Source organism: Mytilus edulis, chromosome 7 (assembly GCF_963676685.1).
Source record: "Mytilus edulis chromosome 7, xbMytEdul2.2, whole genome shotgun sequence".
Taxonomy (NCBI): domain Eukaryota; kingdom Metazoa; phylum Mollusca; class Bivalvia; order Mytilida; family Mytilidae; genus Mytilus; species Mytilus edulis.
In genome coordinates this window covers 45,626,059-45,770,237 of record NC_092350.1, presented here as the reverse complement: position 1 = coordinate 45,770,237, position 144,179 = coordinate 45,626,059, and the positions used below count along the sequence as shown (strand labels likewise).

At 32.1% G+C, this 144,179-nt stretch overlaps 4 protein-coding genes across 10 annotated transcripts; 2 read left to right on the top strand and 2 right to left on the bottom strand.

Moving 5' to 3' along the window:
- Window positions 1-997: 997 nt before the first annotated feature.
- LOC139481592 (uncharacterized) lies at window positions 998-10,090 on the bottom strand. 4 transcript variants are annotated; one of them, XM_071265027.1, is made up of 5 exons: window positions 9,957-10,090; window positions 6,990-7,060; window positions 6,650-6,735; window positions 5,920-6,014; window positions 998-2,846 (listed from the first exon to the last, which is right to left on the bottom strand). In XM_071265027.1, exons 2-5 carry the CDS (start codon window positions 7,047-7,049, stop codon window positions 1,288-1,290), a joined length of 1,800 nt encoding a protein of 599 aa, XP_071121128.1. In that variant the 5' UTR covers window positions 7,050-7,060; window positions 9,957-10,090; the 3' UTR covers window positions 998-1,287. The 4 variants fall into 4 exon arrangements, with proteins under 4 accessions (XP_071121128.1, XP_071121131.1, XP_071121130.1 ...); XM_071265030.1 differs by lacking the exon at window positions 9,957-10,090 and adding an exon at window positions 8,750-9,670 and having other exon boundaries at window positions 6,990-7,628; XM_071265029.1 differs by lacking the exon at window positions 9,957-10,090 and adding an exon at window positions 8,936-9,083.
- Window positions 10,091-18,346: 8,256 nt separating this feature from the next.
- LOC139481578 (double-stranded RNA-specific adenosine deaminase-like) lies at window positions 18,347-38,948 on the top strand. 2 transcript variants are annotated; one of them, XM_071264999.1, is made up of 12 exons: window positions 18,347-18,640; window positions 23,075-24,077; window positions 24,162-24,668; window positions 26,888-27,218; window positions 27,685-27,823; window positions 28,639-28,828; window positions 32,311-32,404; window positions 33,491-33,646; window positions 35,174-35,280; window positions 35,530-35,712; window positions 36,054-36,294; window positions 37,043-38,948. In XM_071264999.1, exons 1-12 carry the CDS (start codon window positions 18,356-18,358, stop codon window positions 37,275-37,277), a joined length of 3,471 nt encoding a protein of 1,156 aa, XP_071121100.1. In that variant the 5' UTR covers window positions 18,347-18,355; the 3' UTR covers window positions 37,278-38,948. The 2 variants fall into 2 exon arrangements, with proteins under 2 accessions (XP_071121100.1, XP_071121099.1); XM_071264998.1 differs by having other exon boundaries at window positions 23,075-24,668.
- Window positions 38,949-43,525: 4,577 nt separating this feature from the next.
- LOC139481590 (oxysterol-binding protein-related protein 8-like) lies at window positions 43,526-95,689 on the bottom strand. Of its 3 annotated transcripts, none has more exons than XM_071265023.1 (22): window positions 95,580-95,689; window positions 88,758-88,828; window positions 87,334-87,428; window positions 83,006-83,044; window positions 81,490-81,570; window positions 80,039-80,227; window positions 79,238-79,360; window positions 78,652-78,736; window positions 77,631-77,822; window positions 71,057-71,205; window positions 68,433-68,504; window positions 66,319-66,431; window positions 64,305-64,386; window positions 63,635-63,733; window positions 60,985-61,081; window positions 60,182-60,280; window positions 59,128-59,225; window positions 58,689-58,814; window positions 58,097-58,197; window positions 53,910-54,095; window positions 53,068-53,333; window positions 43,526-51,137 (listed from the first exon to the last, which is right to left on the bottom strand). In XM_071265023.1, exons 2-22 carry the CDS (start codon window positions 88,807-88,809, stop codon window positions 50,887-50,889), a joined length of 2,595 nt encoding a protein of 864 aa, XP_071121124.1. In that variant the 5' UTR covers window positions 88,810-88,828; window positions 95,580-95,689; the 3' UTR covers window positions 43,526-50,886. The 3 variants fall into 3 exon arrangements, with proteins under 3 accessions (XP_071121124.1, XP_071121125.1, XP_071121126.1); XM_071265024.1 differs by having other exon boundaries at window positions 95,566-95,652; XM_071265025.1 differs by lacking the exon at window positions 83,006-83,044.
- An 8,233-nt stretch (window positions 95,690-103,922) lies between these two features.
- Window positions 103,923-137,408, top strand: LOC139481577 (proton-coupled zinc antiporter SLC30A1-like). Its single transcript, XM_071264997.1, has 10 exons — window positions 103,923-104,041; window positions 104,091-104,688; window positions 107,513-107,804; window positions 115,442-115,670; window positions 116,262-116,456; window positions 117,782-117,923; window positions 119,841-119,884; window positions 131,250-131,329; window positions 133,162-133,344; window positions 134,020-137,408. The coding sequence occupies exons 3-10, from the start codon at window positions 107,628-107,630 to the stop codon at window positions 134,221-134,223; spliced, it is 1,254 nt and encodes a 417-aa protein (XP_071121098.1). The 5' UTR covers window positions 103,923-104,041; window positions 104,091-104,688; window positions 107,513-107,627; the 3' UTR covers window positions 134,224-137,408.
- Window positions 137,409-144,179: the final 6,771 nt, after the last annotated feature.

Below are 144,179 nucleotides of genomic sequence, written 5' to 3'. Positions count from 1 at the left end.
GATGTTCGGTGGCAAAAAGGTGAGAACAAGTTGAGATGTGGACTTGATAGGTTTTGAAAAGGGGGAAACATTAAAAGAGGGACAGATACTATGAACTTAACAAAGTTGATGGTGCTATAGAGCCTTCTAAAATATATGCCTCATTATATTGATGAAACCAGTCAAGAAAACAAAACTATTGTCGATGATGCTCTTTTAGCGGATTTGGCTATACTTTATGGTTTCTAAAATATCTCTCACTTAATCATACTTGTTATTTTTAAGTCATATATGTCCCTTCTTAACCATACATTCTTAATTTTGTTGCGACAATTTGATAATAAGTACAGTTATAAAGTATTTTACTTTTTAGGATTAATCTATATATCACTGAGATATTAATGTCAGAATTGTGCACGGTTTGCTACTTCAGTGTGCCATTAGGAGCAATCAATATCAAATACCACCAACTTCAAAAGCACAAAGATGAAATATTGTTTGACTTTGCATAAATTGCCAGTTAGTGCAACTCTAGATCTGCGATATCTGTGAACATACAGATACTAATTTGCATTTTTCGTGGCTGATCGAAAATGCGTTTTCACACTTTTTTACACAAAGAACCGACATAAAACATTTGTTTAACACCGCCGCATTCTGTATGTATGTGCCTGTCCTAAGTCAGGAGCCTGTATTTTAGTTGTTGTTAGATGCTGCGTTACATATCTGTTTTTCGTTCACTTTTTTTTAACATAAAGGAGGCCGTTATAGTTAGTTTTCTCGTATGATTTGTTTTACATTTGTCATTTCTGGGCTTTTACAGCTGACTATACGGGATGGGCTTTGCTCATTGTTGAAGGCTGAAATGTAACCTATAGTTGTTAATTTCTGTGTCATTTGGCCTCTTGAGAAGAGTCGGCAATCATACGCACATCTTTTTTTTTCTATATTTAGAACTATACAAACCTCGTTATGCTGAGTAGCTACTACAAAACATGGTTGAAATAATAACGTTGAGAAGATTTTTATATACATTTTACTTAAACAATTAGGTCGGTAAATTTATGAAATTCTATGGATGCATGATTTTTGTTTGTTTCCTGTATTGGGAGAATTAATGAATAATAAGCGCTGGTTTCATATCATGAGTAATATCGAAGATTCTTGTAAGGTACACAATAGACTTCAATTGTCATGGTCTGGTCTTATTCGATGATTACTACATGTATTTCAATCAACAATAAAGGGGGATTATCGAGAAACTATATCCCTCCACAGTGAAAGGCGATTATCGAGAAACTATATTCTTTATGGATGACCGTAAGGTATAAAATAAGTGTCAGTTCCGATTTCTTTAGTCAATCCTGTTATTCCAGTCTCTGAAAAAAAGCGACATTTTGTTACTTTATTCTCTATCCCATGATGGAAGGTATATGCAACACAGTGCTCATCATTAAAACATAACCTATAACATCCGTCTGGGGTATTTATATTTTTTGTGTCCGTATCCGATGACCGCTGAGCGCCCACAACAGTTGTGTTTATCATTATCATCCTACTATTGATTTTTGATATGAACATCATTGTTTCCCATTCTTTATCTGTTTTATCAGTCTCAGCTCTTATTCTATACGACGTGTCAGAGTCATTCTTAAAGACGTTATTAAACATATGACAGACCAGGTCAGCAGTGACACACAACGGACATATTGTTATAGCTTCACAGTCACTCAGCTGAAGACACGTGTCGATGCACTGACGATTTGTTGAGACTTTCTGTTCCTTAAAGTGTGCGAATAGTCTTGTTTTCTTCAAAACTAAACCTGGAGGTGGTATCTCACATGAATCTAGCTGCCCAAGATCTTTGAGATATTCACAGTATTCGGCTTTATTCTTTTCAATGTTTAACGATATTCTTTGGTAGTTTACATTTAAACCTGCCATATAGGTTTCAGTGAATAAGTTGTCAATTGACTCTAGTTCATACTTCATAGGGACTGGACTCTCCTTAACGTTGGATGCCCAGGTTGTTGCATCGCCGTTTGCTGGAGGTGGAGCACCTACGGTAATGGTTTTCGTTTCAATATCTTTTGAAATCTTTTCGACTTTTTCTCTTTCTTCTTTTGCAATATTAAATCCTAAGCCGACATTAATCTTGGAAAAGATCTCACCAAATATGCCGAAATTAAACCCTTTACGCTTTTCAGAAATAAATGTTTTAGTTTTCATTTTATGTTCGAATGTATATCTCGCGCCAAACGTAGTATAAATTTGAAAATGAGTCCCGTAAGTTTCGAAAAAATTAAAATACATTTGTTGCTCGTCGGTTGCTGCAAGCTTACGTATCCATCTTAAGAAAGAGTCGGAAAACGGAGGAGCATTATCCGTCATAAGTTTACTGAAATAGTAATTACATTCAGCAGTAGAAAGTATGTAAACTGACTTACTGTTCGATAATTCATTTGATGAATCCTGATACCCACCACTAGCTTTAAATTCTCCTCTAAATTTTGATTTTTTGCCACCTGACGATTTTGTCGGTGGACTTGCTTTTACGTTTGCGGAGATTGACAACGATTCTATGAATTCATATCTTGTTTGTATCGTTTTAGAAGTAAAGTCCGTTATACAGGAAACATCCGGAACGATAACCAATCCTCTGGGAATAAAGTACCTACAATCTGAAGTCTGGAGGCCTTCACTATAATCTGCTTTAAAAATTGGCAAAGTGAATCCTGGGTCATGTCCTATATTGAGTGGATATCCTTTTAAAATGTTATATCCAAAGAAAGCATAGTCCACATCGGGAAATGTCCGTTTGAATTGAGTTCCCTGACATTTCTGTAAGCGATCTTCATTCCTCATACCTGAAAGATATGGTAGTAAGCTTAATAACAATCGATCCTTTTCAAAGAAAAAAGTGCCCAAATATCACAATGGCATGAAGTTCAATGAAGCTATTTAAATCCAAAAGATAAACCTTTTACAATAACAAGTCATTACCCTCCACCTAGTAACACCAGAAATTAGTTTTCGACAAGCAGGTACTACATAAGTATAGTTAAATAATTCTTTGATATTAAAATAAAAACTAGAGGCTCTAAAGAGCCTGTGTCACTCACCTTGGTATATTGACATATCACACAAAGCACACCAGCATTGTAGACCATGACAAAATTTTCTGTTTTGTTGATCTTGTATTACTGATCTTTTAGTCTTTTTAGATTCTTTGACTTATTAATAGATCTTGCCTTGCTGATCATTTTTGTGGTTTAGAGTGTTTTTATCTATCATTATGAGGCATAATAGAAGAAAAATATTTCTTTCTAAATAACATAGATTTAATGATAAACGGCAAAAATGAAAAAAAAAATATCGTAAAATTTTACATTATGGGCAATAACTCCTATAAGAATTTGTCTTACAATTTTAACGTATATATGGACAGTTGGTAGAGCTAATTTTTCTGAGCATATTTTTTCCTTTCAGATCATCTCTATCTATAACGGTTAAAAAAGTAATAGACAAAACTTGCTTTTTACCCCTATGTTCTACTTTTAGCGATGTCAGATCAATTGTTTGGTAGACAGGGTTATCTGACATTTTTTTAGCTAGATACCTTAATAATGATTGTGGCCAAGTTTGGTTATATTTGTCTTATTTGTTTCAGAAGAGAAGATTTTTTTGTAAAAAATTATAAAGAATTACAAAAAAAATGTCAAAAATTTCTACGAAGGACAATAACTCCTATTGGGGTCAATTGACCATTTTGGTCATTTGACTTATTTGTAGATCTTACTTTGCTGAACAGTTTTGCTGTTTATAGTTTATCTCTATCTATAATAATATTCAAGATAATAACCAAAAAATGTAAAATTTCCTTAAAATTACCAATTCTAAGACAGCAACCCTATCAACAGGTTGTCAGATGCATCTGATAATTTTAGGGCAGATAGGTCTTGACCTGATGAACTTTTCCATACCGGTCAAATTTGCTTTAAATGCTTTAGTTTCAGAATTATAAGCCAAAAACTGAATGTTATCCCATGTTCTGTTTTTTAGACCAGGCTCAGGCTAGCAGCCACTCGCGAGTGGCTGCTAGCTTGAACCAGGTGTTTTTTTAGATGGCCATATTGGTTGATGGGCGGGGTATTCGGTTATATTTTTTATTTTGAACTAAAAATCCTAAGGCTGATTTAGGCCAAGTTAGGTTTCATTTGGTCCAGTAGTTTCAGAAGAGAAGATTTTTCTAATAGCTAACGGATGACGACGACGGTCGACGGACGCCAGGTGATGAGAAAAAATAGAAATTAAAGTGAGTTTAAAATATGAAGGTAATATTAGTTATCTTGGTGTAATCAGGGGTGTACAGAATTTTACACCGTTGTTGAAAATTCATACACCCTGAGGCGCAGCCGAATGGGTGTATGAATTTTCAACAACGGTGTAAAATTCCGTACACCCCTGATTACACCAAGATAACGAATTTATTTCTTATGAACAATTCCTTTATCAGGAGGATGTAAAATTGTAAAAATGGTGATAAAAATTTTCCAGCGTAATATTTTTTCAATGTCCATGTTGCCGCAAATTGTCAAATACTTTTTTACTTTATTTTTGGAAAAATTCAGAAAATTTTTGTGTTCTTTTGAGTTTACAAATTTTAATTTTTTTTTTTTTTTTTTTATGTTTTTTTTGCATTTTCTTAACATTTTTTTCTTTATTTTGGCAAAATTTTATTTTTTAATATTTTTTTAAAATTTTGGCAAAATTTTATTTATCCCCGGGTGAACAAAGGTGGGGTGTTATTTACACCGGGGTAGTCAACCAATCAGATTGCAGTATTTTTGCTGCATAAGAAATAATGGAAAGTATTTGCTGTATTCTGTTACACGCAAGATTTACCCAGAGCACCTGATATAAAAATATAAAGGTGTGGAATGAGCATATTCTAGTATTTGTAAAAATCTTGTATGTAAATAAACTCATGTTTAACGCCGCCACATTCGGTATGTTTGTGCCTGTCCCATGTCAGGAACCTGTAAATCAGTGGTTGTAGTTTGTTGATGTGTTTCATATTTGTTTTTTTTTAGATGGCCATATTGGTTGATGGGCGGGGTATTCGGTTATATTTTTTATTTTGAACTAAAAATTTTATTGCTGACTATGCGGTATTGGTTTTGCTCATTGCTGAAGGCCGTATGGTGACCTATAATTGTTAATTTCTGTGTCATTTGGTCTCTTGTGGAGATTTGTCTCATTGGCAATCATACCACATCTTAGATACCAGGATTGAAATTTTATATTTGCGCCATACGATCGTTTCATCTCATCAGTGACGCTCGAATCAAAAAATGTTAAAAAGGCCCGATAAAAGTTGAATTGCATTGAGGACAAAAAATTCCAAAACAGAGTCACAGAATATGATATAAATTTATCTGCCTTCATTTATATCTTTAACAAATCAAAACAAATCTTTCCACGTTTTATAAAAAACAAAGACATACTTCAACATGCGTTTTGTATTAAACTAGAGACATCTAGCTTCACGATGGACAAGAGAGTTCAAAACCAAATCAAACATGGAATAGGACTGCAACGAAAGGAAAATTCAAAAGGAATGTCCTTCATCAAACGGGAAAATCAAGCTCAAACACATCAAACGAACAGAAAAAATGCCATATTCTTGATGCGGTACAGGCATTTCCGTATGTAGAAAATTGAAGATTGACAGGATTTAAAACCTTTCTTGCAACTGTTTGATAGTCACATAGAATTTCAAGGTATGACAACAATGTGTGAGCAAGAAAAACACACAGAGTTAAGAAAATTGCAATCAAACTGGTGATAAGCGGAAATGCTCTGATCGTTGCAGAAAGGAATGGAATTATTGTTTGGCAAAACATCATTCTAGAAACTAAACACTACATAGGCACTTACCGACATTTAAGTCCATGTTTTGAAATGAACTGGCTAGCAGCTTTTCTGCATTACTTCCAATGAGTGTTTGTTTTTCATCATTGTTTTTTATTTCACTACAAATGAAGACCAGGAAACGTGTCAGGATAAACAAAAAAAACAGAAGCATTACATCGAAAACATTACATGTACTTTGGCATATGTCTCCTCAAAATCATGATCCCAAAAAGTAATTAAATGCCATGACAAATTTTATAAGAAAGACCATGACTCCAATATGCAGAATGAACACCAATGATGTATCTGCCCTAATTGGAGAAAAAACAAATGATTTTCTAAGCCTGTGTTTTTTACTTTGACTGTTAATGAATTACAATTTGTCATTCGGTCAATTTTTTAGTGACAGAATTTGAAGCTATGTTTCGATTAATCTGATTCACATTGATATTAGGTTCGGAAAAGCAGAGAAACAAAGTAACACAGGACGTTCAAAGTTCATTATCACTCAAGAAGATTTCTCCCATTACAAGTTTCACTTCCTTAAAGGTCCACACTATGGAGCATCTTTATCTGATTGTTACAAATAATTTTTTAGTTCCTTCTAAAGACCTTCAAACAGTTGCTATTATATAAGAACAACTATGAAGACACTATTACTTTGTTCTATTGATTATTGCTGTTGACCTTCAAACACGCATCTTAAATTAAAGTGTCATTTAGGTGGCGTGATATCCTTGCTCTTAGTACTTACTTTGTTTGAGAAATGGAATAAGCTATATAACATGCCAATACCAGTACGACACCTCCAAGGACAATCTTTATCAATTTGTAAAGCTTCTGGAATAAATAATAGTATTTGGTAGTTTTAGAGGGCAGTCAGCTAGATAATGACATCAACCATGTAATCTAAATCAATCTATAGATTCGAACTTTTTCATTATAGACTGTATATGTAATCTTGATATTTAGATCTTCTCGATGCTCGTCCAAGATGAAAATGTTAATAACGCTGATTAACTTGTGTTTGAGTTCATTTGCCGTGGCAAAAAATACATTCTACATTACATACAAATTAAAGTTCAAAGTTTTACCTTTTTAATTCCATGCTGTTTCTCGCTGTGTAGTGGTAAATTTGATGACGTTGCTTCCATGTCTTCACCGTCTATAGATATTGAACATAAAATAATATGATTTTAACAACAACAAAAATGTGTACGCAATTTATTTTCTTGTCAATCTCCAGCTAGCTATATTTTTATTCAATACGTAATATCTCAATAAAATGCTCAAAAGCAGTGCGTATTTAGATATGATTGCATTGATCAAACCCTGAATAGTTAAAGGAAGTATGGACACTACATTCCAGCTTGATATAGCTCTGAATTTGGATTAGGATTGAATATTTGAAACATCATAGGTTTCTGACACAGATAGTTATTAATGTGACCAAAGAGATGAAAAGTTTGGCATCTTCGCCATCTACGGGGTTACGATCCAATCCCCTTGTCTTCACAATGAGCAGATTTCAAGGGTAAAGAAGGGTCGTAGCCTCTGTATCGAAAATGACCATTTAGACAATTTGGTGTAATTTACTGAGAGCTGGCTTAATCCATTTGTAAATGATACCGACATTTCAATAGCATCATAAAACATGTTTCGTAATGATAGAACTAATCGCGTCGGCGGTTGCATGGAAGCGTATAGCACAAGGATAATAGTCAGGGCCGTAACTACCTATGAGGCAGGGGAGGCAGTTGCCTCCCCAGAAATTTCTACGCCAATTTTTTTTTTTTGAGGTAATAAAATGAAATATGTACACGAAGAACTTAAATTTATATTATAAACAACATAAGTTTCAGTTGTAACAGTGTTATCATGATACGTAATATATCTGTCATTTTCAGGATTTTTGATCGAAAGTTAACAGTTTAAGTATAGTTTTATTTATTTTTTCGTGTGCCTCTGTCTGTTATTCAGAATATATATTCGTACGAGAACACATATGAAACTTTGCTTTCGACAATTTTGAAAAAACTTAACTATTCACATTCATTTAGGGGCTCAATTAAGCAAAGGAAGTTCCCTTCGTATTGTGAATCTTTTATGATATCGGAAATTCGTTACTGGGTGAATTAGCTGTTGGATCGTTTTTGTTTTGTTTACGTCTCTCGATCGTGCAAGAACATTATGGTCAATGCCTTAGTAGTTAAACACTCCCATTCGTTGTAGCAGGGACTTTCTATACTAAGTATATACTTAGAATAGAAAGTCCCTGGTTGTAGTTATATACATGTCTGTTCAGCTTACAACGATATTGAAATTCAAGGTCCTCGATAAAAAAAAATATCTTGCGTTCTATGATCTCGGTTTATATGTTATTTTAAGACTTACCAGTTTGATTTCTAACAAAATTATCTTTAAATACAGATAATAATTGTTTGCATAAAAATTGATTCCAGGATCCAGCGATACTGATGTTTTCTTAAAGTAAGGAAATAGAAGGAAACGGGTTATTTTTAGACATTTTACTGAGAGAAAAAAATCGGCGGCCGCGGTCACAATGTATTTAATGTTAATAATTATAGGTCAAAGTACGGCCATCAAATTGGAGCCTTGGCTCAACCCGAACATCAATCTCAGGCACAGATAGCTTGTTTTTGCATAAAAATTGCTTCCAGGTTCAAGCAATAGATTATACTGATGTTTCTAAAAGTAAGGAAATCGAAGGAAGACGGGTGAATTTTAGCCATTTCACTGAGAAAAAAAATCGGCGGGGACCTCAATCGGCGGCCCTCAAACCCTGCCTCCCCTGAATTCGAACCCTAGTTACGGTCCTGATAGTTAAGCGTACTATATAAAAGAAAATAGTATCTGCGTCCATGTACCGACTTGCAATCCGGTTGCTTCAAATGTGTTTGGTTAGAAATAAATTACCACTACTAAAAATAAACCATTTTCATGTTGAACATGTTGAACATTTTACATACCCCAAAATAGTTCAAAACGAACTTTTGATAATTTTTATCATTCAATTCACCTTGCGCTTTCTGCAAATAAAGACATAGTTCAAACTGGTGATTTAAATATAAACCAAAATATTAAAAATCACAATGACAAAATTACTTCCTCAATACAGCCTGTAGTTAATTTATGAAAACACGTATTTCACTGAAAATAGCTCTCTATTTTACATGTAATTATTGTAAGTTTGTTTACTCTGATATCGGTCAATCCCTTATTGATGAAACGCGTTATAATTTTAATACGTACATGTATACCGCAGTGGTAAAATTGTAACTATCTACAGACAACGCGTTTGAGATATAAATTGGCAATTGGGGCTCTTTGTTCGTCACAGGTGATGTGGAAAAAATTACATTAACATTTCAAAAGTTATTTTGGAATTCGCAGGGCAATCTGTTTATATATGTAAAAAGCCGCCCTCCATAACTATCAAATTAAAAAATATCCTAAAGAAAAATTTATGTCCCATGAGAACACTCCCTATCAGTGGGAGGGGGTAAAAGAGGGGCGAAAAATACAAGAGGGACATTCAAACTCATATATCAAAAACAATCTGTCAACGACATGGTTAAAAAAGAAGAAGAAAACAGACAAACAATAGTACACTAGACACAACATAGAAAACTAAAGACTAAGCAACACGAACCCTATCAAAAACTTGGGAGACCTGAGGTGCTTCGAAAGGGTAAGCAGATCCACATGTGGAACCCGTCGTGTAAGAAATAAAAGTAATATAGCTGTTGAAAACGATTATAAAAGAGGGACGAAAGATACCAAAGGGACAGTCAAACTCATAAATCTAAAACAAACTGACAACGCCATGGCTAAAAATGAAAAAGACAAACAGAAAAACAATAGTACACATGACACAACATAGAAAACTAAATAATAAACAACACGAACCCCACCAAAAACTAGGGGTGATCTTATAACATGTATAATGTCCGGTCCATCTGCCAGATATGTGTTTTTATCATTGAGGAAAAGTGGATAGTTTTATATATTGAATTAATCTTGGCTGCAATTGTACTTACCGACCAACAGATTATTTCCTGTAATGAAGGTCTATACAACTTTCTGCAGTAAACTACTCTTGAGAAATGGGAATTACTTTACGTTATTTTCTCGAAAACCCGATATCTAAAAATAGCATCATCTTACACACCTGAAGATACAATAGTTTGACACAATTTGAAAATGACTAATTTCTATTTTTAAGTCATGTGAAACGAGACAAATAAGTGAAGAAATAGACCCATAATATTTTGTTTTAAAATTTTCATGTGTTCCTATTCGTTAACTGAATTTTTCTCAATTAAATTAAAGGTAAAGAGACTACCACTTCAACCTAAACTACTTTAAATAGTATACCCTTATTAGATAACGACTATTTCACTTCAACAGTAGATGAGGGTTATCTTGTTTTCCCGAAAAGAAAAATTTTGATCACCAATTTGATGAGAAAAAAATATTGTGGTCAAGCAGATGACAAAAAAAAAATATTCTGAATCCAGTGTTTTTCCCCTATAACTTATTGTGTTATATTTTGTTCAATTGACACAGAGGAAAAATAAAAACGTAAAATCCCTCATCAAATGACAAAATTAAAACCTAGTTCATGCATTTTTGTACGTTGAAAATGGTGGATTAAACGTACTTTTATAGCTAGTGAAACCTCTCTCTTGTATGAAAATCGCATAAAATTCCATCTTATTGCCAACGATGTGTTAATACAACAAACAGACGAAAAAAGGAGCAAGATATCAGTCAACATTGTGTTATAATCTTTAATCACCATAAAAGCAAACAAATATTTAACAAATAAACACAAAAGGGCATAAATACAAAGCATATAAGCACAAATGAAAGACAAAAATACAAAAAATTTACCATAGCGCCATTTTGAAATAATGACGGGATGTACAAGAGCCGAGTCAAGTCAAATGGATATCACAAAAAATACACAAACAGTTGAAGTAATATTCAAAAAGACAAATAAAATTATTTAATTATTAGGCCAAATAAAAAAGTATGTGTGGTTCCAGTTACATCTGAAAAAAAGTTAGGGTAGGTAGGTAGGGATTTTTTTTTACATTGAGTCTATGGGAGCAACATTCTGACTTTAACAGTGCTTAATGAAAAATGACAATAAAATCTTTAGGGTAGGCTATTTTTAAGCCGAAAAAGTAGGGACGGTAGGGTTACTGGAACCACACATATATTTTTATTTAGCCTTATTAGAATTGTTTTTATAGTTACTGAGTAAGGAAAATATTTCTATATATTTTTATCTTTTACACTAGTCGTGAAAGACAATTTACAGTAAGGTCCCTTTCAGATATAAACTAGGTCTTTATATTGTTCATTTTTACTTATTTATTTGTTGTATTTGTTTGCTGAAACATCAACTGTTTTAGGATTTTTGACTTTAAGCAGTCAAGTAAAAATAAAAATCACTTCGAACGCATTGGATATAAAAAGATTTAATTAGGGGTGGTTTTTTGTTTGTTTTTTTTTTTGCGTTTTTAAACATGTATCTATCATGAAGACATAATCATGCTTCCATTGAAAACTTGCCTAACAATACATTCTGATTAAACATAAGAAGAATACTGGCAAAGATGTATCACAATGATACGTAAACATATGGTAGGTCTGATGTTCTTTTGTGTTGAAATAAAAAAGTAAAATAGAAAAATTACCATGAAAATATAAAACGGAACGTCAATTATCAAATGTCAAAATCAAAGGCTCAAACACATCAAACGAATGGAAAACAACTTTGTACAGGCATTCCCTTGCGTAGAAAATTGTAGATTAAATTTGTTTTTACAGCAAGCTCATTCAACCTCTCACTTCAATGACAGTTGTTTTAAATTCCATTATAATAACAACAATGTATCAACAAAATAAACAAACAAAAACGGTAAAATGTCATAAATTGGGGCCCTAACGTTGTGTTATAATCTTAATTACTATAAAAACAAATAAACTATGTCAATAAAGAAAACAAAATAGCTAGAGCCAAAGCACATAGTCGAACATGAAAGACAAGGATACAAAAAAATGGCCATAACACAATAACATAATGGTGGCATATATGAATACCAAGCCATGCCATAACTTTTACCAAACATGGACTAGCCGTTCAATACCATCAGCTGCAAAAGACTGCATATTTATTTTAAGAAGCACATAAAAACGGTCCATAGAGGGTTAGCAGGAATGAGAACCATTAGAATTGAGAGATAAAATAAAAACGAAAAAAGTACAGATAGCATCTTAGAAAAACTTTGCACAATATAGCATTAAACATAAATTATATTGAGATGATTGGTATGCTGTGCTAAGGTTCTAAATTATGATCGAAATATTTATCAAGTACGTCATTATAAAAAAAAACCTTCAAGGTGCATTTACCTATGACTATTGCATAATTATGAAAACATGATATCACTTTACAGCATTAACAATAAAAATTTATTGCTCTCTTTAAATGGACAAAAAACATGAATCACCTTTAAAACTTAAAAATATCAAATCATAAGTACAATACTGGGAATCGTCTGAATGTTGTGTTTTCACTGATTCTAAGTATACATAGAGATTTGTTCTTATTGTGTTACATTTGTAAGTGCATTGATAGGTTAGTTTCAACTAGATATCATTGAGATGGGAGCCATCTCTGTGGGCCCCGCTGTGAATAATGTGCATTAAAAAATTGTATCTTTACCATAAGACATGGGTTTGTCAACTGAAATCAAAGTTTTTGACCTTGACCTTTGACCTAGGAAGTTGTAAATAAATTATGACACACCCTTTGGTGTTGGTTTATAAACATGTCAAGTATAAACTTTGAAATGATAACGGTTCTCAAGATATAGAGCGGACACGATCTTTACCATAGGACATGGGGTTGTCAACTGAAACCAAAGTGTTTGACCTTGAACTTTGCCCTAGGCAGTCGTTCATAAATTATGACACACCCTCTGGTGCTGGTTCATACACATATCAAGTATAAACTTTGAAATCATAACGGTTCTCAAGATATAGAGCGGACACGATCTTCACCACAGGACACAGGGTTGTCAACTGAAACCAAAGTTTTTTTACCTTGACCTTTGACCTAGGAAGTTGTACATACATCATGACACGCCCTCTGGTGGTGGTTAATAAACATGTAAAGTATAAAGTATGAAATCATAATGGTTCTCTAGATATGGAGCGGACACAAAGTGTTACGGACGGACGGACAGACGGACGGACGGACAGACGGACGGACGGACAGACGGACGGACGGACGGACGGACGGACGGACGGACGGACAGACTGATCACTATAGGGCGACCCGCCTTTGGCGGGGCCTAATTATTATCCATTGTGAAAGGAGATGAGGTTGATCTGTCTCGTGCAAAATGCAAGATAATATTATTTGAATTTTCTTCTGGGTTAAAAGCATGTTATATATACTACGCACTATTATAACTAGTATGAAATTCAAAACAGTGTGGCTGTGGCCATTGATTGACACATTAAATTCATCCATTGACTGGGATAGTTTACGTGAACGTTTGTCTGTAACGACCACTGTTCATGACGTACCTACGATAGACATTTAAACTGTGGGATCACCAAAGGTTTCTTAACGCCTTTAATTATAAAGTAATTCGAAATAATAATCAGGAATAACCTTTATGTTTTGATTTATATAATTGGTATAAATCAAAACATCGTGTTATTTCTGATTAATTTTTTCGAATTACTTTATTGAGGTGTTGAGAACCTTTGGTGACCCCATAGTTTAAGTGTCTTTAAAAAGTACACAGTGATCAGTGGTCGTTACATACAAACGTTCACCTAAATTGTCCCAGTCAATGGATGAATTTAATGTGTCAATCAATGGCCACAGCCACACTGTTTTGAATTTCATTCTATAACGTTATGAAACTTTTTTCGTTCTGTGCTAGTTTTTTGTTTTTTGTGTGTTTTGTATTTTGTTTTTGTTTTTGTTTTTGTTTTTGTTTTTGTTTTTCTTTTCATAATGATTAATAAACACTAGAACACACCCGTGATATCACGGGTCCGTGACTGAATTAAAGTATATAACTATGCGCAAGCCTTATTTTAGTATTAGTATTGTCATCTGATAAAGTCATGTCGATTATAAGATACACAGTTTTTCTCTGCTTTCAAATCTTTCTGTTTGAACCCGTCGAACTGGAACTTATCAGGTAATATTAATTATTTGGAAAACAAAAGGTCCTGGAATGGAGTATTTTTTAATCAACAGCATTGTCCTATATAAGTTATAAATAAAGTTGAATTCTTTGCTTTGCTGTTTTACGTCATGCCCACTAACAAATTGAAAACTGTACCTATACGCCTTATTTTTAGTCCATATTTTTAGTATTCGTATTGTTATCTTAGAAAGTCTTACTGATTAAAATACTACAATAGGTAACAATTTGACAATTTAGTAGTGTCAACTCTGTGGTTATGACCCGTGTATAAAGCATATTAATCCTGATACGACGTTTAGTGGTGCGCCTGTCAGATGCGGAACGTACAGATAAGGTAATAGGTAACAGGTGAATATACTATTGGTATCGATAGCGGACTCGACCCGGAACTTCTTAATTATTGGCAATATTAATTACGTGGAAAACAAAAGGGCCTGGAGTGGTGTAATTTTTAATCTACACCTTTGTACTATATTAGTTATATATAAAGTTGAATTCTGTAATTCGTCGTTTTTACGTGATGACGGCTGACAAATTGGACCTCGTAATTTTAGTATTATAGATAATAAAGGCAACAGAAGTATATCGCTGTTCAATAGTCATAAATCGAGTAAGCAAAAACTAATCCGGGTTACAAACTAAAACCGAGGGAAACACATCAAATGTAAGAGGAAAGACATGGAACAATATGGGATAAAAACTTAATGACTGATTGCTTAACGCGCAAACAAGTTATTTGAAATTTGAAAAACAAACCCGATGCTGAAGATGCGTCGTGTAGATAACTAAGTATTAAAACACTGAACATCTCATATACCGATTAAGAGGACACAAAAGCAGGCGAAAAAAAGACTGATGGATTCGCACGAATTCTAAAAGAACGAGGTGAGATGCGTCAACGCGTTAAGCGTCTCCTGTTATGTAAGTATCACCATCCAGTAAAAACCGCCAAAAGTTTTCGTATATTTAGTTGCCCCTAAATCGCGAAATTTTACACCCGCGAAAATAACCCGCTATTCGGTAATTTGATATGCCAGACGCGCGTTTCGTCTACATAAGACTCATCAGTGACGCTCAAGAGTTAAAAGCCAAACAAGTATAAAGTTGAAAAGCATTAATATTATATTATATTGAGGACCCAAAATTCCAAAATATTGTGCCAAACACGGCTAAGGTAATCTGTAATGCCGTGTGATCTGAATATTAAAACAGGTGGACACTGAATTGGCGTTGTGTTTGACTGTCACGTACATTGACAATTGTATTTTATAAGCGTCTTCTCGTGGTAAAGGTATTTGAAGGCGAGTACAAGATGAATTTAATGTTCCAGAAAACTTGCAAGAGTTCTTGCGTCAAAACGATAACAAAGTTAAGGTCTCTCATGTTCTCGCTAATAAAAAATAATCACATCTTGCATAGAAAATTATACCATAGTAAGTCACAAGGACAGCGCTGTTAAAAATTCTGCAGAACACAGCTATGAACTATTGAGGTCGTGTTCACGTGAGGAGGCAGATACAAGAATTTTGTAGCATGCCTTTAAAACTACACAGAAAGGTCATAACAGAACATTGATCTGAACAAGTGATACAGATGATATTGTATTGTCTTGCTATTGTTTCAATAGATTGCAGATTGAATGGTTGTGGATAGGTTTTGACACTGGAAAGAACTTTCGATATATTTCTGTTCATGGAGTACATGACTTATATGTCTTGCTCTAGGACTATTGAAATCGAAATCTCACCTCTGTTCTATGTCTCAATAATTGTTACACAGTACAAGCTATTTCTGGGAAGAGAACATACTAGTAATCAGCTTTGGACACGTTGTCCGTTAATGAGGAAATTTAAAAGCATTTGTGATTATCGAAAATCCAAATGAAGTGGAAATATTAAAAGTAATAAAAGTTATTGGACGGTATGCTGTGTCCCTGTATGATCAGTATATTGTACTTAATACAGTGAATTAGTTAGAGAAACATTTATTCATACAGAAGAAAAGAACAATTGGCAACAATATTCACCCAGCAAGAGATGCACTACTACAACATTCGAAACGTGTAGCTTACTAAGATTGTGTTATATTGGGGTAATTATTTTTAAAATTACAAATCCTGGTTATGCCAGATCCCGATTTATCTGATTAGCAAAAACTTAATGAAGATCACGGCTTTCAGAAGCTACAATGTCATGGTATGAGCTCATCCAGCTGTTGCTGTAAGAATGTTGAAGGACATATAGAAGCTTGGAAGCAGAATTAAAATGCAGGCATTATGTAAATGCTCACCAGACTGTTAAGGAGAAACTGATTTAGACTGTCTCTTCTATGACTATAGGACATTGAACAAATACCTGCTTTAACTAAAAGACGTTCAGCAAGTTCCTACTATAAAAAAAAAAGGGAAATTAAACACGTAAATTAAGGACATCCATCAAGTACCTGCTATAACTATAGGACATCGACAAGTCCTTTCTATAACAATAGATATTCAACATGTACCTGTTATATATCTACATGCCATTCAACAAGAACCTACTATACCAATGAGGATATTCAACACGTACTTGCTTTATCTATATGACATTCAACAAGAACCTACAATACCAATGAGGATATTCAACACGTACTTGCTTTATCTATATGACATTCAACAAGAACCTACTAAACCAATATGAAATTCAACAATTTCCTGTCCTAGATATGGGATATTCAACAAGTACCTGCTATAAATATATGGCATTTAACAAGTACCTGAAATGACTTCAGGACATTCAACAACTATACCGATATAAATATTGGACATTCAACAAGAACCATTTACATGGCTACCTCAGGACATTCAACAAGTACCTTTTATAACTATAGGACATTCAACAAGTACTTGCTATAACAATAGGACATTTAGTAAGTTTCTTCTACTATAACAACAGGAAATTCAACACAAAAAAAAAATTAAATTCAAAATTGAAATATACGTTATATTTATCTTTTCCTCGTGATCAAAAGTGAAGTATTATCAAAACGTCTTTTAATTCGGTCATTTACAATTTGAGTAGACTATAAAGATATGTTGACAGCAATTTTTTAATACAAATTAAATAAAGGCCATTCCAGAGAAAGGACAAGGTACGATAAGGCCCGTTTTTGCCCCCCCCCCCCCCCCTATTTTCTCATTTTTCAAATTCTGTTTTGGGAAAACTACTTATCACGTTAAAGTATTCCCTTAGGTTTAAAGTTTGTTTGACTGAACTTAAAACCATTAATTTCTGAAATGGGTGAGGTTAGGGGGGTTAAAGGGCACCAAAAAAATCATAAACTCTAACCTAGATAGAATCATAAATGATGTAAATAGCACATAATTTTAAACAATTGTTCTTAAAATTCACAGTTTTACCTGTATATAAGGTTTTTTTTAAACTTAAGCACCACACCACATTGTAAATATCTGTAAATATTTTAAAACTAAATATCCCCAAGTGGGAGTGATCCGATATATAACGGAGGAAACTATCTGAACAGAACAGAACAGAACATCAACGTTTTTTCATGTTTTCTACGGTTTAAAATGGAATTTAGAATTAAATTAGGGGTCTATAAGAAATGACTGTAATATTTTTTCTGTATATTTGAAATAACAACAAAAATGTGGTGCACACTGTTAATAACCCGCTACGCGCGTGATTCAGTGTGCACCAAATTTTTTATGTTATTTCTTCATAGACAGAAAAAAATATTACAGTCATTCCTTAAATAAAAAACATATGCATATTTATTTTTTATTTGAGGTTTCATGTGACTTTAAGGTATTATAATAGTATAAGGGTAAAAAGTTGCATCCATATAAATAAAACTAAATAGATAAACTAATTTTGAAACTTCCATTAAATTGTCTTGTTAATATACTCGAAAAAAGAGATTTGTTTTCTTCTAGTCGTTTCTGGACGCTTCTTGTCGATAAACTTTTTTTTCTTATCACTTATTCATTATTTAGCGAGACCGCTTATTTATTATTTGAATATATCTGTCTGGTCTTGTGCATTGTTTAAATCCTAGTAACTATTACAATTTCATTTTGATGTCACCAAGAATTTGTATAATTAAGATTTTTTATACAAATTCTTGATTCGGAGATATTTTCCGGAGTTTTTCCATTCGTATTCCATGACCGTCTCTTTATATTAGTTTTCAATATGGACGGCGATGGACAGCTTGAGCAAAGAATTTTTGATTTTCTAGAGTCACAGCATAATAACGAGGCCGAACTATCACACATTTTGAGAGTAGTGAAAGTTGATAAGCGAACATTAAATGCTAATCTTTATAGACTAAAACGATCAGGAAACCTAATAAAAACGAACGAAAAACCACCAACTTGGCAGACAAATTTGAGGAACAAGAGAACGCCGAGAAAGCATTTTAATTCCAAACCATATCACCCCCAGCACAAGAACATGGCTCGTTATAGTGGAGTTAAAGTAAAAATTTTCGTATTTTCATACACAACCAAGCTCCATATTCATGTCCATATGACCTTATATTTCTACTTTCATTTTAATTTCCATTTTACTTTCACTTTTGATTTTTGAGAAGTTTATCATTGAGTCTAATCTTAGTGAACTGTAATGATACTATGATACCCAGGGGCGTACACATTTTTTTTTTATCATGGAGAATGCGAGTTCAGCTCTAAATTATGAGTATAATTTAAATTTAAAATCTCTATAAAATGAGAAATGTTATCATATAATTAAAATAATTAAAATTAATGACAAGCTCCTGTATTATAAATGATAATTTAATATGATGCCAAAATATTTTTAACCACATTTTCCACTTAAAACAAAGTAAATTTATTACATGATACTGAAACTAAGAATAAGAACTTTGTTTTTAATGACTGTCTTATTTTTATTTTTAGCTTTTTAATTAGATAAAAGATTCTAGTTTTTATCAATGAAATTCCACATCGCCAGTCAAGAAAATTGATGTTCACTATTATGAGATATTTTATCATATTAAAATTGATGCAATATATATTTTTACTTTTTAAAATACATACTTGTTCCTTTTAACATGTTTAAAATAATTAAGTAACCTCATTTTAGAAAATTAATCTATAACTCTATCCTTTTATAAAAAATAGAATTATATATACATAACTACTATCACTATAGACACTTATTTTGTTTTTGTACAACTTTTAAATATTGTATGTTTAAGTTTTAAAACAAAAACAAACAAAAAAACATGTATATAAGACCCTAACATGTAAATACTGCTATGGTGCACGTTTCCTTTATTTTAATAAAAAATAAAATAAAAAGATACAAAATAAAACAGTCTGTATATATATATAAAAACAACTTATAAATGAAAGAAAACCTCCTACATAGTGTGCTGTACATAGTTATCTACATACAACCAGAAAAAAATCTTTCAAAATTTACCCCAAATACTCTAATAATATATATATTAGAGGTGTTCCTATTTAAAGGAAGCTAATACAGAGAAGAAGAAGGAGAGAAAAATATTTTGATCCAAATAAATTTGGCACTGGAAATGGTTACATGGAAATATCATCACATGTACAATGTAACATAATAAAAAAAAAAAGTGTTACTTTGCCATTGGAGATTTATTGCTGGAATGCAGGGTTTGGTAGCAACCATTTGATTTTATGGGGGGTGGGCTATGGATTTTTTTTCTGGACAAACTTTTTTTTTTTACTTAATTTATTTTTTGGGCGACAAGTCGAAAATATTTTTTTTCTTTCAATTTTAGCATTACATATAGTGGCAGCTGAGGGTGAAACAAACATTTTTTTTCTCAGGGTCAAAAACAAATTATCCCCAGAAAATCAAATGGTTGCTGACTAAGGAAATGATTAATTATGAATGTAATCATGGTAATAATAATATTTGTGTCTGCAGTATACATTGCATTATTGAACATTAAATTAATACACTGCAATCTATGATAGGACTTAAGATCACTTAAGTAATATGTATTAAATTGAAACTTTTATGTGATATACATGATATATACAATTGTATAAAAAAAAAATTATATACATTTTATAATACATAGACAGTTTCTAGAAATCCAGTATGTTGTTTTTGGAGCAGGTTTTCATGGTTTTAGTCCCAAGTGTTTTTGTTGTAACCAATGCAAGCAGCCATCACAAACTAGTGATGCAGCAATGTGCACATCTGTATTGTATACTATACAATTCCATTCTGCATATATCCCTTTTTGAAGTTAAAGATATTTTCAATGTGCCATGCTTCAGGTGAAATTTTTTTTTTACTCTTACAATGTTTATATATTTTTGTCAAATATTTTTGCTGGAAGCATGTGAGGTTGTTTCATGTTGTCTTTCAATACGATTTTATTGCCGTTCATTACCATGATTACTGATTTTATGTTTATCTCAGATTTCAATATTAGAACTATGTTAGTGTGTTTGTATAAATGTGTAAAATGATTAATTCAAATGCATACCAAGTTTTAAATTTTTCACCCAAAGCAAATTTGGTAATGTTTATTTTTATTTAGAAATCACTACATCCATTGTTCAAGGTATAATGACAGTAATAAGGGTAGGTGTGTAGTTAAATAAATAGAACAACAAACTATTGGAACTACCAACAGTAGTACAAGTAGTACTGTGGATTCATTTATTTTCATGGGTACCAATTTTTGTGGATGAAGGAAAAATCGTGTGCACATGTTTGGGGATATTTTATTTCGTGATTTTGAGGAAGTCTGCATACAAACCTCATGAACATAAAGGATATTTGTTATTCATTGAACTTTAATTTAGTGGTTCACCTGTACCCACAAAATCCACGAAAATTGGTATTCAACAAAATAATAATTAATCTACAGTATGTTTAAGAACATCAAAATAATTAACACTATTTGTTGAATAATATTATTATTAATGTCATCATTATAACTAATATTATCTAGTACATAAAATGTACATATCGAAGAATTAAGCAACAAAAATATAGAAGGAATAAGTTTAATAAATCTAGCATACATCATGTACATTGCAGTCTTTAATGTATTAAACAATAACACAATGTAACTAGACTGGTAGACACAAATATTATTGTTAAATTTGTAATTGATCGGTTCCTTACCCAACTCGGTATTTAGTTAATCAGTCTCCAATGTAACAATATTTTTGTTTATTATTGTTACATTACCATGTAACTGCAGTCAGTGCCATAAATTTAAGGAACTGTTAAAAGCACATGAGTAATTGTAATGCTTTAATCAATGACTCCTAAAATTTTGAAGTAAAAATAGATGAAATTTACTTTTTAATCAAATAGTATCATATTAGTTCATTTGTTGTGTAAACTTTGAATCTACTAGTGTACTGAGTACTGTGAATAAAATTTCTACTCTGATTACTACTTATGGGACTGACTTGATATCTCAATCTTCCAAGACTTATCACTAACCTTTTAATACACAAAATATAGTGCATTGATCATAACATTCTATACATCCTGTCAATGAACATTTCCAAAAAATTATTGATGTAATATGCTCAGATATTCTAGGCACAAATTGATGTTACACTTGTCAAGAAAATTACATAACTTTTGCAAGGTGCAGGAATCTACTATATATATATGTTCTAAAAGTATAAATGATAAGACATAAGACATTAAGACATAAGACATTTTATTTCACTAAAGCCCCCACATGGGGTATGTTAGTACAACATTTTTAACAAACAATAAAAGTGTGAACATATTTACATTAGAACAACATGGTTAACAAAGGTGCAATAATATATATAATTAATACAGATATTTGACAGGAAGTACAAATTATAGTAACATGATTAAGCACATGTATTAAAAGGTTTTAATAACACTTTTGCAAAATTTTGCTATTCCAGTAAGTGTAAATAAATCTGATGTTTTCATCAATTCTTTAAATTTTAAAACATTTGGGTTATTACATATATTTAAAGGTAAAAATTTAGCTCTTTCATTGTTGAAAAAGGTACATTTGAATAAGTAATGAAACTCATCACCAAGTTCATTAGCATTACAAAGATTACAATGTCTTTCAGTTCTATCAATATTTAAAAATCTGCCTGTTTCAATGGGCAATTTATTACTAAGGCAACGGAATTTACATAAATACATTCTTAGATCAGATGGTAACAACGATAAATATTTCTCAAAACAAAAATCAGATTTGTATATTCTGTAATTAAGACATTTTGCAGAATTCATAACATTATTACTCCAGTTCAACATAAATGATGGCATTGTTAAAGTCATCTTTAAAAATGGAGTTATCTTCCTTTGTCTAGATCTAGAATTGCTGTTAAATCAACTACAACCAATGCTTTATACTGTGCAATATTTAATTTTACTTCCCACTGATAAATTGAAGCAATCTTTACTGTTCAGTGCTTACAAGCACTTTGATTTTACCTTTTTCATGAAGTTTTGATTTGTTTGTCAATTGATTTGTTTACCCATATTATAAACATATTCTAAAGTAGATACAATGTAGTATGAACATTTTTCTCGAATTGTATGCAAAATCAACTCAATAACATATATTGGGAATGTGTCCATGGGACGTAGTTGATGCTCTATATTGATCTGCTCCCCTTCCATGTAATGTTTTAAAGGGACATAACCCAAGAACAGTCCAAGGGATGCTACCCAAATTAGTAGTTGATCTGAGTTTTGAAATTAAATTTAAGGTCCTCTGAAGCAGACTTTAATTTTTTCCCCAGATAAGAGAAACAAGAGGTGAGCCTCTTTTTAAGTTTTATAATTAAAATATTACCAAAATACTACTACATGTACATTTAAGAAATATTTAACATTATTTATCAATGTGTAATCTCTTTTCTTACTTAATAGACACAGAAAACTAAAGTCAAACCAGAGCTTATTCCACAGATTGTAAAATTTCTGAAATCACTAGACTGTCCAGCACAGACCATTAACATAACAAAATATCTGCAGTTTAGGACATCATCAGAAATCAATCCAACATTGTATGCCATGCAAAGGAAAGGTTACATCAAGAAAGTCTGTGATAAACCTGTAAATTGGATAATTGGACACTCATCTCCTGCACTTATGGACACTGGAGAATCAGAATGGAGGGATGTGAAAGTAGAAACCTTCCAGGGGGATTTAACTAATATGACAGAAGAGCATTTAAAGCTCTTACGATTAGAAAGTTTTCAGTCATCAAGTAGTAGTGAACAGCCATCAAGTTTACAAAGTAATTTTTCAAATCCTCCGTCTTTGAAATTGGAACCTGTTGAAAATGAAAATTTAGTTAGTGACTTTTCTCAGCGGCAGATTTCAGATTTTGAAAGAACTGATATGGAGACTGCAGATTCTGTAAATAATGATTTAGATATTGTGTGTAGGGAAAATGAGACCCTTAAACATGTTAAAACTGAAATGAATTATGCTGACGAGGATCTTGTATTGGAAGCATTGTCAAAATGTCCAACTCAGATGGGAAGAACATTTGTGATTAAAAACTCCTTAGAAATGACAGAAGAACAAGTTCAATCTTTATTGGAAAAAAGTGCAAAAAAAAGCTTAGTTAAATTTGATGGGAATATTTGGGTAATGACTCCTAATGGAGTTAAATATATAAAAGATAAACTTGGTATCAATATTGATGAAAATATGCACACAAATATACCGCACAATAGGCAGAAGCAAAAAGTTATAACGTCTGGCCCACCTCCATCACCAAGGCAACTACTACAAAACCCGATGTTGACAAGTACAGGTCAGAATAATTTGGATTATAACACTTCAGAAGCAAACAATTCACAGTCATCTTTACCATGTTTACCTCTGGCTCCGAGAATAGGACAGATACAGCAAATAAGGGGAGGTAACACAGTTTCACCCATGCAAATGAATCAAATAAGGGGAGGTAACCCAGTTCCACTCATGCAAGTGGATCAAATAAGGGGAGGTAACCCAGTTCCACTCATGCAAGTAGATACTAGTATACGTAATTCACCAATGATTAGAACACTGAATATGTCAGTTAGATTGCAGAACCCTCCATCATCAAGACTTGTTCAACAGCAAATTTCACCTTCAACAGTCAGACCAAGTTTATTAACACTGATGAAAAGCAGTAATGTAAATAATTCATTAAATAAAACACAAACAGAAGACTTTCAGTCTAATTTAAACTCCATGCCAAATTCAGTTGAAAGTATGGACCAAAGGTCTCAGTTTTCTGGTATAAAACCTGCCGGTCGAATACCAGTTGCAGAGAGATTGGCACAGCAAACATCACCAACAACTAGTGGTTTTAAGCCACCACCATCACCAATGGCATTGGTTCAACAGGAGAGAAGTGCAAGTGGTATGGAGGAACCTAATTTAGTAGAAGCTGCTGCTAAGGGCATCCAAGCTTTGATGCATAGGAGTGGACAGAACAACCAAACCAGTACATCTTATAAGGCAAACGGTAAGGTTTTAGGGGTCATGATAACAGTCAAGGCTCTAACTTAAGTAAGTTACTAGAGAAAAATAACAAACATGTAGTTATTGTGGGCTAAAATATCAAAATACTGTAATAACATATATATATGTATGTTACATGTTTCAAAGGGACAATATACAAACTTTAAAATTTTTTCACCAGTTCTATTGATATTATAATTTTCTTTATGTATAATAAACTTTGCAAAGATATAACAGTTCATAGTTTACCAATCATGCATAGTACACCTACTGTGAAAGTACTTTTATTCGTGGGGTACCAATTTTCGTGGTTTTCGTGGATGACTTTATCCACGAATTTAAGTGTCCAACGAAATAAAATAACCATTGTCTAAATCAAGACCTGGAAAGATCCCAATCGGTAGGTTTGACTACTGATATGACATGTATGATTTAGTCTAAGAGAAGATATTGAATAGCACCAACTCTGAGAATACTTTAATAGCAGTCACAGAACTACAACCGCATGCAGGATTATACCCATTTAATCTTTAATAACCTAAAATGTACAACTTTTGTTTTTGATTAATGAAAGTCAGATTTCCGGTATTGATATGCTAGTATGATAAGGTGTTCATTTTATATCCTCATAGTTCTCGTACATATAAGAAATAAAAAAATTATGCTGGTCTTGATTTTGCTAAGAATTATTTGGCAATTCATAGCATTTGTTTATGTTACTGTTTTCTTTAGGTGACATGTTAATGGCCTAATTAACACCTTTGATGGTCTTTAATCTGTTGATCACTTTATCATGGGTTAATTAGTGTTATCACTACGATTTACACGGGTCAATGTTTACTTTGCAATTTCCTTCAATCTAGACTATTTGTAACCCTCGTTTCTAAAGGCTTCAATTTTTCAATTTTTTTTTTTTTAGAAAACTAAAATCCACGAATTTAAAAACCCACGAACATGTAAATATTGCTCAAACCACGAAAATTGATACCCACGAATTAAAGTACTTTCACAGTATGTTATTACAGAAAATATATTCCTGCAATAACCAAAGAGTGTTATTACAGCTTCTCTACAAATGTACATCTCTTTTTTAACCTTTGCTCAGCCATATATCAAAATGTATTTCAATTCATTGTAAGAAATGTTGATCAGAACTTGAAATGAGGCACTGCGCAAAATTTCAAATAATTCCCAAGTGTCTCATTTACTCTCATATAATTAATTACATGCCTGTAATAACTAAGCCTTGTTATTACAGCTTAATTTTCCCTTAAAGGCCTAGGCCTTGTCTCATTGATTTACTATGTTGATCAAAATTGTATCAATGGAATTTGAAAATTAGTTATCAAGGTAATATATAAAGCTACTGCGCAAAGTTTCAAGAATTCCCAAGTGTCAACAAACATGACAATAGATGAAATATTTATGATATATTTATATAATTAACTGATAACAAACATATGTTACTACAGAATAAGGAAAAAAGAACAGACAACTCATGAAAGTGTCTGTAATAACACATGCATGTTATTTTTCTCTGATAACTTGTTTAAGTACATTTAAAACCCTTGACTGGATAAGGTTAAAGGTCATTTCCTGTGTTGTTTAAATACCGTAAAGAGGGTTCTTTTCACACGTGTAAAATTTCTTAATTTTCATTGAATAAGGTATACAAAATATTTTGGCAGTATTGATTTTTCGTGGATTCAAAACGTTTATCAATACCTAGATGCATGTGCACTTTTGAATTGGCTGTATTTATTTTGACGGTTTTGTTCTATCCTTGAAAATTAACACCCTGCAAAAATAACCTGTTAATGGCTTTCTTTTCATTGGAAAGTTGATATAAAACCATGAATTGCATTAATATTAAGTGATGTTACACGTGATTATTGCCTGATTATATTAAGTACCAAGTTCAGGCCTTGATCTAAATAAATATAAGTCAATAGGATCAAAAAGAAAAGTAACAAAAATACTAAAATGGCAAAGCATTGCCGATTTAATACAGCATACAAGATGTCTTCTCAGTATTTCATACTCATGATACTATAGAATAAAGTACATACATGTAGTGCAAACAGTACTTAACAAGACACATTTTGAAATGATTTATAAATTTCTTACTTCATCAATTATTCAGTTTAAAATAACTGCTTTGATTTTTAAAAGTTCATCATATACATGATATATGAAGAATAATTTGGAATTTTTTTATTTCAGATTCATCTCAAAAGATTGTTTTACCAACACCAGAGAAAAGATTAATATCCCAGCAACCTCTGGAGTTAGATCAAGTAACCATTACAGGGAATACCCAATCTCATCAACCAATGTCCAATCAGGGACGACCTCTACCATTTCAATCATTACCTGTAACAGGTAGGCCCCAGATGGCACCACCTCCTGGTCTGCTAAGCCTGGATCTGACCTCAGAAAGTTTTGCTGCTTTGAATAAAAATCCTGTGAGTGCATTGATGGAATATGCTCAATCTAGGCATAGTGTTGCTAGAATAGAAGTCATGTGTCAAAAGGGTCCTTCTCATAAACCTAGGTTTGTTTTTTACACTATTTATAGTTAAAATATATCTGATTTAATAATGATAGATTGAAGGTACAATATATACAGCAAAGTAATTCATCCTTGACGCTTTGATATAGTGAGTCATTTCGTAAAAAGCATTTAAAGTACTTTTAATTATCCGAATTGTTTGTTCATATGTCAATGTGTATTAGTGATTTTAGGTTTTAACAAAATTTATGTTATGAACAGACCATTTGCATGTTTTTGTATGAAGCTCGTTTATTTTCATTTAAATGTGAAATGAAATTCTTTTATAATGAACATCAAGATGTATACAACAATCTGCATTGCATTAACAAGCTACTATCTTTTAGTTATATGAAAAATGAACAACAAAAAGTTTACCTCAATCAACCAAATGGATACCCACTGAAAAAACTGAATCCACATTAGTTTATGTTTTTGACATTTCAAAATATCATTCATGTTTTCACAGATTTTTGATGGCTGCTTATGTTGGTGATAAAATGTTAGCTACAGTTGAATGTATGAATAAGAAAGATGGAAGGAAGGAAGTTGCCGATAAAGCTATGAGGATACTGATTGCTTCTGGGGAGTACAATGTTAATACTGCTGTAAGTTATCAAAGGTTGACATAATGTTGTTGATAAGTTTAATTTGTAATACATAAATAAGTGTGTATGGCAACCTTGCCACCAGGACTTCAGGTATCTTCAAATATCAATATATCATTGCAATGGGGATAGATGAAGAACAAATGAAAAACAAAATATGACCTACTTCATGCGCATGGTACACTTTTCAAGGCATCAATTTAAAGCATTTATAAAAAAAAAGTCTGCTTACATATTGAAAAATAAACTCACATGAGAACACTGCTATAGCCAACATTGCTATCTTCTGAGAAAAAAATGTCTTCCTTGTTTTGTTTTAGTGTCCTTATCATTAGGCTAGGTGGTCATTTTTGAATTTCCTGCTTAATCAAATTAAAAATCAGTATTTGCTGCCACAGTACAAAGACTAATAATCATTAGTATTGTTTTACTGCCAAATCTGCATTTTACATACACTTTGTGTAATATGGTAAATTATTAACACATTCTGAATACTGATGATATTTTCACATTAAAATGTTCCAATATAAAAAAGAAGATGTGATATGATTGCCAATAAGACAACTCTCCACAAGAGACCAAAATGACACAGAAATTAACAACTATAGGTCACTGTATGGCCTTCAACAATGAGCAAAGACCATACCACATTGTAAGCTATAAAAGGCCCCATAAATGACAATATAAAACAATTCAAACGAGAAAACTAACAGCCCGACCAGTCTGCTTTTTGATGAAGGGGCAAAAGTCCAATTGTTAATAAACTTTTTTGATCTGTACAATTTTAAAGGAACTAAAAAAAAAATTATTTTCAGTCTTCGACAGTGTCCAAGATTGATCCTGCTAGTATGACACACTTTGACAAAATTGCTGCTTTGACCCATCAGAAATTCAATGCTTTAGTAGCTTCTATATCAGAAAATTTAGCAGGAAGAAAAGTTTTAGCTGGGCTTGTGATGAAGATGTCTGAAGCTGATATGGGAACTGTGATAGCTATTGGTTCAGGTCAGTATTGGTCTTTGAGACATTGCTACTTACATAACATTTTTGCATAATAGTTATTGAAAAAATGGTCATTATCGTGATATATGGACTGCCCACAGGCATACTAGCTCAACCTATGACAATGTGAAATCATGACATGACATGTCAAAAAGTGTGAAAACATGTTACGTAGATGCAGACTTTTTAATATGAATGTGGTAATGTTCATAATTTCATATTATACAAATTTGTGAATATAAAAAAAACAATATTCTACTGTAAACTTTTATTGTATTAAACAGTGGTCTGTTATGTTGCTTTTAAAGCAACACCACTAGGCACATGTTCAAAACAACTGCCAGTTTCAACTTCAGTTACATTTATTTGATAACAGCACACAATAGAAATCTATCATTGTCAAGCTCTGATCAGCATTCAGTATAAATTTCTTTATATATAATTAAAAATGCTCTCTCACAGTAAGAATTGATATTTGACTGAACTTAATAAGCTTTATCAAGCTTTGAAAGAATTATAACGTTGGTTTTTTTTTGCAATGTAAAATGTCATCTATTATCTCTGCCATTGTGCCATTGCTATTACCTTGTCAAAACTGGTTAATTCATTAGAAGACAGCTGGTACTATGGGAGCTGATCAAACAGTTCCGTGATATTCATCCCCATGGCCTGTGGAAATCTGTTGGCTAAATTTGAAACTGAAATTGAAAAAGACAAACGTTTTATGATTTCCATTAAATAAACTGTTAAATGCTTATTCAAAATTTCAAATAGCTACATTGTATTTATCCTCTCACATGTATTGTTTATATCATTGCAACATAGGATGCACAATGCGTTACTCGTCACTCGATCATTTAAACTCAAACTCCAAAATATAATTTATAAATCTTGAATTATCTTGGTACGTAAACATTGTTTTCACTTAACAATCCGCTCACTAGAAGATGGTACAGGCCCTGAAAGCGACCTCTTTCAGCGGAAATTTCCCCTATAAAGTGAATTTGAAAGAAGATGGTCACAAAATTGTAAAAACAACTTACCTTCTGCTGTTCGTCCATATAGAAAAATAAACAATATGGCAGCCAAACAATTAATTCAAACTTATTTGTATTTATGGCTGAATAAGGAAAAAATCTGAGATATCACTAACGACCAAAAAATTAAAAGAACAAAAAAGCGTGTAATTGAATGTAAAGTGGTGAAAAGCTTGTACACACCATGTGACAAAATCCTCGCATGTAAACCATTGAAAAAGCTTGTATTACATGGGAATATCATGTCACTTGGCAATTATGCCCACAGGACAGTGGTATTGACAAAGACAGTGATAATGACTGTCAAGGTCATTATCGCTATCACAGTTAATACCACTGTCCTACAGCAGTGCCAGACCTGCCAACTTTTGAAAATCTCCATGGGGGATTTAGCGCGCGGCCAGATTTTAAAGGGTTAAAATTTTAGCGACTTTTCTGTGTGCATTGTTTTTTACTCCTAAAATAGTCTAAGTTCTCTTCTTTTTTCTTTTGGTATACTAATGATGAGCTTGTAGGCCTTGGTTTCTTTTATTTGCATGATTCTTGTACTATTAAATTATAAAATTGACAAAATAACTGAAGAATAGAGAAAAATGGCATTAAAAATAAAGGATTCAAAGTAGAGACCCCCCCCCCCTTTTCCCCCTCCAAAGACCTTCTTAATCTAATGAACCTTGACTCAAAAGACCTAAAACTACATGTCCTTAAGTTAAAGGATGAAGACAGATTTTTGATTTAGTCTTACTTATGGTCTTATCAGTATCAAGGAGAAGATGGATAAAATTTGAGTTATCTTTCTTTGTATTCAGAGGTGCTCTTACCGAAGGAGGCTTATACAGTAAAACAGTAGAAGTGAATACAAAATGGCGTCGATTTTAAATCAACAGACACACGACGTCTGGTTTAAAAAATTAAACGGATTTCAAGATAAACAATGTTTTCTTGAGAGTTCATTACAGTTCTCATCTTTCAATTAATTATGATTTTGTTGTGGAACTACGGCACATGTTGCAAATTGTGCTTGTTTGATAAATTGATTAAAATTGAAAGGCTTTTTGACCAAATGTGTGTATACAAATTAATTTTGAGGACTGTTACGACCCATTAGGTAATCTGATTACATACAACCACTAATTATGACACCTGTTGTGACTGTTGATTAGCGTAGGGTCGTTAACTTGTCATAATATATCCCCAGGTAAAATTATAGATTTTTTAAAATTGATCAGAAAAACTTCAAAATCGGTAAACAATAATTTTTTCGGGTATATTTGGTGAAAATCGGGATTTTGACTAGTTTGACGATCCCGATATCGGGATTCGGGTTGAGGGATAAAAATCGGGATGATACCGCGAAAATCGGGATAGTTGGCAGGTCTGCAGTGCATGTATCACAATAATAACCAGTTCTTTAGTTACTATTATGTTTATTTCATAGACGAACCATCATGATGCTTTAAAAATTCCAATAAATTCAAATTGTTCAAAAACTCCAGTTATTGTACAATTTCTATAGGAAATAGTGAAGACCAGTCATAGTGATAACCATAGGTCAGTGCCATTATATATGTAAGGGCATACGATACAGTTTTGATCCCATATTTACAGTTTGATGAAAATTTCCATAAAGGCTATATTTTGCCTGATTAAATCAAATATGTTATAAAAAATATACCTTCACCTGCTGCTTTTTGAGTTAAATGAGGTCGAAATTTTGTATATTTGCTCAAAATTTAGATTTGTGGCCGTATTTTTCCTTTCAAAAGAAAGACATAACTTTTTTGTTTTAAAAGATAAACACAAATTGGTTTTTTTTTAAATAATTTGTAATTTCTGTATTTTATAAGTATCTTAAAAATTTTGGCACTTTTTATTCAGAAATAACTCATATTTATCAAATGGTCATGAATTGAGAAAAAAACACCATTTTTTGCTGTATATTTATCAAAATTTAAAAAAAATATTGGTCCACATAATCTCCCTGCAAAATGAAACAAAATGTCGTTTTAAAAAATGTCCATGCACTTGTTTTCAAATTAAATCAGTTTAAATGATAAAAATCAGTCGAAAAATGCATCTTTTCCCGATATGTCACAGTTTGACGTCGCGAAAATAACATTTTACGTTAGCAACGTCATTACCTCCCCTGTAACTGTATCATTTGCCCTTAAATGCAATTTTTCAGTATATAAATACATACTAGTATAATTTTCTATAATTTTATAATTAACGAATCACGTTTTTTTAAAAGGGCATCACTCTAAACACAGAAACAAAATTCCGTTAATGACAGGTTTTCTGATACTTTTTTTCTGTGAAAGACTGATGGAATTTTTTTTTTAAAGAGATGAGAATAAATCTTTGGTAAAAGAATTAAGCTTAGAATAAATATCAAAAAAGGAGATCAAAATTTTCAGTTGATGTCATTAACTTGATTTACAATTGCAGGAAATCGCTGTATCACTGGAAAAGAGCTAAGTTTAGAAGGCAATACTGTAAATGATTCACATGCTGAAATCATCACAAGAAGAGGATTTATCAGGTATTTATAAAATGTTGTTTGTTGTGAAATGTTTGATATCTGTCTGCATTAATTAATAAAGATCAAGTGAAGTAGAGTTCAACTGAGAGGTCATTTTATGTAATGTAACAGGACCTCATTGGCTGAGAGATCTAAGTAGTAAATCTACTGTTTCACTTATCTGTCAACACTGAGGTTATGAGTTCAAACCCTGGATGTGGCAGGTGTGTTTGACTCAAATCTTGATTGATGGGGACTTTCAGTTTTCCTGCTGAATGTTGTGGTTACCTCCAGCACTCAGGCTTTCACCATTAACAAAAACTGACTTCCAGGAAAAAAAACAAAAGCGCGGTAAGTGGTGTTTAACACCAATCAATCTATCAATCCACTAAAGATTCAAATGATATACCGGTATGATATACAGTTAACTTTAAACTTTTGTTGGGAATGGTCAAAGTAAACTTCCTTTGGAATTTTGAATATTTTCTAATTTGTCATACTAGGGTTATGGACCTAAACCATAAGATTTTTTCATATAACAGCCACTCATTTGTGTGCGCTAGGATCAAATTACTCCAGTATTGTTTCTTGAGCTGGTAGAAGTAAGCTTCCTTTAAATTTTGATTTGTGTATTGTAACTTGACATGGGTACAAATGCAGAACTGTCAAAAGCAAACACTGCTGATCAGAATTTAATTGACTTCCCTTCCCATTGTTAAAGTTTTCTATACCATAATTTTTAGAAGAATGTAATCAATCTGTTATCATTGTTGTCTTACTTATTAAATGGATTGATTGGGGTTTAACACCACTCTCTGCACTTTTGGCTAGAACATGGGGGTCAGTTTTTATAGTTGCACAGTTTTCTTTTTTTAAGTACACAGAGAGAACCACAACCTTTACATGCTTTAGTAGGGAAACTGACAATCCTAATAAATCAATTAAGATTTGAAATGAGTGCACCTGTCAAATGCAGGGTTCAAACTTACAACCTCAGTTTTCACAGGCTGGTGATGCAGTAGTTGGACTACTTAGACTTCCCTGCCACAAAGGCCCCCTTATGACATAGAAATCTGATACAACATTATTGTACTTATCTATTTGCAGGTTCTTGTATAGAAGATTGATGTCATTTCAGCCTGGTGTTAATGATGAGATATTGGAAGCCTCATCATCAGGAAAGTTAAAGATTAAAGATGGGATAACGTTCCACTTGTATATATCTACAGCGCCATGTGGAGATGGAGCTTTATTCTCACCCAGGTAAGGTCAGGAGGTCCTGTTGCTCATTAAGATTGTCAGAGATAAAAGAATATATGAACAATTTTATCAAATATAAAAATGAAAATGTGGTATGGTATGATTGCCAAATTGCCCAATGAGACAACTCTCCACAAGCGACGAAAGCGGGATCGCTACCCAACTGATCAGATGGTTACAAATAGAAATACATCTAACAAAAGCACGGAGTGGACGTGACTGGGTACTTGTACACACAAACAACAAAAAGACATAAGTAAAAATCTGAGAGTACTTGTAGTTACTGACAGCTAGTTCCAATTAAATAACAACTAATATAAAAAATCATGCATCTAAGACTAAATTGTCAATCAGTACACATACAACCTCCAATGAAGTTAGTGTAAAGACGTTCTTAACATGACCTTCTCAATATATTTTGTGGAAAGGAGTGTCCAATTTGCAGTGTGAATATTTGTTATATTTTGGTTAGAATGCCTACACATAACTCTTTATATATATAAAAATAAGGAGATGTGGAATGATTGCCCACAAAACAACTATCCACCAGAATTAAAATGAACAGTTTTAAACAATGAGACAAACCCATACCCTATAGTTCAGTATACAAGGCTCAGGCATGAAAAATAGGAAACAGTTCAATTGAGAAAAACTTACAGTCTAATTTATAACAAATCGATTTACCAAAAAACAAATTTGAATGACATGAACCAATGACAACCACTGAACTACAGGCTCCTGGCTAGGGACAGGCACATATAGAATGTTACAGGTTAAACATGTTTGAAGGTGCCAACCCTCATCTTATTAATCAGTTGAAAAGGGCTTAGCTCATCAGATGAGTACAAAACAGAAAAACCTATAACAAATACATAGACATCAAGGACATGGTGGAGTGTTTATATATCCCTTTATATAGAAAAAAATATGAAGTACAAATCTAAGAGAGAACTTGCAGAACAAGTGGGAAGGAAAACTGTCCCTTTTGTCGTAAATTTTTGTGTAGATTTTTTTCTTGTAAAAATGAAATGTCTCAATCTAGGTAAGGGATGTAATTGCTGTTCATATTTGATTCCCTTTGGGTAAATGTTTATTCTTTTGATTTTACCACATGATGGGCATCATTTTTCTTAGTTTTTTTTTTTCTTTACAAACTATGATCAGATAAATTTCATATAAATAAAATCTACTAATGATAATGCATGTGTGTCTCAAAAACAATTACTGTAAAACTTATTTTTGGGGATACTTTATTGCATCTTTACCCTTTCTAGTCTACTTTGTGGCTATTTAATTTTGTGAATTTCTAATTAATTTGATGTAGTTTGATAAGGAAAGATTTGAGTTTTATATTTTCAGGAAGATTTATATTTGTGTTATTTTTCTTCTCACGAAAGTCAGCAAAATAAAACTCTTACAAAAGTCGCCAAAATAAATCTTTCGCAAAAATAAGTTGGTTTTCAGTATCTCATTTAAAAATACTAATTTTGATATATTTGATGTTAATGATAACATTTTTTTTTTTAACAGGGATGCTGAATCTAACAACACTCCATTACAGTCTCTTAATGATAAATCTCATCAGCCAACATTTGCCAACCAAGTCCAGGGTGTACTTAGGACAAAAATGGAAGGAGGTATGACTTATTGAAAAAACATATTATTCACCTTTTTTATTGCTAAAGATTTGTCATTTTTCAATATGCACTGTTTAAGTCAGAATTTCTTTCCCATAGCCTCAATGTAAAAAAAAACTGTAAAATAAAAAAAGTGTCCTACCTACCTACCCTATCAAAGAATGATGTAATAGGAAACACATGTATTATCAGATAGTTAAGATTTATTAGGTTTTAAGTTAAAGGAGAACAAATTTTGAAATATTTTAGGAGAAGGCACAATACCAGTGGATGAAGATTTTGTGGCCCAGACCTTTGATGGGATATTGCGTGGGGAGAGATTAAGAACCATGTCATGCTCAGATAAACTCTGTCGCTGGAATGTTTTAGGAATGCAAGGGGCATTACTCAGTCATTTCATAGATCCTATATATCTGAGCTCTTTAACCCTAGGTAGGTTATATAAATATGTGATGTGGAATGAAAGAATTATTTGACATGCAATTAACCAAATGGCCACTTGATAGGCTATTTAGATAACCAGATATTTTTACATTAAATGGATTGGAAATGTTTTTTTGCAGGAGAGAATTATGCAATTAAGTATGCAATTAATTGGAGTCGACTGTTATGGATCAATTTTTAGCTATTATCAATAATCTTAACATCACTTTCTGATTGAAACATTTATTTATGACAACAATATCTTTCTGCACACATGCCTGCAAAAGCTTCTTTAAGCAAAGATTGCTGCACAATTCAGTAATTAATAAGATTTTTCTTTATGAATGTAGGATTCCTATATGATCATGGCCACTTGTCAAGAGCAATGTGTTGTCGAGTAGACAGAGATGAACCAAAAGTAGAAACTATGTTACCAAGTGGTTATAGGCTGAACCATCCTTGGTTAGGAAGAATCACTGCATGTGAGCCATCTAGGGAGACACAGAAAACAAAAGCTTTAAGCGTAAACTGGAATTTCTATGATGACAGACCAGAAGTGACAGATGGCACGGAGGGAAGATGTTATACTGGGTAAATTTTTTCATTGCTATATACATTAAGGCCAGGCAGGGTAAAGGGGGATTCAAACCATATGTCCTCATTCAAATGCATTGATCTTCCCTAAAAAGGGGAACCCCCTGAACACCTCCCATGATCAGCCACTGTTTCATTTGAATTGTTTTACATTTTCATTTAAGGTCCTTTTATAGCTGATTATGTGGTATGGGTTTTTCTCATTGTGAAAGGTTGTGTCAGGTGACCTTTAGTTATTAACTTTTATGTCATATGGTCTTTGGTGGAGGGTTTTTTCGTTGGCAATTATACCACATCTTCTTATTTTTACATATAAATAGTTTATTGCCTTTACAAATATATAAGCTACAACAGAAAAATATAAATTATCAAATAAAAACATACAATGAAAAAGGAAACTTGAATTTGTTGTATGGAATCATTGCTGCTAGTATTTGTACAGAGTTCATCTGCCATTAACCACAATTTCATGGATAATATCAAGATTCCATGATATCTCCTAAAATCTTAATACTTTCAACATCAAAAAATTCATCATATGTAGTAGGATAAGACTCCTGTGCATAGTTAATTCATTGATGCTTATCCAACATCTTATTTTAGTATAAATCAAAGAGGAAATTACTCTAGCAAGTTTTCATTTATAATGTATTCCAGAAATATTAGAATTTCGAAGGGATGTAGAAAAATTATATTTTATAAATTCATAATTTCTATATAGTCGTTTTTTGTTTTTGCATTGTAGTATAGAGAAAGGGAGTATGTTCTCCAGATGTACAAAGAGGAATTTCTACGATGCCTTCAAACATGTCTGTCAGAAGTTTGGGCGTCAGGATCTTTTACAAGCTGATAGCTATTACAAAGCCAAACAAATGGCTATAGACTTCCAGCAAGCCAAACAAGTGATGCTGAAGAAATTCAAGGACCAGAAGATGCGAGTGTGGGTCTCTAAGCCAACTGAAGAGGAAATGTTCAATTAGCTTAGTAGGCTCATCAATTTGCTTGTTCTTAATATACAATGTCTGTTGACACTAAAAACAAAAGTTATTTTCAGTGATATAGTTTTTATTATTGTCTTTAGAGACTACTATAATCTGGGTATTACATAGAATAAAAGTTTCTAAGCAGAAGCAGAATATGTTAAAAGATTTCTGGTAAGCACAACATAGTCATGTCTTTAAATATCTATCTTTTTGGGAGGAACTCATTTCAGGGGTTAAGTGGTAAATGGTTATACAAAGTGTTTGAAGCTATAATTTCCTTTGTCTAACACTTAACTGTTAGGTGAACACACTCTTAAAGCCAAAAATATCTTGCAAGCTCAATTAAATTGCACATTATTACCATCATCTTAATGAATTTAGTTTACTTAAAGTTTGTCTTGTAAACTTTATGCCTTGTTTAGAAGGTCTGTTACCTTTTAGTAGTTTAAGTTGCAACACAACCATTATCTTGCTATATATAGTTTTAAGAATATGTCATTTCACTGGTCAAACCACTTCATGGCAAATATGATATTGAAATTTCTTAGTAAATTCCTATTTTTCTCAAATTTTTAAAGTATGATGTGTGTCTGCTTACCTAAAATTAAAAAAGCTCCATCCTGCAAGGGGGAGTTTACCAATGTCCTGCTTTTGCTTAGAAACTAAGTAATCATGTTATTTTTGACAAAGAAACATCTGCTAATTACTTCTGACTAATAAAAAAACACCAGTTAGTTGGCATACATGTAACATTCAATACATTTACAATTTACAAATACACAGTCAACATCAAATGATGAATACAAACTTAACTTGAAAATTTAAAACTGATATTATAGACTCAAAGTCACTCATTTGTAATGGCAATAAGATTTCATAATAAACAGTAGAATTATTGTCTTTAAAATGAAATATAGATAAATGGATTCTTTTTTTGCATCCTTTTAAAACCTGATAATAATGTATGCATAAGCCGTAACTGATGAGGTAATTTCAAGTCAGATTTTTCTCTGTTAAACATTAAAACAAGATTAAAGTAAATTAATTAATGTGATGTTTTTATTTTAGCATAAATCATAAGATTATCTGTTATATAAGAATAATGCAATCTTATAAATTCAGATTTAAGATCAAATGTTACATTTTTATCATTTAAAAAAAATGACTGATTTAGAATTGACATTTGAAAAAAAAATCACATTAATTTTAAATAAATTTACGATGGTTTAGTGCACTAAATCCCTAAGAATATTGAACTGATGAGTATATAATGATGCTGATAATATCAAGCAATATCATATACCAGTCAATGTTCCCAGATCTAGTGTCAAATATGACCTCTCAAGGATATAATTTATACATATGTTGTGATTATTGCTTTTCATTCATTGTTATTACATAGACTTTTTTGTATGGATCATTCGTATCATATTCATTGTTCATTTTATTTTCTAAACTAAATCATTTTTTTTTGTGTGCTAATTTAAGGATTATAATCTGTAGAGTTCCTCTGAGAAAATCATTTTTTGTTATTTCTTGCAAGCCAAAGATTCATGCAGCAATTAAGTATCAGTAAACTCTGTTGTGTGTAAAATGTAGAAGCCACGGCGGGAGAAATATAAAGATTCTCAATAACCAAAAGATAAAACAGTGATTGTAAAAAAAAAATGTACAATTTTGTTTTATTGTCTGTTAATTTTCATTGTTTTTAAAACTTTATTGAAATCAGATAATAACAAAAACAAAAATCCAAAATAAATTACTTTGTATGTTGTCTCTAAAATTAAGTTAAGTAAATGTATATTTAATCATGAGTCATGCTAAATATGTTGAAGAACAAAATACAGCTGCTTTTTGTTGTTTGTTAAATGGATATTGTTTCAGGACATCTGTCCCTCATAAATCAGTATCTGGTGTTTTCATCATTTGCTGTTGGCAAGCTGCATTACTGTGAAAGTGAAATCTTATATCCAATTAATAAGTTATACAAGTTTTTTTCTCAATTCTTTTTTATATATAAAAGTTTGTTTATAAAACCTGAAATTTTAAACCCATTATTGAATTATTAATTTAAAAATCTCAAAAAAACACAATTTAGAATATAGTATTGAGAATGGATAAGCATTTCTATTTAAAGATTTGAAACAAATCAAATTTTGCATTTAAAGACATGTTAAAAAAGAGGGACGAAAGATACCAGAGAGACAGTCAAACTCATAAATCGAAAATAAACTGACAATGCCATGGCTAAAAATGAAAAAGAAAAACAGACAAACAATAGTGCACCTGACACAACATAGAAAACTAAAGAATAAGCAACATGAACCCCACCAAAAACTAGGGGTGATCACAGGTGCTCTGGAAGGGTAAGCAGATCCTGCTCCAAATGTGGCACCCGTCGTGTTGCTTTAAATGTGATAACAAATCCGGTAAATAGTCTAATTCGGTTTATAAATCTCATCTAGATAAAGATAATTGTATTAATAAATTTGTTTTTGTTGCACTTCAGTGTTTCTGTTGTTATTATTTTTTCTCTTATAGTTGATGTGTTTCCCTCAGTTTTAACTTGTAACCTCTTGTTTTCTCTCTATAGGTTTATGACTTTTGAACACCAGTACCAATTTTGCCTTTCTTTATCTACACAAAACATACCTTGCAGTAATCATTGGTTTAAAAGGTATATCGTCGCTGGGCTTCTAAAATGTCGTATATGACTGTTTTGGCTAAAAATACTTTTTGACACCAATGGTCTGGGCGGGAGAAAATCTTTGGTATTACAAAATAGCATACAGTTAGACCAATCAAAATATGTGAAATAAGACATATTACAAAATTGCCAATGTCAGTTGTTTATAAAGTTTGCTTCCAAAATGTTGTATGAAAACTTGAAAATCGTTGTAGAATGGCTTTGGGGAAAAAATAATTGTACATTTCTTTATTTCTGTGAAAATAATTTTAGTTCTTTGATAATCCAGAAATGTCAAAGTTTTTATTTCACTGCTATTTACAAAAATAAACAAGTCACATACGACATTTTGGAAGCATGCATTTTGCCAAAATTTTCAAAGCCTGTTTGTGAGAAAAAAAATTCTTGAAAAATTTGTAATTTACAACATTTTAGAAGCCCAGCGACGATATATATCTTTAACTGTTATAAGAAATCTAATACAAATGTATGTTGATTTCCAAAAAGCAATAAAGACTAATTATATTTCATCTAATCCAACTTGAAATTCATAAATGAAAGTACATGTAGTTCAATAAAGGGCTGCGCTTAGGCGCATGATACGCCCGTTGCTCTTTTAACCTGTCTTTTATGCTTTAAATGAATTTATAAGATCAACTAGAAATAGTGTGAGCCCTGTCAAATACAAATAATAAATAAAAATGCACAAAAAAATTGGCACTATTAAGGCTACCTCAAATTTAACTAAGTTTGTTTTCTTAATTTTTCATCCATACATAAAATTTTGTGAAAGTGTTAGTTATAGTCCCAAAATTGGAAAAATCTCCCCTTTTTTAAGCATAAAAATTCATAACACGGAAATGTAAAATCTGAAATTTATAAAAATTGAAAGGGAGCTTACATTAATAGATATAAACAATTTACCAAAGTTTCATGGACATTGGTGAAAGCGTTTTTGAGTTATTGTCCGAAGTGTTAAAAATCACCCTTTTTTTATGAATAAAGCCCCATAAATCCAAAACTTTAAATCTGAAATTTATAAAAATTGAAAGGGAGCTTACATCAATAGATATAAACAATTCACCAAAGTTTCATGGACATTGGTGAAAGCCTTTTTGGGTTATTGTCCTAAGTGATAAAAATCACCCTTTTTTTATGAATAAAGCCCAATAAATCCAAAACTTAAAATCTGAAATTTATAAAAATTGAAAGGGAGCTTACATCAATAGATATAAACAATTCACCAAAGTTTCATGGACATTGGTGAAAGCCTTTTTGAGTAATTGTCCGAAGTGTTAAAAATCCCCCTTTATTTATGTATAAAGCCCCATAAATCCAAAACTTAAAATCTGAAATTAAAAAAAAACGAAAGGGAGCTTACATCAATAGATATAAACAATTCACCAAAGTTTCATGGACATTGGTGAAAGCCTTTTTGAGTTATTGTCCGAAGTGTTGAAAATCCCCCCTTTTTTATGAATAAAGCCCCATAAATCCAAAACTTAAAATCTGAAATTAAAAAAAAACGAAAGGGAGCTTACGTCAATAGATATAAACAATTCACCAAAGTTTCATGGACATTGGTGAAAGCCTTTTTGAGTTATTGTCCGAAGTGTTGAAAATTCCCCCTTTTTTTATGAATAAAGCCCCATAAATCAAAAACTTAAAATCTGATATTAAAAAAAAACGAAAGGGAGCTTACGCCAATAGATATAAACAATTCACTTAAGTTTCATGGAAATTGATGAAGGTGTTTTTGAGTTATTGTCCGAAGTGTGGACGACGGACGGACAGACGGACGGACGGACGGACGGACGGACAGACGGACGGACAAAGGTATACCATAATACGTCCCGTCCCGGGCGTATAATAAAAAAAAAAATTAATATTTGTTGAATCATTTTGATTGAAATCACCTGTGTGTATTGTTGTTTAATATGGGGTAATTATGTTTAATATTGAAGTATCTTATATATTCAGAATGCATAGTTTTTATGGTTATTAAAGAATAATTAAATACTTTTTATGTTGTATAAGGTTCTATGTTATTATTGAAATAAAAAGACTACTATTAAAATTAAAATTTTGCAACAAATCAACTTTTTCATATCTGTGAATTTAATTAACTAAAATTATGGTAATCTTTTAACCAATTATGGTTACCCTTGTTATGAATCACTGATCCTGTTACGGTTATCTCGATCATGATTTACGGTCATCTTAGCGAATTTTTCAAATCGTGTGAATATGTTATAAATTTACATCGTACCAATGTATGCTTTGTAAAGAAAATGATATAGAAACACTTTAACAGACAATACAGATACTGACCTAAATTTTCATCTGACATCTTGGGATGACTGTGAATGCAGTTACGGTCATCAGCTTTACCCCAGTCAGTTTTCGCTTGACCCCGACCTCATTTCATAAATCAGTGAGCACAGATAAGTTTTCGTGGTCAAAGCCATATCTCAAAGATACTTAAAACAATAGGTCTACTATTTTTGGTGCATAGCATGATTATAAGGTGTACATGTCCAACTGGGAGGTGTTATTTGAACTTGACCTCATTTTCATGGTTCAGTGGTTAAAGTTAAGATTCTGTGTGTTTGTTTGTTTTTTCTAATGCTGTATGCAATAGGTGACTGGTCAACTGTATTTGGAATATGAAAATATTTTACAATGTAAATGTCAGTCTGGCATGTTTTATTTGAGCTTGACCTTATTCTACAGTTCAAAATATTAAGTTTTTGTTTTATGCTCTGTTTTTCTAAAACTATAAGCAATAGGTCAACTATATTTGGTGCATGGCATAATATTTTTAAAGTGTATATCTCTGTGGCAATTATCATCTGACCATGACCATATTTTCATTGTTCATTGGTCAATCTCTGGTTTAGTTTATTTCTTAGATACTATATGCAACAGGTCAACTGTATTTAAAGCATGTAATGATCATAAGGAGTAGGTGTCTGTCTGGTACAGTTCATCTGAACTTGTCCTCACTTTCATGGTTGATTGGTCAATGTCAAGTTATCCTGGTTAAGAATGTTTCTTAAATGTGCAATAGGTCAACCACATTTAATGGAAAGATTGTAATGTGTACATGTCTTTCCAGTTTAGTTTATCTGACCTTGACTTCAATTTTTCTATCAAGTTTATGTGATAGTTGTAGTACAACTTTATAATTAGGACCATCAACATACCGGTAATATCAATGATAAGTAAAAGAGGCGAGACAGATCAGTGTGTGCACTATTGTTTTAAGCAGTCAATGAATCATAAAAAATGAGGTCTTGGACAATGGACATATTTCAGAGGGAAACTTTGGAATATCAGGTATTTACATTCAAGGTATGAAGCATCCAGGTCTTCCATCTTCTAACATATGAAGCTTTATGCAAATAGTTTACACCATCACTGCTGCCACCAGATTGTAAATCCTGTCTCACATTCTACTTCTTTGAATACCTTCAGACAGACCAGTAGATGATAGAAGGGCAAAAACAGACCGGACATCAATATGCCTCCACTCTATGGTATAAAAAGAACGCAAACAAAATGTACATAAATTTATTGCACCATCATAAATAAAGATTAATAGATAACAGTTAACATAAAGTAAACATAAAATAATGAGCTCTGCCATACAGCAGAACGTGAACAAATACATGTAATGTGAACGTGAGTGTTACCATAGATACCATGAAGTAAACATAAAGAAATACTGATATAGATCGAGGTCTCTAAACACGATTCCTCCAATGGAGCTTTTGTTAGTTTGAGCCATATTTATTATGTGTATCAGCATATATAATTTAAAAACAAATAAGACGTATAGGTTATTCAGAAAACACATAATAATCAGCATCTGGTAAAGCTCAATTTAGTAGGTTTTTTTTATTTGTAAAGGAAACTCTGGACATCCAAAAATCATTACATTTTTAGTTTGATACCTAGATTTATTTTCTCTAAATCGATTTACGACTTTTGAACAGCGGTATAGTACTGTTGCCTTTAGTTACAAGGTTTTATTGATTCAATAAATGTAATAAGGAGAAGATTATCACATAAAATATAACTTTTTATGTAGCTGTTCCTGAAATTGCATTATTTGATTTGAATTTACATAAAAGTAAGTAGATGTCAACGAGAAACTATATCCAGAGCCCAGAAAACTACTCATTTATCACCAATAATATCTCAATTTAGAGTGACAGTCTAGTTATGAAATTTAATTTTTTTTTGAAAAAAATAATTTTTCTTTAAAAAAGTTGTTCTCTTAGTTTTCATTTATTTTTTTGTAAACAAATCTACACAAAACTTGAAAATATATTTTTAAGGAATTCATAATTAAAGGGGTTGATCATACATATTATGCTTTGTATATCATGACAATTATTGATGGGTGATCTAATGGATTATAATATATTATAAATGTATACCTGTAATACATAAGCATTTTACTTATAACATTATACAATTAACTATTAGTACAAGTGGTACTGTAGCACTATAAATTGTTATAGTCAATCAAGACTATTTTAGTCACAACCACAAACAAATCACCTTCTTTTATGACAAAAATTGTTCATGGCCTCCCTCTCTGAACTTTTATTACTTCTTAATCTCAATTAGCATGCTGTCTTTTTTGAATTTATGCCAAAATAAAACAACACGGTTTGTTTAGATTTGGTGTCTGGTCTGATTTTTTTAGGTATATTTATTAGAACAGTTTTTTTACTTGAAAAACAACCTCAAATATAAATACAATAATTATGCAAGCGAGTAAATGGCAATGGTGTAAAAGTTTTTGATATTGGATTGTTTCAATGGTTTCATAAGAGAGGCTGTTAAGATTTTTATCAAGTCAAATGATGGCTTTTAACAACAGGGGTCACTTATTGTGCATAACTGTACTTGCAAGTGGTCCATCTATCTAATTTACTAAAGGGGTTTCTTAAAAATTTAGCAGCTCAAAATGACTTTACTTCAATATGAGCTGCGTCGGATAGAAATCGACCTTATGCAAGTGCACATATACATGTATACGATTTTGATTGGTTTTGAAACATCTAAATACGATATAAAAAATAAATTTTGGTCTGTTGAGTAGGGTTCTTATATCATTTCAATTTAAAAATCAGTTAAAGGCTTTTGGATTCGAGCGTCACTGATGAGTCTTTTGTAGACGAAAAGCGCTTCTGGCGTATATACAAAATTTAGTCCTGGTATCTATGATGAGTTTATTTGCATTCAGATTTTTTCAACCCTAAGACAGATGAATCACTAATGGCAGATTATTATTTAGATAAGGGCGATTTCTTCCCGATGCAGCTCATATGCTTAAAGTTATTCTTCTACTTCTACTTTGTAGACACTAAGGCAGTGTAGAACATTATCAATTAATCAACAGAGTGCAACTCTACAATACTCTGAAGTGTACGAATCTTGTAAGTGACATTATTAGTTAAAAACATAATTTAATCAATTTAAATTTTTACAAAGTAATTATTTTAATTTTGTTTTTAAAGTAAGATAAAATTATTTACAAATGACAAGTTAAATAACTGTAGGTGTAAGTTCATACAACTCTTTTGAACAGCTTGTCACAAATGCTTGTTGGAAGTTTTCCTCAATCATCTGGATTTTCATAGCTAGTAGTTGTTAAAGTTCTTGTTGTAAAAATCTGAATAAAATTACAACTTGCTTGAAATAAGTTATTAGATAAGTGGTTTTAGTTGTAATAAGTAATTACATTTAACTCATTTTTTAATATTTACAAGTTTGTTTTTTAGCCTGTTAGTATTCTACTTTTAGATAGCTATTTTTTCAATATGATCTTGTTAGAAATAATTAAATCTAAAAAATTAAATATAAATTTATATATATCTAATTATTCATTAATCTTTGTACAGTTCAGCTATTTACATTTAAATATTTTATTTCAAGAACTTAGAAGATACATTAAAATCAGCAACTTTCTTTAAAAATACCAACAAGATTGAAATTAAGAGAGATTTTAAATCTAAAACCAAAGTACTAAAATAGATGGGGAAAAAAATGAAAAAAATGAATTGTTCGTATTGGCCCTCAATTTAACAGATTATCATTTTATTTATAAAAACATCAACAATTTTCACATAATTTATACAAAAATCCATAACATCAGCTATGGTGGTTTTATATTCCACCCAAATACTTTTAATACCAACAATTACAACACATAGAATAATATTATATCATTTTTACAATGTGTAAGGTTATATTAATATATATACACTCACAAACATATGCATTCTAATTTAGAATTATATGGTATGTAATATTTTAAATTCATCATTTTTGTAACCATACATATATCATGTATATTATATAAGTATATATAACACAAAATAATTCTTCTCATAAAATTTGAAGATTAGTTTACAAATGTATCAGGTTATAATCTAAAAGTAAAGTTCAAAATACCTCGACAGATTTTATCACACTGAGTAAACATTTGTCATATGATTGTGGCATGAAGTCGAATGATAGAGTAGGATTAAGATGAGAGGAAAAGTGTGTCTGGCTCCCACAAAAGGTTTTTTGTAATCCTGAAAAAAGAGTAGTTTTCAAAAAGGCAAGTTTTCCAAGGTGCAGTTTTCTCTCCAACTTTCATTCTTATGACCTCTATGGAACCATCACTGAATAATACAACAATTTAGTTTTGTTCCAATTGCAAACATAATGGTATACACACTATTAATCAATAAGAAATAAAATAAAAAAAGCACTATGGTTGTGAGGGCACCAATAATTGTAACTTGATGAGGTTTTGGAGTACAGTTTGTAGTACTGATGGTCTGAACTCAGACATAACCTGTTAAAATTCTGATGAGCTTTGTTAACATAAAATTTCTTATGCACATACAGCAAAAGTAAATTTTATTTTTAAGTTCCATCTACAATTCAAAGAAGGTTCGATAAAATTGTGTACCACAAAGTTACCCTAACTATTGATGATGCCAACCCTGCCAATGAAATGTAGGATCTTAATGTAGAGCTCCCCGGACAAAAATGTTGTAGGCTCAACAAAAATGAAATCAGTTTTAATGGAACCCTGCATAAGTCAACAACTGCACAAACTGAACACAAGTCTATACAATTATTATATGATGTTTTTGATAAATTAAGTGATACATGATCATACAGAGGTCGCTATAGCACTTTAAAATTGACCTTCTTTTTGTGTAAACAGAGATCTGACATATTTATTAAATATCAATACAAATGTAAAGAAAAATTTCTTCTTTCAACCTTTCGCAAAATTCTCTTCGAGAATAAGTATCGGCATATATTTTTGTACATATATTACTATTGCACAATATTGTAAATACATTGTAATGTGAACACAAGCAGATCTACTTAATAATATACATAGATATAGAAAAACTAAAGATATAGAAACAAAACAATTGATATTCAAATAAATAAATAGATAGATATACAAGAAAAAAAATCATTCTTACTACAATGTAATAATATCAGTTCTATTTAAACATACAAATTATTTTAACTATATTCAAGTAAAAAGAAAGAATATAGGGTTATTGCATGAATATTGGGGAATATTGTCCAGAGTAGAATTTTATATTGCATGAGCTTGCCAGTGCAATATATGTTCTACGAGGGACAATATTCCCCAATATTCATGCAATAACCCTTTTATTGTATAGCAATATAATATTTGAAAGTAAAAATTGGTTTAAACTAAGATTTTGTCATTGATGACGACATGAATTTTGAAGATTTATTGCACTAGTGCAATATTAGAATTTATTGCACGCTAACTTTTGGTTACTTTCTGTTGGAAATATTATATTGCTATACAATAATATATATTACTCTAACCTAAATATTGTTTATACTTAATATACATATTCATTCACACTAGATTTTGATAACATTAACATCATCATAGACATTTATCATGTTTATTTGGTTAATAGGAAAGGGGTGTGACAGCAAGAAATTTTTCAACTTATTAGCAGTCCTTTTTTTTTTAATAATTTCCTCCCCATTTCATGATAGACAGTGATGTTTTTTGTTGTACAAAACAGGGAATTAATGTGATAGCATCCCACGTCTGAATCTTCACCTTAAGTATGAGCAGATGAATCTCATTATAAGGTTTAAGTTTACTAAATTAACAAAGTCCAATGAGAAAACGTAATATAGAATGAAAAAAATTCTAGTAGTCCTTTTCAAATTCTGAAACAACAAATAAAGGAATGATTTTTACATTCACTTTAAAACAAGATATAAAGAATTTAAAGGACAAATAATAAATAAATATATATACATAGTTTTAATATTGAAATTCAATAATTATCTTGAAGACAAATAACAAAAGTAAATAATTCCTGAATATTATTTGATATAATATCATAACACTGGTTATTGATAAAACACAGTCAACCTTAGAGGATTACAAGGGGGTACCAGTAGAAACTGTTGCTGTATTTAAAGCACACAGAATCCACTTCACATACCGTCAACTTTTTATATTTACACCGGGGATTTTAATCATAAGGGGGGATCTCATTCATTTCAAACATGTTTTTTAATATACATTTTACTACACTATGGTTGAAATACACGTCTGGCGTAAAAAATTCTAAACCTTGTATCTATGATGAGTTTATATGTGCATAAATGCCCTTTTCACTACTTTGAATGCCTGTTTTGAGGTATTCAAAATATAATAAAGAATTTCAGTAGGCAAGCTATGACATAACAAGTCAGCAAGGCAATAGTGTGGCATAAAAGCGTATAAAGGCCATACATGCCATAATAGAAAACAAAAATGGAAATATCTTGCAGGTCAAAAGTTTTCATACAAGTTTTTTTCCAATTTAAAAGTAATCTATACCCATAATGTTGCACATGTTTATAACATGAATCTTATATTCTACCAAGGTGCTTCCAGTAACAATACAAAAAAGGCTACCAGAATTTTAATTCAGATTTCATTTTGAATAATATTTCAAAACATTAACATTACTTAGAGCATTTACTGTAAAACTTTCATCCATAAATTTTATGAAATTGAACATATCTATAAACTAAGGAGATGAAGTATAAATAATTAAGGCTTAACTAAATGCATAAATAAAAGCACCCTTAAAGAGTAGCGAAGCTTAGGATTAAGGTTTTTGATTCATGATTAAATTTTGAAATTTTGACAGAATACATTCCAAGAACTCTAGTCTTGCCATTAATAACTTGTAAGATTCAAGTTGCAATAATATAATGATTATTTAAGAAAACCTTCTTTCAACTGACCAGGTCTACTCTAATTGTAAAAGGGCTATTTTTATATATGTTTATCAAAAGGAGTAAGTTCGGTAAGGGCCATATTTGGCCCCAATTATAAAGTTCATAGTTACAAGACAATAAATGCTTTAAGTTGCCTTAAAGACATGTGAGAAAGTTAAACAGAACTGTTTTTGTCAAAGTTTAATTCTAACACGTTGATTTTTACATCCCAAAAAAGGTCAAGATATGAGATTTTTGTGAAATTTGACAAAATCAGCTGGATTTCAACCAAATAAAGGACCAGGAAACATAGAGCGCAGGCGTCCACAAGTTTAATATTCAAATAAGACATGTGAAATGTCTTCACAAACATTATTTTAAAAGATCTTTGTTGTCGACGTATGCGCTCTATGTTTCCTGTCCAATAATCTATGGAAATTTACCCCTTTTCATTGATTTTTTCGTGAAAAATCAATATGTGTACAACTTGTGACGTCATTATGAAACGCAGAAACGTGAAATTTTCAATAAAATGGCTTGTATCCTATCTAGTCAATGTATTAGCTATGATTTATCGTGATATTAGTAAATAAATCCGAATTTGAAATTTACGCTAAAAAAGGGGGCCATTTTAGGACCTTATCGAACATACTCCTTTCCTATGTTTATTGTCATATGTCTGTGAAAAGCAAAACAATGATTTATTGATTTCTGATTGCTTAATGACCAGTGGCAAGTATTTCACCAATGAAAATATTTCATTCCTATTCAGGAAGTCTTACAATGACATACAGACATGTAATAAATAATTTAAGATGGCATTGAATTTCTACAGTTAGACACTAATTCAGGTGACATCTAAATTTTCAATCCAGTTCTGCCTGATCAATTTGATTTTTTTTTTTTTAAAGTTCTCAGAATAGATTTGATCAGTTGAAAGATAATAAGTCTACATTATGTTCCTTTACTCTACATTAGAAAACATGAACTTTATTCTGCTTCAAGGAAAAGTTCAGAATATACGACATATGACAGTTAAAAATTGACTAGTTATAGTATGAACCACTAATTTAAGACAAAGCACCCATATCCCACCGTTTTCTATATAGCATTGGTCCCAGTAAATGTAATAGCATAATCAGTTAATGCATAGAAGCACTTAAGCGTAAAATATACAGTTCATTAGGCAAGTATTTGATGCCCTTGAATAAAGATTATTTACATCACTTAAATGGCAAAATTCATATACTGATACAGTACTCTGTCAACTAAAACTAACTGTAAAATTATATATTCACCAGAAGGGATATTTTATATTCGTTTAGACAATGTGCAGTATAATGTAAAATTGTACTACATTTTGCAGATCAAAATTTGAATGTTGTCACAATTATACAGTAGTCACATCTGATTATCAAAGGGTTTCTTAAGGCATGTTTCTGAATAATGAAAAGATCAGAAAAGACATAGATAAGCTAGAACAAAATACAGATAATTTGGTCCCAAATACAAGAAAAACTTACCAAACATGTTTTTACAATGATTATCAAACATACAGAGCCAATAGATTGGTGCACGGTGCATTAACAGATATTGATATTTGTAGTTAAAACAAATAATTCACCTGAAAAACCATTGCAAAAACACTTGAAATGTTAAGACCACAGCCAGGATTATCCAATGGGAACCAACATTAAACATGACGTTATTTTCTGGTTGATTTAGGGACAAGTTTGAGATCTTTAAGTTTAATCTTTTTATATTATCACTTAATTCTTTCTGAATTTCCACCAGAGGTTGTAGCTGTCTAACTATGGTCTCTTCTGTCAGTCTGTTTCTGTTACTGGAACATGAACGCTGAACTCTACGATCTAAAAAAAACATAAATATTACCATTAATTCTAATTCTAATTCTATGATTTTACATTTATATTGATTTTTTACACTTTGCTGCATGGTTCTGGTCACTTTTGAAACCTAACTGATGACCTTTCAATGATTGCCTCTTTCCCAAATAAGTTCAAGATGGTGACATTAGCATTGCACCACATTTATTTTTATAGTTTTTTTTCATAATCCTACCTTTCTCCTTATTCTATAAGGAAATTATGGAATAAATATATATATATGTTGCATGCCATAAGTAATAATTAAATGGACCATTTCACTGTGAATAAATTCTTCCAAAAATTGACATATCAAGTCACAAATGTAACACTTGTTTTCCTTCTTTCAGCTGATGGAAATACTGTAAATTCACAAATTATTGCATGCATTTATTACTGCGATTTTGTCATTTTAAACTTAAATGCTATTTTAATTTTTATGATTTTGAGAAAAATCCTGCTTAATTCAGATAAAATATTACAAAATGTGAGTTTAATTATTGCGTTTACAAGTCTATCGCATTATTCACAATAATAAAAACCTCGCAATAATTTCTGAATTTACAGTATTTTTTATGGACTCCCCATTTTTTGGAATTCATCTTATAGTCGCCGTCAGCTGAAATTCGTAGCAGTTATCGGTAAAAGTAATCTAAACTATCAATCCCCTTCACTCGAGATATAGTTTTTCACATTCCATTCATAAATCGCAAAAAGAAAAACCACTACTGACCTACCTTTTAAGTGATCACACTGTAATATTCCTGACCTTCACATTTTCCATTGTAATTCCGCCATCTTCGTTTTTATGAGGATAATTTGTTTACATATGACATTCGTCACTTAAGCAGTTTCCTGAAATGTTCTTTTCATTGATGTGATAAGGTTTCCCAAGCTTAATGCAAATTTTATGAAATTGAACTCCACAGAAACACTTCCGGTCAAAACAATGGCGGATTCTACCATTCAAAATCGTCTTGGAAAATGTGAAGGTCAGGATTATCACAGTGCAATCACTTAAAAGGTAAGTCAGTAGTGTTTTTTCTTTTGGCGATTTATGAATGGAATGTGAAAAACTATATCTCAAGTGAACGCGATTGATAGTTTAGATTATTTTTACCGAAAACCGCTATGAATTTCAGCTGACGGCGACTATAGAGTTCAGTTTATTTGTTAATTCTTGTTTTCCATGTAAAACATCCCCATTAAGGTAAACAATGCCACATATATATACTGACTGGATTTAAAAACGCAACACTCATTTTGTAGATTTTTTTTACCAAATCATGTTTGATCCTCATACAACTACTATTCATGCTCATCATATGTCTTTCCCTTTCGAAAAAATCAACATCTGACTTACCTGTGGTTATTAAACATACCAGATTTTTGTAATCGCACGTATTTCAGAAAGTGAAATTTCGAGCCAATAAAAGTTTTTTCGTTTTTTTTTTCTTTGTGAAACAGTTCATTCAATCCTTGGACACACTTAAATAATTTTAAAAAAGTTGCATCTCCATATTGACAAAACTGAGGAATAAAAAACTGAATCAACTCATTAGAATTCTGCAAACAGGAAAAGGTGAATGTGCTGCAACACAAAAATTAACTTCAGAAACTCGTCTTACTGTCCTTCCGACAATGATACCGGTAGATGGGATTTGTTGAAGACCATCAAAGACCAGATCAACATGTAGTGACAATGCAATGTCAATAGAATTTGATTAGACAACATTAAATTAAGTAACATGTATATTGTTGAGATATTTTCAGGTATTTTTCCTTTAATTTGTGATGGTCTTTCAATATTTTGTAAATTTGTTTGTTTTTTATGTCAATATACCAATTGATACAAAAATTTCAATTCTTTTCCATTTACCTTGAATGAGTTACAAATAAGTTGAATTTAACCTACTTTTATTCCCAGGAAGTCTTTCAGAAGAATCGCTATCTTGAAGAAGTTCTGCTTCTGGACATTCTGAACTTTCGCTTTCTTCCCCTACGACTTTTAACCTCCTAATAGAGGTGTTCCGAATGGATGAGTTCAGACTATCAGGTTGTTTCTCTAGACTGGTAATACTGCAGGTTCTAACGACTGGGGTCCTATGTTTAGTCCAGGTCTGAATTCTATAGTCTACTTCATACTGCCACAAGTCATTACTCACATCCCATGGTCTCATACTATGTAAAACAATAGAAAACTAGAAATTATTTTTTCATAAATTTCAAATGTCTCATGTTCAGAAAAGAAGTCGAAGTAAAGCATAAAAACTAGCCTCTCTCTAAGTACCAATAGAGGGTAATAGCTGATTCTACATAAATTCTGCTCAATTTTTTTCAGCAGAAGTTAGATTTTACAGTAGATCATTTCCACCTCCCTCTTACTGTAATGTTCAAAGTGAAAAAAATCTGAACCATTGCAAAGACGAGATCCTCATCACTTACTGAACCCCCAAAATACCCGGAACTGTCTACAAATTTACATGGAAATAATCAGAAATAATCATGAAAAATCAATAAATTTTACTTATGATTGAAATTGAGATTCTGAAAGCTGCTCAACACCACTGAAACACTAGTATTGGCATTCCCTTTTTCCTGGAGCAGTTTAATCTTATCTTTAACTTCTCTCAATTATCATTAAGTTTTTCTACAATAAAATGTCCTTAACATTCTAGGTATAATAAAAGCACAGTCTAAATTAAAGAAATATTCCAGGAATTTAATATCAATTATGTAGTATATCTAATATCTTACTCAATGAATTTGTAGACCCAATCACTAGTCAGTACGTCTCTTTCAAACAATGCAGGTACCCATTCCAACAGTTTTGCCTTGCGTTCCTTAGCTTCAGTTCTTTGTCGCTCTTCAAGTATAAACTTTTCATCTGTTGCGGATTTCATATCACATGTGATCACAGCCTCACTTACATTCCTCCAAAGTCTGAAATATAACAGATCAGGCCATATAGATAAAATTATTTGGTTTTCAGGTACTCAATGAAAAAAATACCCAAGAAGGCAAATATCTAATATGAGTAAAATAATTAAAAGTGCATACATAAAACTATCTAAAATAAGGGAGGTATAATAGATAATGGGCATCTGAAGTTTCAATTTCTTTCAAAAATCTATAATTTTTATTTAATATAAACTGTTATCACAGAGATATGTCTCGCCTTTTTGTAATTTTGATTATGCAAATGTTGAAATCAAAAAAGCAAAACATCTTACACAAGTTATGCAGATATTCAAAGTCAATGAACCACGACTGAGTTACATGGCTAAACAATCTCCATGAAAATGAAATGTGCCAATGCTAATACAACTGCATACCAAATACCATTGACTTATTATAAGTCGTTCCCGAACCTAAATGCAAACATTAATTTGTTAACTATGTAAAAGATTGAAAGACAATGAACCATGAAGAAGGTGTGGGGCTATATAATCTCCATAGAAACAATACTTTCAAATGCCAATAACTTTGCATACCTAATATCATTGACTTAATTGACATAAGCAGTTCATCTTAAACTGATCTAAACACAAACTAATACATGTAAACTAAGATAAGTTTTACAGTCATTAGACTGTGACTGAGGAGCTAGGTCAAATATTATCCATGGAAATGAGATGTGCCAATTAACATTGGCCAACTGCTAATGGTATCCCTTGAACTGACCTAATCACAAACTAATACATGATAACTTAAAAAAAATTCAAAGTCAATAGACCATGACTGAGGGGGAGGAGCCAATTATCTTCATGTAAATGAGATATGCCAATGCTTATACAACTGCATACCAATTAACATTGGCCTACTACTAATGGTATCCCTTGAACTGACCTAATCACAAACTAATACATGATAACTTAAAAAACAAGAGGCTCTCAAGAGCCTGAATCGCTCACCTTAATTCTTTTGGTTAAATCTCTCATCAATGATTATTTTGGCTTTTCAATTTATTTAAATGTTTTTTGGATCGTCCTATTTTCTTCAAAAGCCAAAAAAAATAATCATTTTCTCCTATGTTCTATTTTAGCCATAGTAGCTATGTTTCTTGACATACAAGGAAATAAAATATAAAATTTATACTAAATACTCTGAAACTCATTTAGCCTAAGTTTGGCTGAAATTGATACAGCAGTTTCAAAGGAGAAGATTTTTTAAAGTAAGTCAACATGATGAACAAATTGCGAAAAAAGTCCTTAAAGGGCAATAACTCCTTAAGGGGTCAATTGACAATTTTGGTCAAATTGACTTAATTGAAGATCTTACTTTGCTGAACATCATTGCTGTTTACAGTTTATTTCTATCTATAATTATATTCAAGATAATAAACAAAAACAGCAAAATTTCCTTAAAATTATCAATTCAGGGGCAGCAACCCAACAACAGGTTATCTTAATCATCTGAAAATTTCAGGGCAGATACATTGTAGATCTTGACCTGATAAACAATATAACCCCAGGTCAGATTTGCTCTAAATGCTTTGGTTTTTGAGTTATAAGCCAAAAACTGTATTTGACCCCTATGTTCTATTTTTAGCAATGGCGACCATGTTTGTTGATAGATCATAACTTCGGATACAATTTACAAACTAGATACCCTAAGGAACATTCAGTTAAAGTTTGGAAGTATTTGGCCCAGTAGTTTCAGAGGAGAAGAATTTTGTAAAAGATTTTTAAGATTTACGAAAAATGGTTAAAAATTGACTATAAAGGGCAATAACTCCTAAAGGGGTCAACTGACCATTTCCGTCATTTGACTTATTTGTAAATCTTACTTTGCTGAACATTATTGCTGTTTACAGTTTATCTCTATCTATAATAATATTCAAGATAATAACCAAAAACAGCAAAATTTCCTTAAAATTATCAATTCAGGGGCAGCAACCCAACAACAGGTTGTCTGATTCATCTGAAAATTTCAGGGCAGACAGATCTTGACCTGATAAACAATATAGCCCCAGGTCAGATTTGCTCTAAATGCTTTGGTTTTTGAGTTATAAGCCAAAAACTGCATTTGACCCCTATGTTCTATTTTTAGCAATGGCGACCATGTTTGTTGATAGATCATAACTTCGGATACAATTTACAAACAAGATACCCTAAGGAACATTCAGTTAAAGTTTGAAAGTATTTTGCCCAGTAGTTTCAGAGGAGAAGATTTTTGTAAAAGATTACTAAGATTTACGAAAAATGGTTAAAAATTGACTATAAAGGGCAATAACTCCTAAAGGGGTCAACTGACCATTTCCGTCATGTTGACTTGTTTGTAAATCTTACTTTGCTGAACATTATTGCTGTTTACAGTTTATCTCTATCTATAATAATATTCAAGATAATAACCAAAAACAGCAAAATTTCCTTAAAATTACCAATTCTGGGGCAGCAACCCAACAACGGGTTGTCTGATTCATCTGAAAATTTCAGGGCAGATAGATCTTGACCTGATAAACAATATTACCCCATGTCAGATTTGCTCTAAATGCTTTGGTTTTTGAGTTATAAGCCAAAAACTGCATTTGACCCCTATGTTCTATTTTTAGCAATGGCGACCATGTTTGTTGATAGATCAAAACTTCGGATACAATTTATAAATTAGATACCCTAAGGAACATTCAGATAAAGTTTGAAAGTATTTGGCCCAGTAGTTTCAGAGGAGAAGATTCTTGAAATAGTTTACGACGACAGACGACAGACGACGGACGACAGACGACAGACGACGGACGACGACGGACGCCAAGTGATGGCATAAGCTCACTTGTCCCTTCGGAGCAGGTGAGCTAAAAATTCAAAGCCAATAGACCATAACTGAGGGGGCAGGGCCAAATAATCTCCATGGAATTGAGATGAGCCAATACTTATACAACTGCATATCAAATAGGATTGACCTACCTCTTGTGGTTCACCATAACCTAGACCTAATCATAAACTAATACATTGTTGATGCCGGAAACAGCATACCTATGTCTCGCTTTTTGACTCCGTCAAGGCGAGACAATAAAAATTAGGACATGTGATATGATTTCAATGTAACAACTATCCACCAAAGTTTGAATGAAGTGGATGCAAGTAATTATAGGCAATAGTATGGCCTTCAAAAATGAGAAAAAGCATACAATATATCAGCTTTAAAAGGCCTAGACATGAAAAATATGACAAAATTCAATTGAGAAAACTAACAGCCTAACTTATAACAAAACAATTTAAAAAAGTCAGATATGACTGACAAGAAAACAATGAAAAACACTTAACTACAGGCTCTAGATTTGTGACAGACACATACAGAACTGGGTGATCCAATCTGGTCATTTATTGTAAATTTTTCATATGTTTTGTCACTTTGAGGACATACATATCTTGATATTGTCAAATTTGACCTAAAACTGTCATTTTACAAATTCTTTGGTAAAATAAATTTGAGCAAACAACAAAAAAGAATTACTTCTGAATCAATAACTCAAAAATACATTTGAATTTTCCCTGTTCAAATAACAATATAAATTTTACTCTAAAATACTTGATAACATGTATGTTTAAGGAATGACTGTAATATTTTTTCTGTCTATGAAGAAATAACATAAAAAATATGGTGCACACTGAATAACTCGCGAATCGGGTTATTTACCAGTGTGCACCACATTTTTTGTGTTATTTTGACATAGACAGAAAAGATAGGGGGAAATATTACAGTCATTTCTTATAATTTAATTCTTAATTCCTTTTTAAACCGTAGAAAACCATGAAAAAACGTTGATGACGTCAAGGTCACATGACTAAATTATGTCTATGGGCTGATAACAAAATAAAGTCAGCCAATCAGAAGACGTGTTACATCCAAAATTAAATTATTTGAAAATATTCTAAAAAAAATTCTTTTCAAAAGACAATATTTGTAAGAAATGAACATCTATATAAATAATATAAACAACCAACCTTTCTGATTCCATTTCACCCTGTAGCTCTAATGGGACAGTAAATCTTTTTAATCTTTGAGATTTCACTTCTTGTGTTGGTTGCCAAAATAAAGATACATCCTAAATAGAGAAACACAAATTGTTCTTATATATGTAAATTTACAGATTAAAGTACATTCACAGGAATAGTCAGACTTAAAAGTTTGTATTCTATTCATACTGTCAAACTTTTAGGAATTTTTGGTCCTCAAAATTGCTCTTCAACTTTGTACTTTATTTGGCCTTTTTAGCAATTTTTGATTTGAGCGTCACTGATGAGTCTTTTGTAGACTAGATGCGCGTCTGGTGTAAATATAAAATTTCAATCCAGTTATCTATGATGAGTTTATTCATACAGCAAAAGAGGTGCTTTGTTCACAAAGTTATTCTATGATCTCCTATGAATATATCCACATTTGCTTTTAAATCAATCTATCAGAAAATCTTTTCTATTAAGTGTGAACTCCATACAATAGAGCTGTGTTTTCTAGCTATAATACTGCATGCCTTGAGTAATGGCTTTTGAGTCATTTTTCATGTTCATCTTATTATCACATTATATTTTCACTTACCCCTGAACTTTTATCTTTATAATGAATTTCTTGGTCCCAATGTCCCTCGAGTGTTGCTATAGTGTCTGATCCACATTTGAATTTACCCACAATTCTATTGGATGCTTCACCACTCCCAAGAAATGGCTAAAAAGTAATATAAAAACATTAGGCTGAACTTCAACAGTTGGCGAACATAATAAAATGTATAATGTACAAACATTTTTCAAATGTTTGAGGTGATGCTATTAGTGTTCTTCCTAGACCATACACTATATTCCTATAAATGGATGCTATCAAAATACATGTTGATAAAGAAAAAGATGATGACTACAAAAGGATTCAGAATATGAGTGAAAATGAAATATTAATTAGAATAAACATTTTTAAATGTACAATGTATGAGAAGATGTTGGTTGTATAAATGAAGTTGTATGTATTGGTACATGTACTCCTTTACCTTTAATTTAAACTCCATTTCACATTTATATCCTGTTTTAGGACAACCTATTGTTACTTTTCCTCCCATTTCCATTGTCAATGTACCAATCAAAATACCTACAAATAAAGTAAATATGATAGGAACAAGAATGTGTCCAAAGTACAAGAATGCCCCGCCCCATCCGCACTATCATTTTCTGTGTTCAATGGACTGTGAAAATGTGGAAAAATCTCTTATTTCGCATTAAAATTAGAAAGATCATATCATAAGGAACATGTGTACTAAGTTTCAAGTAGATTGGACTTCAACTACATCAAAAACTACCTTGACCAAAACCTTTAACCTGTAGCAGGACAGAATAATGAACGGACAAAAGAACGGATGAACAGACGGACGCACAGACCAGAAAACATAATGCCCCCGCCCCCATAAATGGGGCATAAAAACCACACTAGAAAAACAGCTGTTTTATTCAAATTGTGAATGTTCAAACCATTTTCATTGGAAACTGTATACTCCTTTCGCTGATTGCTGATCTTAAACATTAATAAAGTATAACAATGAGGAATGGTAATAAGATTTTTGATAGTTTTCTGAACTACATTTGTCTTTGTTTTTTTTTTATTTTGAAACATAGAAAATGAAATATTTTGAATGACAAATAACACAAAATGGTCTTTTACACACTTGATTGATATTTGAACTTAAACATCATCCAGTAGTGGGTGTTTTATGATATGGTCTTCAATTATTCTTAAGTGATGTTTATTTTCATAAAACATCTAGGATACATTTTTGTTTATAACATAGTGAAAACACTATAAAAAACAATTGTAAAACCCACATTTCAAAATATGTCAATATGCTGTATGTTTCTCTATATATATATATAATGCATATAACAGAACAAAATACTATTGAATGTATAAATATCATATCAATTATACTTTAGTTTTCAATACAAAAAGTGATTTTTAAAAATGGTAAGAGAACTTATTTCTTTGAAATTAAAATGTGAAACCAACCAACATTATTACTTCTATAGTAGTTTTGATTATAATGTTTAACAAACCTTTACAATGAGCATATGGCATTGTGATGAAATAATCCTCTCCTCTCTTTAAAAATGTCAGTTTAGCAGTACCATCAAGAACAGCAGATAATGAATTACCTGAAAGAAATTTGTATATATATTTCAATATCTGTTGTAACTAAATGAGATGATCTGATTATGAGTGTTTATACTCTGGTTTTCACAATAAATGATATATTGTATGGTCATACAAATGTGCTAATTCTGAAATATGCTCTGTTGCACAAAGTCATGTTTTTCTCCGACTGTTTATGACCTCTTTACACTAAATCCATTGGATGTGTACTGATTGATATTTAAGTCATAGATGCATGATATTTTTTATTAGTTGTTAGTGGATTTGAACTAGCTTCAGTAACTGGGAGTACTCTCAGATTAGTACTTAGTGTCTTTTTGTTGTTGGGATATACAAGTACCCAACCCACTCTGTTTTTGTTGGATGTATTTCTATTTGTATCCATCTACTGAGTTAATAGATATAGGAAGATGTGTTATAGTGCCAATGAGACAACTCTCCATCCAAATAACAATTTATAAAAGTAAACCACTATAGTTCAATGTATGGCCTTTTTCAACTGATTTTTATAGTTTGTTCTTATATTGTACTGTTACACCTTTGTCCCAGGTACAAAATAGTACAAAAGTGGCATTTAAACTTCAAAAATCAATCAAAATTAATCAAATAGATGGACTATAAAAAGTTAAAGTTTTTTCAATCCCTGGGATTTCCCCAAATTTACAACACTATTCCAAAACAAGGAGTACATTTTATAAATTCTTACCATAAAATTTAGACTTGGCGAGGATACTTCCACTAACACTAAAGCCATCTTGTCTGTTTGTTATATGAAATGCTGAGACTGGTGGATGATGGGATATCTGGAAAATATTCAATTGGTAATTTAAAATATTTCAGTTGTTTTACCTGTAAAAACAGCAATTTAAATGGTGTTTTTGAAAAGAAGGTAAATCCCTTGAATATTTTTCTAATAAAATACAAAAAAAAAACAAACAGCTGAAGAGCTCTGAGGGGAAAGATGGCCATTGTTTCTATTTTTTTAATTATTTTTTTTAGGGGAGGGGGGGGGGGGATCTTTTGAAAGTCTTCAAATAAAGAATAAAAAAAGAACAGCTAGAACATGTAGAAAGGTTTACAATATTGAACTCAATTGTTATTTAATGTAATTTTGTTTCCTTAGTTAAGGATTCAATTTGGGCCAATGGAAGAGATCTGCATCTTTTAAATCAAAACATTTGATTAAAGTTGAAAGTTAATTATCTAATATTCAACTGAATTCTATCATTTAACAACTACTACAATATTTTTGAAATTTTAATTGTGTACCACTGAACTGCAGGCTAGGGACATTTTCCATTTTTTGTTACAGTATACAGGCACTCGTCTCAGATTTTTTTCCCCTATATACCTTTATATAACACAAGGTACTTAACTCGCGATTTAGAAAAATGTCAGGAGGTAACGAAATTACATTATATGCTTATTTCTCGACGGTCAACACCATTAAAACTTATTATTTCGTAAATTTAAATTGATTTATATTCACAATAGTGTGTAACACGCTTACCTTTGTTGTCGGAATCATCCGTAACAATCCTTCCCAAGTATGTTAATCGTAATTATTTCTTCAACCTACACAAAATTGGCAATAAACGTCTCGCAGTAAATGATTAATTTAAAAAATGGTCTCAGAAAAAACTGTTAGTTTTCGTATGAATAGAACTTATTATCCAGATAGTGAAATTGTATAAGATACCGTGAAAAAAATCTAACATGTGTTATTTGTGGTATGTCTAATAAGTTACAAATTTCCCCATGACGTCAATGTCATTCCGACTCTCTCGTGACTTTACGTACGAAATGAAACATTATCAGATAACTCCGAGAATCATTTAGACTTTCCCATAAAATTGACCAATCGGAAACTGAGATATATAAAAGACGTGACACGTTTATTGTCAATTCATCTTCGGTAGATGAAATAATTACGATTGACATTCTTGGGTAGGATTGCTACGGATGATTCCGACAACAAAAGTAGGCATGTTATACACCATTGTGAAGATAAATCAATTTAGATTTACAAAATAACAAGTTTTAGTGGGGTTGACAGCCAAGAAATCGGCATATAATGGAATTTCATCACCGCCTGACATTTTTCTAACTCTTAAGAAAGTGAGGACTGAAAAATCTATTCAGTTTTAAATTTCCATTGATAAAGTTCCCAGTTACAACTCTCATCACAGGGATACAGGTACTAATAAAAACCAATATGATTGATGTAAACTGTGTGAAGCTTGTTTCCAGATCCTACATTTTGAAATATTTGTAAATTTCATGAATAAATAGGTTTCAACTACAAAATGCAACATTTTTAATTAAATTTTTTTTTTACCATTACAATGATTATGTTGGTACACCAAATTAAATTTTAATGGAAGACTACTTATCATATACTAAATATCACATTTTAGATACATTAAGTTTAATTTTAGTGGATAATTACTCATCAATTGAGGTGCTCCTGTATTGGAGGAAGATTCTCAAAACAGAAATTTACAGAAAAAATGAAAACTGTTGTTCCTCTCCCTAATCTCATGTATCTTCACGGCCATTGTTTACTATGAAAGTTACAAGTTGATCTACACATTAAAGCATTGCATGTTGATGTTTGAATCGTCTACAGCAAACATTATTATTGTTCAATTGAACAAATACCAATTTTTAAATAGTATACGCAGACTGAGAATGATTTAAATAATCAGTAAAGGATATCCCTGCTTTAACGTAATCTGGCATTCCAACAATGACGTCACTATAATGTAGGTTGGATATATTTAAAATATACTGATTTTTCCAGATTGTAAAAGAAACGTAAATAGTGTAAGGGAGAGCTCAAGATACGCAAATTTTGCATGAAACAGAAAGGAAATGTGTGAAAAAGTGTTTAAAGTCTATCTATTCATTAATGTGTCTCCTTCTCATCAATCTCGGTAAGAGATCAAAATGAATGATGTGAGGGGATGTCAGTCTGGTCAACCACATTGGGAATGGACGGCTTGAAGCTGTCTTTCCCCCAAAAAAACAAATGGACACATGTACATGAAAAAGGTACCAAGTCTGTGTTGGTAAATAAAACTATGGAAAATTGGTGCATACAAATTACATTATTTATCATTATTGACATATCACACTTGCATCATGCAAAAATCTCAATGAGGATTTAAGTATATATTATATGACATATGTTGGTAAATAAACAAACACAATATATGACAAAAGTTATTCACATAAATAGCAACTTTTTTATTTTGGTTCATATGATATCACTTAGAAAATATTGACTTTATAATTAATATGACATACAGATTATTGATTTAAAGTACCATTTATTTAGGATTTTTGTAAATTACCTGTTCTGCTATATAGAAGGTTCTACTGTTTGTTTTGGGGTGATGCCAGTAACATCTGAAAGTCTCTCCTATTATGGGATTGTATGGTTTCTTCAGACCCTGTAAAGAAAAACTTTTTAAATTATATTTATCAAAATAGGTTGCATCTTCTATGCATATCTATTAGTTGCTAAATAAAATTGTCTTAAATTGGAGAACAATTTTTAACAAGTGTAAATGTACAAAAACTGATATATAATCTAAACAGCCAATGCTAAAGTCTTGTTTACAAGTTAAAGGCAATTTCATTAGTAATGTGTTCTGAAGAAAAAGTATAAAATTCATAGATTAATTAATTAACTCAGGGCTAGGATCCCACTCAAAATGTGCAAAATAAAAATAACTACTTATTGTTTGCAGTATACAGTTCAAATTATTTTCCTGTGTCTGATCTTAAATAAAATTGTACTTGTGGTGGGATACTGTTCATTTACATATTTAAACAAATACCTTTTTCTTAAAGTTCCAATCTGTTTTAGCATTATAATTGGCACATACCATTACCATTTTATCAGTAACAAAATATTTGACCTATCTTTTTTGTTACTGTACGTAGAATAGCAAATAATAGAACCTCTATAAATATGGTCACCTCCCATTTAAGAGTTCCAAACTATTTTGTCTTAGTTACCTTAGGTTTTTTGTAGAACCCTGACAGATACCACTTTGTTACCAACTTTATTCTTGTGAATGGGTCCTCCGTTGTCACAGCACTGAAATTGTAAACAGTTAGATTATGAATTCCTATGGTAAATAATAAAACAAGGCAACATGTGTAGAATGAAAAAAAAGCTTAATAAGGAAGCATACATACCTCAATTCTACAAAAAAAAAACATATACCCCCTCCCTCCCACCCCCCAAGAAAAACAAAACGAGGTTGTGTTGTCCCGAGTACATGGATGCCCCATCCCCACTATCATTTTCTATGTTCAATGGACCATGAAAATGGGATAAAATCTCTAATTTGGCATTAAAATTAGAAAGATCACATCATAGGTAACACGTTACTATATTTCAAGTTGATTGGACTTCAACTTCATCAAAAACTAACTTGACCAAAAACTTTAACCTGAAGCGGGACAGACAGATGGACAGACCAATGAACCGACAAACGAACGAACAGACGGACCAACGGACGGACAAACAGACGCACAGACCAGACAACATAAATGGAGCATAATAACATTGATACTTAGTAGTGTGAGGTTACAATAACCTTATTTAAAATGCACACATATACATGTTCCGGACCATATGAGTATTTGGACCATACGCGTATGGTCGGGGTAATTAACAGGTTTACTTTTAATACTTAACTCTTCATATAACCCTTCTAGCTGTCACATCATTAAAAGGACACTATAAAAGGCAATTTTATTATAGATCTATTGGAAATTAATAATAACAAGATTAAAACTAAAAAATAAGCAGCTTTACAGTTAATTTCATCACTAGTCAAAACTATAGTATTAAACACATTTTATTTTTTTTTAATTTTCATTAACAATATGTTATAACCAGTGAATGGCAAAATGTCGACTTGGAAAGATAACTTCCATAAATATCTTAATGATCTGTTACACACGAAGTCAACTGTTTTACTATAAACTGACATTAAAGTCGACAGGATAAAGAGTCTAATAATTTGCTTACTTTTGAAACTTTTTACAATTAGCATTAGCAGTGCAATATTCAGAATTTTGTTACTCATACGAGTTTTTGTTTTTTAAAAATGAATGATGTCACCGGCAAGGACACTAGTTGTCTGATAATATGATGTAATTTAGTCATAATACAAAATTAGAGATCTAGAGCTTTTTAAAAACACTGTAGTCACATCGGAATGACCCAGGACCCAAGAAAAGCTATGGTACCGTGTGGAAGTCATTGTCACCCTATGCATACATGCAAGAATACAATTAGTGATGAAAACTAACTTTGGCCTCAATATTTTATTTAATGTTTATGTAGCCTTTGAATTGTAACTAATAAATTTGCATTTAGCCAAGTATTTTTTTTTATAAAGTTTTCTACTGCATATTATTAAAAAAAAATTACCTATATGGTCCAAATACTCATATGGTCCAGCCCATTAATAACCAAACGAGTATATACTCATATGGTTTGACCATACGCGTACAGTCAGACCATACGAGTTTATGCATATGGTCCAAATACTCATAAAGTCCGGAACATATACACTGCTGTGTAAACAAGTGCTATCCAACTGCTATTTTTTTTAAATAAAATAAATTTTTAAAACATTTAATTGATTTTTGATTTTTGGTGTTTTAACACCACTTTTAAGCACTGATTTTGGACTATTTCCTGGCGGCCAATTAATATTGATGAAGCCAGAGTGCCCAGAGGAAACCACTGAACTTTAATGGAAAAACAGACAATCCTAGTCAATTAAGATTAGAGTCAAGTGCACTTGCACAAGCTGGGTTTGAACTCACAACCTCAGTGTTGACTGGCTGGTGATTACAGTTGTAACTACTTAGACCACTCGGCCACCCTGGCCCCTAACTTTCAACATAAATTTATGAATCACCTGTAGGAAACTTGCAATTGATAGCTATAGTTTAATTCAAAGGATGAAATTTAAATACAATACACTGAATTTCTACATAAACGACTTACTCTGACAATATATCTGCATGGTAGTGATAATCTGTTAACTTGTCCAGAAATGACCTTGGTTCAAGGATAAATGTTGGTAGAACAACTTTTGATAGGTCCATACCGGGTCGTACCTGAAAATGGAATATTTCAAAACATTTATATGATATCCTTTAAGTTAATTTATATTAAAATTAGTCTATTTTTGTAAAAGTATAACACAAAATTAACGTGACACAAGAAAATGAGGTCAAGGAACGCTGAACAGTTGGGGCAAATTTGGACATAATATTCAATTTTGATACTGTCTGAATTTTGACTGTGATCAAATTTTTGACATAATACAGATTTCTGACACAAAATAAATGGTCAAAGATCTTAAAAATCTATTGTGCAATACTATGCAATTGAAGATTTCTACTTGAAACTTTTCAAAAATTTATATGAACCCCAAAAAATTGTAACCCCCCCCTTGAAGTTATTACTCTCAAACTCAATCCCAGGCTTCCCTTTGGAATATGGTACCTTGTAATACAATTTAATTCATACACTGAAAAACAAGTTATTGTCTGGAAATTAGAAAAATGCTTGTTTTTGGCCCCTAATTCCTCAATGTTTGGGGCAATTACTCCCAACTCAATCTATGCCTTCTCTTTGTGATGTGGAACCTTGTGGTACAATTGCAGAGATATCAATAGACAACACACCTGTAATTGTCCCTAAACCAGAAAAAATATGCTTGTTTTTGGCCCCTAATTCCTCAACCCCCAAAAATGTTTGGAGTCGTATAAAAACTTAACACCAAGTAGTGAACTGCGAAAATTAGGTCAAGGTCAAATAAAACCTGGGGGACTGACACGTACATTTTAAATTATTTCCATACACCAAATATAATTGACCTATTGCATATAGTTTTAGAAAAAAGACCAAAACACAAAAACTTAACTTTGACCACTGAACCATGAAAATGAGATCAGGTCAGATGACAACACTGCAACTGCTGGTTGGACATCATTCCATGCACTAAATAAAGTAGACTTATTGCTTATAGTATTTGATGTATGAACTTAACCATGAAAACTTAACAGAGTACACTGATCCATGAAATAAGGTGGAGGACAGATAAAAAATATCTGGCGGGCATGAGGACCTTGCAATGAATGCACATTCTAATCGTATTTATCCTTTTACTCAAAATCAGAAAGAATTTTATACTACCAATTTTTTTATTCACGTAGTCACTGAACTATGAGAGAAAAATATAAGATGTCTTACACTTGTAGATGGTATACCATTTTAACAAACATATAATATATAACTGGTTGACCTTTATAACTGATCTCTTTTAATAGCTATTTTTGTTGAGCCTGCAACTTTTGTCACAAAAAGCTCGACATAGTGAAAATGATCTGGCTGAGGTGGCGTTTTAAATAATTTCATAAAAGCTTTAGATTTTAGAAGGTGGAAGACCTGGATGCTTCATTCTTTTTATATAGGTGCCTTATGATATGAAGTTTCCCTCTGTCATGTGTCCATTGTCCTTGACTTCATTTTCATAGTTCAGTGCATGTGACTACTTGAAAAACAAATTTGTAATATCAATTTCTTTCTCTTTATGAGCAAATCCTGAATACACCATTCAGTTGTGCACCCGATGGAGACTGAACATACAGATCAGATAACAGAGATCAGGTAATTTTGTGACATATACTATTAGAAAGGTATCAGATTCGACCTGAAAGTTGTTAATTATTGGTAATATAAATTATTTGGAAGAGCCATGGAATGGTGTAATTGTTAATCTACACCTATATAATTTATATATAAAATTGTCCTATATAATTTATATATAAAATTAAATTTTGCTGGCAGTACATTGACTGAGCATGCACAAAAATGTATAAGACATGGATCGATAACTACCTCAGAATTTAGATATTTTCTCAAAATTTGGCTTTTTCTATATTAAAAGATTTCATGGACAAATCAAGGGAATTCAAAACATTACATTTATACGTTATATCACAAATATTTCTGTCTTTGTATGATTTCAGAGGAGTTGTGGCTCAATAAAATTGGTCTCTGCCTTTAGTAGTATATTTGTTTACTCTCCATAGAATGTAACATTTATTCACCTGTTTCACAAGTGTCCAAATCAAGCTTTTGTTTTCTTCATCTACTTCTTCTGTTTGGCAGGCATCTCCTTGCTACAAATAGATGAATATATTTATTCTTTATAGGCTTGGCAATACTTCAAATCAAATAAGGCCTTTACCTGTCTGAGTCTCTTTAATTCAATAATTAGTAACCCTGTTACAAAATATTTAAGAAGGAGTACACTTAATCACGAACATTTTTGGATATTTTCCAGTTTACATTCCTGTTACCATGTGAAAAAATCCTATTGGGTTCATAGTTCACATTTTCAATCTTAGAGCCTTTCATAGAAGCAATTAGAAGACCCCAATGCAAAGTAGACATGGAAGCCTAACATATTGCATAGAACATTTCAAAGAAGCCATGACTTGTGGTTCCTTGCAAATGGTATGGCAATTTCAAATGTGAGAAAGGGAAAGAAAGGATATATAATAACTTAGCTAAAGAACATCAAGTCTTCACACTATAAGTCAATTTGTTTAAGGTGATAACCTAATTAAAAATGGACAGGTAAACACAAAACATTCAAAACATGAAAAAAATAATATCACTCCATTATGATCAAGTCTGGCTAAAGTTATATACTGTAATTCTGAATATTAGTGTTATCATGTTCTGATTAAATGAAACACTATTTACAAATATATTGAAACTTTACAATATGTACAATATTCAATTACAGACTCCAATTTTCTGAGCATGTATCTAATACCAACCTGACCCAGCTCTTCAGTAACATTTTCTACATAGGGTGTATCTAATACCAACCTGACCCAGTTCTTCAGTGACATTTTCTACATAGGGTGTATCTAATACCAACCTGACCCAGTTCTTCAGTGACATTTTCTACATAGGGTGTTTCTAATACCAACCTGACCCAGTTCTTCAGTGACATTTTCTACATAGGGTGTTTCTAATACCAACCTGACCCAGTTCTTCAGTGACATTTTCTACATAGGGTGTTTCTAATACCAACCTGACCCAGTTCTTCAGTGACATTTTCTACATAGGGTGTTTCTAATACCAACCTGACCCAGTTCTTCAGTGACATTTTCTACAACCTGACCCAGTTCTTTAGTGACATTTTCTACATAGGGTGTTTCTAATACCAACCTGACCCAGTTCTTCAGTGACATTTTCTACATAGGGTGTATCTAATACCAACCTCACCCAGTTCTTCAGTGACATTTTCTACATAGGGTGTTTCTAATACCAACCTGACCCAGTTCTTCAGTGACATTTTCTACATAGGGTGTATCTAATACCAACCTCACCCAGTTCTTCAGTGACATTTTCTACATAGGGTGTATCTAATACCAACCTGACCCAGTTCTTCAGTGACATTTTCTACATAGGGTGTTTCTAATACCAACCTGACCCAGTTCTTCAGTGACATTTTCTACATAGGGTGTTTCTAATACCAACCTGACCCAGTTCTTCAGTGACATTTTCTACAACCTGACCCAGTTCTTTAGTGACATTTTCTACATAGGGTGTCTCTAATACCAACCTGACCCAGTTCTTCAGTGACATTTTCTACATAGGGTGTATCTAATACCAACCTGACCCAGTTCTTCAGTGACATTTTCTACATAGGGTGTTTCTAATACCAACCTGACCCAGTTCTTCAGTGACATTTTCTACATAGGGTGTATCTAATACCAACCTGACCCAGTTCTTCAGTGACATTTTCTACATAGGGTGTATCTAATACCAACCTGACCCAGTTCTTCAGTGACATTTTCTACATAGGGTGTATCTAATACCAACCTGACCCAGTTCTTTAGTGACATTTTCTACATAGGGTGTCTCTAATACCAACCTGACCCAGTTCTTCAGTGACATTTTCTACATAGGGTGTCTCTAATACCAACCTGACCCAGTTCTTCAGTGACATTTTCTACATAGGGTGTCTCTAATACCAACCTGACCCAGTTCTTCAGTGACATTTTCTACATAGGGTGTCTCTAATACCAACCTGACCCAGTTCTTCTGTGACATTTTCTACATAGGGTGTCTCTAATACCAACCTGACCCAGTTCTTCAGTGACATTTTCTACATAGGGTGTATCTAATACCAACCTGACCCAGTTCTTCAGTGACATTTTCTACATAGGGTGTCTCTAATACCAACCTGACCCAGTTCTTCAGTGACATTTTCTACATAGGGTGTCTCTAATACCAACCTGACCCAGTTCTTTAGTGACATTTTCTACATAGGGTGTATCTAATACCAACCTGACCCAGTTCTTTAGTGACATTTTCTACATAGGGTGTTTCTAATACCAACCTGACCCAGTTCTTCAGTGACATTTTCTACATAGGGTGTATCTAATACCAACCTGACCCAGTTCTTCAGTGACATTTTCTACATAGGGTGTCTCTAATACCAACCTGACCCAGTTCTTCAGTGACATTTTCTACATAGGGTGTCTCTAATACCAACCTGACCCAGTTCTTTAGTGACATTTTCTACATAGGGTGTATCTAATACCAACCTGACCCAGTTCTTTAGTGACATTTTCTACATAGGGTGTCTCTAATACCAACCTGACCCAGTTCTTCAGTGACATTTTCTACATAGGGTGTATCTAATACCAACCTGACCCAGTTCTTCAGTGACATTTTCTACATAGGGTGTTTCTAATGGTTGTTGTTGGTTATTGATTGTCTTCTCTCCCTCTTCCTCCGACTCTGTCTCTGAATCCGTCTTCAAGTCTTCTCTATCTGTCTTCATGTCCTCATCAAGTCCTAGTCAAATTATCAATGCATGTTTTACCAATAGACTCAATGCACTATAGCTATTTATGATAATGGGGTGTAATACAAACATCAATTAATCTGTTCGTTAAGAACAGGGTTTAAACGGTATATTCCTCCATGAGAACTCTACTTAAGAGCAGATGAGGGTCTATATTAATAATAATAATTTTATTCTATCTATGAGTGTCTTGGCAAAGTTCATACATTTTTGTTAACCATTTCATGACAGCAAGAGTAAGAATTCCTACACATGCAAAATAGTTCATTAAGTATAGAAGAAATTTCCCATCTACACATTATAATAGTGCAATTTTTTTTTTAAATTATAAGTAATGAAGATGATATTTACAGTTAATTGATTTGTAAACTCCACCTTTTATTCACAAAATTAACATAAAATTCCTTTGTAAACATTCTTCAATTTTGAGTGATTCAGCTGAGTTATTACATCAATGAGTCCTTTCAAAATAACCTTTATTTCTATAATGTACTTAGCATCTAGCATCATGTCAATCGTGCATGGAAAATATGTCCTTATTTTCAGACAGAGCTACATTTTCAGACAAAGAAGCACCAAATTACAGTATGTTACTGTTCCCTTCATAAACCAGTATAATGACAGAACATGTACATTGACTTAAACAAGGAACTAAATAAGAAAGGTATTACAATGGTTCCCAATGACAGGATTTTAATAAGGACTTCTTTTTATGTATCCTTTGCCTTTCTTTTATGGTTTGGTAAAAATAAATGATCCATAATTTGAATAAATGATTCACTCAGACATTTATTACAGTACAAACTTTATGACCACTGATTTTAAAGAAGACATTAAATATATTTTTTAAAAGAGTCAAGATAATCTAGATCTTGACAAAACAATAAAAAAGAAAATCAATATGCATAACTTATAATAATGGCTGTTAGTAAGAATAAATAGTATTGAAAAAAAGATTCAGTAATCAAATCCAATTTGGTGACCAATTGTTGATATGACTTCTTGAAGAATATTAGGGCATAATTTTTAGAAAACAATTCACCTAGTCTAAATTTCTTTAAATATAAAAGGCATAAAAATTCAGAATTTAAAGCATTTATTTGATCATCTTCAACAACAAATCATGTTACCGGTATGTGGCATTTATCAAGATTATGCCTCCCAGGTCTTAGTAAAATGATACTTTCTTAATTAAAAATGTGATTTTAACCAAGAAATCATGCAACCTTTTTCATGTTACAGCTGCAATATTTGATTGTGTACATCATGCATGAAAGTTAAGTTTTCTTGTTTGGTTGTTAAACTGTAAATTATTTATCAGATAATGTACAATAGAAAGGTTAAAGTAAACTATAACTATTTATTTTGGAATAAAAAGAATTATATTCCTTGTCAAATAAACTAAAAATATAAGGATTATTTAAACAATAAGCAATGTTTTAAAGAAAAATACTCAAATATTCATGCACCGCGTACTGCATGCACGTTAGAGGCCATATTCAATATCAGTCTGGTAGTGTAAAAGTAAAACAAACACAGTTCATGGTGTATTTTTACATATGAAGTCTTCGAAATTAATTTAACTCTTCCATATGTTATTGTGTCTGATTCAGGCCACGAGAGATAAATAGAAAGAAGTAAAATAACAAAAATACTGAACTGACCCAAGGAAAAATTCAAAACAGAAAGTCCCTTAACAAATGGTAAAATTAAAGGCTACAGCATATCAAATGAATCGAAACAACTGTCATGTTCCTGACTTGGTACGGGCATTCATTAATTAAACTTCCCTTCCTACCCTCCCAAATATATTTTAATGAAAAAGCCCTAACAGAACTCAAGTGGAAGCCTTATCAATTATGTATTGAACTACTTCATGTTATTTTATCTGCCAAAAGAAACATATTAAAGACAAGTTTGTGATAAAAAAACTAATGGCATTTTTTTTTATACAAAATGTTATTCTGTCTGATAAACACCAAATCTCATTCTAAATTAAATCTTTTATATATATATATGATATATATGCATTCCTTTGCTACAGACAACAAAACAAAATGTAAAATTACTTATAATGCATACTGTGGATTCATTTTATTAAATTTGATTTTCATATCAACTCTACATACAAGCAAAAAAAAAATATGAAATTCGTTTAAACATTTAATTTTAGGTTCAACTGTATATGACCACGAACAGCACGAAATTTGTATACAACAAATAATAATGTATTTACAGTAAATATAGTATTGTGCTAGCATAAATCTATCATCCAATAATTGTACTTTATTGTGTAATACTCAACTGAATTAACTGTATACTTTTTGTTTAGGGTTTTTGTTTGACAGGAATTGATTGTGTGTCAGTGTATATATATATCAGTGTTGGACAATGTGATAGACAAGATGCAAAAAAGCTGCAAGGTCAAGGTCTCACTAAGTGAATGATAAAGATATTTTTTACCTATTTCATTTATCATATACCGTGGAAATATTTTTGAACCCATATTTCATCAATTTTTTATACCTGATACAGTGATAATAGTTTTAATTTTTCAATGATCAGAACAATCTGAAGAATCACGTTTTTAACTCAATTTTCATTTTTTTTTTTTAAATCTTCTTAAATTTTAAACAAGTTCAAATGAGGTCAACGTTTTTTGAAACTACAAAATGGCTTTTTTACTTTTCAAAATTAAATTTGGCAAAATATGTAACCAGGTGCTCCACAGGGCGCAGCTTTATATGACCTCAGAGGTTGAACCCTGAACAGTTGGGGCAAGTATGGACATGTTACATTCAAGCTTGATACAGCTCTGAATTTGGATTGTGATAAAATTTTTGACATAATATGGGTTTCTCACACAAAACAAATGTCAAAATCTTACAAATCTATTGCACAATATTGTGTAATTAAAGATTTCTTCTTAAAACTTTTCAAAAATTTGAAATTTGAGAAATTTGGAAAAAATAATTGAAAACTACTACCGCCCCCTCTTTTTTTTGTTGCAATTAGTCCAAAACCTGACATTCCTTTACACATAATGTACAAGTAGTGTAAGGGAGGACACTCAGGTTACTCCGAACATACCCAACATTGTAAGTTAAATGTTTTTGAATTACCTCCTTTACACTGCTTTTAAATTGTCTAAGTTGTCCATTGGCCAGAAAAACCTAGTTTCTCCATTTTTTTTTTTGCCCCTCATTCCAGAACATTTTGAGCCATAACCCCCAAAGTCAATACTAACTATCCCTTCATGGTATGGAAACTTGTAGTATAATTTCAGAGAGATTCATACACTTACACACAAGTTATTGTTTGAAAACTACTAAAATTAACAAGAGTGCACACACTGAAATGTCTCGCCTTCTTTACTAATCATTGATATTATGTTGATAGTCCTAGGTATAAAGCTTGATTACAACGGTCACATAAAGTTAGCATTAACCAAGATAACTAAACAAAGACCAATGAACCATGAAAATGAGGTCAAGGTCAGATGAACCATGGCAGGCAGACATGTACAGCTAACAAAGCTTCCATACAACAAATATAGTTGACCTATTACTTATAGTTTAAGAAAAATAGACCAAAACACAAAAACTTAACACTGTGCAATGAACCGTGCAATTGAGGTCATGGTCAAATAAAACCTGCGGGACTGACATATACATCATAATATATTTCCATACACCAAATATAGTTGACCATTGGCATATAATATTAGATAAAAAGACCAAAACTTAACAAGAGTGCACACACTGAAATGTCTGGCCTTCTTTACTAATCATTGATATTATGTTGATAGTTCTAAGTATAAAGCTTTATTACAACTGTCACATAAACGTTACATTAACCAAGATAACTAAACAAAGACCAATGAACCATGAAAATGAGGTCAAGGTCAGATGAACCATGTCAGGCTGACATGTACAGCTAACAATGCTTCCATAAAACAAATACAGTTGACCTAATACTTATAGTTTAAGAAAAATAGACCAAAACACAAAAACTTAAGACTGAGCAATGAACCGTGAAAATGAGGTCACGGTCAAATAAAACCTGCGCGACTAATATATAAATCATAAAATATTTCCATACACTTAAATATAGTTGACCTATGGCATATAGTATCAGATAAAAAGACCAAAACTAAAAAAACTTAACTTTGACCACTGAACCATAAAAATGAGGTCAAGGTCAGATGACATCTGTCCGCTATACATGTTCACCTTACAATTATTCCATACAACAAATATAGTAGACCTATTGCATAAAGTATGAGAAAAACAGACCAAAACACAAAAACTTAACTATAACCACTGAACCATGAAAATGAGGTCAAGGTCAGATGACACCTGCCAGTTGGACATGTACACCTTACAGTCCTTCCATACACCGAATATACTAGCCCTATTGCTTATAGTATCTGAGATATGGACTTGACCACCAAAACTTAACCTTGTTCACTGATCCATGAAATGAGGTCGAGGTCAAGTGAAAACTGTCTGACGGGCATGAGGACCTTGCAAGGTACGCACATACCAAATATAGTTATCCTATTACTTATAATAAGAGAGAATTCAACATTAAAAAAAATCTGAACTTTATTTTCAAGTGGTCAATGAACCATGAAAATGAGGTCAAGGACATTGGACATGTGACTGACGGAAACTTCGTAACATGAGGCATCTATATACAAAGTATGAAGCATCCAGGTCTTCCATCTTCTAAAATATAAAGCTTGTAAGAAGTGAGCTAACACCGCCGCCGCCGCCGCCGCCGGATCACTATCCCTATGTCGAGCTTTCTGCAACAAAAGTTGCAGGCTCGACAAAAATGCTCATTTTGGGTTTTAGGCCCCCATTTTGGCCCCCCTAATTCCTAAACTATTGGGACCATAACCCCCAAAATCAATACTTAATAAGTTAATATCCCTTCATGGTATGGAAACTTGTGGTATAATTTCAGAGTGATTCATACACTACAACACAAGTTATTGTTTGAAAACTACAAAAATGCTTATTTTGGGCCCCCTTTTTGGCCCCTATTTCCAAAACTGTTGGGACCATAACCCCCAAAATCATTCCCAACCTTCCTCTAGTGGTATTGAACCTTCTGGTAAAAATTTATAAAGAACCATTCACTAAAACTAAAGTTTTGTCCGGAAACTAAATGTGTCTTCGGACGACAACAACATGATAGCATTATACGACACAAAAACTTGATATATATATATATGACCATTAATTTTCATAAGCCGTCAAAAAGAATTGTATCAAGAAAAATAAAATTTCCTATTAAATTAATCATAATTTTCAGTCCTTATAAAAATCATATAAAATATCCAAAACCTTCCAAAAATTCCTTTCATATAAGGAGGAAACTTCTTTACCAAGAGCAGAAATTTACATAAACTGAAAGAAGGGAATCATCATGCTAACTAGCCTGTTCTGAATAATTCATTCTGAATAACTTAAGTTAGTAAGAAATATTTAGTGTGATCACATGCCATACCAGGCAGGCAAACTAAAAATCATGCAGAGGCAAAGAATGTACACCTCTGCCATTCAACAACATAATATTGATAAAGATTAAAATGAATCCATGTTTATGTGAGAAATACCCAATAGCATGATCAAAAGAAAATATCTGAAAGCCTGGCAAGATTGATGGCCCATTACAGGAATTTGAATAAGCCAGAGGAAAAAGGAATTATCATTTTAAATGAACTCACCAAAAACAGATTCTAAAGATGAAAAATTCACAAACTTTATCATGTGACAATAGATTTTGTCTTTCATTCTTTTCTTAATCTTTTATTCAATAAAACTTTGGAGTTATATTTCATTTATCCTTTTTAATTTTGTGTTAAACTAGTGATTCTTACATCTAAACCACCTCTACTAACTAGATTTCCCAGCCTTTCATGATTGATGATTTTAACAATGTACAGTCTTTAATCTTACAATGTATTTTTTTATCAGCATAAACACACAAAATCAATACTGCATACATGTTTACACAGGTCCTAACATTAAACTAGCATTGAGGTTTCCATGCTAAAATACTGACCATATGATAACAAAAATTCCAGAAAGTAAAAAAAAATTACAACACCATTTTTTGGATGACACAGAATTTCTTTTAGTGTCAGGATATAATTAGTATACTCTGAACAGTGTGTACTGGAACATATGCATGACTTCTTAGACTGGTTAATTACAGCAATTTGAATTTGTTATTTTTTACAATTTTCAACATCACATAGATACAACTCAGAGCATAGTTGTAATACATTATTTCAGCTATATAGGAACTGTAAAATATTCCGTAAATCTGTAAAAGTGTATGATAATCTTTAATTAATATCATTAGTCCTAAAATTTATAAAAAACACCCTTATCATCTATACCTTGGTCCTCAAAATGTTTTTCACAATCACTTTCATTTAGATTCTCGCTGAGCTGTTGGTTACTGTCAAAGTTTAAATCAGCATCAGGCTGACTGTCTTGTGATGTATCAAGGTCAACGTCTTTTTTCATTGACCTCATTAACAGATTTGTACATTTCAATGATAGTTCCAGTGCATCCATCCAGCATTTACCTAAAATTAAACAAGAATATATGCATTGCTGTCATAAGCATATCCAACTTGTAGAGGCGAGATAAAAAATAATATAGGCAGAGGCTGAAGGATGCCTCCCGGTGCTGGAGTTTCTTGCTGCATAAAAGACCTTTTGGTGACCTTCTGCTGTTGTCTGTTCTATTGTCTGGTTGTTGTCTCTTTGACATGTTCCCCATTTCCATGCTCAATTTTAGAGGTAATTAAATAGAAACAGTTATCTCCCCTTACACAAGGCTCAACAAGATTGCACTCGCTGAAATGTCTCGCCTTCCATACTAACCATTGATATAATGTTGATAGTCCTTAATATGAGCTTTACTACAACTATCACATAAACTTATCATGATCAAAAGAGTCTATTTCAAGGTCAGATAAACCAATTGAGAAATACATGTACACCTTACAAACATTCAATTTCAATACACTAAATATATTTCACCTATTGTTATATTTTGTAAGAAACAGACTTAACCAAGAAAACTAAACATTTACCAATGAACCATGAAAATGAGATCAAGGTCAGATGAACCATGCCAGGTAGACATGTACACCTTTTATACAATCATTCAATACACTTAATATAGTTGACTTTTTGCTTATATTTCTAAGAAACAGACAATCGAGAAATCTAAACATTGACCAATGAACCATGAAAATGAAAACATATGCATATCAATTTTACAATGAATAGGATTGTAGTTTTTACTATACCACATAAACCTTTAAAAATAAACTCAGACAAAGCCCAATGCATCACAAATAAATATAACACAAAGATTGTACTATAGCACCAATTGTTAACCTTTACCTGCTGCTTCAGACAAAGCCCTACATATCAAGTAGGAATATGGCAGTGGTTGAACTATTGCACCTATTGTCTCCCCTTTTGGTCCCTGAAAATAAACAAATAATGATGATAATCGGAAAATGCATATTTTACAGGAAGAATTTGTAATACTAAGTTTACATCTAATTATGTTTTTATAAAGTGCTGTAGCACATTAAAATCATAAAAGGAAATGTTATAAACAAAATTCTTAGCTCTCTATGTAGTTGTTTCGATAATACTTTTAGTCATAATAGAAAATATTTAAAGTAAACCACAGATAAGAAATTTATATGACAATCATTTGAATGACTTATACTCTGTAGTTTTGTCTCCAATCATATTTAAAATGTTGTGTTATAATAACTTGTATATCGCGAAAACATATAAAGCGAAATCAAGAAGAGGCAAATGCGAAATCGGAAAGAACAAATATTTTGCCTTTTGAACTTCCCCTTTTCGACTTCGCCTTTTTGACTTCACGATTTCGTATTTTGGCCCTAAAGAATATGAAGGGCGAAAACCCGAAATAGTCTTGACAGGCCACTATAGTTTTATAACACTGCACCTTAGTAGCCCAAATCGATTGATCCAGAGGATGAAATAATTTAAAACAGAATCCATCTTTCTTTGACGGCCTCTCTATCAGTCTACACGTATTCAGCAGTACAGTACCAACCCAGTGACTACTCTGAAATAGAATAAGAAAACTACAGTGGATTCATTTATTTTCGTGGATATCAATTTTTATGGATTGATGAAAACTTCCATTTTCGTGGATATTTGATTTCATGGGTTTGTCGATCTCTGTATACAAAGCCCATTGGAAATATGCTAATTCGTTGAACATTTGAATTTGTGGCACCAATAGCCATGAAAATTGGTATCCAACTAACAATAATGAATCCACAGTATATAAAAGTCATTTAAATAATACATTCACATAATAAAGATACCTCACTTTGCAAGTACAAATGACACTTCTAAACTATATTTTTGTTGAAATTTTCAGATTTGTTACATCTCTTATAGGCTATTGACTGTATTTTGTCTGAAGAGGACATACATTTTGAGGCCAGAAATTGCCCTCACTGTAAGCAGGTAAGAGTCAAGTGAAACATTACTTTTTATTGAATAGCCCAAATGCCATGCATGGGATATTATATAATCTGAGGGGAATATACAATTTAAAGGTTCTATTATGCTAATTATTTAAGAGTGTATAGTGACCAATAGTTGTTAGATTTTATATCATTTGATCTTTGGTGGTATGTTGTCTTATTGGAAATCACACCAACGTCCTGAAAAAGTTCCTTCCACCCCTCTTTTATTGCTCAACTATAAAATAATCTTTCATGTCTTTCCTTACCTTTTGTTTTTCACTTTTGTACAAGACAAGCAGACCTGGTTTAATCACACACCATAATTTGGTCCAACCTTTTAATGTCCCCCTGACTTTAAGCCAATCAGCCAACACAATGACAGAAGCATCTTTTAATGTACTCAGCAATTCTTTGGTCGCTTGTTTCTTTTGGTTCCTATAGTATTTCTTTTGCACCTTTATAAATAGCATAGTAGGACACATAAAATGATATATATTTTATTACATTTGCACAGTTAACAAAAATGATAAGTATTAGTTTAGAAATATTCATGTAGATTTTATCATTGCAAAATTTGAGACAGAATTTGTTGCTGTGGGACATATTTGTATTTCTTTCATTATTTTGTACAAAAATAATAAGCCAGATCGTTTTCTATTTTGAGCTGTTTAACATTTGTCATTTCAAGGTCTTCTACAGATATGATCTTTGCTTATTGTTGGAGGGTGTACAGTGACCTATAGCTGTTAATTTCTGTGTCATTTGGTCTCTTGTTAAGGACTGTCTAATTGGCACTCATATCACATCTTCTTTTTAATATTAGCAAAAATAGATGCTAAGAATTTTGGCAACATTATTTGTATGCATGATATTGACAAACAGATCATTCAACATTACTACTGTAGATTCATTATTATTTGTTGGATACCAATTTTCGTGGGTTTTGTGGGTAGAGTTGAATCACAAATTCAAATGTTCACCGAATAACATATTTTCAATAGGATTTGTACATGTATTATAACAGAGATTGACAAAACCACGAAATAAAATATCCACGAAAATGCAAGTTTTCAGCAATCCACAAAAATTGATACCCACGAAAATAAATGAATCCACTGTATGAGAGAATGTGATTTACCTACAAATGAAACAATATTTAACCAATAGAAGAAAGAATAAGGATGTATACAATTAATATTGTTCAGGTAAATTTTTGATATTTCTTTATACTGTAAATCAACTAATTTTTGTGAGCGATTTATTTTCGCCAGTAGAAAAATATCACTTATATGAATCCACATGATTTGTAAAACTTGGATTTTCCTTTCTTGACTACATGTACATCAAATAAACTTGAGAATCGGGAAAATTAAATTGCCACGTAATAGGCTAGAAAGGGCTAAATGCAAAATAAAGTATCCGCGAAAATAAGTTGCTTTACAGTATTTGATTCTTTAAATCTATTCTACATAAATATTGTTGTGCGCTATAAATTCACTTCTAATTTTGTGTCTTTTAAGACAGTTAGTGTCTCTTGTAGATTATTTATTTTTCTTAGTATAAATTTTTAGAAGATTGAGGAAAAATTGTATTTTCGTTGAAACTTGACTGTGAGGTTTTTGCAAAGTTTGTATCTAATCCTGCAGGTATTTTGTACCTCGCTGAAAATAAAAAATTAGTACTCCATGAATAATGAGTCTACATTCATGTAATCTACCTTCAAAGATTCTTTCTTTAACAATTTAGATGAGCTGTTACCAGTTTTATCTTGGGACCCCTGAGACAACTTGGACTCTGACTGAAATAAAAAAGCTAAATTAGAAAAAAAACCTGAAAAGTCTTTGAAGACTTATCTACTTAATTTGTAACACGATAAAAACAAACCTGATATTTTAGACTTTTATTCATAAGTGTTACTGTCAATTCAAAAATTATTGCCAGGTTTTTACCATTGCAAATAATGCGATTGGATGGGTATCGCAAAAATAAGAGCTTGCATTTCTATAACTGAAACATAGATCTGTATGCAGTTTTTAGTCGAAATCAGGATAGTTAAACTAGCCTTATTGTCCATTCTTGAAAAATTGCAATAATAATTGTACACAATAATTTCTGAATTTACAGTAATACATTTGTTGTACATGTTATACATGTAATGAAACTTGTTTCAGGTATAAATTTTTAATTTAAGGGCCTGTACCTTCGTCTAAAGGGCAGATTGTTAAGCCAAAACGATGTGTATGGCAAGATTCAAAACTTATAAATTATATTTTTGAGTTCGAGTTTAAATGATCAAGTGACAAGTAATGCATAATTTGTGCATTCTATGATGCAATGATAAAAAACAATACATGTGAGAGGAGATATACAATGTAGCTATTTGAATTAGCATTTAACATGTTTATCTAATGGAAATCAAATTTATAAAACATTTTTCTTTTTCAATTTCAGTTTCAAATCTAGCCAACAGATTTCTACAGGCCATGGGGATGAAAATATCATAGAACTGTTGGATCAGCTCTCATAGTACCAGCTATCTTCTGATGAACTACCCAGTTTTTACCAGGCAATAGCAATGGGAGCAATGGCAGAGATAATAGATGACATTTTACATTGCTAAAAAAAGACATTATGACATTCTTTCAAATCTTGATGAAGCTACATGAATTCAGTCAAATATCAATTCCTACTGTTGGAGAGCATTTTCAATTTATATAAAGAAATTAACACTGAATTCTGATCAGAACTTGACTATTTTACATTTATATTGTGTGCGGCTATCAAATAAATGTAACTAAACTTGAAACTGGCAGTTGTTTTGAATATGTACCTAGTGGTGGTGCTTTACAATAAAAGTTAACAGTAGAATATATATTATTTTTTATATTAACAAATTTGTATGTGAAATTATGAACATTACCCCATTCATATTAAAAGGTCCGCATCTGCGTCACCCGTTTTCACACACTTTTTGGCATATCATGTCATGTCATGTCATGACATGATTTCCCATTGTCAGAGGTTGGCAAGTATGTTTTTAAATCAAAAGCAAAAAGTTGTTATAAATCAAAATAATCTAAAATGGATTAATGTTACATATATATACCATATATAAAACAGGTGAATGGTATAATTTAAATGAGCACAAAACAAACAAACAGAAAAGTAGAAAATAACATATGCAACTCCAAAGTAACGCCACGCCAATCAATGGTAAGCAAAAAAAATAATACTTTTAAACATTCCTGTATAGAACTCCAAGTAAAGAAAATCTGAAAATAAAAATGTTCTGCCTACGAATGCTGATCTCAGTGTAAAAGTATAATGGTGACTGTATGAATTAATTCATTCATCAGTAAAATACAAAATATTTTTTTCAATTCAATTAAACTTTTTTCTTCAGATGCTTTTTCTTGATCTCAAAGATTAGCTTCTATCCAAGTTTTATAACAATTCACAATGGATAATGCATTTATCATGTCAATATAATTTATATGAGACTGTCTGTAAATGTAGACTGCAAAAAGCCAAGTACCTCGATCAGTAAAGTACTGAAATATGAAGTATCTTTAATCATATATAACTTAATGAGGAATGTGTCCATGGGCTACAGATGATGCCCCTGCTAGCATGTAACATTATAAAGGGACATAACTCAAGAACTGTAAGAGTGAAGCTACTAAAATTTGTGCTTGATCTGAGTTTTGTGGTAATAAGCATTGTGTATATGTTTCATAACATTTGGTTGAGGCAAACTAAAGTTAGAGAAAGGAAACAAAAATCCAGTAATTTTTCCTTTTGTAAAGGAACATAACCCTAGAACGACAGAAATGACACCACTAAAGGAGTAGGTTCGGTCCTAAAATAGCCTCCCTTTTTAGCTTAAATTTCAAATTAGGAGTTATTGACCAATATCACAATGAATCAGAGCTTAGTGACTTGATCGGAAATAAGCCCTTTTGTTGAAAATTCACGTTCCTGTGTTTAACCTATGACGTCACAAATTGTACTTATTTTGATTTCCACGAAAATGTCAATAATCAAAGAGCTGAAAGCTCTGAAGAAAAATGACGCCACTGTCTCTAATATTGGGATAGTTTTTATGCAAGTCTTGATTTTCACATACCTTAATTAGTTTAACAATGCAACATGTCTCGTAAGCATATAATTGATACTTGTATATGTGTGTGTGTGAAGTGAAGGTGACAACTGGCTGTTTTTTTAAGATAAATGAATAGGTCAAGACTACCTGAATTTGTACAAATAAATACCGTAGAAAGGCTTGTATATTTCTCACTGGTACATAGTCTGAATCCGGGTCCGTTCGCGCCCCATTCACGTTTGCGCCCACTCATGTTCGCCCCCTTTCACTTTCACACCCTACATGTTCGCACCCAATCTTAATTGGTTTTGTGTTTAATAACTCTGTAAGCAAGTGTTTTCTTATAAGTATAATTGTTGTCATTGTCTCAAAATAAAGTGTTGAATAAATCTTAATCATGTTTTGGATAGGGTATTGTTAAAAATAATAATAATCCTTTCTAAATAAAGTGGTATTTTGTCAACGTTTTATTTTGTGTTGAATAACTCTTAATCATGTTTTGGTTAATGTATTGCTATAACTTTGTTTCATTGACTTGTTTCAAAATGAAGTGAGATTCTGACTAGGTTTTTTCTGTGTGTTGAATAAATTTTATCATGTTTTGGTTATAATAGTGGATTGCTATATTTTGGTTCCTATATTTTATTGCTTTGTTGTTTCAGATCAAAGGGACCAAGCTGTTAAAAACAATTATCTTTTGTGTTTTTCCTTTAAAATCTTCAATGTTTTACTCATACCAAGCTATAAATACATTCAGTATTTACACCAAAGCAATTTAAAACAACAATCATGATTTTCCAATTATTCAACTTGAATTTGAATTAAAATTGGGCGCGAATGAGTAGAGTGCGAACAGACCTTGGGTGCGAACGTGTAGGGTGCGAAAGTGTATTGGGCGCGAACAGACCTGATACCACAGTCTGAACCCCCTTCTCCCACAAAATATTAAGTAAATAATCTTTTTGTTACTGTTATCAAAGGTCTAATGAAACTCAGGTAATTTCAAACATTTGTCAAAGAATTCTAGTCAAACCAGCACCTGGTTAAATTGGCACCTGGACAAATCAGCACCTGGTTAAATCGACACCTGATATAGTCAATTCGTCACCCATGTTAAATATATATTTTTAACAGTATTTTAAGCAAAAAGAGTAAAAATAAGAAAGGGGTTGCCAGAATTTTTTCAGTATTTAAGCAAAAAGAGTTTTAAAATACTAACTTTCACATTTTTGGGTGTTCATGTACATTTTGTATATATATTTATTTTTCTCAACTAAATGACTTTTTTGGTGTATTTTTAATGTAATATATATGAGTAGTCCAAATAATTATTACGTCTGGCAAGGCTTTTTTAATTTTATTCTGGGACACCTTCCTATGACCGCAAGGCTATGTTAATTATTTTCTGGGACGCCTTCCTACGAACGTCGTAGGAAGGTGTCCCAGAAAAAAAATAAAATATCCTTGCCAGACATCATAATTATTTGGACTAATACATGAGATATTGGATATTTTTATGCATTATTTTAACCAGTTGAGCATTTTACGGGATTTTTGGTTTAATGCTGTTTAAACTTTACTGAAAAAAACCCACCTTAAATTTGCTAATTATTTGGCATGAAAGTTTGATTTATTGAAAGGGACTCATAGTTTTCCATTTTATTTTAATAATTGTCTAATTGTTAGAACAACAGTTGGGTAAGGGCTTCGTTGTTTACCTTTATACACAACAACATATTCACTTTGGTTTCCTTGTTTACCTAAATACAAAACAACATATTCACTATGTACTTGGTAACAGTTATTAATTAATTGAATAGAAAATATTATAACAAATATTATTGGATGCCAAATTGACTTCAAATAGGTGCCGATTTGACTAGATGCCAATTTAACCAGGTGCCGACTTGACTTGTACGTTTCAATTCCTCTGCGATCGTTTGCGGTATTTTCTTGAGAAAACCTATTTTCCATCATCAAAGAGAAGAAGAAACTGCTTGAAAATGATTCTGGAACGCTTCATGATTGTAAAAATAAGTTTAATTCACTCAAATAACAATTTTGAAACTTGCGATGTTTAAACAGGAAGTTTCAAAAGCACGTGTAAAAGAAGAAAATAACCGGTGAGAGTGGAAATCCGTACATGACAGATATCACTATAGTACGACTTTGAAAGTAAAACAGTTCCATCCTTTTGTAAAACAGTCTTTAATATACCTATCACATTAATGTTTGAAGGGTCTTAAGCTTATTCAAACCATATAAGTCGGTATGAAACACCAAAACGGAATGAACAATAACCGATTACGTTTTGTAGTTTACAAATTCTAAACTGGTTCCCGTCAAACTACAACACTTTGTTCGAGTGTAGTGGAATACAAGCAGAAACCAGTTAGTTTGTATATAGTAAATATGAAACCGAGTGTAAACTGGTTCCTGGCTGATAACTACACAATGATCATGCATAATGATAACACAAGCAGATTCCAGTTTGTATGGAAAATAGTAAATACGAAACCAAGCGCGGTAGGCAGAGAAATGTAATGAAGTTCAGGTCGGCAGTTATGGAACAATGACTGCGTCATTTTCCAAAAATTGGTAAATTTCCATCGATTAATAGTCAGGAAACAGAGCGCATACGTTGACATCAAAAGAACTTTTAAAACAATGTTTGTAAAGACATTTTAAATGTCTAACTTGAATATTAAGTTTGTTGATGCCTGCGCTCCATGTTTCCTGGTCCTAAATTAATGTGGTTGAAATTCAACCCATTTTGTCAAATTTTGCCAAAATCTCTTATCTAGACCTATTTGGATGTAAAAATTAAAGTTTTAGAATAAAACTTGGGACAGAAATAGTTCTGTTTACCTTTTTCACATGTCTTAAAGTCGAAACATTTTTCATATTGTTACATTGAACTTTATAATAGGGGTCAAATATGGCCCTTACTGAAATTACTCTTTCCAACTTGATCTGTGTATTCTGGTAATAAGCATTGTATATAAGTGTCAAATTACCTTATAGCGGGTTAGTTTCGCAGGGTAGAACAAAATCACCTAAATAATTTCCGCCAAATAAAAGTGTACACACAAACGTAGTGATAAAAGTTTTGAATCCGCCAATATAATATCCATCAAAATATTCCGTATAATTTATTCAGTAAATATCGTGAAATTTTCACCTGCGAAAATAACCCGCTATACAGTATTTTGTTGAGGCAAACAAAAGTTAGAGAACAGAAACGAAAATTTCATGTATGATATACATTATCATACTGCTCAACCACTGAGGCAATTCTTCAATATTGAAGATAAATAATGTTATACTTTCTATGTCACAAGACAATGGTGAAAAAGGGAACTACATGTAACTCCATACTAATTACGTACTGACACTATTTTTTATCCTGCTAAGAGAAATGATTAAGTGGACTTATTACTATTTATAACATACACTTACACTAGCTCTTGTTCTGGTAGGAGAAAATACAGGTGAGGATATCGACTGTGGTATACCGACAGTTGACTCTAGGGAATGGTTGTCTTCACCGGTGCCTGAAAACAAAATGTGTTTATTTTAACCCCTTTCAAGTTATTATTTTAACCCCTTTCAAGTTATCATAAAGAGATAATAATACATAAGAGAACATGTAATTCACCAAGAGGTTATTAAAATAATTTGAATATCCTCATTTCTCCCCTTTATCATGCATTTTAAATTTACCATTAAATCAGATTGAGAACTGAATACCGTATAGCGGGTTATTTTGGCAAGATGTAAATTTTTGCTTGTTTTCGTGGATATAAGAAAATCGCAAAAATAATTTCCACCAATTCAAAAGTGTACATGCAAAGGTATTAATATTAGTTTTGAATTTGCCAAAATAAGAACTGCCAAAATATTTCGTATACCTTATTCAATAACAAGAGGCTATCAGAGCGACAGCAAACCGGATTTATTAATATTTATTCGTGTCCTGACATTTTTCAATATCACAAGAACCATATTGGATGCACGGTTTAAGTGAAATTCATCAATATCAAACTTGACATCCATTTTGTCATCAGTAACAACATATTAAAATATGAAAAGCTTTGGTTGCTTGGTTAATGAGTAAATGCAACAACATAACTGGTAACACAATTTTTCAATCTTTCAAGAACCATAACTCCTGAATAGAAAAAGTGAAAATCTCCCATTATTAAACTTGACCTTAATTTTGTCATCAGTAACAACATATTTGAACAAAGGTTCCTGGTTTGATTCACGTGCTAGGATGAAAATTCACTATAAATAAATATGTTTAAATTAATGCACAGACAGTACTGGAAACGCCATTTTTCAATCTTTCAAGAATCATAACTCCAGAATTGTAAAAGTCAAAATCGACATTATTGAACTTGACCTCTGTTTTGTTGTCAGTAACAACATGTTAAATCTTAAAAGATTTGGATGAACGGTTCATGAGTTACTGCATGGACAGGACTGACTATGCCATTTTTCAATCTTTCAAGAACCATAACTCCAGAACCGTAAAAGTCAAAATCGTCATTATTGAACTTGACTTCTATTTTGTTGTCAGTAACAACATATTAAAATTTTAAAAGCTTTCGCTGAACGGTTCATGAGTACGGACAACATTTGGCTGCCGCCAATCCGACTGCCCCACCGGCTGCCTGTCATACTTACCCAAATCAATAACCAATATTTTTGTCACAAAAATCCAGTTAAAAATCTCGGAACTGACTGTGTAAGAGAGGGGCTACTCCAGCCATGCTTCAGTGCTTCCCTATATAATCAGCCAACAAAAATGCACCAGACAAACCCACCCCCATCCCCATCCCCACCCCCTAAATCTGCATTAGCTTTTAAAGACAACTTACCATTTACAGAATTTTTGCCACCCGCGTCACCAGTGCTACCATGACGAGGCATACTTTGTGGTCTTCATTCACTGAAATATAAATGAATCTAATTTAGTTAATAGATTGTCTCAAATAATTAAAAATCCCAGTTATGTCATACATACATGTATATAGATCATTAAAAATGTAATAACTAAAAGGGGGAAGTCCGTAAACACTATTAAAACTTAAAGCTATCATATCAACCCCTAGAAAATAACTGTCATATTCCTAACTTGGTATAGACATTTTATCATAACTATCGTAAGTGTTTCCTTCCTGGCTACAATTAATAAAAAATAATTTTAAATCCAAACATTTATTAGTATTTATTTTCCTTCAGCTTATTTCCTATTTATTTGTGTGTACATGCCACAAAAAAAACATCATGTAAATTTATTTTACCACTACAACCCTACATAAAATGACAAAGTGCGAAATCTTAAATCAACCATCTAATGTCTATATTGATTTTATAAACTATAAATTTGTAATCCATTGTGAACATGGTGTACAAAGCTGGGAATAACTGTTTAATCATGATAATTACATAATGCATAATTTATCATTTACACCTTATCAAAATGAGAGTTCTATCTGTACACCTTTAAACAGGTCAATAGCAATATATATCATGTATATCATTCCAAATCAAGAAGCAGATTATACATATTTCTTTTGTATATATAAAATTGTGTCATGTAGAATGCAACCTACAATAATTAATGTAGCTTTGAAATAAATAATTGAAAGACATATGGCATTGTCTAGTCACTTGTATATAATATATATACTAGTACATGTATATCAAAAGGATCAAGCTCTATAAACATTAAAATCCTTAGTAACAAGAATGTGTCCCAAAGTAAATGTACATGGATGCCAAAATCAATCACACAATCAGTTTCTATGATCAGTGGAAATTGGGGTAAAAACTCTAATTTGGCATTAAAATTAGAAAGGTCATATCATGGGCGCACTACGTGAGCACGCATTTGGGGATTAACATGTTTTACGTTTGCGTGCAGCTTTTGATTACATTTGCTCGCATTCATTTTACAGGTAATCTCAGGTAAAAATATAAATAAATATTATATCAAATTATAAATGACTATATTTTTTTGGTATTTTCATAATGGATATGACTATCAATTATTAATTTTGAAAACAGTTTATTGATTCAAATTATATATTGTTCATATTGAATTCTAAAACCAGGTATAAACTCCATTAAAGCTTAAGGTCAAGTTACAATAAATGGGCTATGTCACAGATTTTCTTAAAATTTAGCATACACCTTTGACTTGTTGAATTGTATTTGAAAATCAAAAAAAATATCCAGCTTTATCTCTTTTTTTCCCCCTGCCTCATGCATGTCATGAGACTTTGACTAATGGAAGGGGTACTGATACTTGTAAATAATTGAAAAAATTAATAAATAAATAAGTATTATTACCTGTATTTTCCATAAAAAAAATACTGATTGAATTCTTTCAGAATAGGTGCCTTAGGAGACTTAGACTAATAGAAAGGGTACTGATACTTGTAAATAATTGAACAAATTATTGCGAACCCTATCATAGTTTTCCATAGATTCACCTGCAAGTTACCTGTCCATTTAAACTTTTGTAAGTTCTGTTGTCCCATTGAACAAATACAACAGGTATTGTTCTCTGTATAGTTTATTTGATGGGACCTTTAAATTTCTTCCAAGAGAAATCTATCACTCATTGATTAATTTACCTGAGTACAATAATAAATAAATAATATTGCAACCTGTATTTTGCCTGACTTTACCTCAGTTTACCTGTCAAAAAAATGCACGCAAATATGTAATCAAAAGCTGCGTGCAAACGTAATGATTTTAGCACGCAAATGTAATGGTACTGCGTGCAAACATAATGCACCGCATATCATAAGGAACAAGTTTCAAGTCGATTGTACTTTAACTTAATCAAAAACTACCTTGAACAAAAACTTTTACATGCAGTGGGGAAGAGGAACAAAGAGATGGATGAAGGGAAGTACAGACTGAAAACATGACCTTGAAGGACACACAAAACTAAATGGTTGTTGAGCTTTTAACTAGCATCAAACCAATTGTTTTGCACATATTTGGTTAAGGCCAAATAAAAACGTATGTGTGGTTCCAGTTACATCTGAAAAAAAGTTTGGGTAGGTAAGTAGGGATTTTTTTTTATTTTATGTTTTTTTTACATTTAGTCTATGGGAGCAACATTCTGACTTTAACAGTGCTTAATGAAAAAAGACAATAAAATCTTTAGGGTAGGCTATTTTTGAGGCGAAAAAGTAGGGAAGGTAGGGTTACTGGAACCACACATATATTTTTATCCGGCCTAAAATATAAAACAAGGACCATATAATTTAAAGGGAAAAGAGGGAATAGAGGGAGGGGACTGAGATGTATTTTTATTAACTTATGAGATGGTAAGAATGGCATATGAAGTTACTTTTGATTTTAAAAACTAACTAAGACTTTACCAAATATGTGTCAAGAAAGGATTATTTCTTCAATAAACAATAATGTGTCCATAGTACATGGATGCCCCACTTGCATTATCATTTTCTAAGTTCAGTGGAATGTGAAATTGGGGTCAAAACTCTAATTTGGCATTAAAATTAGAAAGATCATAGCATAGTAAACATGTGTACTAAATTTCAAGTTAATTGAACTTAAACTTCATCAAAAACTACCTAAACCTGAAACTTTAACCTGAAACGAGACAGACGGACAAACGAAAGAACAGATGGACGAATGGATGCAGACCAGGAAACATAATGCCCCTCCTATCGTAGGTGGGTGGGCCATAAAAAGTTAAAATTGGGATAGTTATGATAAAGACATAGGTAATAACATGAGTAAGAATTACAATAAATCATGTCGATCTAGGGGGGTAAAAAGATGATCAATAATTTGGAAACAGCACATACATTTGGGCATGTTGTTTTAACTTGCATAATAAATGTATCATTTTGACAAGAATAATATGACAGGTGTCAAAAGTGTACCAAAAAGTGCTGAACCTTCTAGGTAACCTGAGATCATTCCCCCTGTTTGGTAGAATTTCTTCAGTTTTCTCTGTAAACAAGGACGAATTTTGGAAAATTATTAAGAAATGTATTATGAAAACTAACCTAGTTAAAGGGGGTTAGCCATGCATTCATGACCATGATGCCTAAGGGGGATGGGGTGTATAGTGATCATGATCAGCTCATACTGAAATATCAGTGAAAGTAACTGAACCTTGAAAAATTAATACAAAATTTTAAAAAAAATGAATTTTAATTATTAGCAATACATGCATGACATGGGTTAGAAAGTAATCATCAACCAGTTTTTCTGTATATAAAGAAATGAAGAACCTTAATTAGCCATGCAAACACCAATTTCGTTTGGCAAGTTTTCATTACAAATTTCAAATCAAATTTTCCAGAATTAAAAATTATTTCAGATACAAAATAGTCCCTTGTTTGTAATGTTTTATTATCATATTTATCTTTTTGGTCCTGTTCATCATGTTCATGATAGTGTTGACGGTTCTCTTGAAATTTTGGGATTAAGGTGGTACCTAACACTACAGAAAGATAACTCTGTAAATCAGCAGAACGTTTTAAGGGAATATTAAGCTTCTCAATGATTAAGTGTTTGTCAAACTGCTATATAACCAGCGTAATTTTTCTGATTAAACGGTTGGTTCAATTTTTCTGATTTTTTTATATTTTTGTCAAAGGGTCAAAATAAATACTTTGTCAAAATTTTAAGAAAATTAAACCAGCCAAATTAAATTTAGTTCAGGTGTTAGGTACCACCTTAAATTACCATGTCATAAGTGACACTGTGTACATGTATTATTTTTTCTTTAAAAAAACAACAAATTTAGTTGGGGATGGTAATAAATCATAAATGCCATATCATGCATGTCATGACGAATTAAATAAAGAGTGCATCTAGCATTCTAGAAATCTTTTCAACATAAAAATAAAAAAACAATGTATTACATGTACATGTAGTTAATGCTGAAAGTATGAGGGTTAAATTTTTTTACAAATAATCTCTTTTCTTACAGTTATAGAAATTCTACATGGGAAGTGATCAACTGGAATAAAATATTGAAGTAAAGACAAAAGACAGTAGTCACAAATGATCCTTCATGTCCTTCAAACTTTCAATTTCCTGCATTTATTTAAAAGTCAAGATTTGAATCAAGCTGTTGAAAACCAGGACATAATGTATTGTTATTATTCGTTAAAGTAACAATGAAATATTAAAATGAAGATAAAATGCAATAAGAGTATAGATTCTTTCAAATTTTCTATTTCCTGCATTTAGAATATCTACATCATACTGTTGAAAAGTTTGGTAACAATGTATTGTTTAAGCCAGTCTTAAAAGATACTTTAATTTAATTACCATTTTCCTGTAATGGCAACCATTATATGAGTGGGTTATTGTTAATCATTAGTGTTAAGAATTTAGTTTAACAATGTTAAAATATTTCTACAGTTAGTATTATGATTTCTCTATGAATTTTCCAATTTGATCTTTCGATGATTTTTGAAGCTGTTTTCCCTAATTCTTTATTGCTAGAAGACGCTTTTTTATCTAGCTGTACAGATGTTTCTAGGGTGCTCTATTCTAGGTCAGCGTTCTTAGTATGAATAGTGGGTAGCTACATGTACTCAGTTAGAAAAAACACCTAGGAAAATCAGCTACATATTGTGATTTTAAATTAATATATACTTTTTACAGGTTACACTAAAGACCTGAAAGTGGACCTAAAAAGACCTGAAAGTATACGACTAAAATTATTCAAATTGCAATTACTTTTTTGTTATTGGATGGAATTTCTTCAAGTTGGAATTTTATTAATTGTAAATATCAATATTTCATTAAAATTCAAATGTTTTAAATTAAAAACAAATTTTTGATGCCCAAAAGTTGGACCTGAACGGAGAAATGAAAAGACCTGAAGGGACCTTAAAATCTCTGGTCGGACTAATTCTACCTTCAATAACTTTTTTAATATTCAGTGGATATCTTTCAACTTTTGATTTTGTGAAACAAAAAATTCAATTTAAATATAATATAAAAATCAAACATATGAATAGCTCTGAGGGGAAAGACGGCCCTTGTTTTTTTTTAGGGAGGGTGTATCTTTTGATAGTCTTCATATAAAAAATGAAAAAAAGAGCAGCTAGAACATGTAGAAAGGTTGACAATATTGAAATCAATTGTTGTTCAATATAATTTTGTTTCCTTAGCTTAGCGTTCAATTTGGACCAGGGAAGAAATCTGCATCTTCTAAATCTAAACATTCGATTAAAATTGATAGTAAGTTATCTAAAATTCAACTGAATTCTGTCATTTAAAACAACTACAATACTTTTTTAAATCTTAGTTGTGTACCACTGAACTGCAGGCTAGGGCCATTTTACATTTTTTTTGACAGTACTCTAAGATTTTTAATTTTTTTCTTAAGAAAGTTAGGACTGAAAATACTAGTGTTAGTGGCTTTGAACTAGCTGTCAGATAACTGCAAGTACTCTCAGATCTGTTCATTGTGTCTTTTTGTGTCGATCAAACTTTTACAGGAACCTGTGTGAAATCCAGTAAATTATGGGGGACAAATATCTATATTAAAGGTGGATTGGTACAATTTGCAATGGTACAAAATAACTATAATTCCATTACAAATTGTCATCATACAAAATTAATGTTATGCAAAATCACAATATAAAATATGTGCAAATCTAACTAGTATGATATGGAAGAAAAAAATGGAATTATAAACAAGTATTGTGATCGCCAAGTACAAAATGTTTAGAGTGGGATGCGCATATTTGCCGGGGACACAATTTCGCCGTTTTACTATTTTGAGGTGTAAATACCTCAAAAGATGGCTGAAATGGAAGAAATATGCCGGTGACTTAGATTTTTATAACAAATATGATTATTTTTTAAACTACGGCAAAATTGCGGCACTTACCGCAAAGGACCAAAAAACAGACAACCATTTTCAGCCAATTTCCTAAATGAAAGAACACGATTTCAAAGAAGTATTTCTTAGTAAATTTTTTACTGATTGCCCTAAATTTCAGTTCTGTACACCTTTAAAATGTCAGCTATTGTCATCTGTAAAGAAGTTGATTTGAAAAATATTGTTTAAAGCTGCAGTTATTTGGGTTTAAATAGATATACAAAAATATGTGTCCCCCATTGACAAAACATCAGGCAATTGCAAACACCCTTAAATCTAACTTTTCAGATGATTATTTCCAAACAAACTTGTTTTTTAAGCTTAAGAATATTTTGCATTTGAAGTTATCTTCATATAGAAATATCAGTATACTTCAAAAACATATAGACTTGAACATAAACTGTAGAAAACATGGAAAGATATGGCGAAAATGAGCACCCCACTCTACCAAAAAATTAACACATGTATGCAGATTGTGCCCATGCATGATGCACACTCATGCCTAGTCCAAATAATTATGACGTCTTGGAAGGCTATTTAAAACTTTTCCTTTGGCGCCTTCTGTTGATGTAAGGCATCAAAGCAAACAAATATAATAGCCTTTCAAGATGTCATAATTATTTGGACTAACTCGTGCCATGATTAGCTTCATCAGCTCCTCATTTGCTCATGGATGTCTATTTTGTACACAGCTTTTTACTACAATGACAGATTACAATTTCTATAAAAATGAGAAAAAATATGAACATGTCAATGATTAAAGGTTGCGCATTATAATTAGAACTAACCCAAACGAGCATACCAAGTAAAATAAGTTGTAAGTGATTTTTCTCGATTTTGACAGCTTGTAAACAGGAAATCGATGACGACACCTAGTGGAAGATTTTGAGAAAACCAGTAATTAGAACCAGTATTCGATGAGATTTGGCGCGTTGTAAAATGTGGAAGTGTTATTCTATTTAAAGGGCAATGAACAATGCCAATATGCGTGGAAATAATTGTGATATTTTTCACCTTGACAGATAGATGCAGCTATAAAAAAGTGCATCATTAATCTTGTAAAACTGTTCTTGAAGTAAAAAAAAAACATGTTGCAATCAGAGACATATATTACAAGAATATGTAGGTTTTGACATCCTTTTAAACTTATAAAATAAATCACTTTAATAAAACAGTGGCAGATCCAGGGGGAGGGTTCTGGGAGTTGGACCCACTTTTTTTTGGACGATCAATGCATTTGAATGGGGTCATATAGTTGGACTCCCCCCCCTTTTTGTCATGGGTTGGGAACCCTCCCTTTTTAAAATGGCTGGATCCGCCCCTGTAAAAAGACTTTTTTTAATACTATGGCGCGGAATCTGGGTAAAAAAATACTTATTTATGTATAAACAGAATTATTTCTTTATATACGGAATTCGATTTATGTATATACATAAATAAGTATTTTTGACCCTGGGTCTTTAGTCTTTAGTCTTTAGAAGTGTCAACTTGACACTATAATCTCTCTGTAATTTCGATCACCCTGGTAATTTTATGTCGCTATTGTATAAAACTCATTAGTATATTTGTATTAATAATGTGGCACTGCAGAGAAAAAAATAAATAAATAAATAAGTAATTAAATAATTAATTAACAAAAATAAATAAAAAATGAATAAATGATTAACCCTTATAAAACCTTTAAAACTACCTATTTTGTGAACCTTCCAGTATCTTTAATAAAGACCCCTAACAAATGTTGAATATCTTCTATGTGATGTTTGTAATTATCATTTTATGTTGTTGCTAATAATACTTCTGATTCAAGTGTTAGTTTTGATGTTATGAAGTAGAGTGCAGAGCGGAGTTTTTCTCTAGCCTCCTCATAATTTTCACAATCCAGTAGATAATGTTCGATAATGGTCAACTGTTTCTATTTGTCCACAGCTGTGCATTTGTCGATGAGTGCTGGGCATATCATTGATTTGTACGAGTTTAAATTACAATATCCTGTTCTTACACTAGTAGTTATTCGATATATTTCAGTTGACGAATTGTCTTTTGGAAGTGTAACATTTTGTTGAAAGGCATAATATCTTCTTCCTTTATCACTGGTGTCCCATCGGTTTTGCCATTTTAACATAACACTGTCTTTTGCTCCTATTTGTATATCTTGTTTTGTAAATATTGGAATGCTTTGTATTTTTCTGCCTCCTGTTCTGCTTTCTTAGCTAGTTGGTATGCTAGTTCATTACCTTGTATGTCAGCGTGTCCAGGGGTCCATTCAATGCAAACAATGCTTCCTTCAGATTTTAGTGCCAATATCCCGAATTTAATATCATGAATAGTTTTGCAGTAATTGTATGATTTCCAATTTAAAATTAAAATTCCAATTGCTGATTGGCTGTCTGAGAAAATTTTGATGGATTCAGTGGTTTTTTTTCTGTTGTTTGGAATTATAAGAAAATCTATTACCAGCTTGATAGCTACTAATTCCCCTAATAAAATAGATCCTCTATTGGAAACTGGCTGTGTTAACTCCACATGTTCTGTGCTGTTTGATATTAAAATAGCTGTCCAGCCCCGCATCAATATAATTAAAATATTGATCTCTGATTACGTTATACTCATATGTAGTATAACGTAATCAGAGATCAACATTTTAATTAGATTGTCCCGCTCGGCGCTTATTACCATTTTCGATGGAACTCCCCCATTTTTACACAGTTGTTAGTCCATATCATGACAAATAAAGAATACGGTACAAAATTTCATGAAGATTCGACTTGAAACTTTTTAGGAAATCATCTTAAACGCTTAAGGGAAACCAAAGTGTAACTGACGAACGAACGGATGGACAAACAGACCGAATGTTGTCGGGACATAAAACATTTTTTAAGAAACAAAATTATCATAACATGACAATTTGATAGCTTATCAGGCTCTAAAAAGAAACGAAGACTTCTAACCGACTAAAGATACAAAAAGGATCACAAAAAGTTCAAAATTGATTATTTGATAACTGCATGTTGATTTAAGATGAAAATCGAATTTATAATAACTTGTAATTTATAGTGCTAAACAATTGCGAACAAATGAAATAAATCTTTGATACGTTCTCAAGTTTTCATCTGGATACCACCATGGGACGGTCAGCGGACAGATGGAAGTACGGACGGATACTTAACCATGTAATGCTTCTCTACTGCGTGTAGTGAAGTATAATAAAGAAGACAAAAGTGTAACAAATGGCCAGAAAAACAGTATGGCTGACCATGGTTGGTGGGACCAACAGTCAGCAGTTTATGTTTAATAACAGTCATGTGATTTGGGCATTGTATTTTATCAGGTCTACCATACTAATCGGTCATGACGCCAGCCGATTGCTCTTCCCGACCTAGTTCTGGGTATATTTCCGACAAAATTCTCTGAGAAACAACTCGGAGGAAATAGGCTGAGACAGAGAACCAATAAACCACGCGCCGTTTTGCCGATCTTTCAGATAACCGATATGGCGACAAAGGACCGCAAAGGAAAACATCGCGCCCAAAAAGGCAAGGTCGTTTTTAACGTGGGTGAAGTCGGAGGTCGTTTTTTCCAAATTTTACAGGTCGCAGGTCGTTTTAGAAGGCCATCAGGTCGGAATTCGCCTCTAAAAAGCCAGGAGGTCACAGGTCTTTTTTGACCCTGCGGGAGCAACTATTCCATTAAATTTTTGTTATCAATTTTTTGTTATAAAAAGTTTAAATGATCTTATAAGATCTTATAAGCATGTAACGTTTCTTTTTTTGGCCTAGTATATATGGACCTAGAGTCAGTAGTTTTTCTTCCAGTCTAAATTACAGTCTGCAGTTCAAGTTCTTAAAACATTTTTTTAGATTCATATTAAAAGTAGACAAGACACTGGGTTCCACAAAACCCTACATTTTTTTTGAAATAATATTCCATTTCGTAAATACTTTTAAAAAGATTGCCATAGTCAGAGACATATGTATATAATCTTGTATTTTCTTCAGGAATATATATACCCCAAAAAATTGTCATCAGCATATATTTGTCCAATTTGTAATGCTGAGTATCCATCTAAACCTGAAAACTACAGGGGTATTGCAATTAATATGTGTATAGGAAAACTATTCAATTCAATACTAAACAAAAGGCTTGATAATTATTTAGAAACAAATAATATCATCAATCCATGTCAGATTGTTTTTTCAAGTAAAAGTAGGACATCGGATCACATGTTTGTATTAAAAACTATAATGGATAAGTACACCAGTATGAAAGGTGGGAAACTTTTTAAAAAAGCGTTTGACAAAGTCATTCATTCTGGTTAAAAATACAAGCTATTAAAACATAATATAGGTGGTAACTTTTATGCAATCCTGAGAGACATGTACAATAAAAGTGAATTTTGTGTTAAAATAGGTGATGTGCTTACTCCTAATTTTTATTCCGTCAAATTGGAGTAAAGCAATGGGATGTTTTAAGTCCAAACCTTTTCAAGATTTTTATAAATGATTAACCGGGTGCATTTAAGGAAAGCCCGGATGCTGTTGATATAAACGGTTGCAGGATTGACTGCCTCATGTATGCAGATGATATTGTTATTTTTTCTAGTTCCAAGGCAGGTCTTCATAAACGACTTGATGATTTATCCAATTTTTTTACTAAATGGTGTTTAGAGGTCAATCTATCTAAAACCTAAAACCAAAGTTATTATATTTAACAAACCTGGTAAAATTTAAAAAGAATATTTTTATTTAGAAAAAGATACAATAGAATGACTTAACAATTATAAGTATTTAGGTTTAAAATTTATATCTAGTGGACTTTTTATATATAAGAAAGGAAAGGAGGAATTATACAAAAAATCACTTAATAAAATTGAGAATGGAAATGGGGAATGTGTCAAAGAGACAACAACCCGACCATAGAAAAAACAACAGCAGAAGGTCACTAACAGGTCTTCAATGTAGCGAGACATTCCCGCACCCGGAGGCGTCCTTCAGCTGGCCCCTAAACAAATATATATACTAGTTCAGTGATAATGAACGCCATACTAATTTCCGAATTGTACACAAGAAACTTAAATTAAAAAAATACAAGACTAACAAAGGCCAGAGGCTCCTGACTTGGGACAGGCGCAAAAATGCGGCGGGGTTAAACATGTTTATGAGATCTCAACCCTCCCCCTATACCTCTAGCCAATGTAGAAAAGTAAATGCATAACAATACGCACATTTAAAATTCAATTCAAGAGAAGTCCGAGTCTGATGTCAGAAGATGTAACCAAAGAAAATAAACAAAATGACAATAATACATAAATAACAACAGACTACTAGCAGTTAACTGACATGCCAGCTCCAGACTTCAATTAAACTGATTGAAAGATTATGATTTCATCATATGAATATCAGGCACAATCCTTCCCGATAGGGGTTTAGTATCATACCATCACTAACATATATGAGAAGAACATAACTCGTGTCATGCCAACAACTGTTTTTTTAATAAATGTGTTTAGTTCCGATGCAAAGACCCTATAAGTGAATCAATATTAACGCCAAAATAAGCAATCTTTAGTGACCTGACAACAGTATCGTAACTATATCCCTTCTTGATAAGTCTATTTAAAGGTTTTGTTAGTTTCTGAGGTGAATACTGACATTTTTGTGCTTTATAAAGAATATTTCCATAAAAAATTGGATGTGACTACCTGAACGTATAAGAAGTCTGCATGTTGAGCTATATTTACGAATGATGTCCTTATACCGATGATAAAATTTAGTAAATGTTTTGACTAGTTTGTGATATCGAAAACCCTGGTGTAATAATTTTTCAGTAATACATAAATTTCTCTCGTTAGAATCTAAAACATTGTTACATACACGAGCGAATCGTACAAGTTGAGATATATAAACACCGTAAGATGGTGACAATGGAACGTCACCATCTAAAAATGGATAATTAACTATAGGAAATGAAAAATCATCTCTTTTATCATAAATTTTCTCAGTATAAAATTATATATAGAAAGAGACCAAAGGATTTGTAAGAAATCTACTCTACTGAAATCTGGTTTAAGATGAACAACATTTTATAACTAGTTGTCCAGCATACACATATACAAAAAAGATAGGGAGATTTTCAAGGAGATAAACTGTATCTGTCCTAATTTTATATATCTTTCAAATGAGCAAAATTTGTTTGGTTACTTACTAATAATTATATTAGATGTATGTTTCATTGTAATACTTTATTCTGATAGGCTAACTGCACATCACATGTTATTCCTTAAACAATTGCATCACTAAATAAAACTTTTCATTCATGATAACACGTGGTCCCACAATAAAGTGCAGAGGTGAATTAAAATAAAAATATATATAAAATTCGTGTTTTTATGATCATAGCTAAAAAAAATGTAATTATAAGTATTGAATGCTTCTTTTTGTAACTTCATAGGGTTGTAAAAGCATTGACCGTGCGCACATTTTTAGAATGAAGCGCTGCTTCATACAAAATGTACTTCGGTCAACGCTTTTACACCCCAATGAAGTTACAAAAAGAATCATTCAACATGTTCAATTCTTAAATGAAAATTTGTCTGTGCTTAAATATTTAGAGAGCTATATTATTACATGTCTAGATGTTAGACGAAATGTTAATTAATGTATGTAAAAACAATGATAATTGTAATGATTTTATGGTTCTGATCCTGCCTTGAATCAAATGTATGTGATTTTTATAGAATGAAGATAATAACATCTGTCTGAACTATTTTTTAATGTTTCATTTTAGTATATAAAAATGTTTTTCTGTTACAAATCATGATGTATTGTTTTATGTGTACATGTTATGCTGCCAATCAAGGGCCATTGATTGGAATAATAAATAAATTTATTCTTATTCTTATATTTGTCTCTGCTTTAATATATAAATTTAACAGTTTTTGAATTGTATGTTACGATTGATACCAGAATAAATTAAGAATTTGTCTACGTAACCAAAAGGCTAGTATTATGAATAACGGTAAACCTAAATGGAAATTGAGGCTTATAATGTTATTTCTGAAGTGTTTAATAGTCGTCCTTGACATGCATGACATGTTTGCCACCGAACGCCAAACTAACAAGATTAAACTACAAAATGATCAATTTAAAAAAAATGATAATAACACCTCGAATAACACCGATAACCTTTTGAACTCTGTCTGAACTAGTTCTAAATCGCTTTTTACGTTAATTTTGAACAGGCGCCGCGGCTATGTAATATTGTTTGCATAAAAAATTACAACAATGTACACGCTATCCATGTAATTTAATACTTGCTGCATTTCATCACACGATTTTTATGGTTGTAATTTTTGTAGTCATGCTCGCTGAGCATGCATGAATAACCATTTCAGGCCTATACACTTAGATCTACTGTTTCAATTAATTAGAATCTGATTCTTATAAAAATCGTATTTTCGCAGGATTTGACCGGGAATTGTATAAGTTTTTGACAGGTAGTTTAAAGGTCAATATATAGACTGGTGTGGAAATCTCGTGATCAGGGTCAGAGACATATGGTAACATATTGTATGTCTATGTGCAGGTGGAAGAAAGGTCCGCTTATGTAGGACTTAAGGTATCGTGCAAATAGTGCCCCCTATGCGTAGTAATAATATGATCTAAAAATAAAATAAACTAAAAATACATTATTCTACTTTCTAATTACACTGATACTTGGAAACATAAAAGAAATAATCCTAACGTATATAAGTCACATAATTATAAACTAATTTCTTCAATCTAAATGTAGGAATTCGTTAACATGATGGAAATTGAGTAGTTTATGTCATGTATTTGGTAAGTGACCTCAGGTACCCTTGTCATGAAAGACTGATTTATAAAAAATACGCATTTAAAAAAACTAGTATATCTATAATGCGGTGACAAGAAGAAGAAGAAGAAGAAGAAGAAGATGATGAAGAAGAAGAAGAAGAAGAAGAAGAAGAAGAAGAAGAAGAAGAAGAAGAAGAAGAAGAAGAAGAAGAAGAAGAAGAGAAGAAGAAGAAGAAGAAGAAGAAGAAGAAGAAGAAGAAGAAGAAGAAGAAGAAGAAGAAGAACAACATGATGGACATCGCATACTGTCATGTGATACATTTCATAATGTGAACTGAGTTAACTTGAGTTAAATGGTTAAATATGTTGGTGGTTTTTTTTTTGTGGTGACCTAAGGTACCCCTGTCATGAAAGTATGCCCACGAAGTCCTACGTTTAAAATAAAGATTTTTTTGAAATTAATCTATCACAGAATAATCATATGAAATTATCTTTAACACATTTAAATTATGACATAAACTGTATATTTATGCAATATAAAAAGATGTGGTATAATTGTCAATGAGACAACTATCCACAAAAGACCAAAATGACACAGACATTAACAACTATAGGTCACCGTACGGCCTTCAACAATGAGCAAAGCCCATGCCGCATAGTCAGCTATAATAGGCCCCGATAATACAATGTAAAACAATTCAAACGAGAAAACAAACGGCCTTATTTATATAAAAAATGAGCGAAAAACAAATATGTAACACATAAACAAACGAAAACCACTGGATTACAATATGCAATGTTCATCATGTCCATGAAGTCCTCCAGTTAGAATGAAGAAATTAGTTTACTACAACATAATATATACCATAGTATAGTATGTACTTTTCTTAAATTACGGAGGTTACCTGAGTTCTGCCAAAAAACACCATAAAATACAACCAATTCCTCTCCAATAAACTCAGTTTACCATACAAAAAAATACATAACACGAACAATACAACGACCACGAAGTCCTACATTTAAAACGAAGAAATAAGTTTATTACAGCATAATTATATAACCAAGAATTGTATTTATTTCTTTTGAATTAAGTCACATTTAAATTGGTATTAAGATTGATCCAAATAGGGAACTATATTTTCGTGTAAATCAATCGATGACAAATCCCCCGATACCCGAGGGCACCTGATACCTTAGGTCCTACCTCAGCGGACCTATCTTCCACCTGCCGTCTATGTCTATGTTCTATGTCAGGGTCAAGGTCTATATGAACTAGTATTGTCTATTAATAGCTATATATATATATATATATATATAAGCTATGTCAATCTCCAAGTAACCGATCGTGCAAGGGTTGCATGCTAGTTCATCGTCATCTCAAACTAAAACTGCTATGACATATGACATATAATATGTTATAGTAGTTTCAGTCGCCAAGGGAGATAAAGTGTATGTTATCTCTTAACACCATTTAATAGGTTAAACTCTTGAGGTTAAACTAGGACATGTGCTCACCGGTGGTCAATAGTTTGAATATGCCGACAGTCTCACACTTGGACTTAATGCTATAGAACGTGATTATTGTTTTGTGAGGGAAGTGAACATTTTGTGTAGTGGTGACTTCTCCAAATTTGTATTTCAAACATTTTCTATATTGATATCAAGAATTATTTAATGCGTGCGACACGTTCACAATTTACAGTAAGCCTTATCTTTTGAATAGTTGTCTCCCCTGTACATCTTCTTTGATAGAAAGATACTAAAATTTATCAATAATTTGCAAAAGTCAGCTGTTTTACATTGTATTTCGTTAATCTGTGCGTTATTGGTAGCTGAGATTAAATATTTTTTTAACAGAAATTACACGGCAGTGAGGCAATGGACACGTTTTCTTCATTGAATTTCAACACATAATTGCTGTTCCGGCGTAGCAACCCACGAAAATTTTGCACACTGAACGTTTGAAAATGTAAAAGGCCGGGTGCATATTTTAAAATTTATTCATCATGAAAGGTGTTTTTGTGCAAAATAGGAATTGAAGAATTGGAACATCCTGGTTTGATTTTAAGCTCTGGAAATTTTTGAATTCGAAACCATTCGGTAAGTTATCCAAATTTAATGTCTTTATCTTCAAACTTGTCTAAATTATGCATTGCGGTTTTGGTTTTGAGGCTGCTCTCGTCTACAGTCGAGAATGTATATATTTTGAAATGAATTTAGGGAACTATTTTTCTCAGCAAATCTTGAACAAATAGATATAGGAAGATGTGGTGTGAGTGCCAATGAGACAACTCTCCATCCAAATAACAATCTAAAAAATTAAACCATTACAGGTCAACAGTCAGTGTATGGCCTTCAACACGGAGCCTTGGCTCACACGAACAACAAGCTATAATGGGCCCCAAAATTACTAGTGCAAAACCATTCAAACGGGAAAACCAACGGTCTAATATAGTCTATATTGGATGAGACCTGTATTTTACTGTTCATCTGTTATAACTTATAGGTTCCTAAGATGAAGGACAATGATCATGAAAAGTTGTTGAAAGTAGACAAAAATTATGTTGTGTAATTTTTGTTTGTCTCTAAAATGTATATTTATTACTTTTGTAGAGTCTTCACGTGTAATTCTGTCTGAGGTTATGTGTTATAACATGTAATTTAAGTTTTGCAGAAATGTCTTGGTCATTACCAGATCAATACTCTTTATACTGTGATTGAAAAGTATTTGAGTACATGTCATGTATGTTGCATCTTGCATACATTCTATATTGTTGTCAGCTTGCAGGGTAAAATATTTATAACAATACAGGAATAATTATCATGAATTTTGCATTTTATGTTTTCACAATGATCCATATTCTTCCTACATTTTTTGTACTTTTGTGTTTAATTGTTTAAAATGCGTATTGCTACATGTTCATTATCTGGTTACAATACATGGCATATATATATATATGATATTTGGAGTACATGGAGTACAATAGTGACCTATAGTTGTTAATTATATAATGTCTGTGTCAGTTTGGTCTCTTAGCTTGTGGACAGTTGTTTCATTGGCAATCATACCATACATGTATCTTCTTTTTTATTTTGTAAGGGCTGTATAGCCAGTCATGGTTGTTAAAAGCTTACATCATAGTAGGTCATGTAGGTACATGCTTGGCAGGTGTACCTTTAAAAACATATTTGCACACAGAACCCTGTTAAAATGGGAAAGGCTGGGTGCAAACATTTTGTATTTCAACATAGAACCCTAAATATCTGTGAGAGGCTGGGTGCATAATTAACCTAATTTTTTAGATCTTTTTTTTTAAACTTTAATACATTTTTGACTTATCAATTGTACAAAAATATGATATACATATATATGTACATGTAATTTTTTTTATAATCGTGTATAAAATGTATAATGAATAGCAACACTATGCTAATCAAAATTGTCCTTAGCCATAGGAAATTTCTGTTCTAGATTATGTACATGTAGCTAGACTATCCAAATAATGTAAATTGCCTTGATGCAAAATCTGTACATGCTGTAAGTCTAGGAAAAAAGAAGTATAGTATTGAAAGTTGATTAACTGTTCTTAATACTGAGATGTAATTAAAAATGATATAAGTTAAAATTGACATACACATAACATAGTTTTGAAAGAAAATACTATATGTACAATTGTAAAAGAGGCACGAAAGATATCAGAGGGACATTCAAGAATCTTTGAATATTTATCATGATTATGATTCTGGTTAAAATGTGCCATCATCACCATATTATACATTCAAATGACATGATAAAAATAAACATGATAAATCTTATGTCACAGAAGAACAATTTTTAAGCATTTTTGTTAAACTTTTAAATTGAAGATTTATTTTATTTACAAGGTTTTTTATTCAGAAATATATCTTTAGCTATAGCATTATATATACTATATCCAACAGTTTTCTATGGGAACTTTTTATACTGTCATTTGAATGTATAATATGGTGATGATGGCACATTTTAACCAGAATCATAAACATGATCAATATTCAAAGATTCTTGAATGTCCCTCTGATATCATGGATATGATACCAGGATAAACTTCCATAATAGTGTTGATTGATTGGTTGTTGGTGGCCACTTTCAGCATGTTCATGTACTAGCATGACTATTGGCTACATATGTGTTTGTCAGCATGGTCAGTTTGTGTTGGTGGATGAATCTGCAACGCCCACAGAGAACCACTGATTATGCTACTGCAGAAAAACTTCCATATCAATTCATCTATTTTTACATCATACATGTACATGTATGATGAAATGATTTTCCTCAAATATATTTTCAATTATTTAATGCACCCGCCATAAACAATGGGGTCATTAAGTGTAACCCTTTACCGTCTTTCCTTCTGTCTGTCCAATTTTCATTTCTCTTTAATTTGCCTCATGTAATTTTTTGTTAAATCTCTATACACAATGGTAAGATCCAAAACTTGCAAACAGAGTTCAAATTTGGCAATGATTAACTTACTGCCTCATGTGATTTTTTTTATAAAATCTCTATACACAATGGTAAGAACCAAAACTTGCAAACAGAGTTCAAATTTGGTAATGATTAACCTACAATTCTACTGTCATGACTGTTATGCCCCTTTATAACTTTGAAAATTGCAATATTTTTGTTTCCAACCTATAACTTAAGTTTTACTCATCTACATTTTATTTAACTCCTACACATGATAAGTACACATGAAACAGGCAGACTGAGTACAAATTTGTTAGCCAATTACCATTCTAGTGTAATGCCTCTTTTAAACTTGGAAAATTGCAAAGCTTGTGCCTGGGCATTCAAATTCTAAGACACAATCTTCTTGTATTTTATTAACGTATTATTAAATAACATCATTTTAATAGTTCATTATGAAGGTTACCCTCTTTTCAGGTGAACAATTGAAATTAACAAAACGGAGGTAAATAAAAAGAAGAAAAAGAGACCTGTAGCAGCAAGAAAATAAAGAAGAAATATATTTAAACTGTACAACAAGAAATAGAACAAAATGGGAAAATACTCAGGAAAAACCTGTCGATTGTTGACAATGTTGGGAATGACGGCATCGTTTTTCCTTGTTGAGATTATTGTGGGCTACGTAACAAATTCAATAGCATTAGTGGCAGATTCATTTCATATGTTATCAGACGTGGTGGCTTTGATTGTAGGCTTTGCCTCTGTGCGTGTAAGTAACTTTATGTGTAGTTTATTTACTTGAAAGGCATGTCAGACATCTGATCATGTACATACATGTATGACTGTTTCAAAATTAAATGACAAATTTCATGTACATACTTTTGCATTAGATCTATTGTAAACTTAAGAAAGATGGATGTTCAAATTCTAAAGTTTGTTTATAATGTTTATAGACTCTTAGTTCAGACACTTTCCAATTGATTATTATATGTATTGTGCTGGGCTCGAGCTCTCCGTTTAGAATTTTTTTTCATGCCAAATATTGGAATCTACAAATGTCATGAACAATGATGAATGTAGCTACATTGTAGCTATATATATGTATACAGTTTAGTCGTATGAACATGATGAAGTGAAGAAAATATGAACATTTATTAGAATGCACCTTTAATAGTAATTGCATTTTAATATTTGTTGTGCAAGTCTTCATGATAAACCTTTGAATCCACAAGTCCTAAATCAATTTTAAGAAAATTTCAGTTGGATTCTGTTGGCAGGTAGAGAAGAATTTTAATAGCCTGACAGTAATTTTACAAGCCTGGGTCTTGTGGTTAAGCATGAAGAAGTGTTTTTATGAAATAATTAGCATTGTACAATTACATCCTTTACATGTGCAAAAACTATGTGCTTAAGCTCAAGACCACCAATCATGCAAAATATATGGCAGTTTACGTTGTACATGTATTTCAGTTATAAACTCTTTGTAAAGATTAATTACTATCTGACTATGCAACATGAATAATGTCTTATGTCCACCTTGTATTGACTTTTTATCATATTTTGTATTTCATAATTACGGTGATTTACCTACACGTTAAATATGTAAGAATAACCTGGTTTAAAGTTGTATAGATATTGACATAACATTTGAGTTTCATGAACCACTGGCACATTCGAATAACATTGTCATTACACATGTTGCATACAACATTTCAAAAGGATATGAAATCCACAATCAGCAGGTTTAAAATGTATGAAATAAAAGCTTTCTGACCATTTACATAACAGATAGCAGATATTGAACATTTTTTGCACACATATATATATGCAAATGATTCCAAATCTATTTGGACTTCACTGTACATGCTGTAAAGGATACATGATCTTTTAAATTTAACTAGAATGAATGGACTTTATGGTGTTATCTTTTCAAATGGAAAATTCTGATTTTTTTTTTTTTTATGAAATTAGCAAGCAATGGGTGCCACATGTGAGATCAGCTTAACTTTCGGGGGCACCTGAGAACACCCATTTTTGGGGGGATTGTGTTGCCCAGTCTGGTTTATGTCACACTTGCCCAAAGGGAAAAAAAGAGATGTTCACAGTTCAGCATGCTACATGTATTTCCAATGGAGGCGCCCACAATCATGACAATGTATAAGTTTGTAAGTATGTCAGGGGGAACTACTAGTGGCAAGTCAATGATATTTAGTATGCTTACACACAGTTGCTTAAACATTAGCACATTTCAATGGAGATTGTTTGACCTCTCTTACTCAGTTATGATCCATTGACTTTGATAGTTTTGCATAGTTCATATGTTGAAATTTTGTGATTTATATTTCAACATTTTCATTTTACTACATGTATAAAAATTACATTAAAGTGAGAAATATTTCTGTGAGTCTGTGTCAACAGTTTATTTTTTATGTGTATAGTGTTTAGTCGAAAGCTGTTGGTCTTTGCATTGTTTTTATTTTCAAAGATATATTTTAAATGTTTGGTTATGAAAATTTCATTAATTTGCAAATATTGCCTTTATATGATCTATAGACTATACATAATGGTACTGTTTTTCATCATGTTTATGTGAAAAGTTACGACCATCAATTAGGGATTTTGCAAGTATATGTTTTACTAAACTCAGTATATTAAGGCATTTATAGCATGACAACTCTTTAAATGCAGTAATGACTTTCATTTACCCTCATCAGCATAATTATTTTGAAATAAGTTATATTTGCCTAAAACTAAAAGTGTGGGAATGTTAGATTATAAACATGATAAATAATATATATGCACCTATCTTGAAAACAAAGTGTAATGGTCAGGTATACATGGTATAAGTTCTCATAAATTAATGGGTACCTGTATTTTAGTTTTTTGTGTTTTTATACGACCGCAAATTTTGAAAAAATTTTCGTCGTATATTGCTATCACGTTGGCGTCTGCGTCGTCGTCGTCGTCGTCGTCCGGCGTCCGAATACTTTTAGTTTTCGCACTCTAACTTTAGTAAAAGTGAATGGAAATCTATGAAATTTTAACACAAGGTTTATGACCACAAAAGGAAGGTTGGTATTGATTTTGGGAGTTTTGGTCCCAACATTTTAGGAATTAGGGGCCAAAAAGGGCCCAAATAAGCATTTTCTTGGTTTTCGCACTATAACTTTAGTTTAAGTTAATAGAAATCTATGAAATTTTGACACAAGGTTTATGACCACAAAAGAACGGTTGGGATTGATTTTGGGAGTTTTGGTCTCAACAGTTTAGGAATTAGGGGCCAAAAAAGGGCCCAAATAAGCATTATTCTTGGTTTTCGCACAATAACATTAGTTTAAGTAAATAGAAATCAATGAAATTTAAACACAATGTTAATGACTACAAAAGGAAGGTTGGTATTGATTTTGGGAGTTTAGGTCCCAACAGTTTAGGAATTAGGGGCCAAAAAGGGACCCAAATAAGCATTTTTCTTGGTTTTCGCACCATAACGTTAGTATAAGTAAATAGAAATCAATGAAATTTAAACACAAGGTTTATGACCATAAAAGAAAGGTTGGGTTTGATTTTGGGAGTTTTGGTCCCAACATAATAAGGGGCCCAAAGGGTCCAAAATTAAACTTTTGTTTGATTTCATCAAAATTGAATAATTGGGGTTCTTTGATATGCTGAATCTAACTGTCATGACTGTGTATGTAGATTCTTAACTTTTGGTCCCGTTTTCAAATTGGTCTACATGAAGGTCCAAAGGGTCCAAAATTAAACTTAGTTTGATTTTGACAAAAAATGAATCAGTTAGGTTCTTTGATATGCTGAATCTAAAAATGTACTTAGATTCTTGATTATTGGCCCAGTTTTCAAGTTGGTCCAAATTGGGGTCCAAAATTAAACTTTGTTTGATTTCATCAAAAATTGAATAAATGGGGTTCTTTGATATTCCAAATCTAACTGTGTATGTAGATTCTTCATTTTTGGTCCTGTTTTCAAATTGGTCTACACTAAAGTCCAAAGGGTCCGAAATTAAACTTAGTCTGATTTTAACAAAAATTGAAATCTTGAAGTTCTTTGATATGCTGAATCCAAAAATGTACTTAGATTTTTTATTATGGGCCCAGTTTTCAAGTTGGTCCAAATCAGGATCTAAAATTATTATATTAAGTATTGTGTAATAGCAAGTCTTTTCAATTGCACAGTATTGCGCAATGGCAAGAAATATCTAATTGCACAATATTGTGAAATATCAAAAAAAAATTTAATTAGAGTTATCTTTCTTTGTCCAGAATAGTAAGCAAAAAATATCTAATTGCAAAATATTGTGCAATAGCAAGATTTTTTTTTAATTGGAGTTATCTTTCTTTGTCCAGAATCAACTTTTAAAAATCTTTGTTATATACAATATACAATGTATATTCATTTTTTACTACCAACTGATAAATTAAAATAATCTTTACCATTCAGTGATAACAAGCAGTTTTTTTACATCTTAATATTTTATGATGTATTTAAATGAGTAGTTATTGTTGCAAACTCCATTAGAAATTTTAATTGAGATTAGTTTTGGAATAAGGGAAAGGGGGATGTGATTAAAAAAATTGGGTTCAATTTTTCTCATTTCAAATTTCATAAATAAAAAAGAAAATTTCTTCAAACATTTTTTTGAGAGGATTAATATTCAACAGCATAGTGAATTGCTCTAAGAGAAACAAAAATTTTAAGTTCATTAGAACACATTCATTCTGTGTCAGAAACCTATGCTGTGTCAACTATTTAATCACAATCCAAATTTAGAGCTGAATCCAGCTTGAATGTTGTGTCCATACTTGCCCTAACCGTTCAGGGTTCAACCTCTGCGGTCGTATAAAGCTACGCCCTGCGGAGCATCTGGTTTCAGTATTATGACATAAAAAGTATTATATTTTATATATAATACATGTAATTATATATGACAAAATTAACTTTATCATTTAAAAATTTCAAGGTCAATGTACAGATGTAAGTTCTTAAAAGTTAGTGTGGCTTTTTATTTTAAAAGTAAGACCCTGAACAATACTAGTAAAATACATATATTAAGTAATTTAATTGTTCTGATATTAAGTATGGGGAATAACAATGACTTATCCTTTTAAAATCTTTGTATTATAATATTTTCGAAGAGACATGACATCACTTTTTGAGTACATGTAACCTTATAATGACTGCCATTTCATTTAGGACACTATACACAATTTATTCAGGTACACATATACTGTGACAGTATCTTTTTTTTAAATTCTGTTATCAATATGTAGGACTCTAAAGTGCAATGGTACTTTTAAATGCGATGGTCACACTAAACTAGGTAAAGTGTGATGGTCTACGCAAAAGTACGATGGTGTCTCACGCTAAAGTGCGATGGTTGTTTTTTTTTTGCTAATGCACGATGGTTTATCATGCAATGGATTATAGGTTAGGGGATTGAAGTGCATGGATTTAAAATAAGTAGTCTTTTTTTTTGCAAAAGCTAGTATATACATATGCTAAGGTATAACATATGTGATAGGCTTGGTTTTAATTTACCGACAGGCTTCAGTGATTGTTTCTATATGTAAAAGACCAACCACGTAATAATTACTAAAAGAAAAGTCATCTAGGTGTCGAAAAATACTGTATGTCCTGTTAAATGAATTTTTCAACAATTCGGGCGCATTGATATTGTGATAATTTGTGTAGCTTGCCGTACACACAGTCTATCACTACTATGAACACCCCCTTACCGTCGTCACATAAGTTACAAAAACCTCTATTTTACCAACGTTAATTTTCAATAAAATTGACATTTTTTTAACGGGACCCTGAGTAGACTGCAACGTAAACAATGATTTTAAGTATCTGTTAGTTTCGAATAGAAGCAGGATACAGGAAACAGAATACCTCTGCGTATACTATTTTGTATCTATATAGAAATGTTGTCAAAGGACTATGCTGTGCAAGACACAAGTCCTTCTTCCAGCACCCCATAATAAACACATTTGTTTTATCCGACTAAGCCTGGTTAGGTATGAAATAAAGTCAAGCACATTCCGGTTTAAAAGTTGTTAATCAAATATTCGTGATGTATCTTCCGACATGTACATAATTTTTTGGTTTGTATAAACGACTGTTTACGTCATAATCAAACTACATTTTTACATCTATACTTTCGCGGACCATCAGACTTTAGCGTATGTATAAAGCATCACACTTTAGCGTAGACCATCGCACTTTAGCGTGATCATCGTACTTTAGCGTCCCCATCACACTTTAGAGTCAGGACTACCATAAACATGTTATGTAATGGCAAAGTGGCATTTTTTATACATACACATGTACATGTACATGATATGAAATTGTTTGTTTTCAGATTATAAAATGAAATACATTATCATAATAAGTAAAAGGGGCCTCAGTAGTCTAAATAGTTCTACTATAATCACTAAGCCAGGCAATACTGAGGTTGTGAGTTCAAACCTTGCTGATGCATGTGTATACATATTTTACTTCAATTTTAATTTACTAGGATCGTCAGTTTTCCTTGGGCTGTTGTTTTCCCAGTGACTCAATCTCCTCTACCCATAGAAACTGACGGCCACAAAAGAGACCAAAATTGGCACTTAAAAGTGGCATCAAACCAACAGCAATCAATCGTAATGGCAATGAATGGGTAAATACCCAAAAAAGCATTCTGCATCTCTTACATTTTGTCTTAGTGTTCATATGAGTTGGCATACTGATATGCAGATCTAGATGAGAAGATGTGGTATAATTGCAATTGCTAATAAAACAACTCTGTACCAGAGACTAAACACCCGATGTTGTGATCACCATAGCTACAATTCAAAGTTTTGAACTGATTTTTTGTTGCTTTAAAGTACCATGATTACCATGGTTACTGCCCTTTGTCAATAAGAATAATCTTTGGTCCATTAATCCATTATGAAAGGTAAAATCTATCAAATTTTAAGAAAATTGTGAGAAATACATGTTGATGTGGTTTATAAGTGCACACTTATATGTCATACATTTCATTTTTTGCATTTGTAGGTGTGATAACCATATGATAACATCTACTTCATGTTTGTTCACACTTATAGATTATTTACCACTATTAAGTTACTTCAGCCTTTAATCATGTTAATGAAAACATATTTAAGGTATAAAACAATGTAATGTATGTTAATTTCTCCCCTATAGTGAGAGATTTTAGACTTGAGTCACTGATAAAAATATAGATAGTGTATGTTTTATAAACTTACTAGTGTATGAAGCTTCTGGCTCTTTTGTATCAGGCCACATTGTAGGTACAAAAGAAGCACATAGTTCATTGTAGTTTTATGCTTAATTTTTTTTAGAGGAATGAATATTAAAGATGCAAACCTTCTTGCCACAAACAATTTTCTGTTGCAAATATGTTTCTCTGCAACTACAAATGAACTTGTGGAAGTATTTTTTTTGCAGACAGGGTTTTAAAAAAATCCGAATTTTAAAGTGATGTCTTATACATTGTTTACAAAAACAAATCTAATTTAAACACTGCACCTTACACATGTTACAAGTATGACAAATGAAAAATTATACATTTCAAATTTAATGTTGCAGTTTTTACATGTTTTACGTAGTTTTAGAATTAATATAATGTCAATGAATGTTTAACACTTTTAGGGAAACAGGATTTATATTCAAATTAATGACTTTATTATGTATCTAAAATTCTGTATGCCTCTAGTCTGATACATGTATTTCATATTTTATGTATTTGTCATCATCAAGAATTAATTGAACTTTTCTATTGTATAGGAGATTTCTGGATTATTTAAAATTATGTCACTCAAATTTCTATCCAATATCTACATGATCAATATATAAGTTTGTAATACGTGTAATACATGTAATATGTGCTAATTAAAGTGTAGATAATTACATAACCAAAATTCTTTTAAGCTTAAGCCGTGTGAATTACAAAATTAATAAATCAACTGTTTGTAAAAAGGTAACACCTCCTCCCCAAGAAAAAGAACCCAACCATGTTATGACATGCATGATACTGTTTACATATATTTTACATATTTCACATAATCAGAGCACATGAATCCTGGCCACCGACTTATGAAAACTAATGGACTCATCATTTTCAAAACTGCATATTGCAATAATATATCTTCTTTTCTAACTGTTAGTCTCACCATGGCCAAAAATGACTAATCCCTAGACTCGCCTTCAAAAATCCTTCGTGAGAACCCTGACATATGATCCCCCCCTTAAGAAAAAAATGAAATTAAAAGTATGTTATATTACTGAATATTAATTACATATATACCGGTATATATATAGTATCCATGTATGGTATAATCAGTCTGTCATGTCTAATACATTGTTGATTTGTATATTTTTCAGATATCAAAGTGGCAAACTCACAAGAACACATTTGGTTGGATACGAGCAGAAATTCTTGGAGCATTTGTTAATGCTGTTTTCCTGATAGCGTTGTGTTTTTCCATCTTAGTAGAATCATTAAAACGTTTGGTTGAAATAGAAGAAATCAAAGACCCTAAATTATTACTTATTGTTGGAAGTTTGGGACTAGCAGTTAATCTTATTGGTCTTTGTTTGTTTCATGAACATGGTATGTTTATATAAGAATAAGAAAATGTGGTATGATTGCCAATTAAACGACTCTCGATCAGAGACCAAATGAAATAGAAGGTGACAACTGTAGGTCACTGTTTGACCTTCAGCAATGAGCAAAGTCCATACCACATAGTAACTTATTTTCCAACCAGTAAATCTTAAAAAAGCGTTCTAATTGGCACACTCTTCTAGAGAGCACCAATCAAAATCCAGGTTTTGTTACTTGTTTTAATTTTATAAAGAGTTAAGGCCCTTTCGATTAGTAGAGATTGATTACAGGAAGAGCCTGATTTATTTTATCTTTTTCCTTACAACATTTTGTGTACAAAAAGGTTGTCATGGCCAAATAATCAGTTAACTCTACTAGCAGTAATTTTTCTTCAATAATTTTACCATTTTTTGTTTTTTTTGGTAAAAAACTGAACATTCTGAAGAAGATCATCTCAACTGAATCTGAAACTAATCATGAAAAAACCCAACTTAAAACAAATCTACAATAAAAAAAATAATTAAATAATCATTTCATTCGCAAATTAGTACCCCACTTGTGTTAATGAATTTACAGTAGTTTTGTTTGTTTTTTTAGGACATTCTCATGGTGGTGGAAGTCATAGTCATTCACATGAAAAAGTAGCTTTAGTGGACAAAGCAGAAAATGGACATGTCAAAAATTCCAATGGTAAACATTCTCATGGTCATGGTCATAGTCATACAAGTGCTTTAGAAAACTCAGCAGAAATAGATGGGGTTGTCATAGAAATGGAAGATGATCCACAAGCAGGTAATTTTATAGTATTAGGTTTGGCTTCCATAAAAAGTAAAATCACAATGATACTGAACTCTGAGGAAAATTCACTCGGAGAGTCCTTAATCACATGGCAAAATCAAATGACAAAACACATCAAAAACGAATGGTCAAGAACTGTCATATTCCTGACTTGGTACAGGCATTTTCAAATGTAGAAAATGGTGGATTGAACCTGGTTTTATAGCGCCAACTTTTTACCTCTCACTTTTACAACAGTCTCATCAAATTCTTTTATATTTTATACAACGATGCGTGAACAAAACAGACATAATAAATAAAATAGTCAAAATATGGGTACAGCAGTCATCACTGTGTTACAATCTTAAAAAAAAACAATTTTACGAAAAGCACACAAGCATCTATCAAATTAAAAACACATTCATCATGTTCATTGCTTCGCGTGTCTGACATTAGAAAATTTATAACACCTCCATGATTTTTCAGCAAATAAAAATAGAAGGGTTAATTTGAGTCTATACTATGGCCATGAAAAACTTCAACAACATGGCAATCATATAATTTCTTCCAGGTTTGCCAAGATTTAAGAAAAAAATCATAAGCTGCATGCAATTTCTAACAAATCTGTGTTTGATTAAACTAAAAAGGATCACATATTCCCACAAACTTGTTTAATAGGTTAACAAAGAGGGAAACAAACATTCACAATCCACTTGTTAAAAACCTATAACATGTGACCCTAGGAGCTGATTTGATATCTAATACCTCAATATATTTTCATATATAAGTTCTTTTATATTTTTTATGATTTAAGAGTTTAGATATGACATACATGTACAAAGAAAATAGCAATTAGAAAAACTCCTACAGCATGTACAATAAGACAAGTTTACTGAAATACTTATCTGCAATAACTAATTATATATTCACAAGTAGGTTTATGTTTACACGTACACAAATGAAGCAGGTACATGCATTGAATTTATATTTACAAGTAGGGATGATTTAGTAAAAAGCATTTTATTCTAGTAATGACAATTCAACATAAAGTAAATTTTCAATGTTAAAAAATTGTACCAACAAAATTTTGAATACCTATATGTGTGCTGTTTATTCTGTCAAGTGTGCTTATAATTTGTTTTTTGTATTTTAAATATCAAGTCAGTTTTAAAAGAACTTTACAGAGCTCATGTCAACTATGTTAATTTATACATATCTTGCCCGACTCTAAAATAAAATTTATTTACAAAAAGATCTAGATGTCAGAGTCAATTTTATTGTGTAAATTTTCTCCTTAAAATTTTAGTACATGTATGATCATTATACATTTGTGTTTTTAGCATCTGGTTCCCAGTTAAATATGAGAGGTGTGTTTCTACATGTATTAGGAGATGCTTTAGGTTCTGTCATTGTCATCATTAGTGCTTTATTGATATGGTTTGTAGAAGCTGACTGGAAGTATTACATGGATCCAGCTATGAGGTAATAATCAGGAATAAGAAAAGTTGCAATCCCTTATTTGTAGGTCAAGTCAAATCAGCACTATTAATATCAGAAATTTTGTTCAACGATTTATGATAAATGCAAATGCATGTATTTCTAAGTGAATGTTATGAATGCATTTTAATTTTTTGTCAAAATTTTTAAAACTAATAAATTACAGTTTCTAACTACATCATCATGATCATGTGCAATGACCAAGAAAGATTTTTTATGATTTTAAGATCAAGAATGAATGAAATGTTTTTAGATTATTTTTTTTTTGTCGAGCCTGCAACTTTTGTTGCAGAAAGCTCGACATAGGGATAGTGATCCGGCGGCGGCTACGGCGGCGGCGTTAGCTAACTTCTTAAAAGGTTTATATTTTAGAAGGTGAAAGGCCTGGATGCTTCATACTTTGTATATAGATGCCTCATGTTACGAAGTTTCTGTCAGTCACATGTCCAATGTCCTTGACCTCATTTTCATGGTTCAGTGACCACTTGAAAAAAAAATTCAGAATTTTTGTAATGTTGAATTCTCTACTATTATAAGTAACAGGATAACTATATTTGGTATGTGCTTACCTTGCTAGGTCCTCATGCCCGTCAGACAGTTTTCACTTGACCTCGACCTCATTTCATGGATCAGTGAACAAGGTTAAGTTTTGGTGGTCAAGTCCATATCTCAGATACTATAAGCAATAGGGCTAGTGTATTTGGTGTATGGAAGGACTGGATGGTGTACATGTCCAACTGGCAGGTGTCATCTGACCTTGACCTCATTTTCATGGTTCAGTGGTTATAGTTAAGTTTTTGGGTTTTGGTCTGTTTTTCTCATACTTTATGCAATAGGTCTACTATATTTGTTGTATGGAATGATTGTAAGGTGAACATGTCTAGCACGCAGATGTCATCTGACCTTGACCTCATTTTCATGGTTCAGTGGTCAAAGTTAAGTTTTTAAGTTTTGGTCTTTTTATCTAATATTATATGCCAAAGGTCAACTATATTTGGTATATGGAAATATATTATGATCTATATGTCAGTCCTGCAGGTTTTATTTGACCATGACCTCAATTGCACGGTTCATTATTTTTGTGTTTTGGTCTATTTTTCTTAAACTATAAGTAATAGGTCAACTATATTTGTTGTATGGGAGCTTTGTTAGCTGTACATGTCTGCCTGGCATGGTTCATCTGACCATGACCTCATTTTCATGGTTCATTGGTCTTTGTTTAGCTATCTTGGTTAATGTTAAGTTTATTTGACAGTTGTAATAAAGCTTTATACTTAGGACTATCAACATAATATCAATGATTAGTAAAGAAGGCGAGACATTTCAGTGTGTGCACTCTTGTTTAAATTTGATGCTGGTAAATTTTTATCCATGACTTGTTTGAAGCTTTTACATTTAAGACATTAAGATGATTTGCCCCCAATAACATTTTTTTTATGATTTAAGATCAAGAACATGAAGAATGAAGAATGAATGATATTTTTTAAAACAAATTTATTATCTATTTTTTTTAAATGGTGCTGGTAAATTTGCATCCATGACTTATTTTGGTAGATGCATTTATTGAATGAGCAATTGAATATGTAATAAACTTTGTACAGAAGCTTTCAAAGACTTACGGTGTAGTATAACATACTTTGAAAGAAAAGCGTACACTTTATGCAATTTTCCCACTGACTTCAAGATCTGTTCTTTATGCAGTATGCACTATGATTACTGTTATTTAGTCATTTAAATAATGTTGAGCATTTAGAAAAAAAGATAGAAACATATTTACAGTTTGCATACTTATTATAGATGCACAAAGTCAGTGAATATAAATTATTTGCTCTGAGTGAGAGAAATATTTTTTTTGTTTTCAATAGAACTGATAATTTATAAAAAGATTTTTTTTTTTTCCAGTATATTAATGGTCATCATCATACTGAGTACCACAGCTCCATTGTGTAAGTATGATATGTCAATATTCTAAGTGTAAACAAGTAATGGTCATCATCATACTGAGTACCACAGCTCCATTATGTAAGTATGACAGGTCAATATTCTAAGTGTAAACAAGTAATGGTCATCATCATACTGAGTACCACAGCTCCATTATGTAAGTATGACGTGTCAATATTCTAAGTGTAAACAAGTAATGGTCATCATCATACTGAGTACCACAGCTCCATTATGTAAGTATGACATGTCAATATTCTAAGTGTAAACAAGTAATGGTCATCATCATACTGAGTACCACAGCTCCATTATGTAAGTATGACATGTCAATATTCTAAGTGTAAACAAGTAATGGTCATCATCATACTGAGTACCACAGCTCCGTTATGTAAGTATGTCATGTCAATATTCTAAGTGTAAACAAGTAATGGTTATCATCATACTGAGTACCACAGCTCCATTATGTAAGTATGACGTGTCAATATTCTAAGTGTAAACAAGTAATGGTTATCATCATACTGAGTACCACAGCTCCATTATGTAAGTATGACGTGTCAATATTCTAAGTGTAAACAAGTAATGGTCATCATCATACTGAGTACCACAGCTCCATTATGTAAGTATGACATGTCAATATTCTAAGTGTAAACAAGTAATGGTCATCATCATACTGAGTACCACAGCTCCAATATGTAAGTATGACATGTCAATATTCTAAGTGTAAACAAGTAATGGTCATCATCATACTGAGTACCACAGCTCCATTATGTAAGTATGACTTATCAATATTCTAAGTGTAAACAAGTAATGGTCATCATCATACTGAGTACCACAGCTCCATTATGTAAGTATGACATGTCAATATTCTAAGTGTAAACAAGTAATGGTCATCATCATACTGAGTACCACAGCTCCATTATGTAAGTATGACTTGTCAATATTCTAAGTGTAAACAAGTAATGGTCATCATCATACTGAGTACCACAGCTCCATTATGTAAGTATGACATGTCAATATTCTAAGTGTAAACAAGTAATGGTCATCATCATACTGAGTACCACAGCTCCATTATGTAAGTATGACATGTCAATATTCTAAGTGTAAACAAGTAATGGTCATCATCATACTGAGTACCACAGCTCCATTATGTAAGTATGACATGTCAATATTCTAAGTGTAAACAAGTAATGGTCATCATCATACTGAGTACCACAGCTCCATTATGTAAGTATGACATGTCAATATTCTAAGTATAAACAAGTAATGAAAACATCATACTGAGTACCACAGCTCCATTATGTAAGTATGACATGTCAATATTCTAAGTGTTAATAAGTAATGGTTATCATCATACTGAGTACCACAGCTCCATTATGTAAGTATGACATGTCAATATTCTAAGTGTAAACAAGTAATGGTCATCATCATACTGAGTACCACAGCTCCATTATGTAAGTATGACATGTCAATATTCTAAGTGTAAACAAGTAATGGTCATCATCATACTGAGTACCACAGCTCCATTATGTAAGTATGACATGTCAATATTCTAAGTGTAAACAAGTAATGGTCATCATCATACTGAGTACCACAGCTCCATTATGTAAGTATGACATGTCAATATTCTAAGTATAAACAAGTAATGGTCATCATCATACTGAGTACTACAGCTCCATTATGTAAGTATGACATGTCAATATTCTAAGTATAAACAAGTAATGGTCATCATCATACTGAGTACTACAGCTCCATTATGTAAGTATGACTTATCAATATTCTAAGTGTAAACAAGTAATGGTCATCATCATACTGAGTACCACAGCTCCATTATGTAAGTATGACATGTCAATATTCTAAGTGTTAATAAGTAATGGTTATCATCATACTGAGTACCACAGCTCCATTATGTAAGTATGACATGTCAATATTCTAAGTGTAAACAAGTAATGGTCATCATCATACTGAGTACCACAGCTCCATTATGTAAGTATGACATGTCAATATTCTAAGTGTAAACAAGTAATGGTCATCATCATACTGAGTACCACAGCTCCATTATGTAAGTATGACATGTCAATATTCTAAGTGTAGACAAGTAATGGTCATCATCATACTGAGTACCACAGCTCCATTATGTAAGTATGACATGTCAATATTCTAAGTGTAAACAAGTAATGGTCATCATTATACTGAGTACCACAGCTCCATTATGTAAGTATGACATGTCAATATTCTAAGTGTTAACAAGTAATGGTCATCATCATACTGAGTACCACAGCTCCATCATGTAAGTATGACATGTCAATATTCTAAGTGTAAACAAGTAATGGTCATCATCATACTGAGTACCACAGTTCCATTATGTAAGTATGACATGTCAATATTCTAAGTGTAAACAAGTAATGGTCATCATCATACTGAGTACTACAGCTCCATTATGTAAGTATGACATGTCAATATTCTAAGTATAAACAAGTAATGAAAACATCATACTGAGTACCACAGCTCCATTATGTAAGTATGACATGTCAATATTCTAAGTGTTAACAAGTAATGGTTATCATCATACTGAGTACCACAGCTCCATTATGTAAGTATGACATGTCAATATTCTAAGTGTAGACAAGTAATGGTCATCATCATACTGAGTACCACAGCTCCATTATGTAAGTATGACATGTCAATATTCTAAGTGTAAACAAGTAATGGTCATCATCATACTGAGTACCACAGCTCCATTATGTAAGTATGACATGTCAATATTCTAAGTATAAACAAGTAATGAAAACATCATACTGAGTACCACAGCTCCATTATGTAAGTATGACATGTCAATATTCTAAGTGTAGACAAGTAATGGTCATCATCATACTGAGTACCACAGCTCCATTATGTAAGTATGACATGTCAATATTCTAAGTGTTAATAAGTAATGGTTATCATCATACTGAGTACCACAGCTCCATTATGTAAGTATGACATGTCAATATTCTAAGTGTAAACAAGTAATGGTCATCATCATACTGAGTACCACAGCTCCATTATGTAAGTATGACATGTCAATATTCTAAGTGTAAACAAGTAATGGTCATCATCATACTGAGTACCACAGCTCCATTATGTAAGTATGACATGTCAATATTCTAAGTGTAGACAAGTAATGGTCAACATCATACTGAGTACCACAGCTCCATTATGTAAGTATGACATGTCAATATTCTAAGTGTAAACAAGTAATGGTCATCATTATACTGAGTACCACAGCTCCATTATGTAAGTATGACATGTCAATATTCTAAGTGTTAACAAGTAATGGTCATCATCATACTGAGTACCACAGCTCCATCATGTAAGTATGACATGTCAATATTCTAAGTGTAAACAAGTAATGGTCATCATCATACTGAGTACCACAGTTCCATTATGTAAGTATGACATGTCAATATTCTAAGTGTAAACAAGTAATGGTCATCATCATACTGAGTACTACAGCTCCATTATGTAAGTATGACATGTCAATATTCTAAGTATAAACAAGTAATGAAAACATCATACTGAGTACCACAGCTCCATTATGTAAGTATGACATGTCAATATTCTAAGTGTTAACAAGTAATGGTTATCATCATACTGAGTACCACAGCTCCATTATGTAAGTATGACATGTCAATATTCTAAGTGTAGACAAGTAATGGTCATCATCATACTGAGTACCACAGCTCCATTATGTAAGTATGACATGTCAATATTCTAAGTGTAAACAAGTAATGGTCATCATCATACTGAGTACCACAGCTCCATTATGTAAGTATGACATGTCAATATTCTAAGTATAAACAAGTAATGAAAACATCATACTGAGTACCACAGCTCCATTATGTAAGTATGACATGTCAATATTCTAAGTGTAAACAAGTAATGGTCATCATCATACTGAGTACCACAGCTCCATTATGTAAGTATGACATGTCAATATTCTAAGTATAAACAAGTAATGAAAACATCATACTGAGTACCACAGCTCCATTATGTAAGTATGACATGTCAATATTCTAAGTGTAAACAAGGAATGGTCATCATTATACTGAGTACCACAGTTCCATTATGTAAGTATGACATGTCAATATTCTAAGTATAAACAAGTAATGAAAACATCATACTGAGTACCACAGCTCCATTATGTAAGTATGACATGTCAATATTCTAAGTGTAAACAAGTAATGGTCATCATCATACTGAGTACCACAGCTCCGTTATGTAAGTATGACATGTCTATATTCTAAGTATAAACAAGTAATGAAAACATCATACTGAGTACCACAGCTCCATTATGTAAGTATGACATGTCAATATTTTAAGTGTTAACAAGTAATGGTTATCATCATACTGAGTACCACAGCTCCATTATGTAAGTATGACATGTCAATATTCTAAGTGTAGACAAGTAATGGTCATCATCATACTGAGTACCACAGCTCCATTATGTAAGTATGACATGTCAATATTCTAAGTGTAAACAAGTAATGGTCATCATCATACTGAGTACCACAGCTCCATTATGTAAGTATGACATGTCAATATTCTAAGTATAAACAAGTAATGAAAACATCATACTGAGTACCACAGCTCCATTATGTAAGTATGACATGTCAATATTCTAAGTGTTAATAAGTAATGGTTATCATCATACTGAGTACCACAGCTCCATTATGTAAGTATGACATGTCAATATTCTAAGTGTAAACAAGTAATGGTCATCATTATACTGAGTACCACAGCTCCATTATGTAAGTATGACATGTCAATATTCTAAGTGTTAACAAGTAATGGTCATCATCATACTGAGTACCACAGCTCCATTATGTAAGTATGACATGTCAATATTCTAAGTGTAAACAAGTAATGGTCATCATTATACTGAGTACCACAGCTCCATTATGTAAGTATGACATGTCAATATTCTAAGTGTAAACAAGTAATGGTCATCATCATACTGAGTACCACAGCTCCATTATGTAAGTATGACATGTCAATATTCTAAGTGTAAACAAGTAATGGTCATCATCATACTGAGTACCACAGCTCCATTATGTAAGTATGACATGTCAATATTCTAAGTGTAGACAAGTAATGGTCATCATCATACTGAGTACCACAGCTCCATTATGTAAGTATGACATGTCTATATTCTAAGTGTAAACAAGTAATGGTCATCATTATACTGAGTACCACAGTTCCATTATGTAAGTATGACATGTCAATATTCTAAGTGTAAACAAGTAATGGTCATCAATTTACTGAGTACCACAGCTCCATTATGTAAGTATGACATGTCAATATTCTAAGTGTTAACAAGTAATGGTCATCATCATACTGAGTACCACAGCTCCATTATGTAAGTATGACATGTCAATATTCTAAGTGTAAACAAGTAATGGTCATCATTATACTGAGTACCACAGCTCCATTATGTAAGTATGACATGTCAATATTCTAAGTGTAGACAAGTAATGGTCATCATCATACTGAGTACCACAGCTCCATTATGTAAGTATGACATGTCTATATTCTAAGTATAAACAAGTAATGGTCATCATTATACTGAGTACCACAGTTCCATTATGTAAGTATGACATGTCAATATTCTAAGTGTAAACAAGTAATGGTCATCATCATACTGAGTACCACAGCTCCATTATGTAAGTATGACATGTCAATATTCTAAGTGTAAACAAGTAATGGTCATCATCATACTGAGTACTACAGCTCCATTATGTAAGTATGACATGTCAATATTCTAAGTGTAAACAAGTAATGAAAAAATTAACAGATACTGCCAATGATTTGTCTTATCACCAGCTTTCTATATACAGTACGTATTTCATTGTTTTCCTGTACATATTTGTAAAATTGAGAAAGGAAATGGGGAATGTGTCAAAGCGACAACAACCCGACCATCGATGCGTCTTCAATGTAGCGAGAATTCCTGCACCCGTAGGTGTCCTTCAGCTTGCTCCTAAAAATACGTATACTAGTACAGTGATAATGGACGTCATACTAAATTCCGAATTATACTCAAGAAACTAAAATTAAAAATATATTTATGTTTGTTTGTTTATTGGTTGGATTTAGCACCTTGTTCAGCAATCCTGGATAGTTGTCAGTATTTGTTTGTTTTTTGGTTGGATTAAGCACCTTGTGCAGCAATCCTGGATAGTTGTCAGTATTTGTTTGTTTATTGGTTTGATTAAGCACCTTGTGCAGCAATCCTGGACAGTTGTCAGTATTTGTTTGTTTATTGGTTGGTTTTAGCACCTTGTGCAGCAATCCTGGATAGTTGTCAGTATTTGTTTGTTTATTGGTTGGTTTTAGCACCTTGTGCAGCAAACCTGGATAGTTGTCAGTATTTGTTTGTTTATTGGTTGGTTTTAGCACCTTGTGCAGCAATTCTGGATAGTTGTCAGTATTTGTTTGTTTATTGGTTTGATTAAGCACCTTGTGCAGCAATCCTGGATAGTTGTCAGTATTTGTTTGTTTATTGGTTTGATTAAGCACCTTGTGCAGCAATTCTGGATAGTTGTCAGTATTTGTTTGTTTATTGGTTTGATTAAGCACCTTGTGCAGCAATCCTGGATAGTTGTCAGTATTTGTTTGTTTATTGGTTGGTTTTAGCACCTTGTGCAGCAATCCTGGACAGTTGTCAGTATTTGTTTGTTTATTGGTTGGTTTTAGCACCTTGTGCAGCAATCCTGGATAGTTGTCAGTATTTGTTTGTTTATTGGTTTGATTAAGCACCTTGTGCAGCAATTCTGGATAGTTGTCAGTATTTGTTTGTTTATTGGTTTGATTAAGCACCTTGTGCAGCAATCCTGGATAGTTGTCAGTATTTGTTTGTTTATTGGTTTGATTAAGCACCTTGTGCAGCAATTCTGGATAGTTGTCAGTATTTGTTTGTTTATTGGTTTGATTAAGCACCTTGTGCAGCAATTCTGGATAGTTGTCAGTATTTGTTTGTTTATTGGTTTGATTAAGCACCTTGTGCAGCAATCCTGGATAGTTGTCAGTATTTGTTTGTTTATTGGTTTGATTAAGCACCTTGTGCAGCAATTCTGGATAGTTGTCAGTATTTGTTTGTTTATTGGTTTGATTAAGCACCTTGTGCAGCAATCCTGGATAGTTGTCAGTATTTGTTTGTTTATTGGTTGGTTTTAGCACCTTGTGCAGCAATCCTGGACAGTTGTCAGTATTTGTTTGTTTATTGGTTGGTTTAAGCACCTTGTACAGCAATCCTGGATAGTTGTCAGTATTTGTTTGTTTATTGGTTGGTTTTAGCACCTTGTGCAGCAATCCTGGATAGTTGTCAGTATTTGTTTGTTTATTGGTTTGATTAAGCACCTTGTGCAGCAATCCTGGATAGTTGTCAGTATTTGTTTGTTTATTGGTTTGATTAAGCACCTTGTGCAGCAATTCTGGATAGTTGTCAGTATTTGTTTGTTTATTGGTTTGATTAAGCACCTTGTGCAGCAATCCTGGATAGTTGTCAGTATTTGTTTGTTTATTGGTTGGTTTTAGCACCTTGTGCAGCAATCCTGGACAGTTGTCAGTATTTGTTTGTTTATTGGTTGGTTTTAGCACCTTGTGCAGCAATCCTGGATAGTTGTCAGTATTTGTTTGTTTATTGGTTGGTTTTAGCACCTTGTGCAGCAATCCTGGACAGTTGTCAGTATTTGTTTGTTTATTGGTTGGTTTTAGCACCTTGTGCAGCAATCCTGGACAGTTGTCAGTATTTGTTTGTTTATTGGTTGGTTTTAGCACCTTGTGCAGCAATCCTGGACAGTTGTCAGTATTTGTTTGTTTATTGGTTGGTTTTAGCACCTTGTGCAGCAATCCTGGATAGTTGTCAGTATTTGTTTGTTTATTGGTTGGATTAAGCACCTTGTACAGCAATCCTGGATAGTTGTCAGTATTTGTTTGTTTATTGGTTGGATTAAGCACCTTGTACAGCAATCCTGGATAGTTGTCAGTATTTGTTTGTTTAATGGTTGGTTTTAGCACCTTGTGCAGCAATCCTGGACAGTTGTCAGTGTTTGTTTGTTTAATGGTTGGTTTTAGCACCTTGTGCAGCAATCCTGGACAGTTGTCAGTATTTGTTTGTTTATTGGTTGGTTTTAGCACCTTGTGCAGCAATCCTGGACAGTTGTCAGTATTTGTTTGTTTATTGGTTGGTTTTAGCACCTTGTGCAGCAATCCTGGACAGTTGTCAGTATTTGTTTGTTTATTGGTTGGTTTTAGCACCTTGTGCAGCAATCCTGGACAGTTGTCAGTATTTGTTTGTTTATTGGTTGGTTTTAGCACCTTGTGCAGCAATCCTGGACAGTTGTCAGTATTTGTTTGTTTATTGGTTGGTTTTAGCACCTTGTGCAGCAATCCTGGACAGTTGTCAGTATTTGTTTGTTTATTGGTTGGTTTTAGCACCTTGTGCAGCAATCCTGGACAGTTGTCAGTATTTGTTTGTTTATTGGTTGGTTTTAGCACCTTGTGCAGCAATCCTGGATAGTTGTCAGTATTTGTTTGTTTATTGGTTGGATTAAGCACCTTGTACAGCAATCCTGGATAGTTGTCAGTATTTGTTTGTTTATTGGTTGGATTAAGCACCTTGTACAGCAATCCTGGATAGTTGTCAGTATTTGTTTGTTTATTGGTTGGTTTTAGCACCTTGTGCAGCAATCCTGGATAGTTGTCAGTATTTGTTTGTTTATTGGTTGGTTTTAGCACCTTGTGCAGCAATCCTGGACAGTTGTCAGTATTTGTTTGTTTATTGGTTGGTTTTAGCACCTTGTGCAGCAATCCTGGACAGTTGTCAGTATTTGTTTGTTTATTGGTTGGATTTAGCACCTTGTGCAGCAATCCTGGATAGTTGTCAGTATTTGTTTGTTTATTGGTTGGATTAAGCACCTTGTACAGCAATCCTGGATAGTTGTCAGTATTTGTTTGTTTATTGGTTGGTTTTAGCACCTTGTGCAGCAATCCTGGATAGTTGTCAGTATTTGTTTGTTTATTGGTTGGTTTTAGCACCTTGTGCAGCAATCCTGGACAGTTGTCAGTATTTGTTTGTTTATTGGTTGGTTTTAGCACCTTGTGCAGCAATCCTGGACAGTTGTCAGTATTTGTTTGTTTATTGGTTGGTTTTAGCACCTTGTGCAGCAATCCTGGACAGTTGTCAGTATTTGTTTGTTTATTGGTTGGTTTTAGCACCTTGTGCAGCAATCCTGGACAGTTGTCAGTATTTGTTTGTTTATTGGTTGGTTTTAGCACCTTGTGCAGCAATCCTGGACAGTTGTCAGTATTTGTTTGTTTATTGGTTGGTTTTAGCACCTTGTGCAGCAATCCTGGATAGTTGTCAGTATTTGTTTGTTTATTGGTTGGATTAAGCACCTTGTACAGCAATCCTGGATAGTTGTCAGTATTTGTTTGTTTATTGGTTGGATTAAGCACCTTGTGCAGCAATCCTGGATAGTTGTCAGTATTTGTTTGTTTAATGGTTGGATTAAGCACCTTGTACAGCAATCCTGGACAGTTGTCAGTATTTGTTTGTTTATTGGTTGGTTTTAGCACCTTGTGCAGCAATCCTGGATAGTTGTCAGTATTTGTTTGTTTATTGGTTGGATTAAGCACCTTGTGCAGCAATCCTGGATAGTTGTCAGTATTTGTTTGTTTATTGGTTGGATTAAGCACCTTGTACAGCAATCCTGGATAGTTGTCAGTATTTGTTTGTTTATTGGTTTGATTAAGCACCTTGTGCAGCAATTCTGGATAGTTGTCAGTATTTGTTTGTTTATTGGTTGGATTAAGCACCTTGTACAGCAATCCTGGACAGTTGTCAGTATTTGTTTGTTTATTGGTTGGTTTTAGCACCTTGTGCAGCAATCCTGGATAGTTGTCAGTATTTGTTTGTTTATTGGTTGGATTAAGCACCTTGTGCAGCAATCCTGGATAGTTGTCAGTATTTGTTTGTTTATTGGTTGGTTTTAGCACCTTGTGCAGCAATCCTGGACAGTTGTCAGTATTTGTTTGTTTAATGGTTGGTTTTAGCACCTTGTGCAGCAATCCTGGACAGTTGTCAGTATTTGTTTGTTTATTGGTTGGTTTTAGCACCTTGTGCAGCAATCCTGGACAGTTGTCAGTATTTGTTTGTTTATTGGTTGGATTAAGCACCTTGTGCAGCAATCCTGGACAGTTGTCAGTATTTGTTTGTTTATTGGTTGGATTAAGCACCTTGTGCAGCAATCCTGGACAGTTGTCAGTATTTGTTTGTTTATTGGTTGGATTAAGCACCTTGTGCAGCAATCCTGGATAGTTGTCAGTATTTGTTTGTTTATTGGTTGGTTTTAGCACCTTGTGCAGCAATCCTGGACAGTTGTCAGTATTTGTTTGTTTATTGGTTGGTTTTAGCACCTTGTGCAGCAATCCTGGATAGTTGTCAGTATTTGTTTGTTTATTGGTTGGATTAAGCACCTTGTGCAGCAATCCTGGACAGTTGTCAGTATTTGTTTGTTTATTGGTTGGATTAAGCACCTTGTACAGCAATCCTGGACAGTTGTCAGTATTTGTTTGTTTATTGGTTGGATTAAGCACCTTGTGCAGCAATCCTGGATAGTTGTCAGTATTTGTTTGTTTATTGGTTGGTTTTAGCACCTTGTGCAGCAATCCTGGATAGTTGTCAGTATTTGTTTGTTTATTGGTTGGATTAAGCACCTTGTGCAGCAATCCTGGACAGTTGTCAGTATTTGTTTGTTTATTGGTTGGTTTTAGCACCTTGTGCAGCAATCCTGGATAGTTGTCAGTATTTGTTTGTTTATTGGTTGGATTAAGCACCTTGTGCAGCAATCCTGGATAGTTGTCAGTATTTGTTTGTTTATTGGTTGGTTTTAGCACCTTGTGCAGCAATCCTGGACAGTTGTCAGTATTTGTTTGTTTAATGGTTGGTTTTAGCACCTTGTGCAGCAATCCTGGACAGTTGTCAGTATTTGTTTGTTTATTGGTTGGTTTTAGCACCTTGTGCAGCAATCCTGGATAGTTGTCAGTATTTGTTTGTTTATTGGTTGGATTAAGCACCTTGTGCAGCAATCCTGGACAGTTGTCAGTATTTGTTTGCACAGCCACATCAGTGTTTGTTTTTATTTATATTAATTTAGGTTAGTTTATATGACTACAGTTTTTTTATTCACAAGGACACAATTTTCTTAAACATAGGAAGTAATATCAAAGTACTTTCTTATGTTTATATAATATAGGAAGTATATACTCTAAAATGATGTTGACTTTATAACTTTTACACATCTCAATACAATAAATCCTGTTATTTTATTTCAGTGAGAGATTCTGGTTTAATACTGTTACAGACTGTACCAGGACATATAAGAGTACATAAACTTAAAGAAGATATAGAAAAAGTAAGAATTGTGAAAAAAGAAGGTAGAAATAGTTTAAAACCTAAAGTTTAAATTATTACAAGTTTTTTTATGAGAGCCATTTGGTAACATTCTGAATACCTATCAATTTTTTATGAAATAAACATGTTTGATGCTTGACTTTACAGATATTTATATTTTTTGAGAAATAACAGTTGTATCCCCTCAAATTTATCCTTATATTTTAGTAAGGAAACAACCATTAGGATTAGTCTATGCCACTGCTGTGACTGGGGAGAAAACTTTAAAGTATTTTAGAGTAAAGAAAAGCAAAAAAATTCACTAGAAATTAAAAAAAAAGTACACAGAGTGTAGTAATCATTTTCATACGACTCCAAAATTTTTGCGGTCGTATATTGGAATCACGTTGGTGGCGTCGTCCGAAGATGGATGGTTTCCGGATAATAACTTTAGTATAAGTAAATAGATATCAATAAAATTTTAACACAATGTTTATAACCACAAAAGAAAGGTTGGGATTGATTCGGGGGGTTATGGTCCCATCGGTTTAGGAATTAGGGGCCCAAAGGGCCCAAAACAAGCATTTATCTAGTTTCAGGACAATAAGTTGTGTATAAGTATTTCAATTACTCTGAAATTGTACCACAATGTTCATACCATTAAGTAGAAGGTTGGGATTTATATTAAGGGTTATGGGGCAACCAGTCTAGGAATTAAGGGCCAGAAAGGGGCCAAAAATAAGCATTTTTGAAGTTTGGGGACAATAAATTATGTTTAACTGTATTGATCTCTCTGACATTATACCACAAGGTTCCATATAATGAAGGGAAGGCTTGGTGTCAGTTTGGGGTTAATATCCCTGAACATTATAGGATTAAACACATTTTCTCTAGAGGTTATTTATGTGTAAACTTGGGCAATTAACTCACATACTGAATAAAAGTCCGAACTTTTATGTAAAGTTTGTGAGTAAGAGCCCCGTTGGTGGCCTTGGCTGTTATCTACTCTTTGGTTGGGTTGTTGTCTCTTTGACATATTACCCATTTCCATTCTCAATTTTATTTCCCCTTTATTTATTCATGTTATGTATTCCCTATATTACAGATAGAAGGTGTTTTTTATTTCCCCTTTATTTATCCATGTCATATATTTCCTATATTAAAGATAAAAGGTGTTTTTTATTTCCCCTTTATTTATTCATGTCATATATTCCCTATATTACAGATAGAAGGTGTTTTTTATTTCCCCTTTATTTATTCATGTCATATATTCCCTATATTACAGATAGAAGGTGTTTTTATTTCCCCTTTATTTATTCATGTGATATATTCCCTATATTACAGATAGAAGGTGTTTTTTATTTCCCCTTTATTCATTCATGTCATATATTTTCTATATTACAGATAGAAGGTGTTTTTTATTCCCCTTTATTTATTCATGTCATATATTCCCTATATTACAGATAGAAGGTGTTTTTTATTTCCCCTTTATTTATTCATGTCATATATTCCCTATATTACAGATAGAAGGTGTTTTTTATTTCCCCTTTATTTATTCATGTCATATATTTTCTATATTACAGATAGAAGGTGTTTTTTATTCCCCTTTATTTATTCATGTCATATATTCCCTATATTACAGATAGAAGGTGTTTTTTATTTCCCCTTTATTTATTCATGTCATATATTCCCTATATTACAGATAGAAGGTGTATTTTATTTCCCCTTTATTTATTCATGTCATATATTCCCTATATTACAGATAGAAGGTGTTTTATATTTTCTATATTACAGATAGAAGGTGTTTTTTATTTCCCCTTTATTTATTCATGTCATATATTTCCTATATTACAGATAGAAGGTGTTTTAGCACTACATGAATTCCATGTGTGGCAGTTGGCTGGTAATAAAATCATAGCATCCGCTCATATCCATGTCCATAATCTACAGGAATATATGGTTGTGGCAGAAAAATTAAAAGATATATTTCATAAAGCCGGAATACATTCTACAACTATACAGCCAGAGATTATCGATGTAAGTTAAGTCAGATAACTTATTTCTAATAAAACTTTAGCCTAAAAATTTTCTAAATAAGAATTCTTAAATATAAGAAGATGTGGTATGAGTGCCAATGAGACAACTCTCCATCCAAGTCACAATTTGTAAAAGTAAGCCTTTATAGGTCAAAGTACGGTCTTCAACACAGAGCCTTGGCTGACACCGAATAACAAGCTATGTAGTTGTAAAAATGACCAGTGTAAAACCATTCAAACACGAAAAACTAACGGTCTAATCAATATAAAAATCAAAAAAACAGAAACTCTTATGAACCACATCAACAAACAACAACTACTGAACATCAGATTCCTCACTTAGGACAGGTGCAAACACATGCAGTGGGTTTAAACGTTTTAATATGTACCAACCTTTACTCTTCATCTGAAACAATAGTGTAACATCACAACATAGTAAATGACATACTATAAAATGTCAATTAAAATGGCTTAACTCGATCAAAAGACATATTAACATTTATTTTAAGGCTGATACTGTGAGTTAAGATGCTAATAAATTCATTTCTTAATGTGAATATTCTATTTTTGCAATGCTCTTTTCTATTGCTAACAAATTAGTCTTTTGATAATGAAGATTTACAAAGTTTTGAATATTTATATATGATATATTATGAGTTTTTTCTTTTTTTTTTAGGAATTTGATGCTGTAGATTTTCCAAAGAATCAAAATTGTTCATTAGAATGTGGACCAAATAAAAATTGTTTGGTAGACACTTGTTGTGCACCAAAAAGTAAACAAGAACTGGCAAGGCGGAGCAGTAAAGAAAACAGTCCAACACGCAGCAGTCCAAATCATAACAAACTTAAAACATCTGCTTCATCTCCATGTTTTGATTAGTATGACTTTCAATTGAATTGTATAAATGTTTGAGAACCATGATAGCATGAGGACATGGTTTATGGAAAGCATGTTGTCATTTATTGAATTACATTCATGCGGGTGTGTTACAGTTGGAATGTCCTTCTAAAAGCTAGTGACACAAGTATGGTTTAAGTTTTCTTACTCCAAGCATCATGTTCTAAAATATGTAAAAAGTTGCCATTCCAAATCATTGAACACAATTTTACTAAATGAAATCTTGAGTTCTTTTTCTGTGTTCAAACATTTTTACTTTGATTTATTATTACATCTTTGCATCAAAGAATGTTTAAATGTCTTAAACACCCAATGAAGTGACCAGGTCTAGTACAAAGCATGGTTTATGACAAAATCCATACACATGTTATTGTCCAAAATGAATATGCATTAGATTTTTGTCAGTGGGCTTTGAGCATTCTCATTAATTTTAACTGCAGTGATTATTCTTTACTGTTGAACATGCTATAACCTGGACATATTTTGATATTCCCTAAATTCTACTTCATTTGAAAACTATTTTTTGTACATCATGTGTTCTTGTAACATCCATGAACTACACAACTTAGAAAATTATTGTATTGGAAATTCTAATATTGTTTTTTTGACATTTTCCAAGCAGGTACATTTATAAATGCATTATTAGCCAGTAGGAAAACACTAAATATACTGTAAATTAAGAGTTTATTGTAACCATTAATTATTTCAATTTTGACATGGTCAAACATGTTTTGAGATTAAATATTGCGATTTCAGCAAAATCTACATACACATTTTTGAATCAGACATCAGAATGCTAGGTTTTATAATTGCAATACTCATCCAGTCGCAATAATTTCAAACTTTACAGTAAATAAATTGAGGACCAATTATAAATGTTATGGTTGTGAATAATGATTAAGACTCTGCCTCTCTAAGTGTCTATGGATTTTAGTGTTCAGAGTTATTGATTACATGCTTCAGTTTTACTATGCTATATTTAGTGCGGCACTAATTTACAATTATAATATAACATGATTTATAAACAGATCAAAATTTTACAGAGTTTCAATTATATTTTATTATTTATACTCAACAAATATTATGTTTGGCTTTATAGTATAAAGTCATTTTATTATTATTGAATTTAAATCATGAACATTTTTACTGTCAACATTTATGTGTTTGTCTTATTTTTTGTAATATATATTTTTAAGTTCAAATCGGAAAGTTAGTGTTCAAATCCTTGACCAAAAAAATGAAAAGGTTGATTTCTAGTAACATAAATGTACGAAAGGAAAATTTATATTTTTTTTTAAGTGCAGTCTTAACAAAGTCATTCTTCAAATTCTTTTGATTTTTTTAATTTTCTACACTGCATATTAAAGAATTTTTATTTTTAAAGGGGGCACACATTTTACTGATGATATGGTTAATAATAACACATTACGGTGCTTGTGAGACAAGTTTTGACTTTCTTAAAAAAATCCTGAAAATATCAGTGTCAAAGGTTTTACCAAAACTCTTACAAGTTCGATTTCATATTTTTATTATTTTTAATGTGATTTTGAAAGCTGAATCAAAGAATATACTATCCTTTAAATTTAACAAACAAGGTGAATATGTTTTATATTTTTAAATAACTTAGTATTACTATAAAACATGTGTACGTATACTATTTTTCTAAATCTTTAGCAATATACTGCTATCGAAATAGTGTCTTTCCGTACTCTAATTTGGCATTAGCTTTTTTCTATGCAGTAAAAAAATAAACATGCTATCTTCCATTAAAAATTCAGCTATCACACAGTGCAAGTGAAAGGAAAACCCTGTAATTGGAAAAAAGTAAACAAATATGGCCACAATTCATTAAAGGGAAGTAATTAGAAGCCAAAGCTTTTTTTATACAAAAAATTCAAATGAAATATTTTTGCAGATATACTTTTGGGTTTTATTAACAAATTTAAAAGCAAACATAGATTTTGTTTCGTAAATATGAGTTTTCAATAATTTTCTTGTCATTTAATCACCAGAAAATCATTTCATATGGCTTTCAAAACATAGGTGCTATTTGTATTTTTTTAAAGAATTTTTAAGTGTATGGTCAGTTTAATCAATTGCTTCATCCATAAGTTTAAAATATAAATCCTTTCTTCATTTCCATAAGATTTCATTTGTATTCATACACATTTAATCCTGGTGGAAGCTAAACACGATCAATCGAAATCCATTTAAAGTTTTTATTTTAAAGACATCACTCACATATGACTTATCAGGACAGAAATATGTTTATCCTGTTTTATTGAAAGTTTCAAACTGAAGTTGTAGTGATCCAGAATATCCCGTGTATTCATTTGACTTAGTTCTATGCTAAGGTGTTTTCTAAACATAGTATCTTAAGCCACAAAATAAAACTGAAATATTTTAGACTTTTCAATTGGCTAAAATGTTATGAAATTCTTTTTTTTATTTTCTACTATAATTGTCAACATTGATTTATTCCATACATTCATATGAAAGCTCTCAAGACATTGTTTTTATGCCAAAATTCTTATTTTCTTTAAATACTTGTATCTGTAAAGAAAATCACATGGACCTTAGATTTTAATACAACCGATCACAAATTACTACACATTCTTAGTGAATTTTTAGTATGAATAATTTGTCCATTTTATACATGTTTAGTTCATTACCATAGGCTAAATCAAAATTTATTTTTTTAATATAAATTTTACATAAACTTGTGTATTAAGAAATTTTCCTATATTTCAATAGATTATTTAAGCCACGTTGATGCATCATCAACAGTGAATCAGAATACATAACACACATGATGGGGACACTTTATAGAGGAAAACACTTAAGATAAAAGGAGACAGTTTAATTGAAAGGAAAAAAAACCCATCTTCTCCAAAAGATAAATAGTGATAATAACTGAACTTATTTTTATATTCAGTGTAAAGATAAGTGTACTAGGAAACAATGAAATAAAAGTTATAATGGAATTAATATTCCATGGAATGTGTTTGTTGATAATTATAATATCTTGTTTCTATGGCAACCTATAAGATGTTACATATTTATTGTACACTTATTTATTGATTTGTTGACAGTGTACATAATAATTTTATATATACAATTGTAATTGTCAAAGTTGCATTTTTTATACAATAAAACATGAGACCATTGGTTTTTGTACACAATTTTCTAATGTCTTATACAAACAAATTTTTATTAGCTCAGTCTGTCCTTCCGTGTTGGTTGGAAACAAATTGTTTCCACTCTATATCTACAGAACTGTTATAATTTCATACTTTATTATTGACATGTATATTAAGCAACACTAGAAGGTGTGTCATAAAGTATGTAAAACTTGCTAGGCCACTTTAACTTAAGACATAGTATAAAATCACCCTAAGCACATAATGAGACTGTAATGACTTAAAAAAGTGCTTCATATCAGTTTATCCATACTATTGTTTTACCACATGTTACTTACAGCAGGCCTTGAAGTCATAAAACTTTTTTGTCAGTTTTTTGTACTCATACTCCAAAATCAACCAATCAAAATGTTGTATTTCATGTTTCGAGCATGATTTTTGTGCTCCGAGCACTGAGCAAAGTTTTATGACTTCAACCCCACAGTGATGGCTTACATGTTTATGATGATTGATGTCTAGAATACCCCTGCTATGGGCAGTATATTGTGATGGGGGAGATTCTCTGTTGATGTCTAGAATACCCCTGCTATGGGCAGTATATTGATATTGTGATGGGGGAGATTCTCTGTTGATGTCTAGAACACCCCTGCTATGGGCAGTATATTGTGATGGGGGAGATTCTCTGTTGATGTCTAGAATACCCCTGCTATGGGCAGTATATTGTGATGGGGGAGATTCTCTGTTGATGTCTAGAATACCCCTGCTATGGGCAGTATATTGATATTGTGATGGGGGAGATTGTCTGTTGATGTCTAGAATACCCCTGCTATGGACAGTATATTGTGATGGGGGAGATTCTCTGTTGATGTCTAGAATACCCCTGCTATGGGCAGTATATTGTGATGGGGGAGATTGTCTGTTGATGTCTAGAATACCCCTGCTATGGGCAGTATATTGTGATGGGGGAGATCTCTGTTGATGTTTGTCTGTTGATGTCTAGAATACCCCTGCTATGGGCAGTATATTGTGATGGGGGAGATTCTCTGTTGATGTCTAGAATACCCCTGCTATGGGCAGTATATTGTGATTGGGGAGATTGTCTGTTGATGTCTAGAATACCCCTGCTATGGGCAGTATATTGTAATGGGGGAGATTGTCTGTTGATGTCTAGAATACCCCTGCTATGGGCAGTATATTGTGATGGGGGAGATTCTCTGTTTATTCATCCATTCATTTGTTTTTTCTTCTGTCCCATTTCTGTATCTGCACTGAATGCTATTTCAAAATGTTTTGGGTTACGATTGCATTTAAAACCTTCATTTGACTGGCTTGATCATTATAAATTTTCCAGATTTTTTTATCTGCTTGAGATGATCCAAACATGGTGCATTGAGCACAACATTTTATATATCATATCTTAGGAAGATATTAAGAAAATAATTAATTAGAGATATATACTGGATATTAAAAGTGGTGTGTACCTATATAATTATTCTTGTCAAGAATATGACATAAACTGAGGAATGGGCATTAATTTAGTATCTCTTCTAAAACATCAATGATATCTGTCATAGTGATACTTGTCCCTGTGAAAGCAATGTTGGGGACATATAAATACTGGGCATCAGTCCATCCGTCCTTCAGGTCTTTTTAGCATACTGAAATGGACAATTCTTCACAGATTTTTATGATATGTATATCATAGGTTTATATTAGTTGGGGTTTGCACGACTTTGTTAATAAAAGCTGATAAAAAAAGTTTTTGATAAAGAAATACCCTCAAACATTGGACAGATCACATTTGTGCAACTGTGGGGACATTGGTACTCTGTTCTTTTATTATAACATTAGAGTTATCTTCCTTTGTCTTTAGTTATAGTTGAACCAGTCCATAATATTGCCTTGCAGTCTTAACCATATAATGCCATTCTGAACCTTCTATTGTGATATGTATCAGAATAATTTTTGGGGTTTCCATTAGCATTAATTCGTTTTGTATGGACAACTCCTCTTGATGCCTCTATTTTCAAGTTTATTGAAATTTCTCACAGTATTATACATATAATACAACAAATGCAAAAGGCCTAATTTTAGCATATGTTCTTTTGATATGCTTTGTCATTGTCATATTGATATTTAACATTAGAGTTATCTTCATTTGCATTGTAATTGAACCAGTTCATAGTATTGCCTTGCAATGCTTCATACCATGCAGTTTTTGTCGAGCCTGCAACTTTTGTTCGACATAGGGATAGTGATCCGGCGGCGGCGGCGGTGTTAGCTAACTTCTTAAAAGCTTTATATTTTAGAAGGTGGAAGACCTGGATGCTTCATACTTTGTATATAGATGCCTCATGTTACGAAGTTTCCGTCAGTCACATGTCCAATGTCCTTGACCTCATTTTCATGGTTCAGTAACCACTTGAAAAAAAAGTTCAGATTTTTTGTAATGTTGAATTGTCTCTTATTATAAGTAATAGGATAACTATATTTGCGTACCTTGAAAGGTCCTCATGTCTGTCAGACAGTTTTCACTTGACCTCGACCTCATTTCATGGATCAGTGAACAAGGTTAAGTTTTGGTGGTCAAGTCCATATCTCAGATACTACAAGCAATAGGGCTAGTATATTCGGTGTATGGAAGGACTGTAAGGTGTACATGTCCAACTGGCAGGTTTCATCTGACCTTGACCTCATTTTCATGGTTCAGTGGTTATAGTTAAATTTTTGTGTTTTGGTCTGTTTTTATCATAATATATGCAATAGGTCTACTATATTTGTTGTATGGAATGATTGTAAGGTGTACCTATCTAGCGGGCAAATGTCATGTGACCTTGACCTCATTTTCATGGTTCAGTGGTTATAGTTAAATTTTTGTGTTTTGGTCTGTTTTTTTCATACTATATGCAATAGGTCTACTATATTTGTTGTATGGAATGATTGTAAGGTGTACCTATCTAGCGGGCAGATGTCATGTGACCTTGACCTCATTTTCATGGTTCAGTGGTCAAAGTTACGTTTTTGAGTTTTGGTCTTTTTATCTAATACTATATGCCATAGGTCATTTATATTTGGTGTATGGAAATATTTTATGATCTTTATGTCAGTCGCGCAGGTTTTATTTGACCGTGACCTCATTTTCACGGTTCATTGCACAGTGTTAAATTTTTGTGTTTTGGTCTATTTTTCTTAAACTATAAGTAATAGGTCAACTATATATGTTGTATAGAAGCATTGTTAGCTGTACATGTCTACCTGGCATGGTTCATCTGACCTTGACCTCATTTTCAAGGTTCATTGGTTTTTGTTTAGTTATCTTTGTTAATGTTAAGTTTATGTGACAGTTGTATTAAAGCTTAGCTTTATACTTAGGACTATCAACATAATATCAATGATTAGTATAGAAGGCGAGACATTTCAGCGTGTGCACTCTTGTTTAAAATTTAAATTTCCATTGCAAAATGAATGCCTTTTTTACCTTCAGTGCTCACAAACACCTTGTGTTGAATCTTTCCCACAACCGTACTCACCTGATGTACTTTTGTAGCTACTATTTCATTTCTTCTTCTCAATCCTTATTTGATATTTGATACAACAATGGTTTTGTCAAATCTGCATTTTATAGTACACATTTGGTGTCGGTTCATCCCCTAAATCAGTTATCTAAAGTTGATAAAACTTATTGAGAATCTTTACCATATAATACTTGTGTGCAAATTCTTTTTTTAGTTTGATTTTTTTAATTGTCTATTAGAAAGAGATGGACTTCCCATTAGTTTTATTATGGTGTAACCGAACTTGTATCTGTAACTCATTAAACTCCTTACAAAAAAATTGAATCTTTCTAACAATCTTAACCATATAATGAATGCTACTGTGCACCTTCTAATTTTGAATTATATCTTGTTGGATTCTCATTAGTGGTAATCAGTAGTGTATCTATAAAGCCATGTTACCCCTTTTTTTTCAAGTGTAATGAAACTTTCTCACAATATTAAACATATATAATGCTATTGTGCACCACCTTTTCTGTGTTCTGATTAGAATAATGTTTGGGTTCCCCGTAGCAGTTCATGGACTTTGTTGTAAGGGAAGGATATAAAGGGCCAAGTGAGCTTTTCTCATCACTTGGCGTCCGGCATCGTCTCCGTCGTTGTCATTAACTTTTACAATAATCTTCTCTGAAACTACTGTGCCAAATTTAACCAAACTTGACCACAATCATCATTGGGGTATCTTGTTTGAAAAATGTGTCCGGTGACCCGGCCTACCAACCAAGATGGCTGCCATGGCTAAAAATAGAACATAGGGGTAAAATGTAGAGTTTGGCTTATATCTCTGAAACCGAAGCATATAGAGCAAATCTGACATGGGGTAAAATTGTTTTGTTAAGTTCCGTATATTCGTAAATGTGTCTGTGGTCTGTCAGATGCCTCTGGTAAAATAGAGTAAAAGAAGTTCTTGAACAATGTAAAGTCAGTGTATTCAAGGTTGACCCAGCTGTATTTTTCTAGAAAACCAATAAAGGCAGCGTAGAAGGTGTACTTACTTGTCATGTTGATGACTTTTTATGGGGCGGATCAAAAGAATTTGAAGAGAAAGTTATAAATAGTATAAGATCAACATTTTGTGTTGGAAAAGAAGAATAAGAGGAAAATGGGTCATTCCCATATGTTGGAACAGAACTATCAAAACATGAAAATGACTTGCATTTAAGACAAAACACTTATCATAATAATTTCAAGTTTATTCCTATTGAAAAAAGTCGTATGGGAGTCAAAGGAGAACTTCTTACCAAAGAAGAAAGAGAATTTTTACAATCTAAAACGTGACAAATACTTTGGATTGCAAGACAAAGTCGACCAGATGTGATATTTGATGCATCAAACCTTGCTTCATCTCTTAAAAAGGCAAACGTACAAACGTTAAATGAAGCAAACAAAATATTCAAGAATCTTAAATCTGAAACTGTCACTTTGAAATAAAAAAAACTAAATGCAATTAGACTTGTAGTATTTAGTGATTCTTCCCTTGGTAATTTATCTGACGGAGGCACACAAGGAGGACATTTTATTGTGCTTGTTGGTGAAAATGGACTTTACTCGCCTATAACTTGGCAAATCAAAAAGAATAAGAAGAGTGGCAAGAAGCACACTGGCAGCAGATACCCTGGCTATGGCTGATGCTATTGACAGTGGTATTTTTATAGCTTCACTGTATACAGAGCTTATGTATGGTAAAGCTGATCCAACTCAATTGCCAATACTTGCCTAACGGACTGTCATTCATTGTGGGTTGCCATTAAATCAACAAAACGAGTATCCGAAAAAAGGCTGAGGCTTGAAATTAGCAGCATTAGATAATTGTTTCAAATGCACCAAATAGTATCGGTCAAATGGATTGAAACAAAACATCAACTTGCTAATTGCTTGACTAAAAAAGGAGCTTCATGCCATAACCTGCTCTGGGCAATTCAAGATGGTGTCTTAGGGAACAGGTGTTTGGATGAGTAACTTTCTAAAGCCATATTTGTAAATAGTGTACATAGACTATGTGGATTATATTAATGAGTTCTAAGGAATTGAACATCTACCGTTTATTGACAACATTATTGAACAGTTAGTTCCTTCAAAAGAAAGAAGTGAAGTTTGTTAAGTTCCGTATATTAGCATGTTCCGTAGTTTGGATTTTAGTCTGACCCACAAGTGGCGGGAATTGTTATTCTTGATTCACATGGAGTTCAGATGAAGACAACTTGGTGAGTCAGTAGCATAAATAACATTGACTTTTCAGTTTTATCAGGTCAGGATCCATCTGCCCTGAAATTTTCAGATGAATCGTACAACCCGTTATTGGGTTGCTGCCCCAGAATTGGTAGCGTTATTGAAATTTTGCTGTTTTGGTTATTATCTTGAATATTGTTATAAACTGTAAACAGCAATAATGTTCAGCAAAGTAAGATCTAAAAAAAGTCAACATGACAAAAACGGTCAGTTGACCCCTTAAGGAGTTATTGCCCTTTAAAGTAAATGTTTGTCATTTTTTTTGAATTTTTTTTAATTGTACAAAAATCTTCTCTGAAAATTCTAAGAAAAAATTTACCAAACTTGTCCATAATCATCATTAGGGTATCTAGTTCAAAAAATGTGTCCGATGACCCTGCCTGCGAACCAAGATGGCCGACATAGGATAATATACAATTTTTGGCTAAAATCTCAGAAACCAAAGCGTTTAAAGCAAATCTGACGAGGATACATTTGTTCGTTAGGTAAAGGTCTATCTGCCCTGAAATTGTCAGCCCAATATGGCAACTGGCTGTTGGGTTGCTGTTCTGAAATTGGTAATTTTCAGAAAATTTTGCAGCTTTTGGTAATTATCTTGAATATTATTATAGACAGAGATAAACTGTAAACAGCAATAATGTACAGCAAAGTAAGCCTTACAAATAAGTCAACGTGATCAAAATGGTCAATTAACCCGTTAAGGAGTTATTGCTCTTTAAAGTAACTTTTTAACATTTTTCATAAATTTTGTAATTTTTTATACGTTTATGATATGCACATTGAACAAAGTGAGCGACACAGGCTCTTTAAAGCCTCTAGTTTGAGCTTTAAAACTGAATGGGTCAATGAATACACATGCTTCATCGATCTACAAGAATCTTGTTATAAGGAAGCCACATACTCTACTTTGTAAAAAATCATTATGAGGTAAACAAAAAAATCTCATAAAATGTTTGATTATTTGATTGAAATTGTTTTGATACATTTGGAGGACGTGTTTGTCAATAAGCAATCT

What these genes read in the sequence shown, in the direction of transcription:
- LOC139481592 (XM_071265027.1), bottom strand. Translation starts at nt 7,049, where the DNA reads ATGGAAGCAACGTCATCAAATTTACCACTACACAGCGAGAAACAGCAT. An exon ending in TATTCCATTTCTCAAACAAA is followed by an intron (nt 6,015 to 6,649) that starts GTAAGTACTAAG and finishes CTTCATTTGTAG; the next exon opens with TGAAATAAAAAACAATGATG. An exon ending in AAACATGGACTTAAATGTCG is followed by an intron (nt 2,847 to 5,919) that starts GTAAGTGCCTAT and finishes CATATCTTTCAG; the next exon opens with GTATGAGGAATGAAGATCGC.
- LOC139481578 (XM_071264998.1), top strand. Translation starts at nt 18,356, where the DNA reads ATGGACGGCGATGGACAGCTTGAGCAAAGAATTTTTGATTTTCTAGAG. An exon ending in AGTACAATGTTAATACTGCT is followed by an intron (nt 27,824 to 28,638) that starts GTAAGTTATCAA and finishes AATTATTTTCAG; the next exon opens with TCTTCGACAGTGTCCAAGAT. An exon ending in GGAGCTTTATTCTCACCCAG is followed by an intron (nt 33,647 to 35,173) that starts GTAAGGTCAGGA and finishes TTTTTTTAACAG; the next exon opens with GGATGCTGAATCTAACAACA.
- LOC139481590 (XM_071265023.1), bottom strand. Translation starts at nt 88,809, where the DNA reads ATGCCTCGTCATGGTAGCACTGGTGACGCGGGTGGCAAAAATTCTGTA. An exon ending in TGGCAAAAATTCTGTAAATG is followed by an intron (nt 87,429 to 88,757) that starts GTAAGTTGTCTT and finishes TTTTGTTTTCAG; the next exon opens with GCACCGGTGAAGACAACCAT. An exon ending in CATGCAGATATATTGTCAGA is followed by an intron (nt 64,387 to 66,318) that starts GTAAGTCGTTTA and finishes TTACAATTTCAG; the next exon opens with TGCTGTGACAACGGAGGACC.
- LOC139481577 (XM_071264997.1), top strand. Translation starts at nt 107,628, where the DNA reads ATGGGAAAATACTCAGGAAAAACCTGTCGATTGTTGACAATGTTGGGA. An exon ending in TTGTTTGTTTCATGAACATG is followed by an intron (nt 115,671 to 116,261) that starts GTATGTTTATAT and finishes TTGTTTTTTTAG; the next exon opens with GACATTCTCATGGTGGTGGA. An exon ending in TACATGGATCCAGCTATGAG is followed by an intron (nt 117,924 to 119,840) that starts GTAATAATCAGG and finishes TTTTTTTTCCAG; the next exon opens with TATATTAATGGTCATCATCA.